This window comes from Mytilus californianus, unplaced genomic scaffold (assembly GCF_021869535.1).
Source record: "Mytilus californianus isolate M0D057914Y unplaced genomic scaffold, xbMytCali1.0.p SCAF_1, whole genome shotgun sequence".
Lineage (NCBI taxonomy): Eukaryota > Metazoa > Mollusca > Bivalvia > Mytilida > Mytilidae > Mytilus > Mytilus californianus.
Genome location: NW_026262581.1, coordinates 85,057,924 through 85,202,102, shown reverse-complemented (window position 1 = coordinate 85,202,102; position 144,179 = coordinate 85,057,924). Strand labels below are relative to the sequence as shown.

The following is a 144,179-nucleotide window of genomic DNA, read 5'->3' as shown; positions in this document are numbered from 1 at the left end:
AAAAGAAAATTTTATGCAAAATTTCAAGGATCGTTGATAAAAACCGAGCAAAATTATACAAAAACCCAGAACCGACAGAATAAAAAATCAGAACATAATCAAAAGGTCTTTCCACGGAAGGATCTAATGCAGATGTTATCATTGTACATCAATGCATTTACGATTGTAAAATATCTAAATGACACTTTCATGAATGTTGAAATTATTCAGAACAAGTTTATAAATTGCAGAAATGGGTACAGTGTATTTCTGTTATCTTTTGAGTATCTCAAACTACTAGTGAAGATGATATAAATGATGCGATGTTATCTTTAACACATATTAAATCATTCCATTGCATCTTTGTTGATAGCTATTCACTCGAATTAAAGTTTCAGTTTGTGTATACAGAAATAAGAAGATGTGGTATGAGTGCCAATGAGACAACTCTCCATCCAAGTCACAATGTGTAAAAAGTTAACAGTAATAGGTCAAAGTACGGCCTTCAACACGGAGCCTTGGCTCAAACCGAACAGCAAGCTATAAAGGGCCCCAAAATGACTAGTGTAAAATAATTCAAACAGAAAAACGAACGGTCTAATCTATATAAAAAACGAGAAAAGAGAAACACTTATGAACCACATCAACAAACGACAACCACTGAACAACAGGCTCCTAAGACACGCTTTAATTCAACCAGAACACATATACGACAATGCAAGGAGAATATATGATGAATGCATGGTAAACAATTAGCGCATGAAAAGTAATAGGCATTACACGGACGACGAAAGCATAGTGAGCGATGATTGTGACACGCACGATGAACTGACGACGATTGATTAGCGTTACTCAGAAGAGAAGCAAACGATACACGCACAGTAAACAATGATAAAACAAGTACTACAAAGGTACAGATTGAATCAAACATGTTTTAATTAATATGTCCGGATTAGAAAAAAACAATTAATCTGTTTTCATAACGGCATTTCAATTTATATCACTAGTTAGCATCACGCGAGGATGATACTAGTATATGTATATACTTTTGATATCAAACTCAATACAAATTTATCATATGATAAACAATATTCTTTAAACATGAAGAAATATTATTTTATAAAGTGATAACGTCACACTCATTGATTTTAGACGACTTTGGTTGAGTCGTGTACCTTCAAAATGAAAGAAGAAATCTGTGAAAAAGTTTTCTACAAATGTTCGCAGTATCAACTTCCCGGAAGAAAAATAAAACATCTGACCTCTTTTGGATGAAGTGTTGAAAACTGATTAATGCTTACTATCGTATCTCACTTTGATAATAGAAATGTACGATTTCATTCAATTATTGTGTCTGAAAAAAATAAATGAACCATAAAAAAACAAAAACAATGTCATAATATTTGAAATCTACTAAATGTATATAACATTTTATTTCAAACGCCGCGCGTTTCAATATTAATGATATCAATATGAAGAGAAGGCAACACAAATTCTTGCCGATGTTGTGGAGACATAAATCGTATGAAGTGATCAAGGTTTTACTCACACACGTATACTATACCCTATACACATAATCATTGTTTGTACAAGCGGACTTTCAGGGGCTGATCCAGACACTTTTTTTCGGGGACAGTTGGGCAGCAAAGGTTGAACGAATAGAAGTTACATGTTCAGTCGGAATTCGAACATTTATCTAATGCCTCGCGCAAGGATCATGTCAATCTCTTTAAATGTTTTTCTTGAAACAAATACTTGAAGGGTTCGTAGGTGGTCTGTTGCAAATTACAATTTTCACCCCTATGCGACATTCCTACATTTTCCATTGACAGACTCGCTCATCCTCGTCAACCCATTTTGTATTTGATTACGTATTTTCATTTATTTGTTATTGTCCAGAATTTGCACGAAATATTTGCAAATGGACATTAAAAACAACATTCAGGAAAACAATCGAAACATATACACAATTTATGTTCATGTATAAAAAATTAAAAAAAAGTAAAATAAATATATTATTGTCAAATAGAAAATGAGACTTTCTAATTGTTGTTTAGTAAACTGTTCTAATTGTAACTTTATCAAAATGTCAAGCTTAAGAATCCACTTTACCAGGTATGCTTCTTTTTCTTTTAGGCAATTTCTGGGATGTATGCTCGATATATTTCCTTGCACGTTCACGTTGTTTAATGTCCTTACGTTCAGTGACAACCTCTGTATGTACGTAAAGGCTAGAATTATGAGCCTATTTTATTTAACAGAAGGATTAGTAACACAATTTAATAAGCGAAAGAAAAATGAAAGAAACTTACTTATTTTACCTAAAATCATTTTTGACAGAGAATTAAGGACATTTAGTTTAGTATCTTTTAAAGGTGAATTGATTAATATAAATTTTCTAGACCATACAAATACCACAGAGACCTACACAACTTATTCGCTATGCCTGTGTCTGTAGTCGAGTTTTAGATTTCAATGAACGTTATTTATGTATAATTGGTAAATTATCAAGACAGGGATTTCGTTATTAAAAACCGATTAAAACTTTTTATTAATTCTTTCAAGTACAAATCTGAAGTACAAATATTTGGTTAGTAAGTTTGGCTGTATTTGTTGAATTCTTATAAAAACGGGATATCACCTCCTAATTTTTACGGTGATGTTTGTATAGCCCGTAAATTATGAATATAAAAATAAAAATACTGTTAACTTACATGTTGGCATAGCACAAAGTCATGCTTTTATTAGAACGATTATGACGTCTTTGCACTAAATCCATGAGATGTGTACTGATTTATACTTAAGTCTGGGATGAACATAATTTTTCTATTTGTTGTAAATGGCTTTGCATTAACTTTCAATTACTGCGAGTACTCTTACATCGTTGCTTTGTGTTAATGTTTTATGCAAGTTGTTTTTGCTTCTTACCGATCTATTGAATTATTCCCAGTGCAAATGATTTTAACATTTTTTTTCTTCTGTTGTGCTGTTTCACCGCTGTCCAAGGTTAGGGAAGGGTTGAGTGCTCACAAACATGTAAACCCTCTTTCACTCTGTATGTGCCTGTCCCAAGTCAGGAGGCTGTAAGTTAGTGGTTGTTGTTGGTTCATGTAGGTTATATTTGTTTTCGAAAATGTGTTTTTATCAAAAATTAGTTTGTTAATTTTCCGTTTGAATTATTTCATATTTTTCCTTGTCGGGCTTTTTATAGTTGACTATACGGTACGGGATTTTCTCACTGTTGACGTCCGTACAGTGACCTATTATTGCTTTTATCCACGTCATTCAACCTTTTAAAAAGTTTCCTCATTGGCAACTATAACACATCTTCTTATTGTTCTACTTACAAAATCGGAAAAGTCCCTTCAACATAAGAAATATGTCTAAAAGGACGCATGTATGGCTATTTATTTTAAACATCAATGGAATAATTTATTCATTCTTAATATTTTTGACATCGATATAAGGACAATCTGTGTTCAATCTTAAATAGGCTGTCACCTGTAAAATGTATTATGTATTATAAGATAGGATTTCACACATTAAAAGCGTTAATTTCGTATTCAAAAAAATATATTGTTCAAGATATAGTCTTATTACGAAAGCCTATTTGGGTCACCTAAAAAAATATTTATCTCGTAATTACTAGATAAATATCTCGTAATTACGAGAAAACTATCGCGTAATTACGAGAAAATTATCGCGTCATTACGAGATAATTATCGCGTTATTACGAGATATCTATCGCGTAATTACGAGATAATTATCGCGTAATTACGAGAAAACTATCGCATAATTACGAGATAAGATTTTTATTTCGTAATTACGGGATAATCATCGCGTAATTACGAGAAAACTATCGCGTAATTACGAGAAAACTATCGCGTAACTAAGAGATAATCATTTTTTTATCTCGTAATTACGAGATAATTATCGCGTAATTACGAGAAAACTATCGCGTAATTACGTTATAAGATATTTTTATCTCGTAATTACGAGATAATTATAGCCTAATTACGAGATAAAAAATGATTATCTCGTAATTACGCGATAGTTTTTTCGTAATTAAGCGGTAGTTTTCTCGTAATTACGCGATAATTATCTCGTAATTACGCGATAGTTTTCTCGTAATTACGAGATGATTATCTCGTAATTACGAGATAAATTAATTTTGTTGTGTGACCCTAATAGGCTTTCTTATGGGTGTGACCTGTTATACATTTCCCCCAACATAGAAAAGAGTTTTCCTGTACTACACCGATGGAGTGTGATCAAGTAATTCGAAAAATACGTTAATTTGGTTGGCCTTTCCTGTAACGTGTTACAAAATTGCGGCATTTTACATTGGCTACTCTTTGGTCAATTAAGACTTTCAGAGGTAAAAAAAGACTACTTTCTCATCTTGACAATTCTATTTCTTCAACAATACTAGAAATTAACCCATGCACGCGCGGGTATAAAAGATAAGTGCACATAATGTTAAACGACGATGAATAACAAGAATACGCACGCAGAATGAAAGATGCAACGACGAACGCACGAAGAGAAGTTCAGTTTGAATATCAGAAAGCCTGTACCTGTAACTAAGTTATACAGCGTCTAGAAAAACATGCAATGAGGAAGATAACGTAAGATTCACAAACGTTCCTACATTTATACTAAATTTTTCACATAGCCAAACATTTCATTTGAGTGTAATACTTGTATGCACTGATTTATTTATCATAACCTGGATGGGTATTTGTATATAATTCACGAATTGAAATATGCATATATTTATTTCCTCTACTGAACCGTAAATGATTTGATAATCTTTTGGTTAATCCTCATGATAAAGTACAAATGTTTCTAGTGTTAGTTGATGCGGGCCACCATGTTTGTTATACAAACCAAACTGAGATATTAGGACTACTGTTTTAATAGGAAGTTTAAGCATATTGAATACAGTAAAGGAATTTTGGTATTCTTCATTAAAGCCGACAAAATTAATACTGGTTCTCTGTAACAATTTAAACTCTTATATAGGGAGTGTGGCACGCATGGTCATGGATTTTCTTCAAACTTCACACACTTACTAGTCTTGATGAAACAAACAAAAAATGGCAAAATTTTGGTTGCTAAGCATATCGGTTGCCATAGCAACCGATGACCAGTTTTACCTCTTCTGAATATCTATGATTTTAAGCTGAAAAAGGCTATTTTCAACATAATTTTTCATAATAAATAATTAAGAGAATGAATATTGTTTTATGATTTTATTAAATATATGCATTTTATGAATGTAATTTAATAGCTGATATTTTCATATTCCATTTCAATCATAATCACATATACCCCCCTTTTTATGTGGTTTGCATTAGGTAAAAAATACCCTTTTGAGGTCATTTTTGAATGCTCACCATAATTGTTTGCGGAAACCTGAGTTTAAGTCAACCATGAATTCATAAATATCATAGTCTTATCTTATCAATGATGCGAAAAAGTAATGGGGAAGTATGTCTCAGTATTTTGTTACCATGGATACAAAATGCTTAGTTTTCATTTTTTCCGAAAAATCTTTTTTTGAAAATTTTGAAAAAAAATGTTTTAAAACCTAATTCTGCAGTCAGAAAAAATAAATAAATATACAATATGTAGAAATTGTTGTAATCATCAAAATTTTAAACATATTCATATATAACGGTATTATAGTTTTAACTGTGTTGCTATGGAAACAATTTCATTTTGATACACAAGTTTAAAACAATTTTGAAAAAAGTTTCAGTTAGTTTCTTAAATGTGCACAAAAGTAGGAAAACTAAAACAAGTTAAGGTTCACTGTATACACACATGTGTATATATAAATGATTTTGCTAGTATAGTATTTCGATAATGGTGTTACCACTTGAAGGAAACAAACACAATTTCTCTATTCTGGATAAAAGTACTGATTATAAAGAAATTTCAGTCTGTTTTCATGATCATGAAAAATATACAAGAAAAACAATTACTCAATCTAGAAAAAAACAAATAAAATCATTTAAAAAATTACATATTCAATTGTACAATATTTGCCATTGAATGTGTTGCCATGGAAACAAGTAGTTCATTTGCAAAAATACGGATAAGTACTAATTTTTACAAATGCGTTTTAATGAACTTCGATACATATAACAACGAATGTATACAGTTTTGCTTACATAAGCAGGTTTTCTTGTATTTGAGAAATATTAATAATATTCCAGGCATTATTAGTGATAGTGTTGCCGTAGGGTAAGATTTTGTAAAAATGAAATGATCGATTAGTTATGGTTTGCTTTGTGTCCAGTGTCAAATATCTCATGCATATTCAGAAGAGAACAAAATCAATAAGTTTGATAGGAACATTATTGATCCAGTGCTAGTCTACTGACCCAAAATTAATTAAAGGCAATAATTTGATACACTTCAACACAATAAAAAATAGAACACAAAGAGTCAGACGTTGGTCCTCTAAGTAAATGATAATTGACCATCTAACCTTTCTTTCTATAAAGGAAAAAAATACCTATATTATGAGCTGTTTATTTTTCTTATTCATTATTAAACTCAATGTTGAAATGGCAAAGCATGTATAGCTATACGTTTTGAATATTATTGTATTATTTGATGATGAGTATCTACATGAAGATCATTTTTGAGGTGAAGTTGAAAAAAATAGACAATTTCAAAAAGGTCCGGCAATATGGGTAGGCTGGGATGAAGGCGGACAATTTGAAATATAACTGGAAATCGGGATCAATTGGACAAGGACAGAAATTTCAATAGGTCAACTTGGGTGCCCCTAAAAGAATTAACACAAGGGTTCTTTAGCAAACAAAGGGCGTAACAAACAAGGGCGGGTACTGTTGGCCGTTGGCCCGATGGTCCCTGCTATCCATCCGACACATTCCTTGTTTGCCGTTCTGGCCGGGGAGGAATTTTCGAGATTTTCCAAAAAGATTCGTTTCCCTACGAGGACCCGCGGAAAATCTGTCAGATGGTGGCTGCGGGTCTTAAAACGAGCAGTGGGGGGAAATATACCATCTGGACATTTTTCATATAAGGGGTCGCACTGACTGCCTAAAGTGATGGCCCGCTACATTTATGCTTCAGTGATTCCATATGTAATCAACCAAATATTTCCAATAAATAAGGAGGGGACGGCCCCTCAGGGCCCCTGGATCCGCCTATGGTAGCACTATCTTAACATTAGTATTAGGCATTGGATTATTGAAATTTGAGAAAATAACAATCATCTTTATGGATTTTTAGCAGCAAATTAAAAAAATATTGACCATAAATTATGATAACTCTTTACCGTGAAAGGGTAACTTTAAAAGAATTATATACATGTACATATAATTTGATTTTCACTGAACATGCTGAAAGCCCATTACAGAAAGATGTTTCTCAAAATTAGTATATTGTCTTTCTTTTAACAAAAAAAAAAGTTGATTTTACTTTGAAACAGGACTCAATGTTTATAACATATAACACATGTAACTTTTTGTCCTTGACTTTTTTTCTGTGACTTTCTGTCTGTGACTTTCTGTCCTATATTCTGACCGTTATCATGACCAGGAAAAATGACTTTATACCTATTTATATGTAATAGGCTTTGCATCAAATTTATAGAAACACTTAGATTGAACCATTAATTTTATCAAATAAGAAAATATAAAATGCTTTTCAAACATATTAGCAAACGATAAATGTATAGACTTTCGAAAACATTTGGCATACCTCAAGTTAAGTCGTTGAATATGTTTACTTATATTTTATTAAAATATTTTAAACTACCAAGATATCGTGCATGCAGGGGCTCGGGCATACCTCAAGTAGTCTGCGAAATGTTTATTTTTTTTATGAAAATATTTAAAACTACCAAGATATCCTACACAAGGCTCGGGCATGCCTGAAGTTGTACGTGGAAATAATTATTTACTGTTATGAAAATATTAAAAAAACAATTATATTGGATTTATCAACTTACATGTATTTTTGGCCTTTTGTGTGTTACTTTATATTTGTGATCAAACATGTCAAATTATAACCGGTAATATACAACATAATTTACAACACAGTAAAATACAATATACTACTCAATACCATAAACAGTTTAAATAACCTGGTGCCCGTCACAGTACCCTAAACTGTTTTTCCCAGTTTTTTTTATTATTTGATAAAGACTTTACCATCCAATCTTTATGTTTTTTTTTATATAAATTTTAAGCAAATCCTATAAGATATAAATAAGTATTAGGTAGTACAACGATCAGGACACCGTCAACGTTGGTCAGGTCAAGTTTTTTTTTTACCCCAAAACATATATTTTTCCCATTTTTTTAATGATATAAAATAACACAGAAATTTTCATCGGTTAGGGCATTTCTGTTATTGGTCAGGTAGGTCATTGTCAACGTTAGAAAGGTCACGTTTTCGGAATTTTTCGGAATTTTTTAATATTTTTTTCCATATTTTCATATAGTTATATATCATGTATATTAAATAATCAAATTTTATTATATTTCAAATTTAACATAAGTCCAAGAAATAAAAAAATAATGAGCATTTTCATTTGGTCCTGTCATTGTCAGCGTTGGTCAGGTCACGTTTTATGAAGATTTAAAAGTTTTCTATATTTTTTCTTATTTTTATGTATTAAATGGACTAAATTTATAGCAATTCAAATTTGACAAAATATTTAAGAAATAAAAAAAAGTTATTAGCATTTTCGTTTTGGTCCAGTCATTAATGTAACCCGTCAAAGGGAGATAATTCGTATTGTGAGGAATATTGCACAATGACAATTTTTTAGAAATTAATTTCAGATATTTTTAGCTAGATTCCCCATAACTTTTTTTGATTTCTGATAAAAACAAGGCTGAAATTAATTGTTTTTGTGTTTCTTTTTAATAGATGTAGCCGCATAAATTCAAAACACTACACCAAATATTGTATTTTTCTCAAAATTCCCAACTTTCTCCGCTGTTACCATGGTAACCAACCAATATATATATCGGTTGGCATTATTTTTCTGACTAGGCTAATAGGATATACATATCAGCCAATTTTCAGAAAGATCGGTGACTATGTGTGCCGAAAAAGTTTAAGTGGTTACAGAGAATGAGTATTAATCAGTAATTGTATACCAATATTGCTGTCATTTATGTTACTTATTGTTTTATGATCAGATTTTTGATGCCTGTTCAGTATTTTTAATAAAAAGAAAACATATTTTTATTTCACTTCTAATTAAAGTTGACAAAAAGTTTAGTTATTATTACGAATACTGGTATCATAATTATTGTACAATCCATCCTGAGTTAACACAATCAGTAATTTATGATAAATGATTTTTGCAGTAATATCAAAACTTGATTTTTCTGTACTACCATGCTTAATTGACAGATCGACACCGTCGTCTCATTAAACAGGGCCTTTTCTACGTAAGTTGCAGATACAAGTTCCTTGTTTTAGGTAATGAAAAATCTTACTTTGTAAAGAACCACACTGAATCAAACATCAAAATGCTGGACTATTTGATCAACAACATATTTGTTGCGTTTGGTGGATTATTATTTCAGCAGTAGACATCGGGTACTTATTGTGCACTTCTACTTGTCGGCTTATTTAGTACTCACGTGACGTAGACTTCATTCAGAACCTTTTGACAAAAAAAAGTATCTTGCAGAGTTCTTTTAATTTCACTTTCAGACGTATTGATGATGTCATGCCACTCAATATCCAATGTTTACCTGTTTACATGTATCTATTACTGAACAATAATTTCATTTCATTGGTTTATTGTCAATAAGATATTGTATCCTTCCTTAATCTTTATATCATAACATTATGATGAATCAAAGGCTTATTTACTCTATGCTAAAACTCCAACTCTTATAATTGTTTTTTTTATTATATATATAGGAATTATAAAATAAACTTTTTACTTCAAAGTAGTACAGAACTTAAGACCATTTTATATTTTTTTCAAATGTTTATTATAAAAGCTTTTAAAGTATTTACAGGTATTGAAAGCTGGAAATACAGTAAACTTTGTTAGGAAATCTGGTTGAACATTATACAGCCTGAGACATCAGATCTGAATGAGTCATTTGACAAAACTATCAAGTCATATATTTATACATTCTATTTTATCTGTACTATAAACCGATGAATACATGCAGTTGTATAGTTTTATTTAAACTAGGTTCTATTCCATCAAACTATTTTTATTAAATTATCGAAATGTAATCGAAAAGTAATCGATGATTACATCATAATTTTTGCTGCAATCGATTAAATTACGATTACATGTAATCGAAAATGTTGTCGATTACAGATTACAGTCGATAACTTGAAAAAATTTAATCAATTACAATCGATTACGATTACAGATTACGATTACCACATCCCTGATCATCATAACATAAAATACTTATTCATAAAAGTTTTACCGATATATGTGCAGTAATAAAGAAGAAAATAAATGATTATTAATTTTTTTATAGACTACTTCCTGCACTACGTGACGTTAACTACTGATATTGCATGCCGGGATTTAAAGAACAATCATTTAAAACCTTGTTCTTTAATCATATTTCAACGTAATCATAAGCACGCCGATGACTGATTTTCATAGCCAATCACCATCCAATAATAAGAAAATAAAACGAACAGACATGCAACTTTTTACATTCATGAGTTAAAATTTTCTATGTTTACGGTATTTATTTCGATTTATGATATGCTGACAGCGCAAAAAGTGAATCTTTTAATTTTTTTTATATTTTCTTTTCCAACTTTTATGCAGAAAAAAATTAGAGAATAAAACTTTAACTGTAAGGAAAATAAGTCACAATACGTTTTGACCCTTAATTCAAGCAAACGTTTCTACGTTAGGACTATGTTAATACATGTGTATTATACCCTGGCAATACCCGTGGAAGGCTTGTTATAAAATCAAGGTAATTTGCAGATCGGTATTTAGCCGTGTCTGTAGGGTACACCGTGCCAGGTGTGAATGTAATTTCGGATAGATTGACAGACAGAAAGTCGAGTTTAATGCACAAAGTTTAAATACATATTAAATGTGGTGGCAAATACAAAAAGATCGCCGTGGAATATTAAATTATATTTAGGGTAAGGTCCGTTGTTAACAAATCATGATAGTGAACATATATTTCATAAATAATGTTCAAATTAATTCTAAAGGAGAAGTTATTAAAATCAAAATCATTTTTTTATTTGATCAGTTTAAAAACGAAGAAATAATCTTGGGGAAACTAATAATAAAGTGTTATAATACGAGTATATCATTTGACTGATCAAAACGAAAGAAACAAAATTTTATAAAATTGGTGTATCTAAAGCGCTTTTGATTTACCTCATACGGTTACAAAATGTACGGAAACATTCTAATATAAATATTTAAAATCTTGGTATGTGTTACCTGGCCCAAAAGGTGTTTAGTCAATATTGGAAACCATCTAAAGTCAATTTTGCCTATGTAGTATGGAACCAAAAAAATACATAGTTCGCCATGGAAAATTTTTAATACTTTTGCTTCAATGTAAATATTCACATATATAAAACATTCATATATATAAACATGTATAAAACCTCGTTCACACGGCAAAAAAAAAACCCCAACGAAATCACACAAAATCATTCAACACCGAAGTAAGTTTTAGATGATTAACGGGTGCTCTTTTGGTGGAACGTGGCTGTATCTATCCGTTCTTCAAGTTACTTAAAAAAGCTAACGATCTACCCATTTTTTTATCCAATAGAACAAAATGTTTTTGGTTTCCGAAATTCTTTATTATTCAAAACTGTTAGATATTTATTGTTTAAGAGAAACAACCCCACTATAACTGTATTACAATCAACTTCAAAATGAGGAGTTTACTTTGGTAATAAAAAGGGAAGTTTTCAAGATTCGAAAGGGTTATATTTGATATTTATTAAGTTCTCAGTCTCAAATATAAATAGGAAATAAAACTGCAAAGGTGGGTGTAATTATAAATGTTTTAAGTTCGGCTGAAACGTGTTTATCATATATTTTTCAGTGGACGAAAACGTTTGTGATTTGTATTTGAGACAGACTGGAGGAATCGGATTTTCAATGTGCTTTATATCTTGTACCTTTGCAAGACTTGTCATTCGTATTCTTCAGTAGGACACATTATTCCCACTCTTAACAGACACGAATACTCGAACAAGCGGACAAGCAGTAGTATTTCTAAATTTCTGTGATTTAATACCAAGTAAAAAAATCCACCGAAATTAATTTGATACTCAATATGTTTCCTTGAAAATAAACATTCTCATTCGGTCTGAAAATAAAATATGAATTTGTTATACAGAACATTCAGAAGTCTGAATGTCATAAAATCTTGTTTTATCAGAAAATGGTATTGAACGCCATTATAAACGTGAACCTGTATACGTAAGACCTCATGGGACGGCACCTTACCAAATACAGGTAATATACATGTAGCTCTGTAATACCCGGAAATGTCAAGGTAAATCACTACCTATACAGAATGTACCATGTCAAAGAAATTTTCACGGTTGTAAAGCATGACCATTCATGATATAAGAGGGGTCCGAGGTGGGGGAATGCTTTTTCTCAACTTATATCACTAAACTAAAAATTTTGTTTTAATTACATCCAGGAACAAAATTCTTTTTTTAAATTTATGGAATGCTCTTAAATATCGGCTACAGTTCCTTGTGGACAAGCAGTATTTTTAAATTTCGATGATTTAATACTTAGTGAAAAACACCGAAATTAATATGATAGTCAATATGTTTCTTTCAAAAATTACATATCCTCATTCGGTCTAAAAATAGAATATGGATTTGGTATACAGAACACGCAAAATTGTGAATGTCATAAAAGGTATTGAACGCCAACATAAATATAAACCTGTTTATACGTGAGACGTCATGGGACAGTACCTTACCATATACAGGTAATATACATGAAGCTCCGCTGTTATACCCGAAAATGTCAAGATTAATCACTACCTAAACAGAATGTACCATGTCACAGAAATTATCACGAATATAAAGCATCACCAGTCATCTTTTGAGAGGTGTCCTAGGTGAGGTAAATGGTTTCAATTCTGACTAAACATTTTTTTTTTCAACTTAAATCACTAAACTATAATTTAGATTTTAAATTACATCCAGGAACTAATATTTTATTGTAAATTTACGTTTTTCATCTGTAACTTTCGATAGAAGTGAGTTATTTTTTAAATTCCCTTTTGGAACAATGCTTTTTTCTTTGTAAAATTAGAATCATAAATTGACTCTACAATTAAACAATGAATGCCCCCCCCTCCCCTTTTTCAAGAAAAAAAAGATGAACGGTAAGTCACATCAAATTCAAAATTGAAATATTTTTTTGGTGTGTACTATGCAACTGCAGTTATACACATTTTCTAGGAAGTTGAATAGCCACTACTATTCACAGCGTACATGCACATTTTTTTAAATGACCCCTTCCATCATTTCAACCAAGAATGACAATTATATGTGAAATGCTTTAGTTGGTGAGACTTTATTTTCTACTAGATGTGTGCATTTTTTATATTTATATACCAAATATGTGTATTTTTCCTATACAACATTTGAGAAATTTTTCGTATACCTGTTTCTATTATGTACAGTAGTATGCTAAATTTATGCAATTTATATGAGTCTTTTCTCTTTTATTTTCAATATATTTTTAAAATTGTGACTACCTATAGTTCCGTAACTTTCTATCTGTATAAACCATTTATCGACAAGTGAATACAATTTTGTGAAATACATATATATAGGAAATGTTTCAAATTTTCCATAATTATTAACAACGAGTATATACTTACATTTTTCCAAATTTAACCCTAGGAAATATCTAAATAGATTTTATTTCCTCACATCTTTAGCTGGAATTGTTTAGATTTTCATAAATATCATTCTTTACACCAAAAATGTCATTTATAAACAAGTGGTAGTAAAATTTATACACGTATGAGGTTATCAATGATTAGTATATCACTGTGATCCACTGTCGGACTCAAAAAATGTACACATGATGTATATTACATCTGATAGATTTTAAATGGAAAGTTCCCAGTTATCGGCCGTGTACGCTGATACGCTCAGCAGTGAAGCGATGTATGAACCTGCATTATTCAATTGTGTAATTAAGACTTCTTTTCAGCCCGACAGGAAATCGCTTGAATACCTGGACGTGTCACCTCACAATACCTCTAGCCATAATTCCTTTAGCCATGCTGATGATCAAATTAGAGAAGGACAGACTCAAATGAATGTATTGCATAAAAGACTTATGATCAAATTAGATTTTTGAAAACAATTTTACACGGAACACCGCTAGTTAATTATGACTTTACACTTGGAGAGAATCCATAAAAGTAATTGCTCTAAAGTTATTTACCTATATATTTATTTTCTTTCATAAACTTAGAAAAAAAATAACAGTTGTAAAACGACAGACCATAGTTATTCAAGAAAAATTTGATGTCCAATCGGACGACTTTTCCGACTCTTAAACCTTTTTTTAAACATTGTTCCGTATCAAGTTAGTTTAAAAAGTTTGCCGATAGGTAGTACAACCATGTTCGGTATAATGTATTTTTATGATCCGGGAAACTGTGATTGATTTTGTCATTACCTTGTCGGGTTAAAACAACCGCACGCCAGACAAGTGATTTCGACATTGAATAACGACTACGTAAGTCCCTGTTCGTGTTGGTACTTTGTGGTTTATAGATATCACGTGTTTTTAATCGGGAAGAGTCAAGATGGCTACATGTAAAGAATTGATAATCTCAATTTAAAATCGATGCTGATCTCTTATCTAGGGGAATAAAACGTTAATATTTATGAATATGTGCTTTTGTATACATAATGAACATAATGAACAAATATCAATTTTTCATTTTTTTGCGAAGTTTCCCTTCAATCGATTTTTAAGATTGGAACATCGGTAAACTACTGTTGCCTTGATCTATACAGGTAAATATTACCGTTGAAAAAAATCATCAGCTTAAATGAATTTTAATCAAATGCCATTTATGAGGTTTGAAAATTAGAAAACTACTTATGCCTTTATTTATGATACCAGCATATAATTTAATTATATAAAGCATTTTAAATATTGCTTTACAATGTCTAAAAGTATTGTCGGCTTTGATTTAGAGTTCCAACATTCTCCTGTTTGCTCAAAATACTGAACCTGTTTAAAGATTAGGATGGCTTGCATACCAATTAGCACTAGCCATATTTGTACTTTATATTGAAACATACTGAACTTTAACTTCGTTATTTTTGGTATCTCAGTTTTTTATTGCACTTTTAAAACACGTATGCACTGCATCAATTAAGTATTTCATAATGAAAATTATATGGCATTGTTATAAATCATTTAATTTGGAAACTCATGATGGATTGAATATTATAAATAACTCCAATATTGGTATGCATGAGTAAAATATCTTGTTAGCCTTTATTGATATCACTAAAGTACTTCTTTTTATTCGAAATACTGAACCGGAAACACAAATCAGTAGTCTTGGTACCTCAGGATGATCTGTATACAAAAAAAAATGTTTGTTAGTATCAATTAACAATGGCCATATTTGTACTTAATATTGGAAAGTATATGCTACTATCATACATTAGTTAGTTTACAATAAGGAACACAAGAGAGATTCTACAAATGAGACCAATATTAGTAAAAACATATAACGTTTTCCGTCGGATTATGATTAGAGTGAACATATTTTTTATTCAAAATATTGAACCAAAATTAAAAATAGATAGTCCTGATATCTCAAAATGGATTGAACTACACAATGCTTTGATTATATATGTTACATGAAACACAGTCTTTCTTTTTAATAAATATTGAACAGTATATACCGATACCATAAATCAATGAAGCTAATAATTTAGGATGGATTGTTTATTATATTAATGACATCAATATTGATACATATGACTAATTTAAAATTCAAGTGTCAACATTTATTTCATTCATTTGAAGTACTGAACTGATCAGCAGTCTTGGTATGTCAAACTGGATTCTTTTCATTTATTTTTTACGTATTGTTTCTTATAAAGACGTTGAAGAGCTGATCAATATAACCAAAAAGCTTCTAAATGCTTCCGGTAATAAAACAATACCTTGCACTACAGAGTTATCAGATTCTGATATTTGTTTGAATGTTGTCTTAACATTCAGAAAAAGTATAACTTTTTCCAAATTTTTCTGTCTTAATTTTATTAAATTATTCTCATTTTTCTTTACTTTCTTTCTTAACAGTCTGAACACTGCCTAAATATAGATCAACACATTCTTAACAGTCTTCAAACTGTCTGAATTTGTATAAGGTGACAGTCGTTTACCAATGTTCAAATCTCGTAAATCGTCTAAGTACACGGGTGTCATTCGGTTTATCGAGAGAAATGATCGTGAAAGAATAACTAACGGTGGTCAAACATTGCGATCAGATCGTGAAAGATCTGGTATAGGATCGTGAATGAAATATTATCGAGAAGACACATGCTTCGTCAGTAAATAATCTTATTTAATCAATTATTATGAAAAATATAGGAAAAACCAAACTGTCTTTCAAAATGGTTCCGAGAAAAATCAAGACTTAAATATACACCGTTTTTACAAAACTACAAAAGGCAGATTGCTCTTCAAAATTTCAGAGAAATAAAAATGTAAACAAACATGATTTTTTTCAAATTTTTAATGCATAAACTACTTTTCTCCTAGAAATTTCGTTCAATATTACTGTTTGAAATAGTTCTTAAAGTTTTTTTTAATCAGTTTATTCAGAAACTTTGCAAAAAACGGTAATATTTGTAAAAAATTGATATTACGGATCGTGAAAGATCGGATACCGCATTTGGATGATCGTGAAAAGGATCGTGAAAGATCTGTTGCCGCTTATACGTTATTGCAAAAAATCCACGAAAACGCTCGAATCTTTCTTTAAACAAGTGATTTTTATGCTTGTAATCGGTATATCAACAGATTGGATTTACAAGACTTATTCCGTTTCATTTTTTGTTTGTAAATAGGACTATAATGGTTCAATACCATTAGATTTGATTTTTTGATAGTACCACACCAACTAGTTTTCTTATATTAATATAAGGGTGTCTGTCCGTCCTGCATAAGTTTTATTTTGTTTAAAAAGTTAAGATTGTCTCATCTGATGCCCATTAATTTTGATGCAAAGTCATATCTGTAAAACGACATTCCTTGCTGATTTTTGAAAAAATTGGAGAAAAAAACATTGTTTAAAACAAAAGAGCAGAAAAACAACTGTCATATTCCTGACTTAGCACAGACATTTTCCTAAGCAAATGGTGGGTTAAATCTGGTTTCTTGCTTGCTTATACGCCCACTTGTATGACAGTTGTTTAATGTTCCGTAATATTGCCAAATTAGAGGAGCAACACTAACAGAATTAATTGGTTTACGTGGTCATATCTGGCATCCAGTAGCATAAATCACAGACATACAACACAGCTTAATTTAATGTTCAATAGATATAAGAAGATGTGGTATGAGTGCCAATGAGACAACTCTCCATCTTAGTCACATTTTGTAAAAGTAAACCCCTATAGGTCAAAGTACGGCCTTCAACACGGAGCCTTGGCTCACACCAAACAAACACACTTACAATCGAATCAAACAAATACGCCCGCCAATAAAAGATTATGTAGTTGATAATACAGCCAGTATAGTAAAGCATAATTAAGGAGCCCCTTAAGTGTCATGTAAATATAAATATGTTCGTTTGCCGGATATTAAATCTTGCACGACTTTCAAAGATGGTGTGCATGACTTTCAAACAGGCGCGCATGACTTTCAAACACGTGCTCACGACTGTCAAAAATGGTGTTAACGACCTTCAAGATCTGGTGCTCATGACTTTGAAACTGGAGGGCATGACTTTTAAACTGTTGCGCATGACTTGGTGCGCATGACTTTTAAACTGGAGGACATGACTTTTAAACTGTTGCGCATGACTATCAAAATGGTGCGCACGACTTTCAAACTGGCGCGCACGACTTTCAAAGATGGTGTGCATGACTTTCAAACACTTGCTCACGACTCAAAAATGGTGTTAACGACCTTCAAGATCTGGTGCGCACGACTTTGAAACTGGAGGGCATGACGTTTAATCTGTTGCGCATGACTATCAAAATGGTGCGCACGACTTTCAAACTGGCGCGCACGACTTTCAAAGATGGTATGCAAGACATTCAAGAACTGGCGCACATGACTTTTAAACTTGTGTGCATTACTTTCAAACTGGTTCGCATGACTTTCAAACTAGCGCGCACGACTTTCAAATTGGTGCACACGACTTTCAAACTCGTTTGCACCAGTTTAAAAGTCTAGCGCACCAGATTTTGAAAGTTATGCGCACCAGTTTTTAGATGTCGTGTGCACGACTTTTCAAACTAGTGCACACCAGCTTAAATGTCCGGCAAACGAAAATATTTCAATTTACTTGGCACTTAAGGGACTCCGTAAGGGTCTCCTCTCATAATGACATATACACTAACCCGATAAAATTCATAAAAAATAAAATATAAGTACAAGGGTATACAAAATGAAACTACGCTTTAAAAATCCTCATGTGTCCTTATCGCATCTCTGGATCAACCCACATAAAGAACGCTAAAAGTCAAAAATCTGAAAGCTGGATGCACATATACCGAACCACGTCAAGAGGCATACGATCAAATGGAACATATTACTATAGTAGTACAAAGACAAATAAAGATAAAACAGTAAAGTAAATAAAATGCTACACAGAGTCAACACATTAAACCCTGGTTCATTAATTGTTTGCGCAGGCACTGATAACGTTTTACAAACTAGATCTGAGTATTAGCTGCAATCTCTGAAAATTGTATGAGTTCAGAAATGTAAACTTCATAGGCGGATGAAGTTGGTAAATCGCTGCTAAGGTGAGGAAATTGTATAATTTCAAAATTGAAATCATCTCGTTTGTCATAGACTCTGGTATTAAAAGATGGCCGCTGTAGTCAATTTCGGGGTATATGTTTTAAAATGATGCAGAGGAAGCTGTATATGTGGTGTCTATAAAATCTAGTTCATGGCTATAAATGAGACCAAATAAGAAAAGTTCGTATTGTTAATGGAAAGAACATCTTCAATACACCTGTGTGTAAAATTAGATGATAAAGCTTATTTGATCTAATATAAAATTAAGAAGATGTGGTATGATTTCCAATAAGACAACTCTGCACAAGAGACCAAATGACACAGAATTTAATAACTATAGATCATCGTACGGCCTTCAACAATGAGTAAAACCCATACAGCTATAAAAGGCCACGAAATGACATATGTAAAACAATTCAAACGAGAAAACTAACGGCCTGATTTATGTACAATGAACGAAAAACAAATATGATATACATGTACACCAACAAACGACAACCACTGAATTACAGACTCCTGAATTGGGACAGGCACCTACATAATGTGGCGGGGTTAAACTTGTTAGCTACCCTCTTTCTAACTTGGGACAGTGGTGAAACAGAAAAACAAATGAACAAACTATAAAATTCAGTTGAAAAGGGCTTAACTCATCAGATCGATACAAAACAAAAACAAGTAACAAGTTACCCTTTCGGAAACAAAAACGTTCACATTAAGATATTTCCGGGGGAAAACCACCAGACCCCCTATCGCTTCCCTCGTTTGTGGATGCATTACGCATTATGTATACACAATATTGACCTTTCGACCATTTACGCTGCTGTAGGTCTTATTATCTTGGATGCCTAGTTACGCGTCGCATTGCCTCATAAATGAAAACAGGTCTAAATATGGGTAAAAATATAAATATCACCAACAAAAATTAAAGCAATGATTTACGTCCTTAGAAAGTAATTACACACTTCAACCAATTACAAGTATTGCAATTGGTAAACAAATTCTGTTTTCTGATCATTAAGTCTGGTCACGCCTTGTCTTTCACGATCCAAATAATGCGTTTAATGATCTTTCACGATCAATTTTGATAAAAAACAACAAAAATAGACTTTTTCAAAAATATTATGAAGTTTTTCAAGTAATGATATAAATATATTTTACTGGACTATCTGACATATAAAGATTAAGTTTTAAATATATCGTGATATATTGGAATGTGACTATTATAGTTACAAAACGTGATTTTTTCTTAATGATTTTCATAGGATAGTGTGTCGCCTTTTGTGTTTCCTTAAAAAATACTGCATTATTTCATTTATTAAGTGCACAGTTTTATTAAGGAAATTGAATCATTTTGACAGACATAATTTTTTTTTCTAATTTGTTTCACCTTTTGAAACTACAGCAGATTGTTTCATAGATTTTGAAGTAGAAATACACTTAACTGCATTCACGATCCGATACCAGATCTTTCACGATCTGATCGCAATGCTTGACCACCGTTAGTTATTCTTTCACGATCAATTCTCTCGATAAACCGAATGGCTCCCGTGAAGTAGAGATTAATAAATGTAACAAATAAAAACTGAAGGAATCGCATGAACTCAAACAGAAGCGAGACAGGGTGCGTCCACAGAGAAAGCGTCTCCTACTATGCATGCATCATTCGCAATGCGAATCCGCACTCAGTCCTAATGTCACAATCGGGAATAGAAAGATAAAATTACTGATCAGACATTACTGGTGTCAACAGATCTAAGACATCGAAAACACGTCTCAACACGTTCTTCAAATTCTTAATGCATTCTCAACAATATTAAATCAGTCAAATATTGTTTGGACACATTCCAAACAGTCTTAAACCGGTCTCAAAAAGTCTGGATAGGTATATTCTTAACTTCCTAAAAAAAAGTAAGATTTTATCTGCAAGAGACTTTGAAAAGTTCATTTTGATATATCATGACCAATAAGCTAAACCCAATTAGCATTGCACAAATTATTTAAAACCGAAGGCAAATATAATACAAGCCCAAACGAAAAATATAAATAAGTCTAAATTGAAAACAACGTTCAAACCTATGATTGCGTTGGATAAAAACCGCATTTTTTATACGTGTGCATGCAAACCAAATTTCTTGGTAGAGGGGTCTAAATACAGCACAAACAACATTTTCCAAAAGACCAAAAAAGTGAAAAAGTATATTTTAACAAAACGCATTTGACTAGCAGGTCGAACAACGGATGTTCTTAAACCCTCCTGACTGCCATGGCGATTGCCAAATAAAAGGATCAACAGATGTAACAAAATGGATCTTAATTATTAATTTAATACCAAACAGAAAACAATAAACTTGCTGGAAAGATGGTTTACCGCAAACATGAGGTGCAAAAATTGGTACACCATAATCCGGATTTCGACAATAAATGTCTCTTCAGTGATGTTAGGAATCGAAACGGTATTTGGAAGGCCATATAATTTACCTCAATTTAGGATAGACTCTTGAATTTTGAAGAGTAGGATGAACGGATTGTATAAACCCGATGGTATATATAATACAAGCTCAAACGAAAAAATATAAACAAGTCTAAATTTAAAAAAAACAACGTTCAAACCTATGATTGCGTTGGATAAAAACGGCAATTTTTATACGTGTGCATGCAAAACAAATTTCTTGGTAGAGGGGTCTAAATACAGCACAAACAACATTTTCCAAAAGTCAAAAAAAGAGAAAAAGTATATTTTAACAAAACGCATTTGACTAGCAGGTCGAACAACGGATGTTCTTAAACCCTGCAGACTGCCCTGGCGATTGCCAAATAAACGGATCACCAGATGTAACAAAATGGATCTTAATTATAAATTATATATATATATATATATATAGTTCATAGAAGATCAACTTAACAATGTTAGAGTAAATCTGTTTATTTTATTCCTCCCCATCCTGGGCTGTAATCTATACTTTTCGGTCTAATTTCTACGGCAACACAGCATAGATGTAGCACTGCGCAGTCGCCTTTTCACCTCTCTAACTACCGCTTATATTCATATTATTATGTAAATAAAGTAAATGATACAACCACACCCCATTTATGTTTTTACCAAGAAAAGCTTTTTATAATGTGCTGGTTTGATGCATTTTATCTTCGATTGTTCGTGTTTTATTTTTTTTTAAGGAGTGTTTTTTTTTAATTGATTTGATCTGCTGTGCATTGGTCATTCCTGTTATCCTTTATCTATCATATATATTTATTGGCAGTTTAATTGATATTCATAATCTTAAATTTTAGTGATAGATATAATGATATGGTTTGCCGGGAAATACATCCGTTCATATGAAATGAAATGAATAGTGATTTGCAGGTTATCTTTTGTTGCTGTCCTCTCCTCACATTATACATCGTGATATATAATGTTGTAAAATATCCTTAGGAATGAGTGCATTTATTTGTACACAAAAAAAAAAAAAAAACAGTTCAAAATTATGGCCTTCGGACTGTATGTTACATGTGAAAGGGATTCAGTAGATACCAAAGGGATATTCTAACTCATACGTTTAAGAAAAAGTTACAACACCATGGCAAAAAAGAACGATCAAAAGACAAACAAAAGTATACAAAATACAACAATGGAAACTAAAGACCGTTTAAAGCAATAGTTTAAAAGGTCGGGTCAGTCTAATATTGTTTTGGTCAGGAACTCTGAAATGTAGACATCGTAACAGACATGAATTGGAACAAATAACGAATGTGTTCTCTATATTGAGATATCAAAGAACGGTAATACAGTTGAATTCCGTAATGTTCATTTTGTTTGTATTTTCTATAAATGGGTCGATACCACTGTGGATGGACTCCTAGTCCCCGAGGGTAACATCATCCTTGTAGTCAATAATTTGGTACTAGCATGATTTAAAAAACATTTTATGAAAACTTCCCCGTTGATAATTCAAAAAATTGTTCAGACAACTAAGGTTCAAACTCATTCAGTCAAGTCGACTTTCATTTTTTGAGAAAAAAAAGATGTTCATAATTAAGGTCTATCGTTTGACTTGATACCGTCTTATGACGCAATGTGTACGTTTCAGAAATTATCTTCATCGCGTTTTCCGGTGTAAACCGTTAAAATTATCAACAAATATAAAAAAGAGCAAAATTGGAAACGCTTAACCTCTTTCCCGTCAACTTTGACACAAATTGTTACATTTTTAGTACACTTGCCCTATTTCTACATTGACAATTTTGGTGTTCCTTTTCAAAAACATATCAGCATCTTAAAATTGATTACAGCTGTTAAGGGTATTTACGAATATCAGCTTGTATGGTTACTTTGCCGACATATGGTTTAATTGTACAAAAATAAGGTTCATGCCGACGTCATATGTGCACGTCGGCTATGTTTTGAATGTGTTGATTAGATATTATTACCCAGTTGTTTCATAGTAATGTTGTTATAATGTTGTAATATTCTCTGACAATGTGATCACTCATGGAGCATATGGAAACGAAAAAAGGCGTGTTCAATCAATGTGAAAAAAATGAAGAAAAACCCTGTATTTTTCTTTCAGCAAAACAGATATTGTCCTTCTGATACTCTTTTTGAAACTGTGCATATATTTAACTCAATAGCTGAAGCTAGGTCACACTGGAAATCGGTGGAATATATTGTGATCAATGTCCTTGATGGTTCTACATTCCAATCAATTTTTGAATGCTGTATATTTGGAGAAAACATGTTTAGAGTGCATCAATCAGAGGCTGTTGTCGAAGACAAATTTCAGTACAGATCGATGAAGCCTGAACTAATAGCTAAGAAATATAAGTGCTCAATAAAGAACATTAAATTCAAGCCAGTACATATTGGACTGGTGGAAAATGGAAACTCTTGTGATCCATGTCTTACAGTGACGTCTGTCATATATCCTGTAGTCATGGTACATGGTATAGGTGTATGTGCAAAAATTGCTTTTAATTATCTCAACCCTTTGTATCTTATTGAATGGTTTGAATACCAGATAATGATGGAAGTAGATACAGTTGTTGTTATGTTACAATACATAAATGACGAAGCATTTGAAGTGTTTAAGTACTACAAACAAAAAGGTTTATTAAAAATATTGCCGTATCCAATAGAACTACCAGGAAAAACAGGTAATATAATGTATACTTTTGTCTATATTAAAGGGACAAGATTTACCCTTGAATGTATGTATTGACATTATGAAAACAATATTTTATCATAGCATATGATTGTTTTGATAGTGATTAAATTGTCCATATGAAAAATGATATCAAATATTCTTTATATTTAAATCCCATAGGATTTGTTGGTACTCTATGCTTATGCTTTCACATGCATCAAAGATGCATGACAAGTTTCATGTGCTTTCTAATAATTATATGTCTTTAAAGAGAAAACAAGTATTTTTTTATTTGGACCATCTGAACTTAATAAAGGTGAGCGTTCAGTACAAAAATAAATATAGTAAAATGAATTATATTTAGAGATTAACACACTGCCGATGCACACGGTCTCGTTTAGTTTTGGAATTCATGCCATTCCTTTAGTATTTCTTTTTTACCTTGAATTTTATCTTCTAAAATATTTCGGAGAATTGAACGTCTGTTTCTCTAATTTAAGGAAAACGTTTATCAATGGAATTATAACTGATGGCAACAAATTCAGAACAATATGCATTCAAACAATGTCAATATGCATAAACACGAGGTAATGGTCTTTGCAATATGTTTAACTAAATGACTGCAATCGCAATAGCATCGAATATGAATAGAACAACTCGTGATAGAAAGTAAACAATATAATTCTCTCAGATCTATAACAGTAACATTTAGCGGATAATTGAAAGAAGGAACTAAACATATTGTGCAGTATATATTTATGTGAAAAATTCAGATACATTAATAACATGCAATATTCAAATCAAACGAACCACGATAGAACTTCAAATTTCGGATTCAAACAATTTACAGTCAGTATACCATATATATGTTATCCAAACACTATTTCTATCATCATTTATAATTGATTCAAATGTACTTAACGTTTGTTTCTTTCAATTTCCTCAGAAAATAAGTATTGTGTTCTTTTGTTTTTTGTAACCCACGTTCAGAAAAAAGTAGAAGCATGGTCTCAACAGAACCATTGTTCTAAACAAAATAACATATTAACATTACGCTTGGTCCCAGTTAATATCTGAATACATTAGAAACAGTCGATGTTGTCGAGTATAATATTCGTCTGGTAATTGATATCACATGTCCATAGAGACGCTTAAAAATGTATGATGGCTCATTTTCAAATAAGTCAGTGACTGTTTTAAATAAGATAAACGTTTCGTAAATAGAAAGTGTTGTTTTCCTTAAGGAACTTGATGTTTTCATATATCTTACTGATTCTTACTTTTTTAACACATGAAGATCAAAATGGATAATTCAACAAGATTGAATACCATATTTGAGCAAGTGTTAGCAATATTAAATTTTAAGCCTGACTATAGTACATATAGGTATGCCTATCGTGAAAGGAGAAGGTATTATAAAGCTCCGTTTTAGACCCATGTATTAGAAAATCAAAATCTATTATTATTCTACAAAATAAAATCAGGAAGATGGTCATAAAACGTAATTTTATCTTTCATATTTTCGTTAGGTTTCAACCTATTTGAATTTAATGAAAAACTGCAAAAAAAACTGCCATTTTCGAGATTTTGTAAATACTTTTTGGAAATGAACTAAGGCATTACGCGTTTAGATACTTTCTTGCTAGATGTATCTTACACAGTAAAATATCTGAGTAATATCTTTTCGTGATAGGGACTTATATTGTTAAAAACTTTGTGTTAAAATGTTATAACATCACAAGTGACATTTCTTCACTTTAGTGTCCAGATTATATCAACTTGTTAATTTATTAATAAATTTCACATTATTTTGAAAAAGGTTCAATACAATATAGGTTTATAAATTTGGCAACTTAAGGGGTATGATAATTGTTCTTATCATTTCTCCTCCTTCACTTATATGTTTAAGATGCGTCAGATTTAGAGATATCGTTTTTTTTTGTTGAAACCTGTTTACTGTTTTGTGCTGCCTTCTATTATAATGTTTTATATGTTTTGTCGTAGTGATATATCAAACATCTCCTTACATTCATACACATTTTGTTATACAGATGTTACATTAATTTCAGATCGTGGATTTGAATCAACAAATTGGCACTTTGATCAAAGTGTTCATGATGAACAGGTTGCGGTTTACACATGTCAGGGATATTTTCAAGGATATGAATTAGTTGCAATCATCGATTTCGACGAATTCATTGTGCAGGATGAATTATTATCATACAAAACCATGCTAAAGGTATGTGAATTATCTTTAAAAGAGGTAAAATTAGTGTTTAATTCACACAATGTCGTCAAATAATGTCACAGTTAAGAATAACAAAATAATCAAATGCTGCTCAGTAGGTACTTTTTAAACGGCAAACTTTTATAAAGCAAAATCTTGATAGAAAAATGTGTTCCATGATATCGAATGAACAAGGACATATGTTGCTTTATAAAATTGGAGAGAGGAAAGAGTAAGCAGATCCTGCACTACATGTGGGAATTTTGCAACTGATCATCATTTCAATTACATGAAACTGTAATTTAAAACTTCATAATTACATTTTATTATACCATTGACATACCAAACTGTTCCATTATAGTAGAAAGTCTTTGCTGAAATTCTCACAAATCATCCATCGTACGGAGGTACCTCACAGTATATGTGAATATGGTTTGGTGTTTTTTTGAAATAAAACGGTTAATAAATGTATTTTACCGAAGTTTATGATGTGCATATATATTGCTTTTTTAGTTTTAAAACACAAGAAACACAAAATCTCAAAAATCGATTAAGAAAATACAAATCAAGGTAACAACCAATATTTAGGGTATTGAAGACGCTCCAAAAGGAGCCAAACCGGATCTCTCGACAGGGTATACGTCTCCTAATAGAGGTTTCCCGATTTGCTACGTATCAGGTATGGTTGGTACGTAACTGAACGGTTAGTGCTGTTTTGGAGGTATCATTTAATGCATGAGATTATTTTATTCATCATGATAAAATTAAAAGAATTAAAATGCATATCAGCAAAACACTAGCTTAACGTTTTATTTGATAACGATTTCAACGTTTCTATAACACTCTGTTTATGATTCTTTATAAGATTATTTAGTTGTGCACAAGTGCATGAATCAAACAGACCATAAACGAACTGAGTTGACACGGCCTTTAGATTCTAAATATAGACTTGCGTTTCTGTTTGTTATAGGTATTGTTTTTGTTTCGTTTATTTATAGTAAAAAAAGATATTTTTCTATGTACAAACAGAATTTGGAATAATTAAAATAATAACTATGAACTACTTTCTAAAACACGTGTTACTGGTTGTTTATATTCGTTAACTTAACGTGTTAAAATTGTGTTGATTTCATATTATAATTAGTTCTTGCATGATTTTAAAACTAGTTATTGTTATTTAAGTAATCTATTTCGATCATTACAACAGAAGATTTTTTCTTAAGAGGACGAGAAAGCTGAGATTTCATATTGAGTGATCATTCTAAAAAAGTAAACTGAAAAAACTATTGAAAAATAAGTATTCTCTATTCTATTGCCGATGAAAAAAAAAACACCAATGTCTTGAATCATTGAATTTAAAAGACTAGTATAATTGTCATATAATTATAGTAAATTGTACTGACACTTGTGTTCTTTGAATAGTTTATCAGCGTATCTTTATATGACCCTTTCTTCGTACTTTTAACTCTGATCGAAATTCTCATACGTGTGTATGACGATTTATGCGAAAATGCAGAAAAATAAAAAAAATGTATAGATAATGAATTTGAACTACTAAAATTACTTACAATATTAAATTTTATTAAAGTATGCTAAGAATTGATACTGATTATTTAATAACAAAAAGTTTGTTGATCACCGATATGACATAAGTTTAAATGTATAACTAAAGACTTGCTCAGTCGGGTTTATTATTTCATACTTTAAGTTGACTTGCACACGAGCTTTTTAATGTAGGTTACATGAATTGCGGAATAGGTTTTGTATTTATCTTCATCATTAATACATTTTCAATGAGGTCAATTTTGTATGTTAAAATGTCTTAACCAATTCATTCTATACTGTCATATCAATATAACAGGCGAACATTAGATGACATATGAATGTGCTTTATATTTAACTTCATTTTGCCTGTGCAATTTCAGGGGAAATAAATCTTAATTATAAACCGTTCGTGCAACGGTTACTTGCAACGGTTGGTTGAAAGCATAATCGAGTACACACAATATCGTTTGTTATGAATAGGAACATATCCACTTGAAATTTATACCAAGTTGTAGCTAAAAACCCTCCAAATACTTTTGGTAATGATTCATAAACCATTCGTTGACATTAAGGGCATATATGAATTATTTTCAAAAGTTCAATGACGGCTCCCAGTTCGTACTACGGTTGGTACGGTAGCAAATCGGGAAACCTCTAGTATGCACAAGACGGATGGGTAAACTCAATGTATGGAGAGACAGTAAACAACGTCTATTTCGTTTGACTGTGTAATCTTAACTCCAATAAATAACGTATTACATAGCAATAAAACAACGTTAACAAAAGATATATTGACTTTAACAATGGTAAATGTAGCGTTAACGTTTGCAGTAAATAAGATTTTCTCTAAATCATCGACATACTCCGAGCAACCAGATGCAATGTTCATCAGCCTTGATGTATCGTGGCATACGGAATAGACTAAAATAGAATTAACTCACAAATAAGAAAAAAATGTGAAATGTGAAATTAATGTTAACACTTGTTGAATTTAACACTCTTTTCACACATAAGAACAATTAATTAGTCTGTTAAGTTTCTCCTTTCACTTCGTCTCAGTCCATGCTGTTTACATCTATTAGGTAGAGTTTCGTCACAGATCTATTTGTTACTCCTGATTTGGTTCGCACCATAGCAACGAGCACTTCAACCGTCCTTGTCCAGGACAACTCCAAGTGTCCAATGTACACGTTTCGATGCGACTTTTATCTGAACGACATCGGCTTCTTTAATCTTCCGAATGTCGACTCCCCACTCTAGCGATATTCTCAAAATGAAGTTAGGTATACTCCTTTCCATCGTGTGACAGCGCTTGTAAATAGGCAAATGCAAGCTTTCAATTTCTCGTTGTGTCGGTTCCTTATCGTTATCGCTCATGAGAAGTCTACACCGGTGATGCTCAAGGGTGTCGCATCTTGAACTCTCATTTTCGGTAATCGTGGAATTTCTGTGCGGGAAAAGATTTTCCGATTATTTATTCGGCATGTTACACATCTTGTTTATATAGATTTCACACACTGTCTTAATTTCGGAATCCAAAACGTGTGTAATATGTACACTAGAGTAACATTGATTAGTGTAAACATATTTTATTGTTCAAAATGACAAATGGATCAGACACAAGTTTTACAACTTAGTAACGTCTTCTCCAAAACAACAAAAAATATACACATTAATTAATGAACACATGAAATATTTCATACTAACAAATAATTTAAGAATAAAGACATGAAAACAAAAGGAAACTTGTTAAAGCGAATCAACGGATTTTAGTCGAGTGCATCTTTTTACAGTATAAATAAAACACGAACACACCGAATTGTTTGTGTGGAATTACCTATGCGCAAATCCTTTTTTGTGTAAACATAACTTTATAAGTGTGTGTGTGTTTCTCATAATAATGCGTGGGATCTTAATATATTATGCAAATTTAAGGAAAGGATGTCAACTACACAATGGTAAGTATAGATTTGAAACTTAATCTATATTCTTTCGTTAAAATCCATTTAATCGTTATTGATAACATAACATAGCAGTAGTTATTCATCAAGATCATTCGATAATTGCCATTACATGTATATAAAAATATCTTTAATCACATGTGTTGTAAACAGAATCAAGGTTGTCAAAGCTGAGAAAAACGCTTGGTATTTTTTATATACTTTTGAACAGATAAACCAATATTATCATTTTCTTCAGTACTTAAAGCATCATCACCAAATAATAATAAATCGATAGTAATATTGACATTAAAGACATTAATTTCGTTTTACATCTGATTTCTCTGAGTTGAAAAATCAATACAATATAGTAGATAGTGTTCAACAATTTCATTGATAAAACCACATGAACAATTGCCATTTTGTATCAAATTTGCTTTGAACAAGTCAGCATGCAGTGCGCTACATCTGTAACGCAGCCTTGTGTGTAAAACTGAATACAAACGATCTCCTAAAGAACCATATCTCAGAGATTTATTATTTCTATAGACTAAGTATAGTTTATGCAAATTTAATTTAAAAAAGGAAAATGTAGGAATCTGTCTAATACTTAAGTCTAAAGTATTCCACAATGCATTAGATGACGGAAAATAAGACTGTTGATAAACTGATAAACGATTTACGGGAATAGTAATATTTTGACTGTTACGCATATTATAATTACTAATATCTGATACAAAATCTGGAACCAACTCGTGTAAATAATCTTGCGCTTGATTATTAATAATCTTATAAAACATAGATAATTTTTTAACCTCCCGTCTGACGCTTAATTTTTCCCATCCTGTCTCTAAATAGATACTGTTCAGAATTTACTTGTCCACAGTTACCCCATACTTCTGATGAATACTCCAAAATTGGCCGAATAAAAGTCATATAAATTTTTTCCAAATATTCCCTCTTAAGTCTAAATTTTAGTTTTCGTAAAACATTAAGCTGCTTCGAAGTTTTTTCTATCAGCTTATCAACATGCTTACTCCATTTACAATCACTACTAAATATTACACCAAGATGTTTATGCGTATGAACTGGCTCTAATATTACGCCATCAAAATCAAAAGAAAAATTACTTTGTATAGTTTTCATACTGAATATCATAATATCTGTTTTATTTGGGTTAAACTTCACCAGCCATCTTTTTGACCACGCACTTAAATAAACTAGATCTGTGCTGATTAAATTTCTTAAAATGGATTCATTAGGAGCAGTATGACCTAATGAAGTGTCATCTGCAAAAAGCCTCCCAAATCCAGAAAAACCATCAGCTATATCATTAATATATATCAAAAACAATAACGGTCCTAGTACCGAACCCGAGGCACACCGGCGTTAAATTTTCCAAATTTGGAAAGTGAATCTTTTAAGACAACTTTCTGAGATCGGCTACACAGGTAGCTTTTTAATTAACACAGCAAATCTCCTTTTATACCATATTTTTCAAGTTTGTATAGTAAAGCCTTAATCCAAACAGTATCAAATGCTTTACTTATATCAGCAAATGTAATGCTAGTTACTAGCTCATTATTTAGCGCCAATAAAATTTTGTTGTAAAGTTCAATCAATTGATGCGTAGTGGAATATCCTGGAATGAATCCAGATTGATACTTATACAACAGTTTATTTACATGTAAATGGTTAAAAATATTTTTGAAAACAATTTTTTCTAATAATTTACTCACACATGACAATAAGGAGACAGGCCTGTAGTTGGAAGGTAATAATTTGTCACCACTTTTGAATAAGGGAATAACATATGCAATTTTCCATTGATCGGGAAATACTCTAGTATGAAGTTATTTATTAAAAAGTAAACATAATGGTTTTGAAATTTCATTTCTAACAGAAAGTAACATTCTGTTGCTAACAATATCTGGTCCCACAGCTTTATTTGCATCGAGCGTGGAAATAATATCAAGTACATCTTGTTCACTAACAACATTGATTCCTCAATGCTGTGTGTTCTCGTGTGCTTCTAACACTTACGACATTCCCCGAACCATGAAAAATGGGGCATTCACCACCAACCATGCGAATCAACCCTCATTAAAAAGTTCACAATCGGTACATGTATAAATCAAACAACTATTTTGATTGGAAATATATAAAAAACCGCGTAATCAAATGCGATTTGAGTCACATACACATTGCATTTATCAATCAATTGCAATGAATTCGTAACGTTTTAATTGAGGTATGTAAACGCCACAGACTAGAGGAGAGAATTTGTTTTTTCCTGAGAAAATGGAAGCTGACAATCGGGAAATAGAAATCGTCACATTTGTTTTATTTGAAGTTGTCCATCTGCGTCAACATCGAGAAAAAGCTGAAGATATGTACATGACCTTCTAGTTTCGCCATTATCCCAAATCTCAATATATGAGATGCAATGTGAGTAAGCGAGTGACAGAACATCAACAATATATCTTAAAGAGAAATTAAAAAAAAGAAACTGACGAATCCAAAGGAATATTAAAATTAATAAGTCGATGAGAATCTGACAACGCAATGGCAAAAAACGAAAAAAAGACCAAAAGACAAACAACAGCACTCAAAACACAACCAAAGACTAAGCAACAGGAACAACACCAAAAAAAAAACCCCAAGAAAACCAAACAAGGATAATCTTAGGTGCTTTAGCAAGATACTCTTTCTTTTTGTCTTTGATAAGGTTCTGTATAAATTCTGCTTCAAATAAATACAAAAACAAGTATGCAAATTAAAACAAGATGATAATTTATCGTTATTAAAAAAAGCTAAATTCGTTTGCAGTCAATTTAGATCTGTTCAGTTGTTGTTATTATAACATGTTAACATCACCAACATACTGAAATGTCTGAAAAGCTACCATACAGTACTGAATTGACTGCAAGCGAATTGTTTCAACATAACTGAATTTACCCCAGTCAATAAGTGTGAAAATTGACTGAATGACTGAAAGACCAGGAATACAGTTTTATTTGTTTAGGATGAGCATGCAATAAGTACCGTAACAAAATTTTTGCCAAAGTTTTACCCAACTTTCAATATCATTAACATTCAAAAAACAAAGCACAGACGTTATAAGATAATACGTTATTTAGTTTCGAGATACTACAATCTAATATTCATTCACAAATAATCAGTTTTACTCTTTGAACTCACCGAATATAAAATGCTTACACCGTTGATTGAAGAAAATTGACCCATATATATACAAAGAAAAAGTTAAGTACCCCAAGGTTTTTTGAAATGACAAATGATACGATAAGTGTCATGACTTTACGGAAATAATAGCAAAAATGCAAATGTGGCCTGTAATGACATTACAATAGCTCTAAGAAAACACGTAAAATATCAACAGAAATGATATTTCAATAAATATATTATCACAAAGTCACAAAGCCCAGCTATTACAATTAAACATGTAAATTTTAAATATCATTCATCTTTTGAGTTCATAATGCCCGATAAGATTTCATTTCACTTGGGAAACGTCAATCGTAAGTCACTTAACAACATCCATGGTTCATAATTTTAAATCGAGTAAAACCACAACGTGCTTAGATGACGGCCTCAACCCTGCATCTCTTCCCTACAGTCAGTTGTCGGATTTCCTGCAGTGGAATCTGTCGTCAGTCTCGGTGCAATTTTTGCTTCAAACTGACTTAATTTTGTAAAGGAGATTGGAATGCCTGTAAACGACGGCCTAACATGTGCTAAACATGCTCAGAACCTCAACTGTAAGGGACAGTTGGTTGGATGTTCCTTGGGGTATATTCGGATTTAAATTGAAATTCGTGGTACCATGCTATAATTCAATATATCAAGGGGTGCCTTATTTTTTTCTTTGTGTAAATATCCATGTTGTTATAATTTATAAAATCAAATCAATCACCTGATTGTAAAGCGTGTACTCGTTTATGATAAGCTTATTACCTATATTTTGGTATTTTCACATTTAATTTTTTTTAACAATGAATATTAATTCATTGATCAAAAAAATATTTCACCTTTACGTAGATTTTTTTTTTAATGAAACAGATGATGCCTTTTCGCGACATGCAAAAGATTTCTTAACCCAATATCAATAGTTTTCTTTAATTTTTTGTCGGTAGGAAAAATAATCACATCCATTTTCTCAGTCTATAATTGGGTGGCATATCAAGAAGTTTGTGCATGCTTTATTTAACTTCGCGAATAAGGAGTCAAACTTGATTAAATTGATTGTGCAAATAGTTCATTTTTGTTCCCATTTCATTGATATAAATTAGATATTTTAAAATATTTTCACCATATATTACATTATATAAGTCCAAAATTTATGGCAGTCTATATGGTTTTAATAACACATAAAAAACCAAAAAGAATTGAAGTGGAGGAAAAAAAACTTGTTAAATATGCAACAAATATAAAGTTTTTTTTCAATTAAGTGGAAATGATTTGTTGTAAAAAATGTTGTAAATGACAATTTCCCAGAATTGAAAAAAGAATAAAATCCAAATGTCTTTTTTCGTTTCTGAATAATGGCACCCAAAAAAAAAATCCCCAGAAACAAACCAATTTTTGTTATTCGTTTTTGTAACAAAGAAAATCAGAATATCGAAAATACTTTCGTTTTTCGTTTGTTGTTTGTTTGTCAAGATGATGAACGGACGAGTATATATACTGAACCATGTTGTATATTTTTTTTTAATATTCTACATTCAGCATGACCATGCGAATTCATTCTCAGTAAAAATATGACAATCATGGAAATACACAATCGATAAATTAACAGATCAAACGACTGTTGTATTCTGGTTTCAAAAGATGTAAGCCGCTTGGAAGGTGAGACGAAGTCATATCGTTTCAGCAAGCAATACGTCATGATATCCTAAAAAGTTATGTAGGGTCGATTTCAGTTTTTTTTATTGGAAGATTATAAACAAATAATAGGTAAGACGATTTGCACAGTCCCTTCACTGAAAGTATGTGACGTACTTGTGTGTAAAATAGTTTATAAAAAAGTTTTACAATTCAACAGTAGGCAAACACCTAAATCATATCAAGGCAGATACAAGGACGATGAATTCATTATATTCAATAAATAATCAATTGAAATTGAATACTTTTTTCGCCTTACAGATGATTAAAATGACTTACGGATGCTCATCTATGAAATCTCAAAAAATCAACTATTGTTCTCATACATTGATTTTTGAAGGTCAATGATTTACAGCCTACGATATTCTTAATCTTCAAAAGCATTTTTTGGAACAATTTTTTTCTCTATCTGCATAAAAATGTCTGTCACTCCCAAAATATATTCCGAAGCTATATTTAAGGTGAGAAATACGGTAGATAAGAAATATAAGTAACCATAACAAATAGAACTACACTATCTTACTAATTTCAAAAGAATTTTTTTAAAATACATTTTGATAACAGCGAATTAAATATTAGTATTACATTGTTTAATCAATTAACTGTGCTTGATTACTGCAGCATAGAATCTTAAAGACAATTTTTGACCAGTTTTGATCACAAAGTTATACGTAAAATAAAAACTTATATTATGTAACACTGACATTTATCGCAGTATGTTAAATAATGTGCACATGTTTTTAATGTTGTAACAATCGTTACAAATCTAAAAGACATACATACTGTAACAAAATTATTAGAATAGACTATTAGATTAATGTGACAGTTTTCATTTAAGAGATCTGATTATGGCAGATCTGTCATAATTTCTATGGATGACAAATTTAAACATAAACATACTGAAAAGTAAAATAATAAAACGCTCCAAGAAAAATTTAAAATGGAAAGTCCCCTATCGAATGGCAAAATCAAAAGCTCAAACACATCAAACGAATGGAAAACAAGTGTCATAATCCTGACTTGGTACAGGCATTTCCTTATGTAGAAAATGGTGGATTAAACTTGATTTTGTAGCTAGCTTAACCTCACAAATGCATGGCAGTCGCATAAAATTCCATTATATTGACAACAATGTGTGAACAAAACAAACAGACATAATGGGTAAACATGTAAAAAATAGGGGTACAGCAGTCAGCATTTTGTTATAATCTTAATCACTATAAAAAAAAAAAAATATGTCAACAAAGAAAAACAAAATAGCATATAAACAAAGCACATAAACAAAAAAGAAAGACATGAATACAAAAAATAACCATAGCACAATAACACAATAGCGGGATGTATAAGTACCGAGCCACGCCAAAAGTATATTACCGAAAATAGATGAAACATAATAAATAATTTACAAAAAAAAAATAAAGATCAATAACACGTAATTGAGATGATAAACAACGTCAGTACCTAGAATCTATACTTCAAGACCATCATGTATTATTTTTGAAGTTGATACGGAATATTTTTCAAGAAGGTCTTGGTATCCTCCGATGAACTTTTTTAGAAAAAGGACGAGACGTTCTTTGACATAAGCCTGGTTCATCATCGTTCTGCTCAGACACTGGTGACGTTTTATAAAGTCTGAGTAGCAGCTGCAAGCTCTATAATACCGAATGAGTTGGGAAATGTATATCCCATATGCTACTAAGGTGAGGGAAATTGATAATTTCATAATTAAAATCGTCTCGTTTGTCATAGATTCTGGTACTGAGGTGACCGTTTATGTCAAAATCGAGGTATACGTCTAAAAATGAGGAGGAGGAAGCCGTGTCTGCTATTTCTTTAATTTCTAGTTCTTGTAGATATATGAATAATTTGTATACTAGTACTTATTTATATCAAAGTAACGAATATTAAAATGCCCATAACAGAAGCTTTGACTGCCGAAACATACAAGTGCTTCATCCTTTCAGGTACTATGAGATATATGGTTGTTTGGGTATTTTATTATACTGCCAACCGATCCCGCTTCATTTGGAAGTCCTATAATTACCGCAGCGCTGTTTTTTTTTACTAGGTGGATGTATTCAAAATTGAACATTAGTAAAAAGAGGCGAAAGATACCAAAGGGACATTCAAACTCATAAGTCGAAAATAAACTGACAACGCCATGGCTAAAAAAAAAAAAGACAAACAACAGTACACAAAAAACAACATAGAAAACTAAAGACTGATCAACACGATCCCAACCAAAAAACTGGGGATGATCTCAGGTGCTCCGGAAGGGTAAGCAGATCCTGCTCGACATGTGGCACCCGTAGTGTTGATCATGTTAGTACAAACCCGGTAGTAAGTTTAATTCTGTAGGTCACATTCGGGGAAAAGGGGAGGGTATTGTAGTTACGACATTTGGAACACATCCACTATCATCTGTGAAACGGATATTTCATAACGGTCAACCAACTCGTGATGGCATCGGAAAATACTTTTGCTCCTTTTATAAACGGTGTCCAGAACGGAGAAGAGAGCTGTAATGAATGTAATGCATAGCATTTTTGTTGTTCCTTTGTGTCAAAAATATATCGTCATTGCATTAAACATGTGAGCTTCAGTACCCCAAGCTTTTCTGTTACCAACACACGGGTATCGGTATAAAATATACCAATTAGTTTAATATTTAACTACAAGTATTTTTTCTCTCTTTCAGTCCGAATTATTGCCATTGTATCCACTGGCTGCAGCATTCACATTCAATGTATCTTTTTTCATAACGGACTGGGGAGTTTCAGGAGTAGAACCACTACTAACAAGTCAATACATTAAAAGAACAAGTCCTCGATATGAACGGTTTAAAACTATGTACATCCCAAAAAGAACTCAAGATGTGAACACACATTATGTCCATTCAAAACCTGGATACAAAAGGTATGTTTCATATATTAAATCCTCGAAAACATTTAAGGTAATATTTAAAAAGGGGCAAAAGATATGAATTGGATATTCAAGCTCATAAGTCGAAAAAAAACTGACAATACCATGACAAAACAACGAAAAACGACAAAAAGACTAATAATGATACACAAAACACAACATAGAAAACTAGACTGAGCAACACTAACCCTACCAAAAATCGGGGGTGATCTCAGGTGCTCAGAAAGGGCAATTATATCCTGATCCACATGTGGTATCCGTCATGTTGCTCATGTAAGTAAAAATCCGATAATAATTCTAATTCGGTAGGTCACATTCGAGAAAAAGAGGCCGGGATTAATGTAATAAGTTGTACATATCCGTGAAACAAATATTCCATAACGGTTAACCAACTTGTGATGACGTCCGTACAAGTTTTGAAGGGATGATTTCAACTTCACTAATTGGAACTTTTGATTCAATAGCTTCCTTGTAAGCAGCAGTCCTCTATCAACGAAAGCATGATAGGAAACGCATGCTCTGGAATATCATATCAACTGAAAGATATATACTCTATATGCAGGTGCTGCTAGATTTTAGCTACATGGAAATGGAAAGTTCTCAATTGGGAAGCTGAAATCATCTCTTTTGTCGAAAAGTTTTGTTCCCAACCGACCCTCATTGTCAAATTCTAAATTTAAGTTAAGATATGAGGCAGACTTAACTATATCTGTGGTATCATTTATTTCAAGTTCGATGGGATAGGTGCGTTCTACATAGTCACCAAAATTTGAATTGTTTAGTGAGAGGACATCATCTACATATTGGAACGTGAAGTAAAAGGATATATACTGCTAGCTTCTTTACATTCTCCATAAGAGCTCCTGTATGAAGCCATGTTTTAAGCCATGTAATTAGGAAAAAACATTGAAAATTTGAAAATCCAATAAAATAACAAAATCAGGCTGTATTTGTAAATGCTCTTTTGTTCCGACGTTGGAAAGTTCCGGGCGGAAAGAACTAACAAGCCGAAAAGTTCCGGAGGAACTTATTAACTAGTTACTTTGTTCTTCCTCTGGTTTAAAAGTTCCAGCGGAACAAAGTGACTAGTTGAAAAGTTCCAACGGAACATATCAACTAGTTAGAAAGTTCCTTTTTTCCAAATTAGTCAAAACCAGAACTAACAAACTAGCCCAAAAGTTCCAACGGAACTTATCAACCAGGCAGAAAGTTCCATTTGGAGAATTGATGCAACGTAAAAGCGCAACATATTATATTTGAACCTTTCTAAGGGAAACCAAGATACTGATTACAAAAGTCAAAAGGAACTTATCAAATAGCCACAAAGTTCCTCTTTGGCAAATAAGTCAAAACCGGAACTAACAAACTAGCCCAAAAGTTCCAACGGAACTTATCAACCAGTCACAAAAATCCATTTGGAGAATTGATGCAAAGAACCACATGAGGAGGGGGTTATTCTTCCCTCTCTTTAGGGTACTATGAATACTAAATTTGCATGCTAATGCAACTTATTCCGTTTTATGTGAGCTATGAAATACAACTTAAATTTTGCATATTTGTCCCCAAAGAAACCCCTTTCAGTGCGTTGGGTATTCTTGTAAATAAATGATTTGCTCTTATATATACTGATACGAAATAACTAGTTGAAAAGTTCCGCCGGAACAAAGTAACTGACGGAACATAGTGGCTGTTTCATATTTACTTGATATTAACCAATAATACAAAGCAACTTTGTCAGCACGTTTTATGATTTCTTTTTATATTCAATTATATGTAATGATAAAAAAATATACAGAAACTGAATTTATTACTGGGATGAAACTATAGTTACAAGAGTTGACATATTGTTCATAGGCCTTCAAAGCCTTTACATAATACGTAACATTTCAAATGATTTATACCAAGAACATAAGAACAAGTTAATATGTGCGACGCTTTAGTACAAAAACACGAAGCTTGTTTCTTTACTATTATGGGGCTGACTTCATACGGGAACTTCTTAGGAAGAAAGATAAGAAGTTAGCAATATCCTTTAACTTTACGTTCCGCTATATAGATGATGTTCTCTCACTAAATAATACAAAATTTGGTGACTATGTTGAACGAATCTATCCCATCGAACTGGAGATAAAGGATACTACAGATTCAGTTAAGTCTGCCTCATATCTTGACTTACATCTAGAAATTGACAATGAGGGTCGGTTGAAAACAAAACTTTACGACAAAAGAGATGATTTCGGCTTCCCAATTGTGAACTTTCCATTTCTATGTAGCAACATTCCAGCAGCGCCTGCATACGGAGTATATATCTCCCAATTGATACGATATTTACGGGCTTGTATTTCATATCATGATTTCCTTGATAGAGGATTGCTGCTTACAAGGAAGCTATTAAACCAAGAGTTCCAAATGGTGAAGTTGAAATCATCCGTTCGTAAATTTGACGCCATCACGAGTTGGATGACCGTTATGGAATAACCGTTTCACAGATGATATCGGATATGTTCCTTATGTCGTAACTACAATACCCTTCCCTTTTCACGAATGTGACCCACCGAATTAGACTATTTACCGGATTTGTAATAACATAAGCAACACGACGGGTGCCGCATGTGGAGCAGGATCTGCTTACCCTTCCGGAGCACCTGAGATCACCCCCAGTTTTTGGTGGGGTTCGTGTTGCTTAGTCTTTAGTTTTCTATGTTGTGTCATCTGTACTATTATTTGTCTGTTTGTCTTTTTATTTTTGGCCATGGCGTTGTCAGTTTGTTTTCGATCTATGAGTTTGACTGTTCCTCTGGTATCTTTCGTCCCTCTTTCGTATAAATAATAGTATTTCTAGTAAATGAATTCTAGCCTGATACAGTCATTTTAATCTTAACATCATCTGAAAATTCTGAAGAATAAATTATTCAGTCAAGTTCAGTCTTATAGTCAAAAGTAAAATGACAAAAATAACGAACTTCAAGAAAAACTCAAAACGGAGAGTCCTATATCAAATGGCAAAATCAAATGCTCAAGCACATTACACGAATGCGAAAAGAACTATCATGTTCCTGACTTGGTACAAGCATCACCTTATGTAGAAAATGGAGGATTAAACTTGGTTTTATAGCTTGCTAAACCTCTCACTTGTATGGAAGTCGCATATAATTCCATTATATTGACAACAATGTGTGAGCAAAACAAACAGACATAACAGATAGAAATATCAAAAATTGATCTTACAACGTATTATCTAAATATGAGTTACAATAATGAATGTACCGATGACAGGACAATGACAGAACCAAATGAAAAATGCTAATTACCTTTTTATTTCTAAAAGGAATTATCTCATATTTGAAATATAATAAGATTTCATCATTTAATACATAAATGAAAGAAAAAAAAAACGAAAAAAAATATTAAAAGCTTGCGAAAACATGACCTGTACAACGTTAACAATGACCTGACCAACATCGACAATGACAGGACCAAATGAAAATGCTAATAACTTTTTTGTTTCTCAAAGGATTGTCAAGGCAAGACAATTAGAAGATGTATGATTGCCAATGAGACGACTCTCCATGCAAGACCAATTGTAAACAATAAGTCACAGTACAGCCTTCAACATGGAACCTAGGCCAGCACTGCAAATTAAGCTAAAGAAGGCACTAAAATGACCAAAATGAAACAATTATAAATAAAAGAAGGATGATTTTGCAGAATTTGTGAGTGATTTTGATGTGTATACACAGTGATTTAACTCTTCATATAACATGACCTCTTTAAAAACTTTGGAAATCTCTCTTATAAAAATAAGGAGATGTGGTATGATTGCCAATGAGACAACTATCCACCAAAGTTCAAATGAAGTGGATGTAAGCTTGTTTTCTATGTATCATTCTTTAGGAAATATTAAAAAAAATAACTTTAAATAATCTTGATTGGTAGATATAAGTGCAAAACTTACAGTATGGAATGAAAAACTTAGTGTATAGAATTGAAAACCAACGCGTTAGTTTTTCATACCGTATGAATTACGAATCAACGCGTTAGTTTTTACAACCAACGCGTTGAAAGTAAAAATCAACGCGTTGAATGTGAAAACCAACGCGTTCAAAGTAAAAACCCAACGCGTTGAAAGTGAAAACCAACGCGTTGAAAGTGAAAACCAGCGCGTTCATAGTAAAAACTAACGCGTTCAAAATTTCATACGGTATGTTCATACCGCCAATGACACGAACGGCCACTCATATAGCTCAGTCATAATCTAATTCGGTGGTTTTTTTTGGAGCTTAAAGTAAATATATATTAAGATGTACGTTTATAAGATATAAGATATATGTTCTGAATACGTTTTCAAACCTGATCGATGCAAAGGTATCAATAAATAAATATTATTATTTCGCTTAAACAAAATGCCTGAAACATCCAAATCTCTGTTGTCGTGTTATCATGTTATCAAGCCAGTAAATTTCTATCTGTAAGACAAAGACCAAGATTTGTGAAATTATTTGATGTAAGTTTTAGAGCCAATTTAATTGGATGTATGCTAACAGCATGTAGCAAATCAATCCGATATAGGAAATTTAGATGTTCAAAGACCTGACACAATGTCAAGGTGTTATATATCTGCCGGAATTTTAGATATGAAACAACGATTATAATAAAGGGGCAATCAAAATCGTAAGTCAAATTAAAACATAAAAGAAACAACAAATAACGACAATTCAAACACTTATAACAATAAGCTTCACAGAAAAGTAAAGATCTTGGAGAGTAAACAGTTATGGCTCTAGTGGCATCCATTATCAAAGCAAATAATGTATTGTATCAATTGAAACATATGGCTTATAAAAATAAGGAGATGAGGTATGATTGCCAATGAGACAACTATACACCAAAGTTCAAATAAAGTGGATGTAAGCAATTATAGGCACCCGTAAGGCGTCAATGAGAAAAACCAATACCGTATAGTCGGTTATAAAAGGCCCCGACGTGAAAAGTATGAAACAATTCAATTGAGAAAACTAACGGCTAATTTATAACAAAACAATTAACGAAAAACAAATATGACAGACTTGAACCAACGACAACTACAGGCTCCTGACTTGGGACAGGCACATAAAGAATGTGGCGGGGTTAAACATGTTTGTGAGCGCGCAACCCTCCCCCTAACCTGGGACAGTGATATAACAGCACAACATAAGAAAAAACTATTAAAATCAGTTGAAAAAGGCTTAACTCATCAGATCGATACAAAGAAAAAAAACATCAAAAATAAACACAGATCGGACATGGCAGGGTATTTATCCATCCCTCATCCCTAACAACAAAAATGAAACTAAGTACAGATCTGAGAGTACTTGCAGTTACTGACAACTAGTTCAAAGCCAATAACAACTAATAAAAAAATCATGTATCTAAGACTAAATTATCAATCAGTACACAACCAACATCCAATGGATTTAGTGTAAAGACGTCATAACAGTCAGAGAAAAACATGACCTTGTGCAATACCAAAATTAAGGATCGACAGATTGTAGTACCGTTAAAGTGCATATGTGTATAACAAAACTACTAGTATGATTTTAATTTACTGATAACAAAATCAATATTTATTCTAATAAAAACAATATTCAAATATCTAATTACAGTGTTGAACAGCGTTAACTACTGTTGCCTTTATTAAATTTGTAACCTTTTAGAATAAGTTTATTTAAAGGATTGATAAGTTTATCCGGATCGTATATAAATTTCTGGGCTCGGTTAACAACATCACCGTAAAATTTAGAATGTGCTATTTCGTCTGAAATAAGTTTTTTACAGATACAGCCAAACTTGTCCCATTTTGAGATTTATTCGCTATTTAGTGTATTAAATTGCTGCTCTCTAATAGGGCTATTCATCTGCATCAATACTTGATCTTTTCTAATGCATATTTCAAAATTACTTAGAGTGTTAATCGAGATATGGCTTACTTCATGTTCTTTCAAATAATTTCAGTAACATATCTTTACTTGATAATTTGTACGAATATTTTGTAAATAACAGTTAATGTCTGAACAGTAATCATTCAATGTAAAGTTAACAACAGCATACCCATAGTGTTTGTAAGTGCGTATGATTTTGTTTTAATGGTTTTTTTAAAATTTATTTTCAGTAATCTGCCATGTGTTAACTACTAATTTATGTTTTTGGTGCACTAATTAAGGATGTACACCTCTGAGGAGCCAAACAATTCTAGAATTAAACTTTTTTTCTAAACCTGGTTTTTGGGTTTATATGATTGTAAGAAAGTAATTGATGAAGATAAATTCATATGGTGGTGCGCTTCTTATTTTGCTACAGCCATTTGAAAGTAACCCATTTATTATTATTTTTCATCAAATTTTACCCATTTTTGAGCTATTATCATGAAAAAAATCACAGTTTCACAAGTTAACTTTTTTTCATACTTTCACTTAAGATGAAGTGGACCAATCTGAATAAATCTAACTTAAAAAAACTATAGGTTGGTGTTAATATTAGAAAGTTTTATAACATTTTGTTGTCAATTTTGTCAATTTGGGATTTTTCTCATTATTTTGGAACAAAAAGCATATTATTTCAGCTTCTATGTTTATAAATGATTGAAAAAATACATATCTAAGAATTCTGAAAAGAAAAAAATTGATATGGGATGTACATATTTTTGGTAAATCATTTCTTTGTACCCTCACCCATTTTCACAACATTTTGACTGATGAAACTGACCGGATTGGTCATAAAATTTGAAAACTTTATTGCCCGAATACTACTTACTGTAAGAACACAATTTTTTCACAGAGTTTAGTTTGATTATAATATTTTTTAAATTCATTGATATTTTCCACTTGTATCATATGTTTGGGAAATAGTTCCTGAACGAGAATTCAACGAGACTGAAACGTCAGAAGAATACATCATTAAGACAAGTAGGTGGTTATCTGTGTTCATCGATAATACGAACAAGATAAGAAAAGAATGATTATCATGGAAAAACATTACATGCATAATTAAGATAAATGACACAATGGAAAAGCCTCCGTACTCATGTTATCTTTTAAACAGACCAGTGCTTATCCATTGTATTACCCTTATTTCATTAACTTGGCATTTGCAACAGACACAAAACTGCTACATCATAGTTGTGAGAATAAATGATTAAATCATTAGTACACAAGTAATACAGACTGATTCTATCAACATCTATTCGTGGTCTTAGATTTCAAGGTACCAGAATACACGTCTGACCCGTAAATTTACCGATTATGACATTTTCCTGATTTTGACTTCTATATTTAATATGGATTCGCATGACAATTGATACATACATTGCTTACCCTGTCGAAGCACCTTATCTGAATCCTTTTTGAGTTTATGTAATTTCCTCGGTTAATGTTTTTATCTTGATTTGTATATTTTGTTTTTGGATTTACGAGATATGAACATCGGTCAATTACGATTGACTACAATTTATCAAGTCACACACTTTTAACGATTGAACAAGTAATAGCTAAATATGACTGTCTATGTTAAAATAAAAATTAGAAGATGTGGTGTGATTGCCATTGAGACAACCCTCCACAACAGACAATATGATGTAAAAGTTAACAACTATAGGTCATCGCCTTTTTCAATAAGCAAAACCGATACCACATAGTAGGCTATAAAAGGCCCCAAAATGAAAAATGTGAAACAACTAACTCAAACGAGAAACATAACTGCCTGACTTATATACAAAACAATAAATGAAAAACAAATATACACATACAGCAACAAACGACAACCACTAAAGTACAGGTTTCTGACTTGGAACAGGCATATGTAGAATGTGGCGGTGTTAGAAATGTTTGCTGGCGCTATATCCCATAACCTGGGACAGTGTTGTACATGTAATAGTACAACATTAGAAAATACTATAAAAATCAGTTAAAAGGGCTGAACCCATCAGTTCGATAAAAAGCACAAAAAACTAAAAAAAAAAAAAACCCCAGAAAAGTCTTCTTATTTCTATATAGTACAGATCTGTGTGTATTCGCAGTTACGACAGACAAGCTAGTTCAAAACCAATAACAACTAATTAAATTTTATGCATCTAAGACTAATCAGAATACACCAAAAATCCAATGGATTAAATGTGAGGACGCCATTTCAAGTCAGAGATAAACATGACCTTGGGCAAGCCAAACTATAGGTATCGACAGATTTTAGGACCGTGACTGTACATATGTGTATATCAATATTTATGTAGTTGGGCTTTCATCTATTGATAACAAATCAATATTTATACATATGAAAACAGTATTCAGAGATATTATTACAGTGTTAAATTGGTAACCTTTTAAGGTAGGTTTATCTAAAGGATCGATAAGTTTACCCAGATCATATCTAAACTTTTATGCTCGGTAAACGACATCATCGGAAAATTGAGGATGTGCTATCAATTTGGTTATAAGTTTCTTACAGGTACAACCAAACTTCCAAACTAAATCTGTAAAGAATTTAGTAAAGGTTTTAAGTAATTTGTGGAGACGAAATCCTTGACAAAATAATTGACCAGTAGTACATAGATTACGTTCATTGAAATCCAAAACTTCACTACAGACACGGACATAGTCACCGTGTTGGGATATATAAACACCGTAAGATGGCACTGTCCAAAAAATAAAAAAAATAAAACAGAAGGGAACGAAATATTCATCCCTTTTGTCGTAATTTTTTGGCAGAGATTCCCGTTGAAACGGAAATATCTAAATCTGGAAAGGGCAGCTATTGCTGTTAATATTTGATTTTTTAGAGTAAGTTCCGTTGGGTAAATTTCGACAGTATATTCAGAGATGTCTTATTTATTCAGTGAAAAATATAATCAAGATAACGGTTGTTGAATTTATCAATTATATGGACTTTAGGCGGGCCTTTACTGAGTTTGGCCAACTAATAGGAATACCTGCAACCTGCCGTTAACCTTTATTACTGAAACGTGCATATATGTTGTCAAGGGGAAATTGTACAGCTCTAATCATATCATCTGACCTTAAGTTAGTATATCTAGCATATGTACCTTTCTCATTAGAAAAGAAGGCTTTATATGAGTTGCAGCAACTGTATTTGCAATAAGATTTTTCAAACAACCATTTAACTAAATATATAAAGTTTTGTTTGATAAGATTGTGTGGAAGTGTTTTGTAAAGAGTTGAAAAGGCAAAACTGTCAACCGAAATTAAAAGGACTATCAAAAGCGAGAAATTTATCTATAACATCCAAATAAGTTTTACACTAAAAAATAGTCATTTCCACTTTTTTCGTATGCTTTGTTACAAAAGTTTATGATAAGATCTTTGATAGTAGTTAAGGAACTAGTTAACTAGTAAATCAAGAAGAATTTATAATTTCATTCTGAAGAATATCCGTGTAGTATTTACGTTATACCACCACCACATCATTTGCTGCTGTATCGGCCGGTACGAACACAAACCGCTGTGCGAGTACTTGACTTTTATTTCTTATTTTAGAAATAGTCGTATTATGTACCCTTTAGTTCATTTCTAAATTATTTTCAAAATGTGATATCCACAATATTAATCCCTTTATTTCAATGAGAATCAAGAGATTCTTTTATCAAATTTATCACGTTTTTTACAATTTTTACAACATAGGATGAAAGAGCGTCTTTAATGACACTGTTTCCAATCTAGTTTAGATGGAGGACGATATTCTGGTTCTTTGTTCAAAGTGTTTAACCTCTCAAGTCTTGAACGATGGAAAGGTCCCTAGTAATAAAACATGGTCATAAGTATCATATCTTAATTTCGACCATTCACAGTCTCAAGTTGAAGGATCATTATTTTCTCTGATTATGCACTCTTCGGCCATTCACAGATCCAACATATGTAAAGGTTGATAAAATGCATTAACACTCATCTTCAAAAAGGTTTTATAAAGAAATGAAATACAACTATTCGAAATGACAGTGTTCGTCTTCCAAACATCTGTGTTTATCCTATTTCAGATTAAATTTTCTAAATTAAATGATTCGAAGATTAAAGTACGGGATACTTAATAGATATAATATATTCTTGGCATTGTCATTATAAAAATAAGGAGAAGTGGTATGAATTCCAATGAGACAACTATCTACCAAAGTTCAAATTATAAGCAACCATACGGCCTTCAACACTGAAAAAAACCCATACCGTATACTGTAAGCCAACTAATTTTCGCGACCTTCGCGAGAAGAAAAATAACGCGAATATAAATCGTCGCGAAAATTTAAAATCTGGATCTTTCCTTGTCTAACTACATCAAGTAAATTTGAAAATCGATAAATTAAATCGCCGCGATTTGGGATAGAAAAGGCTAAACGCGAAATAAAGTATCCTCGAAAATAAGTTGGTTTACAGTAGTCTGCGATAAAAAGGCCCCGACATGAAAAATATGAAACAATTCAATTGAGAAAACTAACGGCATCATTTATAAAAAAACAATTTACGAAAAACAAATATGGCAGACATGAACCAACGACAACCACTGAACAACAGGCTCCTGACTTGGGACCAGCACATATAGAAAGTGGCGAAGTTAAACATATTTTAAGGTGACAACCCTCCCCTAATCTGTCTTCTTAGCATTCAACCCGAAGTTTTTATTATTTATACATGTAGTTATGACTTTAACTTGTAGACAAAAACAAAATCAAGGGCAAAATTACCCTCTGTGAGATATGACGTCTGTCAACCCGTGCGATACATCACTAGGAAGCTGGCATAAGGTCTAATATTATGATATGAATTATCCATTAACTATAACGATATATATGATAATCAAATTGCAGGCCTATTGATTGGTTGAGATATTAACTAAGCCAGTTGTATATGTTGTTATAAAACATTCAGCTCTTAGCTATAAACAATTAACAAATAAACTCTTTTTTTATAGAATTAAAACAATTCAGAAGTAGTATTTATACTATCGATTTTCTTTTTCCATTATATATCATTTTCCTTTCATGATTATTTTTTGAAGTTTTTCTGTTGGTTTTGATACAGATTACTGTGATTGTAAGTTTAAAATATGTCTTTCTTCTCAAATTTTCATTTTAAATCTCAATCTACGCTGGACCTATTATGGTATAACTTTAGACTATTTTAGAGTTTAGGCACATATACTGCATTTATCCAAATGAATAACAAAAAGATATAGTAAATTATGCCTTATATATTGACCTACATAGAGCTAGAAACTGACAATGAAATTCGACTGAGAATTAAACTTTACAGCAAAAGAAATGATTTCAATTTTCCAATTTTGAACTTTTAATTTCTATATAGCAGCATTGCAGCAATGCTTGCATATGTATCTTCCAGTTGATGCGTTATTCCATGGCTTGTGTTTCCTACCATTTACTTGATAGAGGTTTATTGCTTACAAAGAATCAATTGCATCAAGGGTTCTAAGTGGTAAAAAAAGACCTCACCACTTCGGAAGTTTTATGGACGTCATTATGGTTTCGTTGACTGTTATGAAATATCTTTGTCAAATGTGGCTTAGGATATGTTCCACTCATCAAAACCACAATCCCGTCCTCATCTTATCGATTTAGATATTACAGAAAGCGAGTTATTACCAGATGTTTACTTGTTTGAGCAACACGCCGGGTGCCACATGTGAATAAAATTGAGAATGGAAAGGGGGGAATGCGTACCCATCCGGAGCATCTGAGTTCACCTCTAGTTTTTGGTGTGCTTCTAATTGCTCAGTCTTTAGTATTTTCAATTGTAGTTTTGTTATTGTTATTAGTCATTTAGTCGTTTTTTGTCCATGATATTGTCTTTTTTGTTGACCTATAATTTTGTATGCACACTTGAAATATTCTCTCTAATTTTTATTTGAATTCGTTATAAAATATATATATCAAAATTCATAATTTGCAAAGACTGCGTTTAATAATGTCACTAGCGTTTTCATGCCATATGGCAATCTTCATGCCATTCAGTACAAACATGACTACAAGTAACTGTGTAAAATTCCAATACATGCGATGTGAACCGGTTCATAACTTTAAACAGGGAAACATGGCGTATTTATTGGTTCAAATAAATTTTTAACATGATTTGAATAGTTGTAAGTACTCTTTTATCGGTACTCTGTGATTTTGTCTATTTGCCGTTTTGTTTCGTGTCGATCAACTGATTTTTTCAATTCGTAATTATGTTTTGATGCTAAACCACTGTCCTAGATTGAGGGAAGGTGATAGCGCTCATTAACATGTTTAACCCCGCCATATTCTCAATATGACCCTACGTTTGAGCTCCGTCGATATCGACATCTTATATAGATAAATGTAGAAGATAGACATTTGGAACATAATTTGTGGATATCGACTAGATCCTTGTTTTTACATTGTTAAATTGCAAAATTTAATGAAGAACAAAAACGTAACAATTTGAAATTAATAGAGAACATCATGAAGAATTTTTTTAAATGTCAATATGGAATAAATATTGAAACGATATCGACAATTTAAATAGGCAAACCAGGATAAACTAGATTGAATTTATGGACAACTGTATCAGATAAACAAAAGGCACAAATATAAGGCGGCGAAAAGACGGGCGATATCGTAAATGTATCCATAGTAAACTAACCAAGAGTAAATCATTACAAGGGAAATTTCAATATCGATTATCGATATCGACAACATTAACAGAAGATTGATGCGGAGAGAAGTTTTTTAATACGGACAACTTAACAAGCTTAACTAAAAGAAACGTACCAGGTATAAAATTTGGATGACAGCATCGAATCGATATCGACGGTTGATGTTATGTTTGCTGCGACACAAGCAGTAAAAGGTGCATATTGATATCGTTGTTATGATATCATAAATTCAACGATGTCTTTTTGAGGAAGAAGCTATAATGGGAAGCGCGTTTACTTATGTCAATAGCATTTATAGTAATTATCATGATTTCATTTTTTCATTATGATTTTTCTTTCAGAATTCTACTTAGATCCCATAATGTTGTTTTACATCATTATAGAAAATGTCCACATGATCGGAAATGGAAATATTGCATGTATTTAACTCCAACTATTGATAAGAAGATGCTTAAACTGATGTCAAAGCTGCTAAGAAATGTGATGGCCGTAAAGAAGCTAATTGGTATCATCTGATTCATATTATGAAGAAGAGCTATTGAAATATGCATTTGTTAACTCTTTCAAATAACGAAAACAGATGTGAAGTGGCCTTGGAATGCTGCAAATTATAAAAGAGGGTTTCGATCTACCATTTGTTATATTTATTGAATTTTATCTATTATCATAGAGTGGCCTTTAAAAAAGATTGTAAGCCAATTTTACAACGGAAATATTAATTGATTGGTAAGTAAAAATCAACGGAAATGGCAAAACCTTCCGAAATGAGGGATACTTTGATCCTGTGTCGGTTACAACAGTTTCTAAATAAGGTCAGCCATACCTTTTGTAAAAGAGAGGCGAAAGATACCAAAGGACAATAAAACTAATGGTTATGTTAATGTTTATTAAATATGACCAGGTTTGGGGTACCGTTAAAACAGTAGTAAAAGCTAGTAAGCTTATATCAGTGTGTGTTTTTGTACATGCTCTCAATAGCAGTAAGTTCTCTGTTAGCATAAGCTTGTACTATAATCGTTGTTCAGATCATTTCTTCTAGAGTATTGCCGTGTGTATTTGAAAACAAAATACATACAGATAAATAGTCTATCGCTTAGTACTGTAACAATATAATAGCATCATTCAATCCATTTTTGTCCAGTTTATTTCCCCCCAATTTTCCAACAAACAATCGACATACCCATGGGAACCTACAGTAATTCTCTTCTTGCCGATTTGTTTCTGTATTCATACGAGACTTCATACAGGGTATTATGAGGAAGAACAAAAAGAAGCAAGCATTATCCATTTACTTAACGTTCCTCTACATAATTTATGCCCGCTCACTAAATAATTCAAAGTTTGGTGACTATGATGCACGCACCTATCCCATCGAACCTGAAATAAATGATGCCACATGTACTGTTACATCCAGCAATTGACAATGAGGGTCGCTTGAGAACAAAACTTTACGACAAAAGAAATGATTTCAATTTCCAAAATGTAAGCTTTACAATTCTAGGTACTAGTAGCAACATTCCAGACAGCAGCGCATGAATAAGGATAGTATATATCTCTGAATTGATACGATACTACAAATCTTGCATTTCCGTTCACAATTTTTTTGAAAGAGAGTAGCTGGTTTCAAGGAAGCTATTAATACAGTATTTGCAAGCCGTGAAGTTGAAATCATACCGTTGAAAATTTTATGGACGCCGTCTCAAAATGTTTGACCGTTATAGAATATATGTTTCACAAATAACGACGGATATATGTCAACTTTCGTAACCACATCCCGTCCTCTTTTCTTCAATTGTGACAACCGAAATCGACTTATTACCGGGTATGTACTTACACGAGCAACAGGAGGGGTGTCACATATAGATCAGCATCTGCTTACCCTTCCGGAGTATCTAAGATCCTCCGGTTCCTGGTCGGGTTCGTGTTGTTTGTCTTCTTGTCGGTTTTCGTTTTTTCCTATGGCATTGTCAGTTGGTTTTAGACTTATGCATTTGAATATCCGTTTGTAATCTCCCGCCTCTCTTTTTCAACATTTATATTTTTTTGGTTAGAAGAGTCATTCCCAAAACTTTTTTTATAAGCATTTCATGTACATGATGTATGAATGATATGTTTTTACCTTTTCAGCTATCAACCAAAGATGAAATACTAGATCTTCCTTCACTTTATTGGATACCTAAATTACATAAGTACATAAGTGTCCTTACAAACAACGTTATATTGCTAGTTCTTCCTTGTGCTCCACGAAACCTCTTACTAAATTATAAACATCAACGATCAAAGCCGGGCTTCAAAGTTATTGTGTAACTACCTTATCTTAAGGCGATGTGAATCAGAGGTGGATACTAAAAAAATCCAAAGATCAGATACAGTTCATTCAATCTAAGATTTTGCAGTAGTATTAAAAAATCTTTACAAAAATATTCCCGAATCCAAACTAAAAGACAAATTAAAAGAATGGATCCTGCTTTGTTTCATAACAAAGAATGGTAAACGTAGATACAAGTATCTTGTCTTTGGTAGGGATAAATCGCAACACGATGGGTGTCACACGTGGAGTAGGATCTGCTTTCCCTTCCAGAGCACATGAGATAACACCTAGTTTTTAGTTGGGTTTGGTTACTCATTCTTTAGTTTTCTATGTAATGTTTTGAATACTGTAGTTTGTCTGTTGGTCTTTTTCTTTTTTAGCTATGGCGTTGTCAGTTTATTTTTGACTTATGAGTTTAAATGTCCCTTTGGTATTTTTCGCCTCTCTTGTAAACCATAACTCTGATTCAAACAAAAAAAAAATCTGACAATATCAAGATGCTTGACTTCTTGATTGACAACATATTTGTTACGTTTTGAGGACGTGATTTTTTAATCGGGATTCTAATGGGAACATACTGTGCTCCTCTTCTTGTCAATTTGTTCCTTTATTCTTATTAGGCTGAATTTATACCAAAGCTTCTGAGGAATAACAAAAAGAAGCAAGCATTATCCTTGAACTTCACTTTCCTCTATATAGATGATGTCAGCTCGCTATAATTCAAAGTTTGGTGAATATGTTGAACGCATCTATCCCATCGAACTTGAAATAAAGGATACAACAGATACAATAACGGTTGCCTTATATCTAAACTTACATCGAAAAATTGACAATTAGGGTCGGCTGAGAACTAAACGTTACGACAACAGAGATGAATTCAGCTTCCCAATTGTGAACTTTCTATTTCTATGTAGGTTGATCGTTATGCAAATGTAGACGGATATGATCCAATTGCCGTAACCACAAACCCTTTCCCTTTCCTCCGAACGTGACCTACCGAATAAGACTTATAACTGGATTTGATCTGAAATGAGCAACACGACGGGTGACACATTTGAAGTAGATTCTGCTTACCCTTCGGGAGCACATGAGATAACCTCTGGTTTTTGGTGGTATTTGTGTTGCTTAAACTTTAGTTTTCTATGTTGTGTATTGTATACCGTTGGGTTTTTTTTAATTCTTTTTCTTTTTTTGCAATGCCGTTCTAGATTTAATTTCGACTTATGAGGTTGAATGTCTATTTTGGTATCTTTTGCCTATCTTTATGCATTTTGATTCTTTAATAAAAATGTAATTTTTGATATTATAGTCCTCATGGATTCAAATTTGTCCGATTTATTTAGATGCTGCTGTTTCATTCTCATAATCAAACGTAAACATCATAAATGCTTGGTGACTTTTTCAATAACTGATAGATTCAACGCTCAAATAACTCTTAATACATTTTTTAAGAGTTATAGCCAGTATTCCAGGGATTCCCCTTTAAATCAGATAAAACAATAAAATCTTAAGTAAAAGATTAACTTAAACCATCCATTATGATTGAAAGCAAAAGACAAAACATATGTATAGATTCATTAATAATAATAGAAAGGAAGATAAACTTCCATGTTTCTAAAACTGAAAAATTGTTACTTAATTAAGATTGTGTCAGCTCAAAACACTCAATTTTAAAATTGGTATTTATTCATATAGACGATTACAGGCTGAAAACATTTAGATGGAACTTGCATCAAATTCTTTCTAGTAAATAACTACTTTTTTCAAAAGAAGACATTAACTGTGACGGGTGTAAACAAACTACCTTTTTATGAAGTAGTCATGTTTTAAAATTTCATTTTGATGAATATAAATAAGAAGATGCAGTTTTCACAAATTAGTTTGCGTTTCCTCCTCGAGGTTATCACCAGCCCAGTAGTTAGCACTTTAGTATTGACGGAAAATATCATTGATAGGTTCACTTTCTGTAAATCTACTGTAAATAAAACATGAATTATTCACAATAAGCGCTTAAACTTCTTTTGCGATTTGGCCATTAGACTTTTTTTTAATTTGAGCGCCACTGATGAGTTTGCTGAAGACAGAACGGGCGTCAGGCGTACACAATTATCTGGTATCTTCGATGAATTTTAACAACCACTTGGTTAATGCCTCTGCCGTTGGACGTTCCGTTCCCAAGGTTATCACCAGCCAAGAAGTCAGCACTTTTGTGATGACATGAAATATCCTTATTTGTTCATTTCTGTAAATATACTTTATATGAAACGTTGAATTATTCGAAACACTAAGGTTTTTCTTCCCCCCAGGTATAAATTGCCATAGCCGTATTTTCACATCTTTCCGGAATGTTTGGTTTCTAAAGCTCTTTAACTTTGTATTAGATGTGGAATTTACAACTGTTTGTATTGGAGCCCCACTGATAAGTCTGGTGTAGAAGAAACGCGCACATGGCGTAAAACATTATAAGCCTGGTATACTTGATGAGTTTTTGTTTGAACTGTTTCTCGGAAGATTTAAAAAAATTGGACAGTCAGAATCAAAGATTGTCTCAGATTAGCTTTAATTGCAACCAATTGAGTCTTTTATGTGGAGAGGTAACATGCATTATTCCTAGCAAGTTAGACTGTATTGACCTTAATTTTCACAGGAATGAAAATGTGATTTTTCATTTGCATATGGTTTACATACAGCTATTGGAACTATTTATCAACAATGTTATATGTTTATCACCGGAACATTATCAAATGAGAATTAAGGTATCCAAATAAACATTTCTGCAAAGTTAAAAAACATTTTATCTTGTAGTTTCAGAGACATATCTTTAAATTGATCTTGGGATTTAGCAGCCAAAACTGTGTAAATAGATATAAGAAGATGTGGTATGAGTGCCAATGAGACAACTCTCCATCCAAGTCAAAATTTATAAAAGTAAACCATTATAGGTCACAGTACGGTCTTCAACACGGAGCCTTGGCGCACACCGAACAGTAAGCTATAAAGGGATATAAACATACATCACAATTGACTTCAAAATTCAAGCAAACATACAAATAAGTCTAGCAAAGACGTCAACAAAACAGTATTGAAGTTAATAATAGATTTGATACAGAAGCCAACAAAATATTGTAGATTAAAATTGATTGACTAAGACGCAGATAAAAAAGATTGTGTAGTTGATAGTACATGCCGTTTATATTATAAACAATCTAGATAAAGTACAAAATAAGTAAAATATAAACTCAAAGGTAAACAAAACGGAAACAACACTGTTGCGTCCGAATCGTACCTCAGGACATATCTTCATCAGGAACGCAGGAAGTCAAAAACCCGACAGCGGGATGCATAGATACAGAGTCACGTCAAAAGTCATACGACAAAAAGAAACTAAATAGAACGAAGACAAATAAAAGGAAAACTGTAAAGTAAATAAAAAGATACATAACTTAAGCTCTTAGAATCTATAACTCAGGATCAACTTGTATTATTTGTAAAGTAGACGCTGAATATCTATTAGGGTCTTGGTACTTTCAGATGATTTTTTTTAGAAAAAGGACAAGACGTATTTTGATAAAACCCTGGCATATTAATTTTTTGCGCATACACCGATGACGTTTTAAAAAGTCTGAGTAGTAGCTACAAGCTCTTGAATGTCGTATGAATTGAGAATTTTATACTCATACCACGGATGAAGTTGGTATATTGCTTTTAAGGTGAGGAAAATTTATGATTTCAAAATTGAAATCGTCTTGTTTGACATTGTTCTGGTACTAAGATGACCGCCGTTGTCAAATTCAAGTTAAATATAAATAGAAGATGTGGTATGATTGCCAATGAGACAACTCTCCACAATAGACTAAACGACACAGAAATTAACAACTATATGTCACCGTACGGCCTTTAACAATGAGAAAAGCCCATACCGAATAGTCAGCTATAAAAGGCCCCGAAATGACAAATGTAAAACAATTCAAACGAGAAAACTAACGGCCTAATTTATGTACAAAATAATGCACGAAAACAAATATGTAACACAGCAACAAACGACAAACACTGAATTACAGGTTCCTGACTTGGGACAGGCACATACAGAATGTAGCGGGGTTAAACAAGTTTATTTGCGCCAAACCCTCCCCCTAACCTTGGACAGTGGCGTAACGGCTCATCATAAAAATAAACTATGCAAAACAATAAACAAAAAATGTCAAATGTCTAGAAATGAGGTGGGGGAAGCTGTATCTTTTATTTCTCAAATCTCTGGTTCAGGAGGATATACTAATGGAACCCAATAAGAAATATTTGGATTGTTAATCGAGAGAACATTATCAATATAGGTCAGACAGGAGATGTGCAAAGTTGATTTCCATAGTAATACCGACAAATTGTTGATCTTGTTGTCCCCTTACCCTTTTGTTCTAAAAAAAAGCAGCAGTCTTTATGACCGTCTGTCCTGACAGGCTTTCCATCTAATATAATTGTTGTCCCAAAAACTCTTTTGTGCTTAGATTAAGATGTCAGGACCGTCGCAGATCGCACAAGGTTATTGTTTCCAAAGGTAAGCTCTTCTATTACACCAGGTTTCTATGTTGTACGTGGAGAATTATCGTCGTATATTTGAACTACATCACCTAGTTTAACATTTTGATTGTTATTTCCAGACACTCGGTGAAATTCTCGTAAAGATGTCAACTATCTGTGTTTCCTTCTTGCCAAGAATTGTTCAATAAGACGGAATCTCCTTTTTAATTGGTCATTTATAGTTCCATGATTGTTTGTTAAATCGGCACTACAACAGTCTCTATAATCTGTATATAACGGATAAAAAAGATGCGATGGGGTAAGCGGCTCTGGATCCGCAATGTCCGACGATATATAGGTAAGCAGTCTATTGTTAAGGTTAGCTTCAATATCCACAACTAATGTCTGAAACAGCGGTAAATCTATACATGCTCGTCCAAGAATTTTTTAATGAAATTTCTTAGTGAATCCAACCAGTCTTTCCCAAAATCCGCCATACCATGGGGCACGTTGTGGTATGAATTTCCATGTAGTTCCAAATTTGCTTAATTTGTCATGGAAAGTTTTAAGTCCGTTAACTTCCGTATTACCGCCGAGGCGCCAACAAATGTTGTAGCATTATCTGATATCATAACCCTGGGTATCGATTTCCTGCTTATGAATCTACGAAAAGCTAGCATGAGCGATTTTTCAGTCATATCTGGAACTATTTCAAGATGAATAGCTCGAGTATTAGCACATGTAAACAAGCATATATACACTTTTAGAAGTAGTCCATTGTTTCCTTTGATGATCTGGTGCTCTCCTAGGCAACTCCTGTTTCTTTTTGACAACTTACTCATTTTCGAATTATGCATCCAACTTCTTGTCGTGCTGACGGTATTCAATATTTCCGCCTAAAATAAGTTACGGTAGCTCCTATGCCGGAATGTAAATTTTCAACGTGAATGTCATTAATCAGTCACTTTGTAAGTCTATGCTATGGTGGTATTAAATACGGGAATTTCGCATTCTCTGGAAGTGGTGCATTATTAATGCTTCCACCACATGGTATTAATCCGTCTTTGTCCAAATACAATCATAATAGACTATTTTCATATTACCGAATTTTGACTCCGGATTTTATAATTTTTCGACAGGTTACATTCTCTGTAGTAGGACATCCTGGTACTCGGTCAAGTAAGAGCAACGTAAAGAAGTAAAATAAACTTTCAATTGGTACAATTTTGGGAAAAAATAATTGTTTTACGTTTTCTATACACGACAAAATCATCAGAAAACAGTAAACTTTCCCCCCAAATTGCACCGATTATATATTTGATTTTACTTCTTTGGGTTGCTCTTAGTTGACCGAGTACCAGGATGTTCTACCACAAATTAGATAACATGTCGAAAAATTACATAATCCGGAGTCAAAAGTCGGTAATATGAAAATGGTCTATTGATATATCAAGCTATGCGTTAACTTTGAGCATAAGCTTTCAAAAACATCAATGTGTCTTTAGTGTTGCACAGCTTCAATCAACTTCATTGTTGCATTATTTATCTCATTTGGTGTCAGATATGTTGTGGTCCGTCTACTATTATCAGAAACTCGATTACGAAATTTCTGTACGTAAGCTAAGATACGCGCATATTTGTTGAATGAGTTGTATTTATCGACATTGATTACGTTCAATACGTTGTATTTCGTCCGTATAAGGCCATCTGGCGTTTCTTGATTTTTATCGTACTTACTAATTGTGGTCATAACGTTACTGTCAATTTCAAATTCATTCGGTCATTGTTTCTCGTCTGTCAACCAGTCAGGACCATGCATCCATAGTTTACTATTTTTCAATTGTTCATACGATATGCCACGTTATAATAAATCAGCAGGGTTGTGTTGTGTAGGGCAATATTCCCAGCTATGTTCACCTGTTAGCTCTTTGATTTCGGAAACTCTGTTTGCTTTAAAGTTTTAAGTTGCTCCCTTGAACATGTTGAAGATATCCAGTGTAGAATTTTTTGACTGTCGCTCCATAGTACACACTTTTTAACGTTTCGTAAACTTGACATTATATGTGACGCTAATAGGCCTCCTACTAATGCTGCCAAAAGTTCAAGTTGCGGTATGGTCAAATTTCTAGCCATTTTTAGCCATGACAAACTTAGATTCTTTCCCTTTCACCAAGAACGCAAAAGCGCCGTACGCTACTGTGCTTGAATCGGTGAATACATGTAAGGTAGGTTCATCGGTAGTGTCCATATTTTCAAAATAACGAGTAAATCTTTGACTTGTCGTAAAATCTGCGGCATGAACGTACTGTATTATCGGGTGCGGGTAGAGCTAACAAAGTCTGCATGTACGTGTGCGTGACTTTGTGAGTTTGTCCGAATCGTTGGTGTAATAAATCTATAGCTTTACTGTAGTTTAAATTTGTAAGTGCAAAACCCGAAACTGTAGTCAAAGCCTCGTTTTGAAGTGATTTTAAGTAGTTGAATTTCTATGCGTCTGTTAATGAGGGATTGCCATTGATTGCTTTGTCGTAAGATTCCCAGAATGCTTGCCAATTGAGAATGTTGCCGTCGAATTTTGAAAGTTCTAACTTGGGTAATTTGTGAAATTGGTTACTGCTGTTTGACATATGAGGAGCGTACATATGTTGCAAATTGAACGATGCTGTTCAGTTTCTATTGACATCAAAACTCCTATCTAAAGGGTTAAGAGAACTAAGTGAATATCTAGAACGGGCGGTTGTTACTAGAAATTTACGCATCTTGCATATTTTCGTCTCTAAAGTTATAGCATACTCGTCTTAATCAGATATCTCCGGTTCAATTCCTCCTCCGATAAATCACTGATAATCTGAGTGTTCAAGTCTGACAAATATCTTTGCTTATCAATAATCAAATAAAAAATGGTCGAAAGTTCATCTCTGTCGCATTCTTTGTTAGATTTTATATCTTCAAATCTCCGCAAAACCTTAATGAAAGAGCTCCTGTGTCCCGAACGTGTTCCTTTTAACTTTGTAGACATTTTCCAGCAGTCAAGGCACCATAATATGAAGAAAACAATAGTTGTAAGCTGTATATTTGTATTTTGGTTGCTACATTGAGGTAAAGAGTAACAACTACATAATAGAATGACTTTACAATAGAAGTTCCTAAACGATGTCCGCACAACGTCACGTTAAAGTTCGCGTGTTTCTCAACAAGCATCACTTTTCATCCATTGTCTGTCTTGACTGGCTGTGCATATAGACACTAAACTTATTGTTCCTTAACACTATTGCACTTTCTATTGCGTCACTTTGCGTCCATCTTTTATTCTGACATCTTTTGTCCATCTAATGTATTCCTGTTGTCCTCTAACCTTCTTGCTCTTAACAGTAGCATAGCTTTGCATCTGTTGTCAACTACTTGGCCTAAACCCTAGTGTGTTTAACAAAAAGCGTCACAAAAATACCGAACTCCCATGTAAATTCAAAAAGGGTATGTACATAAAATCTGACAAAGTCAAACGTTACCAATCAACGGAATGACTAAAAATCAACTGTAATATTCCTGACTTGGTACAGGCTTCTGACTTTGCATTTGTCTATCCTAGTTGGTTGTCCGTCTGCCAATCTTGTTCCTCCCAAAACCATAGTTTGCTAAATTATAGCATCACTTTTCACATGTCGTCTAGCTGCATATCAAATTCATATGATTGTTATCCCTGAAACCCTATCATGCATCATTTTGCATCCGTCATATATCCTGATTTGATGGCTGTTTCTTATACTGTTTTTTGAAACGTGATTGTGCTAACAAATAACATCGCTTTGCGTCATTAATCAAGACTGGTTGTCCATTCATATATTATTGATTTCCTCCCAACAAATTGTGCTTAAACCATATCATTACTTTGCATCTGTCGTCTGTTCTCTACTTTTTTTTTCACTATCATCTGACTTTGAGGCTGTCTTATAGTTGTTGTCTCAATAGACTTTTGTGATATTCAATAGCATCACTCTGCATCGATCGTCTGTGCCGACTGAATATACATTTGTTGTTGTCCCACAAACTCTAGTGTTGTAAATAGTTACATCACGTTTGCATCCGTCGTTTTTCCTAAATAGTTGTCTATCTTATATAACTGTTGTCCAAAAAACCCTATTGTGGAAAATAGTAGCATTACACTTTGCATCCGTTGCTCAAACTGGATGTCAGTTTCATATTACTTTTGCCCCATAAACAATACTGCGCTCAACAGAATCAGTGCTCAACAGAATCATCACTTTGCAGTCGACATATGTCCTGATTGATAGTCAGTTTCATATGACTGCTATCTTTAAAACCTAATTGTGCTGGGCAATAACATCACTTTTGTCTGTCGTAACTTCTTGTCACCTAACCCTATTGTGCTAAACAATAGCATCTGGCATTGAGGAATCTGTCCTGACTGGGGGTTCAATACTATTGTTGTCCATGAAATCTTATTATGTTACTCAAAATCACCACTTTCCATCTATAGTTTTTCCTGACTGATTATCTATTTCATATATTCTTGTTTAACTAGGCTTAATAATAGCATCTGACTTTGCAACTGTGTGTCCTGACAGATTGTCCCCTTAATCTATTCTGCTAAACTATGGCATAACTTTGTATTCATATATTCTTGTTGTTTCCTAACCCAATTCGGCTTAATAGCAGCATCTGAGATTTCAACTGTCTATCTTGACTGGTTGTTCCTTTGTCCTATTGTGCTGAACTATGGAGTCACTTTGTATTCGTAGTCTGTCATGACTGATTGTCTACCTTATATTGTAGTACCCGAACCGATGATGATGATGATGATGATGATGATGATGATGATGATGATGATGATGATGATGATGATGATGATGATGATGATGATGATGACGGATTGCTGCATATTCAGGACCAGAACATGTTAATGTAATAAGAATATAAACCCTGTACTAGACTGGCGGATTTTTAACGTGCTAGTTTACAAGGTGTGAAAACATGTCACCTTACTCGGACACATTATTTTGACTTCGAGCTGACTAGTCTTTGCTCTCACTTCTTAATGACGTGTGCAAGCGGAGAAGCAGAAAATACCAATTTTAAAGTCTTTGGTTTGTCTCGGCCGGGGTTCGAACCCAAGGCCCCCTACACTCGAGGCGAACACGCTACCACGAGGCCACCGAGGCGGTGTATCAACACTTTTTATCTATCGTCTGTCCTAATATTTTGTCATTAAACCCTATTGTGCTAAACAATAGCATCATTTTGCATCTATTGTCTGCCGTGAATGGTTGTACATAGTATAATGTGTTTGTACCTGAAACCCTATTGTGATAAACAGTAGCATAACTTGACATTTGTCATATATCCTGACTGCTTGTATGTCTTATGTTACTGGTTTGTTCGAATACTTAGTGTGCTAGCCAGTTCCACCCATTTGCAACCGTCGTATGTCTTGACAGGTTAACTGTCTTATATAACTGCTATTTTTGAAACCTTATGTTGCTAGCAAATAGCATCCATTTGCATCTTTTGTTTTTCCTAATTGCATTGGTTGCCATCTAATTCTTTTGTTTTAGTAATAGGATCTATCTTTGCAGCTGTCTGTCCTGACTGGTTGCTTCCTAACCATGTTATGCTAAACGCTAGCATCTAACTTTACTGGTGTCATATATTATGTCTGTTTGGGTTGCTCACCCATTTTTGTCTATATTACGGAGCTATAAACAAATGTCAAACAAATGGGAGGTTTAGCTAGCTATAAAACCAGGTTTTACCCCCGATTTTCTTCAGAAAATGCCTGTACCAAGTCAGGAATGTGACAGTTGTTTTTCACTTGTTCTGTTGGATGATAACATTTGATTTTGTCAGTTTATATTGACTTCCTCTTTTCAAATTTTGTAAGTAATTTGGATATACTTTTTTCCTGACTGATTTCTGTCTCATCAATCCTTGTCCCTTAAATCATATTGTGCTTTACGTTATATGTATCCTTTGCCTGTCTTGACCGGTTGTCTTCTAACCCTATTGTGCCTAACAATAGCATCTCTTTGCAACCATTGCTTGTCCTGATTGGTATGCTAACCCTATTGCGCCTAAAGAGTAGCATCACTTTGCATCCATTGTCTTTCCTGAATGCAGATTCCATACACCATCTAATGAAGATAGACTTAAATTGGACACCCAAGTCAAGACCTGCCACCATTTACTTACTATCTAACTTGGAATGGCTACAAATGCTTCTTTTTAAATGATTTCTCTACAATCTTTGAAATTATTATTTTTGGCATCAGCAGGAACTACTACAACAGGGAAGACACCTTTTTGCCTAAATCCACAGAAGACCAGAACACGTTTTTTATGACCTTGTGTGAAATCTTCAATACAGAAACCAATGAATAACTAATCAAAAGATACTTGATTATTGAAGTTTTATTTTTTTGATCAGATGAGTTGTTGATATGCCCATCTTTCATTGTTTCTCTATCAGCATTTTCGAAACGGAAGAGTCATTTAAATGATTTGGTATTATAATAATGTGTGTAATTTAAAGTAATCCGAAGTAATTATTTTAAGTAATTGATTATGAAATTGAATATGAAATTAAGCATTTGATAAGGGACTTTCCGTTTTGAATTTCCTTGGAGTTCTTTATTTTTGTTATTTTACTTTTTTTCATAATAAAATCCCAAGCAAAATTGAAAATAATTAAAACGTAAAAATGATTAAAGGGGCATTAGCTACGAGATATAAAAATTAAAATATGATTTTTTTTTCGTTCAATCATTAATGAATGTGAAATAATTATTCGCTTTTAGCAGCCAATTTGGTTTAATTTTGTCAAAAAAGCTAAGAAACATCGCTTTAGAATTATTCACATGCAAGTGAATATTTCAACCCCATTTTTGAGTCCGTGTTCATGTGACCTTCAATTTAACCCCTTAGCTGGACATGGGTTATGCATGTGCTCAGCTATTAAAAGGAAAAGAATGTCAACATTGATAGTGAGACAAGGATAAACCATTTGGTTGACTGATTCGATCCACAAAAAATCTTTCTTATACAGGTAAAAATGATGATAAACATAATTTTTTAATCTACAATATGAAATCAAGCAGACCTAGAAAATTCCGATTGCACGTGGTCGCTATCTATTTATATTTATATCTATGTTTATAGCGGGTTATTTGACCGTCGGAAGTCTTCGGAGGTCATCTCGATGATTATTTGCCCCTTTAAGGCAAAACCTCATTGTTTTATGTTAGTTAAAAATAGCTACTAAACACGAAATGATTTGCACTATATCAATCTATGTTTAAATGAAATCGTCATGGTTTATTATTATCTTAGAATAGAACCTTTAAAATTGTCCGTAAAAATTAACCAGTAATTGGCAATAAATTTACCTAAACTAAACCAAGTTAAAATACATTTAGTAATTCTCTAAAAATAACACACATAAAGCATGCATTGTCATAAGTAAAAGTTTTTCTAGTTATCAAAACTAGTTTCAGTAAATTTTTTCCTTAATTTAAGTAAATTGAAACATTGTTTGTAAATTAAGTAATATTTAATTTACTAGAATTTTTAGTTATTACTTTTGTTAGGTAAGCATATCATTTTAGTAATTTTAAGTAACTGCCTAAGCGCAGTAAGTAAAACTTATCAATTTTAAGTAATGTTAAGGAAAGTCACATATACCATACTTACTTAGAATAAGTAAAGAAAAATAATAAAGAACTGTTTTAGAGTTTGAGAGATATATACTTCATTTGCAGGCGCTGCTGGAATGTTGCTACATAGAAATGTAAAGCTGCCAAAGCTGAAACATTCAATTGTCGTAAAGTTTTGTTCTCAACCCACCATTATTATTAATTTCTCAAAGATATAAGACAAATTGAAAACTTGTGTAACCATTATTTCAAGTTCAGTGTTATCTTTAAGAAAATTTACACCATCACTCAGATTACATAGATATTAATTTTTTAATTTTGAAAACGTACTACTTTAAACTTTAGAATTTAAAAGAAAATTAATAAACAGACTACGATTCAGAGCTCTTTCTGCAATAGTTTTTTTTAACAAAAGTAATGAATTTTTGCTTTGTAAGCCTTTTACGGAATTTGTGAATGCATTACGATTCACACTAATACATTAATTATATATGTCAAATTTACAATATTCTTTAAACGTCTGAAACCCTATTGGCTGCCTTTAAAATTGATATCATGTTTTTCTATCAAAAATGTCCTATCAGATGTGCTGGTGTCATTTCCAAAACTATAAAATATCATTTTATTTGCTTATTAGTTTTATATAGCTAACCGATTGTCTAGGAATTTACTTTACTTTTTGTCAAGCCTGCGACATTTAAACTATTTTGATCAGGACTGTAGATTTAATGGAAAAAATTTTGAACGAAATAGCGTATGAAGAATAAAAAGCAATATCAGATTGAAAAAAGTACAAACACAAAATCTTAATTAAAAGCCAGAGCATCATTTCTGTAAACAGTGAATGCATAAAAAAAAGAACAATGACAATGTGAATACAAATAATTCAAATCAAAGTAACTTAAAACAATCAAATCTAAAGTTACGCAATCAATTAAAGCCAATCTGAATTATATACGAAAATGTAATCTGAAAGAAAAACATTACATATAATTTGCATAAAGCAATCCAATTTGGTCCAAATAATAATGAAGTTAAAAACATTTCAAGTGATGGTGAAATGACACTAATAAACATTGATGTAAAAAAAAAAAAAAATTTTTTTTACCTCGTAAGATTTTGTATGTGCCTGTCCCAAGACAGAAGCTAGTAATTGAGTGGTTGTCGTTTGTTGCTATATATCATATTTGTTATTCGTTCATTATTTCTTTTACATAAATCAGGCCGTTATTTTTCTCCTGTTGTTGAAGGTCGTACGGTGACCTATAGCTGTTATGTCATTGACTTCTATGTCATTTGGTTTCTGATGGAAAATTATTTCATTGGCAATCATACATTGTCATACCACATGTCTGATAATTTTTATATTCAGCGAATTCATATATAAAACTGAAAGCACGGTTGTGGAAACTGAGAATATACAGCTTGATTGCACTGATGTTTCAGAAACTAGTCACAAAGTTAAAGATTGGTTGAATATTTGTAGTCACAAGAATAACAGGAGTACAACAATAGCTAGAGATAGTATAAAGGTTAGTACATCTACTGTTTGGAATTTGAACTTTCAAGTAAAGTCATCATAGAGCGCGTTGCGTCTAAAAAAGACTCTCACAAGTGACGCTCGAATCAAAACAGTTAAACAGGCCAAGGAAATTTAAAGTACGATGTTGTAAAGCATTAAGAATTCAAAATTCAAGGTAGTTTTCATCCAGGAGATTTGAGAATTAATATTGGGAAACAAACGTGGGTAATATAATACAAAAATTTACATCCCGTATGGCAAGGACTCTGTTGATTATATATTCACAAAAAAGTGTTCTGGTAAATAGTGATATTAAAAATAAATCAAAATAATCACAAAATCACAATATGAATGTTATCATTTCTCTCTTCATATACCAAATAATGAGAAAAGAAGGCTATGGGTGTTTGTTGTAAATTTTATTGAAGATGTTGCTATGGGAATCAATTCCTCACTTGAAACGTACATGTATTCTTTTTATACCCCACTGGAGCATGTCGATTACCCGTATATGTATAAAGCTAAACCAGAGAAGTACAGGTAAAAAAATAAAAAGTAAGAATAAGAAATAATCGATTGATTAACACTTTTGAAATTAAGTTACCAATACACCCATCTAGAATTGTCCGATTATGAATTTTAAAATTTTCTAAGAAACTAAGGTTTCAACTCCAGGCAACGTGGACTTTAGATGGATTTGGCTATTAATTTTAGGTCCTTTTTGGTCATAAAGCTTTTCAACTGATTCGTTTTTTTTTCATCCTTGGCGCTCAAATATATGTTCCTGATGTATGTAATAAACGCTTCGTTCGCATGAAATTTATGAAGTACTGTTTTAATTTTTTTACAAAGTAAATTCATTCAAACAGACCTTATCCCGATGTAAACACTGAATGCAAATACGTCGAGAAGACCCCACATACATGCACAAAAATCGAGAGGACTATTTAAAATTTAAACGGATAACTTACTTTGTTAAAATATTTATTTAAATTTTTTCAATTTACAGAGCAGAGACAGAGACAATATTGAAAGAAAACCGCCGTACTCGAAAACTTAGTTGTGGAAAATAAATATATATTTTTGGAAATTGTACCATGAACTATTTAGAACACTCCGAAAATTGATGACTTGAACAGCTTTAGATTTTGTATGTTCATGATTTTTTTCAATTTATGTTATCAATAAGCAGTAAACATTTTTTAAATTTAGTTTAACAAGCTTCTTATGCAACTATCTCAATAAGTGATAGAAATAAAACATAATGTATTTCGATATATATTTGAAATAACCAGGTTTAACACATATTTTCTTTAAAACCTACGATTTTTGTTTAAAATAATTTTTCATCAGTATCGTTACAAGCCTATTGCTTTTGTCGTCTTTTCCATAAGAAGAGTTACTTTTTATGATTCTCCCGTCCTCTCTTTCTCACTTCAATGTGCAGTAAATCGTATATCAGCTCGGGCCTCCTAGTAAATTGGAAGATTTTAATGACAGGGATCAAATGTATTTGTAAAATGTTTTGATTAATTGAAACAAAATTTATAGGAATATTCATGGTAATAACCGATATTTAGTACTATTAGACACTGGAAATGGTAGAAATATCGGAAAAACGAATGAAAAAAAAAACACAGAAATGAATCAATTTAAGCTGTTGTAAGCACTTCTGGTCCCAATGATTTTAGTGCTTTTTAAAATTCTTTACCTTTAGACCAAGCTTCACAGGAATATCTTATAGACTATGACGCTTGCTTTATATGTGCATATGATACAACTTTTTTAGTAATGAAGATTTACTGTTGTTTTATTCTCGTGCAGGAAATGAGTTGGTTTCAGAGCAAAGACATGGTAAAAGTTTACTTTTGAATTAATCAACCTGGACCATCATTTACAATACTGGTGAAATATGAAAGCTGGAGCAAGTCAAAATTAAGGATCTGAGGTAATGGGAATCAATTTTTGTATTTTTGGAGAGGAATCTATACACATCACTGACCATGAACTTTCCGAAAATCATAAACCAGTTAACACCAGTACATTTGAATTGATTGAAATTCTAGAAACAAGAAATATCAATAGTGAGGTTTCTCCTAGAATGCAAGCAATTATTTACCAGAGTGGCCATATATTAACTGAAATTTACCGTTTGGACATTTGTACTAATGAAAGTATTGCCATGGATAAAATGGATGAAGTAAAATTAAGCAAAGTTTTGTGGATCACGCATTTGATGTGCAAATATTGTCCTCAATTGATAAATTTTACAAATTTAAATCTTTGAATTTTATTTCAAAGAGGAAACTTTGTATACAAGCAAATTACTCCAAATGTTTATAACATGGGACTTCCATCTGCTACTACGACTATTTTTCTTTTTCAAGCAATGTTTGTTAAGCACTATAAATAATAGTTTTATGGTACTATAAGTAGGGCAATAGCTGATCATTTGAAGAGAAATGGAAATTTGATTAGGCCATTTATTCACTCTGTACAAGAGCAAATAAATCACACAGAATAGAAACAAAATGAATTGTGGAAATAAACTGGAGGTAATAGCTTAAGATGACCTTCCAAAAAAGATATTTATACATTTTTTAATAATTCGTGGCTTAAATATTCTTCCTCTCAAATATGTTGCAACATTAAAGTTAATGATCAGGCAATATATCTTCAACATAAATGAGATATCAATCATTATGAAGTTGTTACAGCTTTTCAAAAATGATTACAATACAGACTAGTTCATAGAAAAAAGGATAGAGTTGATCAAAAATTATGAGGTAACAGTAAAGAAAATGAAAGCTAATGTACACCAGATGTCTGATTCTGATAAAAATTCGGAAGATCGCTATTCTGAATCAAAGGTATTTTCAAATGCTGAAAAAGAAAGGATCCGATACAAAACAGATGAGAAATTCAGAGCTAAATAACTGGTGCATTAAACAGAAACTATTAGTGAAATAACGGAGTATATACCACACAGAGATAATTTGATACAAGTAAGGTATCAGCAATATCAAGAAGACAAGGATTACAGAGATGCTTTAACAAATCAGGAATTCAGAAATATCTAGAACATGTTGAGAACACAGAAAAATTGAATCGAGCTGGTATATATAATTATAAAGAAGATAAAATCCACAAGGGAGATATGAAACAAGCAGATATACAGATGTTTAAAGAGAATGAAAAGCACCAGAAAAATGTGACACAAGCAGGTAAACATAAGTATGCAGATGATGATGCACATAGATTAAAATAAAACAACAATACGTCGTGCAACTATTAAACAAGAGAACAAACAAATAACTGAAGTAGTAAGTAAGAAAATTTAAAGATAATGTTAAAAAGGAAATATCATGTGTCTGGGCTTGTTTCTTGATGCTGCTCTTTTAAAAAAGGTGCTAATCTGTAAAAGGATTACTATGATAACTGAATATATGATATATGCACAAAAGATATATATGAAAACAAACGTACAGATGATTGTAAGCACATTGTGCTTTTTAAGGAACATGTAGACCACATCTATATGATAGAAAATTTATATTTGAAGGTTTTTTGTCGTATTACACCTCTAGATGTGTTATACGACAAGAAAAACATTAGAATATGCATTACTATTTTCTGCATCCTCATCAATTGGAAACGAATTTCACTATCTATTTGAGTTACAGTATGTTTATGTTTAATAAAGGCAACAGTAGTATACCGCTATTCGAAATTCATATATCGATTGTGAAAAAACAAATCCGGGTTACAAATTAAAACTGAGGGAAACACATCAAGTATGAGAGGAGAACAACGACACAACAGAAACACAACACTAAAATGCAACACACACAGAAACGAACTATAATATAACAATGGCCATTTTCATGGTCATAAAATATGACAAATGTTACCGAATATTACCACAGGTATCCATGTGTTGAGAAAATGAAAGGGCTTCTTTCATTTTGCAATAATTAACGTTATGAAGAACTTATTACTTTTCATTAACAAAATATTTAAAATATTATAATTAAGCTCACAATTATACGATTATTGTAACAACTATAAATATGATGATGTATTTGACATCTTGTTACCCATGTACATGTATATGTGTTTTTCAAAATACAGTATTGTTATTGTTGTTATTACAGGATTTGCAAGAAATTTTATTCAATTTTACCGATGATAATTGAATGGGACATTCTTTTCTAATGACATTGGTCATGTTAGTTATAACCACGCTCAACGGCTCAATTATAATGTAAAAAAAATGACTGATCTAAATATAAACGTTAGTTATCACTGTCCAGTTATATTAAAAAACAAATGAATTTTCTAGAAAATCTATGAAAAATACAAGTAACTTAGTTCATTATATTAATTGTATAAAATTTGTGATTTGTATTTCTTTTGTTTCAGGAAATTTTTTCGCGGAAAAGCAGATAATTGTTTTTATCAATTATAAACGAATTATTAAGAATAATAATTTTTCCTGCCATACAAATGTTTTACACGATATGATAGCTGATAATTGGAAGGGACTTTAATCTTCGATTGATGAGTGTTGAAAAACATTTTCAAGAGATACTTCGTATACATTTTCAGTTAATATTTAACGTAGCTGAATAGTGTGATTTCAAAAGTACAGATATCTCTAAAAAACAATCAAATCTGACACCAAATATAAATTACCTATTTCTAACAGTATCTGAAAAATGGTTCTTAAATTAACGATTTTTAAAAATATTTGACAAAAAAACCATGAAAACGAAGTCAAATAATCAGAATAACTGGACAAATCACGTGATTAACTATACAGTTTTGAATGCAGTTACTAAACTATGAAAACGAGGTCAAGAATACCGAATATATGCAATACGGCAACTGCAGACCATCTGTATACAAGATATGAATTATCCAGCTATTATTTCTTCACAAACATATACTTCAATACATATACCTTCGATGCAGCCGCTGGATTAACATTACTATATCTCATATTCTGTGAATTATATCCAAGTCGGATGAAAAAATAATGGTTGAATGTTTTTTGGCAGTGCGGTTTGGCAATTGAAAACATTTTTTCTGCTTGTTTTGCATTTCGTCTACTAGGATTAAACGTAATAGTTTTTTTTCCTGTTGCGGCATTTGTTATATTATCATTGCTACTGATATGAAACGTATAGTGTAATTGTCCAGACTAAAATGGTCATAGTCCGCTGCTAAAAACCCTAACAACTATGCAAAAAAGTAGGAACATTGTTAATTTGGATCCTGGATAAGACTTGACACCCTGTTTTACACAATAGAAGGAACCACACTAACAATGATTTTTTTTCTCCAAATTTTTGAAGAAGAAAAACAACAATGTTTCTTTCTTAACAATAAAAAAAATGCGTTAATAAAACAAAATCGACATTCAACTTTAAAATTGTACCCAATATTCCTTATCAAAATCAGCACTCTTCAGTGTTCCCCTTAGCGGGCCTCTAAAATGTGTATGAAAACCATGAAACTCTCCAGTTAGGCCCGAAAACACTCTTTTTAAAGTAAATTCATTTTACCTTTATACATTGTACATGTTTATAATTAATTTCTAGCATTCAAATACTATGTATTGAATGGGGGATATAGATATGATCATCCCTTGACTTTTAAATCTTTAAAGACCCAAAAGTTGCAAAACATCTGTCCTACCTCCATGAAAAATATGTTATTGTCCCTACAGATAAAGCCCCAAACAACATCGTTTTTGTGTGTAAATCACATTACATAAACTGCTTGATAAATTAATTAGGTATTGACAATTCACTTAGAAACTCAACATATACCCCTACGACACTTACCAAGGAGGACATCCTGCATCATCATAAGTCTATGTTCCTTTGGAATTTCAACCAAAGATGAAGAACTGGATCTTCCTTCACTGTATTGGACACCTAAACTACATAAGTGTCCTTACAAACAACGTTATTTTGCTTGGTCTTCCAAGTGCTCCACGAACCTCTTTCTATATTATAAACATCAATTTTATCAGCAATCAAAGCCGAGCTTCAAATTTATTGTAAACTTATCTATTCTAGAGGTGGCGTAAATCAGATGTGGATACTAAAAAATTCCAAAGATCTTTTAGAGTACACACAATCTAAGACTCTTTCATCTTACAAACAATAGTATAAAAACATTCGACCTTTATACACTTTACACAAGTATTCCCCATTCCAAACTAAAAGCAAATTGAAAGAGTTTGTCCTGCTTTGTTTCATAAAAAGAGAACGGCCTACGTAGATACAAGTTTCTTGTCTTAGAAAGGGATAAAGAGTACTTTGTAAAAGAATCACTCTGATTCGATCAAAAAAATATCTGAAACTGACATTACCAAGATGCTTGATTTCTTGATTGACAACATATTTATTACGTTTGGAGGACGTGTTTTTCAACAAACAATCGGCATTCCCATGGGAACCAACTGTGCCCCTCTTGCCGGCTTGTTCCTTTATTCATTTTAGGCTGATTATACAGGAACTTCCGAGGAATAATAAAAAAGTTAGCAGTATCCTTTATCTTCACTTTCTGCTATATAGATGATGTTCTCTCACTAAATAATTCAAAATTTTGTGACTCTTGAACGCATCTATTTCATCAAACTTGAGATAAAGAATACACTTTAGTTATTAGAAATATCTTCATCTTTGCATCAAAAGAGAAAGATCACCTTACTTTAACTGTTAAATGGCATTCTTACTGATATAAATCGGTATTATCACAACAAATTCAAATAAAATGAAAACACATTAATTTTATTGAAGGAATTACAATGAATCATTAAGGTATTTTCAATATTGTAATAACTATGTTATTGTGTTTATTTCTTTATACCACACTATATAGTATAATTGTCTTAATTGATCTTTAAGCTTTAGTTTTAAAGTTTATGCCATAATTTCATACTAAACAGATGTATTCTATAAAAGATAGTGTAATGTAATAAAGTATTCTCAGAATAACTCCGAAATAAACCATTCATCAATAAATTTAATGTTCATTAGATAACCCCTTTATGTTACTGTAATTAACATCAGTGTCCTGTTTGAACTGTACAATTATCTTTGCAAAGAAAGATATATTATATTATGTCATTGACTGATGTTAAAAAAGATATTAGTTTATGCAAATATAAGGTAAAAGGTAGGCGATAGATAACAAAATGACATTCAAATTCATAAGTCGAACACAAACTGACAAAACGTATGTGTTTTAAATTAACGTATAGATTTATATTGTTTTTTGGAAGAAATCATAATTAACATAATTTCAAGTCTTTCAAAGTTAAGTCGAAATAAAGTAATTCTAATCCAAACAAAAGGCTTTATGGAGACTGCGTCGCTCACCTGCATCGTCACAAATGGTCACCTTTTTAAAAGTAAATATCATCATTTAACTTTATCATGAGTTAACTGACAATTTCAGCCATGTTGACGTATTTGCAGGCTTTATCATGCTGATGATTTTGCTTCTTTAAAGTTTTTATTTGTCAATTACAGTTTTTAAAGATAAAATGGTAAAACTTATCATTAAAGGTTAATAACTCCTCTAACGAATCGACTGAAGATTTCAGCTATTATGGCAAATACAGATCTTGTCTTGGTGGCCATTTTTGCTATTTAAAGTTTCTATTTATCGATTATAATTTTCATGATAATAAGCAAACATTCCAAAATTGGAAAAAAATACTCATTAAATGGCATATTGGATATACATTTTCCAACTCATTCGGTATTCAAGAGCTTGCAGCTGCTACTCAGACTTTAACAACGTCACAAGAGTCTGAGCAGAAAGTTGATAAACCAGGGTTATGTCAAAGATCGTCTCAACCTTTTTCTAAAAAAGTTCATCGGAAGATACCAAGACCTTGTTGAAAAATAGTCCGTATCAACTTTACAATAAATACATGATGGTCTTGAAGTATAGATTCTAGGTACTGACGTTGTTCATCATCTCAATTACGTGTTACAGTGTTCTTTTATTTGTCTTTGTAAATTATTAAACTTTACAGTTTAGTCCATTTTTGGTAATATCCTTTTGTCGTGGCTCTGTATTTATACACCCAGCCATTGTGTTATGGTGCTATGGTTATTTTTTGTATTCTTGAGTTTCAATGTTGCGTATGTGCTTTGTCTATATGCCATTTTCTTTTATTGAAATATTTGTTTGTTTTTATAGTGATTGAGATTATAACATAATGTTGACTGCTGTACCACTATTTTTGACATTTTTACCTATTATATAGAAATAAGAAGATGTGATATGGTGCCAATGAGACAATTCTCCATCCTAGTAACAATGTGTAAAAAGTAAACAATTATAGGTCAAAGTACGGCCTTCAACACGAAGCCTTGGCTCACACCGAACAGCAAGCTATAAAGGGCCCAAAAAATGACTAGTATAAAACAATTCAAACAGGAAAACCAACGGTCTAATCTATATAAAAACGAGAAACGAGAAACACTCATGAACCACATCAACAAACGACAACCACTGAACAACAGGTTCCATGTTTGTTTGTTTTGATCACACATTGTTGTCAATAAAATTTGATGCGACCTCCATACAAGTGAGAAGTTTAGCTAGCTGTAAAACCAGGGTTAATCCACCATTTGCTACATAAGAAAATTCCCGTACCAAGTCAAGAATATGACAGTTGTTTTCCATTCGTTTGATGTATTTGAGCTTTTGATTTTGCCAATTGTTAAGGGACTTTCCGTTTTGAATTTTTCTTGGAGTTCGGTATTTTTATTGTTTTACTTTTTTCGACCTATATAAATACCGTATTGGTCTTATTATAATCGAAATAATTCATTCATGCCATGCCCTATGCTCATTTTCACATGGGTAGGCATTATATTTGACCATATTTTACAACTCGCTTACGCTCAGTGTAAAATATCGACAAATATATTGCCTACCAAGTTGAAATGAGCATAGAGCATGGCATGAAGGAATTATTTCTTAAATTTATCATAAAATAACTAATAAAAAAAAAAAAAAAATTCATTGAGTGACGGAACAACACATTAATTCACGAATGCGCGTAGCGCATGCCCTAACTATAAGTGTTGTTTGGTAGAGAGTTGAATATTTTTCGATATTTTAATTCTTAGTTTAGTTCTTTTAATTCTATTGTTACATTGAATATTGACTTTTTAATGATAATAAAGTAGAAAATGAAAGGCATTATATCTTTTTCTACACCTTCTCAATTGTGTTTATGCAACATCATCGACATTGTATTGACCACGCCCATATTTGAGTGACGTCAGAGTAGTTAAATTATCGGATTTATTTTACATGTGAAATTATTGGTTTTTATTTCACTAGGAAATCACGGTAATTCATTGCAACCAATGTAATAATAACTATTAATGTTGAAGAAAAATCTGCAAAATGAAATCTGATCTTCATTTTTGAAAAGCATTTTAATCATCGGACCGTTTCACTTAATGTTGAGATACATTTTAAAGAACAATATTTATATAGTAAATTTGGAGGAAAATCTTTTCAAAATGTAAGTGGCAATAAAAATACTGTAAAACATAAAAATTTGCTGGAAATATTTAATATATTAATACGTTGTCTAAACAAAATTACTTTCAAGATTTAGAAGTTAGTGAAATTATTTGCATGCTGTAAACACCAACCATAGACTTTATTTACAAACAAACAAACAAACAAACACAAACAAATAATATAGAACAAGGAACAACACAAGGTCCTGATAGTCGCACTTTTTGAAGAAACGAAATGTGGTTGAATTTAACCAGTTGTACGTGCACACAATACTCCCTCTTTTCTAGCTTAACAATATATCGTTCAAGTCAAACACACAGTCTAGATAAAACAGCATGAACGTTAACTTGCGTGTATCTGAAAGTAACTTATAGACTTTAACATATTATTCAATATCCATTGATTAATGTTTAGATTAGATTAATAATGCTTAACACTTTTTATACGTCCGACGAGCTTTTCTGAATTGAGCTTCATCAAGAACAACCAAAGCCAAACATTTGAAAGCCAATAAAGTATAAGTATCGACATACGTGATGAGCTATATGACCAAAAGGTGCCTCACATAATAGCAAAATCCATCTAAGATCAATTTTGCTTGAACGATTTGGAACTTTAGTTTCTCAATAATTTCAAATATATCTAAACGGATAATTTAAGAAAGTTATGTTATAAATCCTGTCATTACATAATCACTGAATACTGAGCTGGTTATACTCTCGGGGACCCATTGTCCACCAGCAGCGGTACCTACCGAGTGCTACACAACATTTATATTTTTTTCGTTCGAAGAGGTTTTTTTTAATTAACTTTTATCAGGAACACTAAAAGCAAAAAATTTGAAAGCCAATGATGTAAAATACCGAAATACTCAAGTAACTATGTGACTAAAAAGGATCTAAAATGATAGCAAAATACATTAAAGGTTAACTTTTGCCTGAGAGAGTTAAAAGATTATCTGCTTACTAATTTCTAAATCTATAAACGGACAATTAATAAAAGAAACGTTACAAATCTTGTCATTACCGAAGCACTGACTACTGAGCTGATGATACTAGTCGATGGGCAGCAATATCTATACAGTTCAATAACGATTGAAAATAACTTTTTGTACATGTTGAATATATGAGCTAATATAACATTTTGTAAGGAGGATAATAGACGCAATTATATGATAATTCGTTATGAAAGGACTTTAACGATGCTTATATAATTTTGTGCTAAAATCCAATTGCTCAGTTGTACTGTGTATAAACAATTATAGAATGTTTAATGCATGTAAGTACGTTCAACCTTTCTAGATATATTGATACATTGCCTTATTTTTTGCTCCAAAATTCATAAAGTGATATTTTTATTCACAAAGATTTTCTAAAAAGACTGTACATCCACATTAGCAAGCACTGATAAAACTCATTGCTTATGAAAAAAAATTATGTACTTATTAGGACAATGAAAGGAGAAATCAAAATGCTATATTGGCAAGATTTGATATATATGTATCTTTGTTTTTGATATACTGTTTGTACTTCGTGTATTGATTATGTATTCTTGTCATATTTTCCTATGCATGCTTTGGGGTTGTTTTTAGACTTTATGAATAGCTTGTTTTATCAATACACATTAAATATAATGCATGTCAATTAAACTGAGAGGGCTAATATCGGCCGGTAGTAGGATGTTCTTTGTTTGTAGTATCAAAACAATCTCCATACCAATGTTATGAAATTGCAAAAGTGAATTTTACAAAGTATGATGTATATTTTATACATCTAATAATATAATGCTAGTGCTGGATATCTTGATATTTATGTACCAAATAATAGAAAAAAAGGTTTTATCACTTATTCAATAGGTTAAACATTTATTTATGAAAACAAGATTTTAATTTATGTATTTATTGCGTGTACTATTTTCTCGAATAGTTTTTGATTATTTATGAAGTATTAGATTTTATGATTTGTAGTAAATATATTTTTTCATTAATACAATGATAAACATTTAATCTAGAAAATATTCATTCATTTGAAAGTAGAAGGTTATTTGTCAGGTTTTATTATCAGTCCCAGTCTAGTAGCAGATATGTGTTATTGCGTGGATTTTTTGACAAATTAACTTTTGTCATTAGATATCGTTATATCTTGGCACATTTAATAAAGGTTCTTTCTATTCGAGTTGTTTGGGAAGATTCATGTCAATGTGAAAAGAATGAATGAACATTAAGTAAGGAACACAGATAATGTTCCAATCATACCTACACGACATGATCAAAATTCTTAAAATGTTTCAGTAAATTCTTTTTTGGGTTATAAGGTGAGAAGCGAATACAAATATGAACTACAGTATATGGATATGATGTTTTGCCATCGTAAATAATTATTATCTCTGAAATATGAGGCGCAAACGGTTATTGTATTAATCAACTTCTGTGTTATTACTCATGGAGTTCCCAGATTGGACAATAAATTTTGTTGATGTTATTTAAAGTGTTTTATCAATTCGTTACGTGTTTGTCTATAAGAAGGCTTACTAAAGTATATAAACCTTTTTTGCTGATAACTCAATCATGGTAATAATTAAAAACAATCATGTTGTGTTCAGGTCTACAAAATATGTCATGATATGATGAGCTTTTTCAGAGAAGCTTGTTGCTAATGTTCAGTACAGACAAATAGTTATCTATTGCACTTTACGTTATACATTATCAACGATCTTATCTGATAAAGCTCATCATATATTTAAAGGTTGCAATAGGTATATCATAATGGTAGAAGTGTCGAGTTGAGTCTTTACCACTGTGGCACTTAAAACTGCCGTCCAGTTTTCATTCTTTTCGGTATTTTTCATAAAACATCACAAGCATATGAATTACGCATCGATGTAGAATACGACTTCCCGCACGTTTGTCTATCAGATAACCAAAAAGCATGGCGATAAAAAAAAAACATGCACCAATAACCTTCAGGAGTTCATCGTTGTTTTCAGCTTTTCAACGTTTGTAAAGGTTTTGGATTTCTAACATTTTGCCAAGGGCATCACTCCTTACATAGTAGATCATAATGAATATCGTTTATATCTAAAACAAAACACTGTTCCTACTAAACCTTTTTATAACTCTCAACACTGACTCATGCTAATGACACCTACAGTTAAAAGGTGAGATGAAGGGGTAGTATCAAAGAAAAAAAAAACTTCAGTTCAACCTAGCTCTTTATAGAATATGTATCTATTATCGCAGATGTTTGCCTTATATATTTGTGATGGTAACATATATTTATTTAGTAAATTAATGAAACTTCACTTGACATCCAACTATTCTGACTGGCCATTTAGACTTAAATTACAAACCAAAACTTCAAACATCTAAAAGTATACATTGTAAGTACAAAAGGTTGTATGATTAACTCATAAAAATTAAACTATATATAAGACAGGTATAAGAAAATCTTATTTCGAATATAACGTTGCAGAATCAATAGAACTGGGCAAATATTTTTATTCAATCGGATTTGTGACATTTTTTTTTTTAAATTTGGACATCAATTTAACTGTATATTTAGCGTTTCAAAAAATCTCATAAAAACATTATTTAAAAAAGGAAGCATTTTCAGTTTAATATCGGATGAAAACATATTTGATTAAAATAGTTTATTTAAGCTATTAAATGCCCTTAAAATGGTTACGTTCATCAAAATAACATGCTTATCAAAAAATAAAAAATATTTTAAAACATTTCCAAGTGAATAATTTTAACATTTTACACAACATTGGACTTTTGCTCTTTTTAATATGATCTGAATCTCACTAGAGACTTCTCCTTGGTATAAGTTCTTTCGATGCAGGAATCACAAGATCGATTATTCGTTTGGTGCTCCGCATGGAGCGCAAAGATTCGTTTGATTGGGCTTTTCATCTGGATTTACGAAATAAATCATTTAACTACTCTTTAATTTTTCCCTTGAAATCTAGTTTGTTTCTAATAAATTTGACAAGATAAAATTACTGATCTAGACTTCCTTTTCATACATGACTTACACGTATAGGAAAAAGATATGAGTAATAACATGTTCCCGCATGGCCTTCAAACCTGAACAAACACAAATCTGGAAGACTGCAACCAACGACCCCACTTGGTTGTTACAGGCACATTTGGCGGGGTTTAACATGTTTGCAAGCGCTCAACCCTCCCTTTATCAAGGACAATGGTGTAACAACTTATCAGAAACACAAGCTTTAAAATCATTTACAGAGGGCTTAACACATCAGATGGGTACTTATAACACATAAAAATAACAAAAAAGCACAGAAGCAACAAGCTAATTTAAAGCCAGATTATAGCTAATAAATAAACCCTGTTCTCCATGACTAAAAATCTCCATCGGTACACATCAAATTGGTTGCACACAACTTTGAAACTTGAGTTCACAAATTTAAACCTTGTGCACAGATCGTTGCAATGTGCGCATAACACAACGTTGAATATTTCCCCCTCAACTGTCATTGCCAAAGATATACCACAGATATCCAAAAAGGCACGTTAAAGGTAGTATTTGACAGTTCTTATTGATAAAAAAGTGATGGAGATTGCATGGAAATATACATAGCCTAGGAAGAAATGTATATTAATTTTAGCTATGACTTAAACTTTCTGTTTAATAACAATCCGAAATTTTCTATGTGTTGTAAGTGGAACGTACCTCAACAACATCTCACTGGAATGAAAAGAATTAAGACGTGTAAATACTTTTATGGACTTCCGTCGAAGATGTTATCTCTCCTTTCGGCCTATTTCGCATTGTGAGATATTTTCATCCTTTGGCATCCATCGTCTGAAAATTGCACATTTCATCTTCTTATCATACACATTTTCCCTAATTGGTACTCGGACTGATTCCTTAGTTATATCCTGTTACCAATATATTGAAATATATAGGCTAACAATTTTTTTTTGTTATGATTTATCATTTTGTTTTTGTCAATGTATAAATATTTAAATACAAGCAGTTATTTTTTACTTCAAATTTCATCCTTTGAGATTGCTAGTATCTATATATTTCTATGTTAATTTTTTATTTAGTCGAAATCATATGTAATTCACATCCTTCATGTCTTCGTTGACCAGAGGTAATCAGAATCAATATATGTTTTAGATGATCTGAGTTAACCAAATTAATTATATGTGTACCGTGAACAGAAAATCAGTGTAAGGTGAACAGAGGTAACCACGGTCAATATCTGTTTTAGGTGACCAGAGGTAACCAAATTGAATATATGAGTAAGGAATCAGAGGTCACCTAATTTAATATTTGTGTTATGTTAACACAGTAACCTTTCATTATCCGAGTAGGTTGACCATGATAGACCAAAGTTGATATGTGTGTACAGAGACACGAGGTAGCCACAGTAAAAATTTTTGTAAGGTTACCAGAGGTAACCATAGTCAATACCTGTATTAGGTAACCAGAGGTAACCAAAGTCAATATCTGTGTAAGGTGACCAGATGTAACCATAGTCAATATCTGTGTAAGTTGACCAGAGATAACCAAAGTCAATATCTGTTTTTGGTTATAAGAGTAACAAGTCATTAACTGAGTAGGGTGACCATGATGAAACAAAGTTGATACGTGTGTAAAAAGACACGAGGTAGCCATAGCAAAACTATTTGTAAGATGACCAGAAGCAACCATAGTCATTATATGTGTAAAGTGACCAGAAGTAACCAAAGTCAATATGTGTGTAAGGTGACCAGATGTAACCTTAGTCAATATATGTGTTAGATGACCATAAGTAACAAAGTCAATATCTGGGTAAGTTGACCTGTGGTAACCAGTCATTATGTGAGTTAGGTGACCACGATGAAAGTCAATATATGTCTAAAGAGACACGAGGTAGCCAAAGTAAAGATCTTTGTAAGGTGACAAGAGCAAATCAAAATTACAGTACAATATCTATGTAAGGTGACCAGAGGTAACCAAAGTCAGTTTATATGTCGGAGTAACAGATGTGTAAAGGGATACGAGGTAGTAAAAATTAAGATCTGTGTAAGGTAACCAGAGGAAACCAAAATTACAGTGCAATATCTGTGTTAGGTGACCAGAGGTAATCAAAGTCAATATCTATGTAATGTGAAAAGAATAACCTAAGTAGATATCTGTTAATGGTGACCATAAGAAACCAAAGTCAATATATGCATGTGTATGGTGATCACAGGTAACACAAGTTAATATCTGTGTTAGATGACCAGAGGTAACCAAAGTTTATATCTGTGTAAGGTGACCATAGGTTACTAAAGTTATTATCCGTGTAAGGTGACCATAGGAAACCAAAGTTAATATCTGTGTAAGGTGACCATTGGTTACTTAAGTTATTATCTGTGTAAGGTGACAATATGTATCAAAAGTGAATATTTGAATAAGATGACAAGAGGTAACCAAAGTGAACATCTTTGTTAGGTGACCAGAGGTAACCAAAATCAACATTTGAGGAAGTGAGTTGACCATAGGTAACCAAAGTCAATATCTGTGTAAAGAGAAGAAAGGGAACAACAGTCAATACTTGTATAAAGAGAATCAAATCCGTACATTGTCAGTACCTGTGTAACCAAAGTCAACATCTGTTTAAGGTGAACATATCCAATATATGTAAGGTGATAACAAAAGGAAAACTTGGTCAATATATGTGTTAGGTGACCGTTGGTAACCAAAGTCAATATATGTATAGGTGACCAGGGGTAACCTATATCAATTTTGTTTTCTTTATAATTTTGTTTTACTTTTTGACACTGTGATGACATCGTCATATGACATACTTTATCAATAAACCTAAAAAAAACCCTAATATTCATATATTATGTGCCAGCAATAATAAGCTGTTTATCTTGTAAGAACTAATCGTAGCTTACTTTCTCTTTCAACCGGAAATACACTCATCATCATGACCGTGGTTACAAAGCAAATTGTCGAAATCAATTGTTATTGAACCAGTGGTCCACAGCTTCCACAATAAAGTACATTACATTTTGATGTTGATTTAACTGTGTTCTAAAACTATTACAACGTCATTATATGAATAATATTGTTTGAACTACAATGACACATCAATCATTGTCATAAAGGAAAGTTGATTGGATAATAGTGATAGATTGTCACTCCTACATAAAACTAATGTCCTATGAACTGACTTCATATAGATGTCAATATGAGGAAAGCATATTCCAAATGAATATATTAAGAATCTTGGTTGGAAACTTGTATTTGATATTTGAAAAAAAAGTTTACATAGTATAGTACATATATTTATAACTCTAATTGGTTCAGTAATAGACAATTTGGTAACGTTGAACATGAAATTGTAGAAAAAGTGTGAAATGTCGGTCTACTCTCCCTTTTTTTTTTCAGACAATCCACTTTAAGGAATACAAAGATCTGCAAGTTTTGGGATTTTATAAGTACTGAAAATATTTAACAAATTAAAAATCTCAGACAGAATTATTTGTTTTCTCTCAACATTGTCTGTTAAGATAAGAAGGCTTATCATCCCGAATTCCCTGGAAAAAAATGCTGATTACCAAAATTACCCCAAAACATAAAGCACTCTTTCCCGAATCCGTAAAAATTAATCATTCATTCCCGAGTCCAAATAAGTGTAAATACCGAATTCTCGCAAAAAAAAAGGCCCAACCCGACGCCGAAAAAGGTCCTATCAACCCTGTCTGTTTTATAGTTCAGTTTATTTGAATTTAAAGTAATTAAAATCAAACAAAAATATTCTAAAACAAATTCGTCTACAGACACGTGAATTGAAATAGGTTACTAGATCGTCTGGATTTTTCTAGAAAATAGCCAATGAAATGCATAAATATCCAATGTCATGGGTCAAGCACGGACTGTCTTAATTAATAGGGATGGGTGCTTATCCGGTACTTCAAAGAATAGATTAATTTTAAACCCAAATATAGAATGTACCACAGAACTTAAATTCACTTGAATACATTGACATATTATCTTGTCGCTATCGAAGCCCGTCAGACACCTGGCTTAAATCAACGGAAGAGACTTTGATATTGTTTGAAATTTTAATGACTATTAATTTTCACGGGAACGAAGATTTTGCAACTGCGTAGTAGTAATTAGATCATCAATGGAGTCATTTTGAAAATTAGACTCCAAGGTCGAAACTAGCTCTATCTCATATTGAGGAATATGTGCACCGTCTTGAAGCATGTAATCGAGCTTTTGTTTGTGGACAGATGATGCTGGTGGATAAAGTCGCACCGACTTTAAGCAATGTAGAGTCCACAGAGAAATGACGGTTTGAGGGATTGAGGTATGTACTATTTGCATAAAGATATTATATATGCAGAATATTTGCTTTCATTTCAACTTGATTCAAACTCAATTATGTATATGTTATTGTTTATTTTTTGGCTTTGTGGTAAGAAATAAACAAATATTCAATTCATTTCTTCTGTCTACATAAATGATTAAAAAATACAATCTCACGAGAAATAATATCTTAATTGTGTCATTTGGAAATTTATTTGTTTACTTTTACACAACAACCCCTATCTAAATAGGTAAAGGAGGTTTATTTACGAATGAACCATTTGTTTTAACTTTAGATAAAAATCATAAAATCATATTTGAAAAAAAAGGTTTTTATAAATCGATATTGTTTCTATTTGTTAGACTTTTTTTTTTCAACTTCCCCTTCTGTAATTAATTCGTCTTCTTCAAGAAATTTAAAATTGATTAACTTATTTTAAACACGTGGGCCACTGGAGTGTTCTGTTTTTTTGGGGTAATTACAACCCCGTAAATTCCTACGGGTTACCTTAAAGTTTATTGGTCTATAATCGACACTGTGGCTGATTTAAAAAGCAAGACCGTATACAATATATACAAATTTATGCACACAAGTTTACAGCTTGAAAGCTAGGGGAAGACTCCCAAGCAGCAGTTTCCAAAACAATTATAATACATTCAAAGTTAACAATCTTAAAAACGTTACTAAGTGTTCTGATAAAATATGAATTATTATTGTCCAATCTTATGTAATTCATTGTGGGATAATCGGATTATTTTCCTCCGGCAAACTTCGTAAAATAGCGATAATTGCTTCTATTGGAGTTGAGTGTAAAATACATGTATTATCTTTCGCACTTGTAACTGCTATCGGGTTAAGTTGAAAAATAGTAAATCTATAATCTATTTCGGCATTTGAGATATAAAGAAACATTTAAAACAAGAAATATTCAATCTAAACCGAGAGTTCATATAAAGCACATTGCGAATTATAGTAAAAGTTCCTAACGTCACTTTTCTTCCGGTTATATAATTTTCATGCTGGCAAGACAATTGTAACTCGCAAACACATTCTATATATCGATGATTTATTCCCAGGGTCGTCATATTTTAATGTTTTGGAATAGCGCTGAAAGAAAATTGAGATAATGAAATATCCATCTACCGAGTGGTGCAGAAAAACCTCCATTAAATTTGATAAGATATGCAAATTGCTAGATACAATATAACATTGGGAATGGAAACGGGGAAAATTTGGTTCTTTTCAATATTCAAAACATTTATCATTATTTTAGCATTTTCATTGTGTGAGAGATGAATTCAATGATACATTTTGTAAGAAATTAAAATTTCTTTTCTAGGGTGAGGAAAATATCGTATTTCCTTTATTGCACAAATCACTACTGGACTGGGGAGATTGAACTGTTAGATACTGCTGGAAAAGAGTCGTCAACGTTTATGAATCGACATGTCTAATACCTGCACATTTAATTTAGGCTGTGTTTGTGAAACTACGATTAATTTCATCTTTTGTGAAAAAAAAATCACAAGTCGCTGTTGTCCGGTAAGTCAACCTTGTAGTGATTTACAGTAAAATTAATGCACAGAGAGCAGAGGCCGCAAAATACATGTGTGCATCAAATTAATATGATCATAAAACAGAAAACTGTGCACTCAGAATTGTGCATAGCAAATAGTGATGTTATCAGAATCTTTCATTGTTTTAATGCACATTTTCCAATGATCTGACATCGGAAAGCGGCATTGGAGACCACTTGAAATAAATATGTAGATTTTGTATTTTCTTTAAGAGCAATTTTAATGTATATTTATTATGACATCAACAATAAATTTATGCAGAAGGAACACAGATGAAATAATTTGGCTTATGTAATATTTTTGTTCTTTAGTCTTCTGCATGATACTAAGAATACTGAAATTGGAAATATATCATCACTATGTAGGTATACACCTCTTTATCATTTTGACGGATGCGATTTAAACATATTTTTGTGCGTTATACATTACACCACAGACTTTCTTTATTCAAAGAATAAGTTAAAAAGTTCATAATTATTACTAAATCACAATGATGAAGAAGGTTTATAATATGATGTTTTTCGGATTCAAATAAAATAAAATTTGGTTAGCAACGCAAAATTTTGCAAACACATGTAATATTTGCAGTTTTGTGATGTGAAATCCAAGCCTCCGGATTGCTCATGTACATCGTCGCAATACAATTATAGTCCAGCTGGTCATGTTATTACTGGCGACCTTGGCATCGTTACCAAGGAACAACTAAGACAGTTGTTAGCCAAGGGACCAAAATATAGAATTCCCCAGCCCATCAACTGGAAAAAGAACTTCAGGTTACTGATGGATGCAGTTGAGGACTATGCAAGAACATGGGTAAAGCGCGAACCAGACGAACCAGAACTGGACATTTTGTCTGAATGGATCTAAGCTATTCGATCATGCATTCAGAAGCGCATTCAAAAAACTACGATGTACTATGAACACAAGAGTTACTAACCCTTTCAAGAATCCGGATGTTGTGGATGCTTTATTCTCTTTGCATGACAAATATGTCGTTGTTCCAGCAGATAAAGCCTCCAATAATATTGTCTTCATATGTAAAAACCATTATTTGCAATGTCTCACAACAGAGCTTGGAATAAATAGAACTACTGGTAATCCTACATATTCTTTAACATCATTTACCAAGGACGAAATTTTACAAAATCACAAATCTGTCCTTCTTTCTTTTCGTATCAACATCAAAGAAAACGAAGAAAATTTACCATCATTATACTGGATACCAAAACTTCACAAAACTCCATATAAAGAACGTTACATAGCTGGGTCATCAAAATGTTCGACTAAACATCTTTCTAAAGTACTGACTACTATTCTTTCTACAGTTAAAGATGGGCTTCAAAAATATTGTGATGAGATATATTCTACCAGTGGTGTTAAGCAGATGTGGATTCTCAAAAATTCGAAAGATCTACTGCTTAATCTTCGATCACAATCTTTGCAATTTTGCAGCAACATAAAGACTTTTGATTTTTCTAAGCTTTACACTACTATTCCCCATGCTCAGTTGAAAGATCGACTTCACCATCTCATTAAACAGAGCTTTTTCTATAAAAATGGGAATCGTAGATACAAATTTCTTGTTTTGGGTCACAATAATTCATATTTTGTGAAGAACCACACTGAATCTACCAGAAAATATACTGAAGATGATATTATCAAAATGCTGGACTTTTTGATCGACAATATATTTGTTGAGTTTGGAGGATTTATATATTCAACAGACAGTCGGTATTTCAATGAGTACTTATTGTGCACCCCTACTGGCCGATTTGTTTTTGTACTCGTATGAAGCAGAATTCATTCAGAACCTTCTAAAAGACAAAAAGAAAAAGCACCTTGCAAAATTCTTTAATTTTACTTTCCGATATATTGATGATGTCCTATCATTGAATAACCCATATTTCAGCCAATACTTACATCTCATATATCCCAGTGAACTTGAAATTAAGGATACTACTGATACTAGAAGGACTGCTTCATACCTTGATCTTTTCCTCAATATTGACACAGATGGACAACTTCACACGAAAATCTATGATAACGGGACGATGTCAATTTCCCAATTATCAATTTCCCATTTCTCAGCAGTAACATACCCTCTGCCCCTTCGTATGGTGTTTACATATCTCAGTTGATACGTTATGCTCGTGCATGTTCACACTATACGGACTTCATATACAGGAGTGTGCTCCTAACGCAGAAACTGCTCCAACAAAGTTATGAGGAGGACAGATTAAAAATGACACTCCGTAAATTTTACGGACACCATCAAGAATTGGTCGATCCATATGATGTGTCTTTGTCCAAACTAACTAAAGACATTTTTACCACGTGTTAGATTGTGGTTTGACATTACGTCGTCTGATCTTTTAATTACCGAACGTGACTTATTCCCTATTGTGACTGTTTTGCTCAGTGTGAAATCGCATTGCTATAAGACGTGTCACGGTACTTTTCTATCCAAAATTCATGTATTTAGTTTTGATGTTATATTTGTTATTCTCATCGGATTTTGTCAAATGTCTTATCGTTTGTAGTTGTAAATCTTATTTTTTTCAGTTGTATTCGTGTGTTATGATAAAGATAATTAATCACCCAGTTCATTTATTAGATTTTAGTTTGGGTCTACTAAATTTATACGATATATTTGGTTTACAGTTTGATTTAGAAGAAACACCGACAAAGCTAGATAATACTATTAATTATCTAATTACTACCACATTTTATATTAATTAGTATTGTAATTTTCATTGTTATGAATAAATGTAATATGAGTCTTTTAAACCAAATCTTGAATTCTATCCTAATTCTATTTTGGGGAAATTTCAGAAATTGAAATGTGACGTCACCTTTTTTTTGCGTTGATTTCTTTGGCTAACTCGGCTGTGAATTTTTATGTGCTGGTTTATGTTGTTTTATGTATCCGTTTTTATTCTGTAGTTAGTCAACACTTCGGTGTTATCATGTATATCTATTATATAGTCATTTTTTTTTTATAAATTTACTGTTTGCAAAAGTATGAATTATTCTAAATACTAAGGATTTTCTTATCCCAGACATATAACCTTAGCCGTATTTGGCACAACTTTTTGGAACTTTTGGTCCTCAATGCTCTTCAACTTTGTACTTGTTTTGGCTTTCGAACTTTTTTGATCTGAGCGTCACTGGTTAGTCTTGTGTGGACGAAACGCGCGTCTTGCGTATTAAATTTTAAACCTGGTACCTTTTGTAAGCTATTATTCGTATGTTTCTCTGTCCTATATGTTCTCCCATTTATTTGTATTGTAGTCCTGTCATGCAATGTTGTCATTTTGATGTTATATTTAACATTGCCTTAAAAGCGGGAGGTTTGGCTAGCCACAAAACCAGGTTCAACCCACCATTTTTTTCTTAAAATGTCCTGTACCAAGTCAGGAAAATGGCCATTGTTATATTATAGTTCGTTTCTGTGTGTGTTACATTTTAATGTTGTGTTTCTGTTGTGTCGTAGTTCTCCTCTTATATTTAATGTGTTTCCCTCAGTTTTAGTTTGTAACCCGGATTTGTTTTTTTTTTTCTCAATCGATTTATGAATTTCGAACAGCGGTATACTACTGTTGTGAGACATTGCCTTTATTTGTATCAAAATATGCCTTCAACAGCAACAGTTTGATTTTATGGAACTTTAATAATTAGATTGTGAATCAATAGTTACGAATACAATAAAAACTTTTTAACAATCAGTTTCAAGTAGGATTCTGCAAGTTTTAGATATCGACCTTGCAAGTTAAACAAATACAGGTGAAATTTGAGGTATCTTTTTGCGACGAAGAACATCCAAAACAATATATGTTTTTATCTATCTCATCGTTATTTATAAAAGACATCGTGAGATTTAGTAAAGATTGACTTTATGACTCTAGTTGGAAATATATGGCCTCTTTTACAAAAAGTAAAATCACAAAAATACTGAACTCCGTGGAAAATTCAAAAAGGAAAGTCCCTTATCAAACGGCAAAATCAAAAGCTCAAACACATCAAACGATCATTCACGCACATGGCGAAAATATATTAATTTCAATCGACAAAAAATGGCAACTTGTATGACAGTCGCATAAAATGCAATTATATTGATAACAAAGTGTGAGCAAAACAAGCAGACATAGTAAGTAAAATATCAAAAACATTGGGGTACAGCAGTCAATATCGTGTTATAATCCTAATTGTAAATCATCTATCACATCGACAAAAAAGAAAACTTTCATACACAATATTTTCATGCATTCCCATTTTATCTTACTTGTATACATCTTCTTTAAATGACAAATGAATCTCGTAAAATTTACGACTACAGAATATCTTTCACAGTTGAATACTAAATATATTATGCTGGATTTTTCTTTGTTTTGCACCGATCTTTTTCATTTGGGAGAGGGAGGACTTTTGGAAGTAAAATGTTTGATTAAATGTCTTGAAAAATGCATTGTTTGGTTTTGAATCGGATTTTTTATTCGATAGATCTTTTTGTTAATTAATTTTTGCAATGTTTTCAAGTTGTCCCGAGATAAAAAAAAAAAACCAAGCCCATAAATACGTTCAAAAAACGACTGTTTGGTGCCTTATCATGTGGCAAATAAATTAGGTAAAGTTTCATTTAATGATAATATCAGTTAGCTGTAACATACATGAAATAGTAAATGCAAGCAGAAAGCAGCTCGAAAATACCGTTTCCCATTATCTTTATCTTCACACGACATAAATTTTATAAAATGTGTTCTATTTATTACAGCACACAGCTCATAGGGTGTCAATCAATTTAACGGTCATTGGTATCTAAATGAATGTTTCACTGTAAAAGTGTTGAACAGCGCTGATGCTAATACACATCGAATGACATTGTCATAAAACAATGACAATGTAGTATACACAACAAAACGGGCTACTACATAATCACGTCTGTGTAATCCTAATTCAAAATGAAGTTGAAATTGACAAGTAGATTGGCTACCACGGTCATGATGATGTACTTTTTTTTATCGCTTAGAGACATATTTTTAACCGCATCTGTTAGGGTAACATCTGGGCATCTTTCAGCGGAACTATTATCCTTGTGATGTATTCCATGGACGCTTGCCAGTAGCGATCAAAAATACCTTTTTATGTTCCAAAATTTCATTTTCTCTTTGGTATTGATTGATTGACCGTTATTGGTTTTGTGTGTTCAAAATGACAACAGACCTTGTTCCTTTGTAGTAAATATGTTTTTTGCAAGAAGCAAACATTTTGATCACTTCTGGATAACAGGAGTTCGTCCTATTATTTTGGTTTCCGTGTTTCTGCTATATCTTTGGTTTCCTATGTGATCTTCTTTTTCCGCCTTCTTTCTGACTGAGGCTTCGATTTTCTTATATTTTTACTTTACCTATGCATGCCTATGTTTTTGGCATTTGACTTCTGATAATAAATAAAAGGAGGGGGCAATAAGACATAAGACTAGTAAACCTCCGCCCCATGTATTGTGCGCCTGTCCAAAGTCCGGCAAAATTGTAAGTTTACAATTTGATATTTTGTCATTGCGCTGCACAATTGGATTTGATCAGCGGTCAGTATATAAAGAAAATTGGAGGCGCGCTTGACAAATGCTACGTTTGTAACATGAAAGTTAGGACATAGACGATAGTTTTGTACATTATCAAACCAAAGAACCTTCTTATATATTTCTTCCTCAATTCGTGTTGACTTGTGTATTTTGAATGTTGATGCATTTATGTATGTCTGATTGTAGATTTGTTAAATGGGTTATATTAAAGGCGATCTTGTAGCGAGCGCACAAGCCTTTGATGTATTTGGTTTTATCTACAATATATAGTTAAGAAAAGTTTTATTTTCGGAGGAGTGAAATGAGGGAGAAAACAATTAAAAATAATTTAACTGCCCAAACAGGAATGCGAATACCTTATCTTATGAATAAGTAACGACTCAACTTCGTCTCGGCACTTTGGTATTTTTATTTCCTCTGTAGTCCGGTTTGGCACAGGACCTTGAATGTTTCTATAACAGCCCCAAATTACACCTTCAGTCTGGTTGAAAGCTACAATATGTTATATATAATTGTTAGATCAAATTTGCCAAAAGCAATTGAAAAACAACAATTATACTATATGTTACCAATAAAGTATCGCTCAATCTCATTATTCATGTAATGCATGAAGTTGAAAACATTTTAGTCTTGTTGGTAACTAAGCAAGCACCTGCCTTTATTCCAATTTGCATGAGACTCAAATATAAAATGGTCTATTAAGAAAAGGATTACCGATATCTGAGAAGGGAATATCCCTAGATGCATGTTTTGTTTAACAGTGAAAAAAAAACTCCTTTTGCGTGTTCTGTTCAAAATACTTATATTCATATAGTCATGCTGCAATTTCTTATATATCCGAACTAATTATAATGTTCAAAATCATACCAATCTGAAGCCTAATTGTGATATGGGGGAAAAAATAATAGTTTTCATAAATCTGTCTTATATTGTAATAATTTTTTACCAAGAACGGCAAAAAATTTGAAAACGTCAAAAATGAGTATCTAGTAGAATTGGAAACATTTCATGGAAGAGAAACATATCAGGTCTAGTTGATTTATGGAAATATTTAGTAAAACTTTGGCATTAGAGGTATGATAGGAGAAGGTTTACATGGTTTACTAAACTTTGTAACAATGTTTCTTGTCAGATATAATTTTTGAAAGTTATTGTTAATAATTAAATAAGGCCATTTGATAATAAGATAAATCTACCGGTCTGTGCCAGGGGAAATTTTAGATTTTTCATTAATACATGTTCATTAGTATATGCACTATGGTCTATTTTGAATTAGAATATTGAAGCCAAAAAATAGTTCTGTTTCCTACTAACTACCTACATTATATCCTGCATTTTCATGTGTACCCTTATATATTTTGCGGACAATTTTGGTTAAGCACTTTTTTATTCACGATATTCTGGTTAAGCATGCATTTACATAGTTAGTCTTTGGTGAAAACTTTTTACTAGATATTGGTGATACATCTGTCAATATACTTTTTTCAGCTGCAAGAGCAAAATAAGCTTAATACGACATACTTTTTTTTATTATTGTGAAAGTATAATCATTGAAGTACAATGTATTTAGCAAGAATGTCTTATGATGAAAATAATCCTTTAATATCCGACACCCTCAGATTATCAAAATGACGCACCAAAAAAATGTTCGTGGAAAATAAATACAGTTGGGTGCAGACCAAGCATAACATGTACACGCCCTGTAAAAGTTAAAGTGGCGTTTACTCACTTACACTTCGTGTAATAATCGTTTATTATCCGTGAATTTTTTTCTTTATTTTCAGAGACCAAGCTGCAGATAAAATTAGATTAGAAGCAAACAATGACCAAATATTCGAAATATCGAATATTTCTATTGCTCTTGGTGTTTATATTGATTTTATTCACCGTAAAAAAGGAAACAACGAAGAACGGTAATGAAGAACAAGTGAATCATATCAACAAAAATGAAAAGGTACTAACTATATCTGGCTTTGTAATACATCACGTATTGGTCAACCAGGTCAATTCTTTTATAAAATATCAGCAAAGGTAAATTGCAAAGCATTATTCACAAATGAATACGTTGATTCGAGCCATAGGCTCCCACAGTCTCCAAGGAATATACCAAACGTTTATATAAATTTTTTTACTATGAGCGAACTTTAGGGTTTTATGAAGTATATTTCAATCAGCCATATCTAGGAAACAAAGCAAAAAAAAAAAAAAAAAAACACTTGTCTGGACTAATTCATTAATCAATCAATATATATCACAAGCAAAACTAGGAAAATTGTTTGGTACTGATGGTATATCTGAAACAAATGCATTAAGAGATGGTCATGCACCAGGTGTAAACAAAAAACGGACGTATTTTAGTGAATGGGTCAAAGGTTCTTTTGGTTGATGCAAGTTTGCTTGAGGTGGATGCCAAAAATATTGTTACACTTAAAAATTGCCAAATAAATGGTCAACAAAATAAAATTTCAACAATAGTCCCGTCGGAAAACAGACGTCAGTTTTAAGATAGCACCTTATGATTTTTTATGCAATTGAATCATATTCCTCGGTCGAACACTCTGGTTTAGGTAGATACAGAGATGCTTTACACCCATGGGGCGAGTAAATTGTAGTTGTAAGAGCATGGTGTGTAACGAGGAACAACGGCTCACTGGTTATCGGTGTACCTTACGATATCACTAATGATTATATAGCATTTACCGCACTCATATATTATGGAAGTAAACGATATCCTTATCTGACAACAAACTAGCATCAACATTATAAGGAAAAGAAGGCCAACGCGTTCATGTTTTTACAAAATAGCTGAAGTAATTCATTTAAAACATACTGTCTATCTTATGTAGGAAACATATTTATATTCTTGGCATGCTTTTGGGAGGATTGGAGCCTTTAATAGAAGCCCTTTTTTAGTTTGAACGTCTCAAATGAAAGTACATGTATGTTTGGAGAAACATAGAGCCTTTTAGAGAAGCTTATTTCATCAATACACAATCAAACACCAATAAATGTCAATCAAACAGAGAATCAATAGGTAATGTCAATCAAACAGGGAATCAATACACAGCTTTTATATTCCAGTAGAAGGATGGTCTTTTTCTTTATAGAATCAACCGAACAGTTCAAAGCTACGGTCAATCAAACAGAGAATCAACGCATAATTTAAAGCTAATGTTAATCAAATAAACTCATCATAGATACCTGGATTACAATTGTGCACGCCAGACGCGCATAAGACTCATCAGTGACGCTCACATAATAAAAAAGACCAAACAAAATATGAAGTTGATGGGCATTGAGGACCTCAAATTCTGAAAGGTTTTGCCAAATACAGCTAAGGTAATCTATTCATGCGGTAAACAATCCAACAGAGAATCAAAACTCAGATTATAGATGCCGGAAGGAGGATGCTCTTTTTATAGTGTTAAAATAAATTACATATCAATATTAAAAAAGAGGGGCGAAAGATACCAAAGGGACATTCAAACTCATAAGTCGAAAATAAACTGACAACGCCATGGCCAAAAAAGAAAAAGACAAACAGACAAACAATAGTACACAAAACACAACATAGGAAACTAAAGACTGAGCAACACGAACCCCATCAAATAAATGGGGTTGATCTCAGGTGCTCCGGAAGGGTAAGTAGATCGTGCTCCACATGTGGCACCCGTCGTGTTGCTCATGTTAGTACAAACCCGGTAATAAGTCTTATTTGGTAGGTCACATTCGGGAAATATTAAGACAGCTGGGGTGTGTAAACGTTCGACGATACATTTTACTTAAACGTTTGTAAAAGACTTTAGGTTTGGTTCACTAACTCATAATTTTGGCCCTAAAAATCTGAAATTTTTTCACTGCGAAAATGAGGTGAAAATTTGATTAAAACATATGCTAAATTATCGAATAGTTTTGCAGCTAAAAAAGATTTTCACCAATTGAATCATTAGGGACGTATTTGTCATTTTGTGACGTCATAATATAGGTGAATTTCGTAAAATCCTGATTTTTTTGCAAATTTCGGACAGTTACCGATAAATAAACAGTGGCGCCACCTTTCGCCCACAAATATTTCTGCTGAAATATTTCATTGTACACCATTTTATTTCCTTTTCTACAAAAATTTCAATGGGAGGGGGTGGCGCCACATATAAAATCATGAAAATGGGTGGTAAAAGTTGATAATTTCTAGGAAAATAGACAAAAATGAAATCTTTCTCTATTTTAAGCGAATATCTTCATAAATATGAAGCAGATATACAATTTTTCTTCTCATACTTTCAAATATCAAACATTTAGCAATACATTCACATTTGATTTACTTAAATAATTGAGGTTAAAAAACAATACAAGGCCGTTTTTTGGGGTTCCTTACTCTACTCTGGGGGTCACAGACCTCGACTTTTCGTTAAAATGCATTGAAATTAACGAAAGGTATCTTGTATAGGTTATATAGGGAAAACTTAATTTTTCATATCAATGAAACATTAATCGATAGATTGGTTAAAATTCAATGAGAAAAATTCTTTTAGTAATACTTCCGAAATGTCAAAAAAAAAAAAAAAATAACAGGGTCACGGACCGTATTTTCTTGAAAAATAGTAATAAACAAAACAACACAAATTGTCCGATCAAATTCAATATATGAATCTGTCATTGTTTTTAAAAGATTTTTTTCTGAAAATTTTAAATTCACTTAACGGCACTTTTTTTTGAAAGTTCAATTTTAAATGATTCTGTTGTATATTGAATGATACTTGGTAAAATATTTGTAGACAAAAAAGTATTTTTGCAAGAGCCAATAAGGGATGTTCAGAAAAAGACACCCGATGTACCTTAAAGAAATTGCAAATGTTCATTTTACAAAGTATGATGTATATTTTGTACATTTAGAATGCTAGTACTGGATATGCTTTTATTCATTTACCAAATAATATAAAAAAAGATTTTATCACTGATTCAAACAATTCATTTTAAATAATTTTTTTGAACAAGAATTTTATTTCTGTAAATATTTCCTGCAAGATTTGTTTGGATTATTTTGGATAATTATGAAGAATGTAATTCTATTATTTGTAGTTGGCATACACTAGTAAAATGTTGTTTTATCTGAAACTGTCATTGTGATCTAAACATGTTTTAAAATTCTGATTAATAAATTATTATAAAAATAAGATGATGTGGTATAATTGCCAATGAGACAACTCTCCACAAGAGACCAAATGACACAGAAATTAACAACTAAAGGTCACCGTATGGCCTTCAACAATGAGCAAAATCCATATAGCATAGTCAGCTATAAAAGGCCCCGAAATAACAAATGTAAAACAATTCAAACGCAAAACTAACGGCTTAATTTATGTACAAAATAATGAACAAACAAAATATGATACACAGAAATAAACAACAACCACTGCATTACTGCTGAGACATTTTTTATAGATGTGGTTAGATTCTTGGGGTACAAAGTGAGATTATTTTTTTTCTCAAATGGGGAAACTTCGAAAGGCCGCATATAATGCGTCTGCAGCAAAAGTCCCTATCTTCAGAGAGTTTAATTCTTTTAAAATTCAGTTCTTTACAAATGTTTAATAACTTCAAAGTTTTTACATCTAATTTGTACAGTCTTCTGCTCTTCAAAAAAGCTCAAATGGTTACGATCAGTCAATGACTAAAAATAGTGTCATGTCCAATATCAATCCATACATGTTTTGTTATTTCTATTTCTATTTGAGTTCCTGAGTTTGAGGGTTATTTGGGATAATGAATCATCTACATGCTTTCCCTCTAAAGCTCATCATATCATGACATAATTTGTAGTATTGATAACAACATGACAGTTAATGACTGTTGAGTGATCAGCAATAGATGAAGTATTTCAAGTAATAGAATTATAACATTATTACTGAATACTTTGTTCTTTTGTCCCTCATATTTCAATGGATAAGCAAAGGGACATTTTATGATTACTACAGCATGACACGGACGTTATCTTATACACAGTTCACATTTGTATTCATTTCAATCTGATAAACACATTTTTTGAATTTTCTGTAACATTTCATAATATTATGTCATTGTGCTTCTGAAGCAAATGACGCACTGAGGAATCTAACTTTAACATAACTTTGCACATTTTCCATAAAATGTGTGAATATCAACTAAGTATAGTTAAAAGAAAAGTTACTTAATCACTCCTGACGCGCATCTACATTTGATATATCTGTGCTACACAAGTCAAAAAAGTGGGTATGCAACAGCAATTATGATATTGAAGAACATTGAAAGCCTAAAATGTAATAAAAAAAGGCCCTTTTATCAAAGGCTACCTGAAAAAGTTTTTTCCACTTTTTCGAAGGTAAAATTTTAACAAACAAACAACAAAACGAAAAAGCGGCATCAACAGTTAAATGATGCTCAAAACTCGTAAAGCTTTTTTTGTACACCATGATTATTAAAATGAAGGAATTGTAAATGAAGTGAGTCTAGGTGCGTCGACTTTGTAATCTTCACCCGCTATTCGAGCATCTTCTGGTCAATTATTTTTGTTTTGGAATAACAGCTTAAAATTGCTTGCATTGGTGCGTATGTTTCCATCCTCATACTAAAGTAGATGCATATAACTATCTGGTATACCATTACTGGTCCAAGGATCACCATTCGATTCGTATTCTACAAATAATGCATAGCATGCATAACACATTTAATTTGAACAATGTAATGAAAGATTTCACTGAATGCAAACTTCTTAGAAAATCAATACCTGAGTTCTGAGGCAGCCCTGAATAAAACGGGTAACTAGCTAGGCAGTATTTTTGTTGAAAGTAGGAATCATTTGTTTATCCAAACATGTTTGTTGTGCAAACGTTTTTTACTCGAAGGTATCTGAATCTAGTATCAAAGTGAGTCATGGTAAGCATGGACGGATCAACGCTCAACATGCTGATAAATCATTTAAATATTATGAATAAGAGATAGATGAATTGAATTAGAGAGTATGTATACTTGAATTCTACGCATTTTTAAAGATGACCTTGGTCACGATTAGAGTAGTATTCCGAAGTAATAAATTGTTACTCGTTATGCTTCTTGCTCTAGTCAATAACTTTCCTTTTAACGCCTCTCGTTTTTTCTGTAAATTCATATAATGTGAGGTTACTTTCTATACTCTTGTAGCAATGTTCCTGTTTGAAGTATACTTAAACGATTCGTAACTTCCTATTTATCTGGTATTCATTAGAACTTCCTATTTGAATTAAATTTTCAGATCATAAAATCAAAGACCGCGAAAACATGTCGCTAATGAATTGTGACACGGACAAATTGTATCGGTCAACCAATTCGTGATTGTGGTCGTAACCCTAATGTAGCGTCGATTTCAGTCGTTTTTCGACGTATCTCTTTTGTGTGAAAAGCACTATCTTGCTTTTGAAGTCCGGCTAGGATGAACAAACTGTAGCTTAACGTATTTATTGAGATATGTATACAGCCTACGATCGAGCAGAGTGAATGTTACTGCTGATAAATAGGAAATAAAACAAACATATCATACATTCCCTGCGTCCGAAGCGGCTTTCTGGATTTACCTCGATCAGAACCATTCAAACCGAAACATTTGAAAGCCTGGGAAGGGTAATTTCGCTGCACCCATATGAGTTATGTGACAAAAAGACCTATACAAGTCGCTCTATTTTATTTTGAAAAATATTCGAACAATTGATTGATATGTAAAGAATTGACAGAAACAGACGAGAAAAAAGAGAGAAAAAAGATACCAAGGAGGTAAAAGACAACGATACAGACACTATCACCACCGAAAAAAAAACCAACCGACAAAAAGACTTACAGCAGTCAACACATACAACACAGATCTTTAATAATAGAGGGACTCGTTCAGTAACAATCCCTCATACAATAGCATAACTGAAAGTTTTAAATATCAAAAGGGTGTTAAAAAAATGCACAGGCAAGACTGATACCCGAATATAGGCACACTGGAAATACAACAGATCAAAATACAAACTAGAAAAGTAAAACAAATGCAACTCCTTACTTATAATGCAAACAATAAAAATCTTTAGATCATCGGAAATGTAGGCATTTCCTGCTCCACTAGTGACACTTGTATTTTGTTTTTCATTGGCATCGTAGATAAGTTAAGAAATTGTAACGTTTAAGTATTGCAGCAAACATGTCCGATATCACTGCAGAGGAACTTTTTGTTTACAAATTACTTTTTCACTGTGAGGCCCATTAAAAATATTGATCCAAATAGTTAAACCATACCAAAAAAGTAAACCTTCATCTGATTAGAAAAAAAAACTACTTGTGAAATAGGCAAGCTATTTGTTTATAAATAAGTTTTAATAATAATCAAAATTTAAAATGTAGCTGCAATGCTCTTTGCATATTTCATTAAAAAAAAATTGTTCACACATTGCCCTTATACTGAGGCACTTTGCGAACATCAATTTACTAGAATAAGAATATTTTTTTAAAGATTTTATTTCTAAAAAGGCCAATGTTTTACCAAAAATTAATAATACACTGCAGATGCTATTCAGTGAAGTAAAATTATGACTGTTTTCCTTTCTTCTTATACTATGAAAAACAATTTACTATATGTACATAAAAAATTCCAGGGTTGCTGGGGTGTTTTAAGATGAAAATATATCTGGACCTGATTTTGACTGAAATGAAATTAATTTCGGTACACGGTCTTCCGGATATTTTTAAAGAGTATTCGGTATCACCGTGTACAGGCAAATCTTATGGGGTAAACTTACAAATGTGAACAAAAACCCTTAATGGCAATCAAATAATCACCCCCAAAACGATCTGATAATCAAATAATCAGGGTATTTTAATATGCCTAAATATTAGAAAAACATTACAATCTGCGGGTATATATTTACCTAAATTACTGAACTTGTGTCATTAAACTTTTATCAACTTTATCCTTTTTAGAAAAAATACGTTCAGAAAACTCATATTCCCGTATACTATTTGAACGCAGCACGCCTTATTGACAAATCAGTTGAAAGGAAACTCTTTTTCTACAAAGGAAAAATTGTTAACCGTATATATCATTTGTAATATACAAGTGTCCCCTGCGAAAAAAGTTTGCCTTTTCGTATGCCCAAATATAAGTGAAAACTCTTTCTATCGTGGACTATGCTATTTTAAAATAGATTTGAACTAAATGGGGAAAGGGAGACACAATTTAACAATGACCAAGTTTAGGCGTAATACGTACGTCAAAATATACGATTTTTGTTTAATTTACAAATTTAATGGCCATAGGGAAATAATAAATATTTATTTGAAATGTTAAGGTAAATAACGTTAAAGTACGTCAAAAACCCAAAATTCTCTATTGTGCATATCATGGACATTTTATTGTTTGTAATTCTATTGTTTAGTAATGATATAAACCGTTCGGAAGAAGTTAATTTACAAGTTTAATTGCCAATGGGAGATAACAATAAAAATGTTTGAAATGCTAAGGTAATTTACGTTAAAGTACGTCAAAAGCCTAAAATTCTCTAATGACGTTCTTTGAGTACACACCCGTGGTAAAATTCTAATATTTTCATGTGTCAGCTGATAGGCAACGTCATGATTTGTTTGGGGTGTTCCAATCCTACTCCCACGTCGTATGCTTTTGATGAATGATTAACCTCACGTCAGATGGTGTAAATGACGTCATTGAACAATGACGTGCGTAAATAAGGATTTTACGGGAAAATGCACGAATGGGAAATTGAGAGTCGTCAAAACATGAAACTATAAACAAACGATGGTTAGAATTTGTATAATTTCGATATCTTCTTAAATGAAAGTAAGATGGTCAATTAAATTCATAATCATCTGTCTTAGTTTGTTATTGTATATCGTTTCATGGGGGCTTGAATCTATATTAAAGATAATGAGTTTAATATCATAAAATTTACGTTATTTTTGTAATGAGTGTTGAATAAAATATTGACATGATATGAATATGTGATATGAACCTAAAATAAATTATTACAACATCTTAAGCTATAATACTCATCGGTTGTATTAAAGACAATAGCCAGATCCACCAATAACAACTTTGTCTGAAGGAGTTAAAAGCTTAGTTTCTTGATAATCGTATTGTTGTCCGATACGATATGTCTGCGTCTCAACTCGTTAGCGACATGTTTTATATCTTAAGATACCAGAATAGTCGTCTAATCTGTATATTTTACATTTGTGTCCTATTCCTGTTAGTGACATTTTGAGTGGGATTAGCGTGCAGTGTGATGCATGCATACCAAGTAACACCTACCTTATCATCGCCCCGTATCTCGTTTTAACGATTTAATGCGATTCCCTCAGTTTTTATTTGTTGTTTTCATTTTTCTCCTTGGTTGATCTGTAAGATTTGAACATTAATAAACTACTGTTACCTATATTTTCCTGGAGGAGTTGTATATATACTAATTTTGAGCTTGAAGAGTGAGGAGGCATTGCAGTGCAATATTTCTTCTGTTTATCCTATGTAGCATGATTATGATAATGTACTATGATATCAACTCATACTTTTTTTTTATTTCAACATTTTTTATTTGAGTGTCACTCATTAGTCTTTTGTAGACGAAACTCCCGTCTGGTGTACAAAATTTGAATCCTGGTATCTATGATAAGTTTTTTTTATAACTACAAATTAAACCTGATATAAGAAAAGACCATGAATGTTTCTTCAGTGATAATCGAGGCCAACGATTGTTTAAATCAATAACCAAATTCTAAATACAAATGTTGACGAGAGTATATTACGATAAAAACAAACAGTATATATGGTAAGTTTGAATTTTGCAACACCTACAATTTTATCAAAAGCAAATGTGTTAAAATTTAAAATAATTTAATTGTCAGAAAATAATGTTTTATTAGATTCTCATAACATGTTTTACTGCAAATTTGTACATTACAAAGAACTTGAATATCGTAATAAGAACAGCAAAACCAACTCAATTCAACTATAACTATGTACTTCAGATATCCAGTTTGCAAATACATTACTGTAAATATCAATTTGACCCAAGTGATCAGCATCTTTTTCACAAGTTAAAAATACCGACCAAAAATACTAGTATACATCTTTGCAAGTCAGACTCGTGATTAAGCTATACAAGAATCAGTAAATTGCTCTAATATCAAAACAGTTAGAGGACCAAATCAGTGGGAAAGGTAAGAAAAAAAAAAAAACATCTATGGCTTAGGTAGGAATATTTTGTATTTCAAATAATTTCAAAGTGTTATAAATATGCAGCCTACAATTGTGATAACCTCAGATACAAAACGTCTACGAGCAATGTCATAGTGGTTGTCAAATGTCATAATCTTACAATTCTGTACAACGGAAGTGCGTTTTGTCTACACAACACTCTATAATGTCACTACTGAGAATAATTGTTGGAAGGGCAAATCAAGTTGACAAGCATTGAAACCAAAAACTCCCAAAACATTGGGACAAATCTGGCTCTAACCAACTTTATTTTTTTTCATATAAGTCCGGACTAAATTCGTGATTGAATTGGATTTCAGTCGTATTGTGGGATGGTAGAATCAAGATAATTAATATACGTTTAGTGAAAACTTTACGAATCACAAACTTACCTTTGTCTCTAATTTTTGTGGACAGGAATGAGAAGTTTTAAATTATTACTACCAATCAACCATTGATTCACGTGGATATAAAAAGCGTATGAATACATAATAGTTCAGACACAGATCGCTTTTCTTCTATAAATCCGCCATTCAGAAGCGATGAAAACTTTCAAAGTTGGAAACGACATTGTTATCACGAAGCTGTTAAAGGACAATTTGCAGTTTCGATAAGTATTTTGAAGAGTGGATAAGAACTATCACCTTCTTTTTGTACAGCCGGTCAATTCTGTTTACTATATGACAATTTTCTTATGTTTTGGCAACATAAACAACTTACAAAACCTTTAATCACAATCCTTTAACAAAGATGATCTTCAGGATCAGCGCGTATAACCAATTTGAATCTAGTATTAAAACACCACGTATTGATTGATATACGCACGTGTTTAACCCATACTTAACTAAAAATATGTAAATAACTTTGTATTCATTGTGTGGTTTGTGTACATGAATATATTCAGATAGTGATTTTTATTCAATGTATCCTGGTTAAATATCATTTAAGGTAATAGTGAAAGTATGCAATATGAAGTTTTAAATTTGTAAACGACATCTGTTTTATTATATATCATATAATTATATATACTAGAATTGTACTCTTTTGTAATTATGTCTTTGTAATTGCCTATCATCTTTTTTTTAGAATATCGAATCTTGTTCTGAAACTGTGCATATCTTTTCTGCTGTAGCACATGCAAAAAAAGACTTGAGTCAGATAGAATTTGTAGTTTTAAATGTTCTAGACGGCTCTAACCATTCCAATTGCGACTGCTGTATTTACGGAGACGAGAAAGTATCTACTCATCGCCAAAATGCAATTGTGAAAGAAACGTACACTCATAATAGTAAATTTGCCGATCTTATAGCAAGACAATATCTATGTTATGTACGCAACATACGTTTCAAGATGAAGCATATACAATTGGTAGGAAAAATGGAATTTTGTAATTCTTCTCATATTCTTCATCCTGTAATATATGCATCAGTAAAGGAAAAGAAATTTGCAATATGTGCTAAAATAGCTTATAACTATCTAAATCCATTGCATCTTATTGAATGGTTCGAATATCAAAAAATGATGGGTGTAGATACAGTACTGATATCGCTACAACAAGTAAATGAAGATGCATATGCAGTATTAAAATATTATGAGAGAGAAGGGATTGCAAAACTGATTTCCTTTCCAAGTAAATTGCCTGGTAATATCGGTATGTATTTAAAAGTAAATTTATTTTTGAATATAACTTGATAGCTGATCAGGTTCACATTTGCATAAAAACACAAATTACTTCTTAGCTTACAGGAGATCCAAAAGGTGGACAGATCATACCACCCTTAATGTAAGCTTGGGCACACATTACTATTATTTCATTTAAAACAAAGTTTAACATTAAACTGAAAAAAAGGAAATATTTTTTTTTATTTCAGTTCCTCACACGGGAAGCTCAATATGAAAATTTACGACAAATGCGCCGATTTTTCAATTTTAGTTAATTTTCCTTTTTTGGACTGGTACGTTCCTGTGACCCTATCTTACGGTATATATATATACTAACTTTATCGCTATTTTGTGTTTTTTTCCTTTGTATTTTTTTGGTGATAATTTTTCATATCATGCTACTCGCTTGTTATTGAAACTTATTGACAGAAACTAAGGGTGCACGTGGGCGTTGTCATTGTAAACATCAACGACGTCATAGGCAAAATAGCGATAAACAGATTATCAATGGTCTTTCAAACTCGAGGATGTTTCTCAGCCATATCTCCTCTCAGGGCTGTCGCCCTTTGATGAGATTGTAGCTGAGAAACATCCTCTGGTTTGAAAAACCATCGATAATCTATAAATATCGCATTTCATTTAAACATATTGTAGGTTTCAATGAACGTAAGTGATGTACCACTGGAAAATAAACTCATCATCGACACTAAGATTAAAATTGTGAACGCCAGACGCGCGTTTCGTCTACAAAAGCCTCACCAGTGACGCTCGCATCAAAAAAGTTAAAAAGGCCAAATGAAGAGGACGAGCGTTGAGGACCCCAAATTATTCAAAAACACAACAATATCATAATACTAATATTTGGTTTGGACGTTTGGCTTTACTAATAGAAACTTTATTGCAAATAGTATATCACATCTTCATTTTTCCGTTGATGTTGCAAAATTAGATACGTCCCATTTATTTTCCGAACTTTTTGATATTCTAGTCTGGGAAAACTGATTTATTGATCAGTTGTAATTGGCTTTGAACAAGCTTTCAGTAACTGTGAGCACTCTTAGATTGGTGATAATTGTCGTTAGTCTTTTGTCAGTTGTTTTTCCAAACTTTGTGTCGATCTGATAAGTCAAGACTTTTTTTTGACTGATTTTTAAAGTTTGTTTTATGTTCTTTTGGTACACTACAGTCCTGGTTAATAAAAAGGGGGTGTTAAGCGCGGGCAAGCATGTTTAATCTATCCACATTCTGTATATGTCAGGAGTCTGTAAACTAGTGGTTGTCGTTATTCTCTGTCTATTATTGTTTTGTAATTAAATCAGGCCGTTGGTGTCCTCGTTTCAATTGTTTCACATTTTGTCATGTTATAGTTCACTATTCAGCATGAGTTTTGCTAATTTTTGGAGGCGGGACGGTAACAAATAATTGATTATATGTACGTCATTTTGTCTCTACTGGAAAAATGTCATTTCCGATCATTCCATGTTTTCTCGTATTTATAGTGTAGTCAAGTTAATCACAATTGACCCTATACGGTTTTCCATGTGTACCCCTACGCGAACTCAATTCAGAATTGAACGCTTCTTTTCATAATTTTATTGGGTTGTAAAAGCGTTGACCGAAGCAGATTTTGTATGAAAAGCATTTGCAACCAATTATAACTATAAAGAGAAACATTCAATTCTGACAATTACATGTTTATGCTAGACCATTAAACTAAGAGTAAGATCAAGATTTTCATTGCTTAAAAATGCATTATTTTAACATTGTCACGAACAGCACATACAGTCATAGCTGTTGTATTTTATACGGAAATAAAACATGATATTGGAGTGTCTCACGATTGTTGCCAGAAAATCCAAATTACGGATTCTAATGAGACATACATGTTTTTTAGTTATTAGGTCTTAAAAGGTATATTAGCGCTTAAACTGTACCATTGACACTCTATACAAGCTGAAAATGCAATGAACGTAATCACATGAATTTAATCTTCAAAGATAAAAAAAAAACATTCGAAAACTATGCACACTTTTCACCTTTACTTGGAGTTGATCTGCATTTTCCCAATGTGAGGAAACACGTTTTTCGTGGTTCATACTAGTTTTTGCTAACTAACATAAACGCTTATGGAAATAGGTTGAAAATTCAATTCAGAAATCGACATAATTTTAAAAAGACAACAAAAGCATCTATACAGCTTCTTAGCCTAAGCATTTAAAAAAAATAATTTGCTAGCATTAAGGAAAACACAAACACAAAATCAATTATATAACCTACTCGATTCTATCTAGAAACAATAAGGACATTCACATAAACAATTTGAAGTGTCCGTTAAATTTACGAACTGTGTCCTATTACAGAGAAATATATTAAAGCATCTCGATTGATATCTTGAATTTTTCTGATAAAAATAAACCGTATTAATGCATCTCGTGGCATTTGTACTATATTAATCACAATAAAAGAATAAAACATAGCATTAATTATACACTTTCTGATATCTTATCTATATTTAGAAAAAACTGGCAGATTTAAATTATTCTGCAAACTTGATCAAAAATTAATTAATAAATTACATACTATTTCAACAAAAGCGATACAATATCGTTTTTCCGTCCACTCTATGGGTGTACGCGTATCATAGCAGTTTTTGTCTTTTTAACCTGATGATCATAATTTCCATTTTTCTTGTAATTAACCCTACAATATACTTGTCCAAAGTCAGGAATATGGCAGTTGTTTTTCACTTGTTCCGTAGATTGATAGCATTTTATTTTGTCGGTTTTTATAGACTTCATTTTTTTGAATTTACCTCAAAGTTCGGTATTTTTTTATACCTTTTTATCATATTTTGTGATATGATATTAGAAAACATACCTTTACGATCAAAAGACAACGATGTAAACAGCTGCACGTCATCGTATTACCTTAAACTACGATTAACCCTATTTCGTATAGTATGTTAAAATTTGGATCGGGGTTTCATGTGCACGCTTTCAGTTTTGCATATATAACATTATTCACTGTCAAACAACTTTTTTTCAAGTCGAAATCTCAGTTTTCAAGTAATTTATTCATTGCAAAATTCTTGGAAATAAAGTTAAATATTTTTCTTTAACAAAAACAATTTTAAATCTAAAAAAGTACGTAATTTTCAAGCTTGATAATTAGCATAACCTTTTATAAACCATTTCTACAATGACGATTGGTTTTTAGTTCTGTCTATTCCATTTGACATTTGTTTAAGCAAAAACCAATACTAAGTCAATACAGTCATATCCAACATTGTCTTATATAATTTTTTTTGTATTTGCATTCTCTAAGGGCACATACAATAACTTTAAAACCACCACCGTCTTCAAACCTTGAAGGATTTTTTCATTGTATTTGTTGGAATGTCAGCGTAAAGAGGATATCTAACAAGTTATCTAATGGAACATCAGCTTAAAGAGGGAACCTAACTAATTCTCTCTTGATAACACTATTCGGTTATTTGCTTAACGTTCGACATTTCAATAACGGTTAACAATAATGGTAACCTGTACCTAGTATTTTGAATAGGATCTTATCATCTTTAGCTGTTATTTTACAATTTCTCGCATGTTTTGCGGAGAAGCATTACATCTTTGGTTTGACCCAGTTGGAGATTAAGCCTATGACCCTCAAAATCTACCAAGGTGGTACCAAAGACTGAACTACCTTAATACTTCATACATAATGATATAATAAACAATATTTATAACACTCGGTTGAGAGAAACTTTTGATTTACTTTCAACCCCCCCCCCCCCCCCAAAAAAAAAAAAATACACAAGCAAAATTACAAAATTCTTTTTTACCCATGGTGTTGTCAGTTTATTTCGACTAATGGATTTGGATGTCCCTTTGGTCTCCGTTGCCTCTCTTTTACAGTCAGTAGTGAAGGTTACGCTTCAACTTTGAATTCGGTATTCGTTTTTGGTACCTTTTCGACAATAGAGTTTGTCCTCTAATGATTATCGAGTTCTAAATTCCAATATGATCTAAAGGAGCAGTTGGTTAAGCTTTAATTGACCCTTGGATCAGACTCAGGTGAGCTTAGGATAACATGTAAATAAAGTTAAGCCGATAACGTTTTATTAACTCTCCTCCTTTGTTAGGATCTTTACAGAGTAATTTATACATTGCATAAATGCTCCCAACATCAAAGTCGAGTTAGTTATTGCAGAACAACATTAGAATGGCAATTTTTTATTTGATGTTTGGAGACTTTTTTGACCCTCCTGATGCACAGTTACGTTATTACTAGTATCGTTCTCTAACTAATATATTACATATGTGTTTCAAAGAATCCATACCTTTGATTGGTTGGCATTCCAAAATTGAATTTTATTTCCTAATGAAATACAACATTCATGACAGCACGTTTTTCCCGTGCTTACGTCACAAAATGCAGAGGAAAACACACTAGAGTTTAAAATTACAAAAATTTCATGGTTGTATCATAAAGATGTGATTATAAGATATGAATTCTTCTTTTTGTAATTGTATAAGGTTGTTAAAGCGTTGATGTGCGCACACTTTTGGCTTACGTGTTTTATACAAATTATGCTTTTGTCAAAGTTTAACATCCCAATAAGTAGCAAAAAGAAGTATTCAATTCTTAAATAAAGTTCAGGCATACCAAGCTGGTAATAGGTAGATCACAGTTTTTAAGTGCACCCGTAAAGTTAACATGGGTATAGAAATATAATCTTCCCACAACTTCTCTAGTCCGGCAGATAAACCCTTGCTTAGAAGAAGTGTCCATACAGCTGGATATATACATATGTAGCATCGTCAGGTAAAAATGAGGAACTCTGCCAAAATTTCTAACATACATTGTACTTTCATTTAAAGTGGCAGTCCATATTCCCTGCTCTTCCTACTTTGGAAAATCTACCTATTGTATTAATCATTAATATTTTTCGTGCTAAATATGCTTGAAATATTAACCATTGGACATTCAGGAAGCAACAATCAATCAATCTGTCATAATGTACAATATATAAACAATCAGCTCTCAAGAGACTGAATCGCTTACCATGTAAAACGTTGCCATTTTGATATTTATTTTACTTTTATTGCAATCAATTATGTTTGCTTATTTGGAAATCTTATTGAGGAACTTGTTTTGTAGATCTAACCTGTAGACTTAATTTTTTCGAAATAATTGGCAAAATTATATGATCTGTAAAATAAAATCGCCATTTATTGATGAAACATACTTGAAGGTCTTATTTACTGATATTGTTTTCTAATTTTGAAATGTTCTTTCTATTCACAAAATATTTTGACAAAAATGCCTAACATGGATAACATTTCACTGAGGGGAAATAAGGAGTCGGTTGACAATTTCGACAATGTTGACTTATCTGAAGATATCATTGTGCGTAAAAACTTTGCAATTACAATATCTCTCTATCTATCATTATTTCTGCAAAAATGCAAAATATGGTAAAAAAGCATCTTTCAAGGGGTCATTTGATGATTTAGGCCGTGTGACTTATATGGCGATCTTATTATGCTAAACAATTTTGCTTAACACATTTCTCTTTTTAAATTCTCCCTCATGAATTCGTCCGAATTTAAAACATTTCTATTCTAAATACATGGCTAAATAAGAGACAAGTCATAATTTAGGTTTGTTTGCTCGCAGTAACTTCCTTATTTTCTCAGCGAAACAACATTTAATATCTTGTAAACATTTTACAAATTACAAAAATATACCACAATTCCATCTATATACATTCACAATGTCCTCTAAATACATATCAATACAAACATAACTGTAATATATTATGCAGAGCTTAACGTTAACTTCGTCTATCAAAGTTACTGGAGCACATCGATAATAATCAAACGTAATCAGGACTTATATATGCCTATAAAACCCCACCCGTACTACCGCCCTCGAAATGTTCGTGCAGAAAACAACAGTAACATCAGACCACTTCTGATTTACATACTAGCCAAACTTGTACCACAAGTCTAAAGATAGAAATAGAATAGGGAAATTCCAAATATAACGGAATAGAAATAAATATCTATCATGTCGTTTATAGTTTCTTTAAAATACAAACAAGCGGATAAAAAACCTTTTTAAGCACAATAACTCATAACAAGGACATATTTGACTTATTTGTAGATCTAATGTTTGCTGAAAAGTTTAAAAACTGAAAGGTTATCTCCATCTACTATAGTTTCCTTCAAAACTGCCAAAAAGTGTAAAAGTCATCCCTCTCAGGCAATGACTCTAAAAGGATCAATAGACAATTTCTGCCAACATTACTTATTTGTAGATCTTATTGTTCTGGTCATTTTTAAAGTTAAAAATTTCTCTCTTTCGGTCATAATTTCCCAAGATAGTAACCAAAAACTTCGAAATTTGCAAGTAATGTACATTTTCATGTAACTCCGAAATTGGTTGTCGGATTTTTCTGCACACGAAGATAGATAATGCTTACTTTTGTAAGACAAATGCAGATATTGAAGTATGCATGTCATGCATCATGTATGCAACAAAATTCACAACAGACAGCAACATATACATTAAAGCAACTCTCAAACGAATGTTCATTCATTTTTTGAAATATTTATATGTCTTTCTTTTTCAAAATATCTCGAAATTTAAAGTGTTTCTGAGATCAAAGATATTAAATATCTATCTACATTGCATATAATCACAATATTGGCATGATACCCGTACACTTATTAACTGATCAGCTCTATCTTTTCCTTATTGTTTGCTAAATGCTTTGTATTAATAAATACATATTTTTTTTACTCCTTAAGTATTCTTTGAATGATTGAATGTTCTGTATTCACCAGTGAAAGATAAATTAAGTCATGTTGGTCTTGGCTTCTCATTTGGATTTTTGACAGCACTTTGCAAACAGATACCAAGTCAAGTTGAACATGCCAGAACTGTATAAAATAAATCATTTCTTCCTTTCATATGAACAAGTGTTTAGTATTTGAAGACTGAAATTAAATTTCCAAGTAATTCTGTTAGTAAAATTAACCATGATTCATATATATCTGAATAATGTAGTTATTTAAAAAAAAATGAAAAAGTCATGTTGATCATACATGAAATAACAAAATAAAATTACATGTACAAAAAAGTAAAAACAAATAAAATAACAAATAAACCGAACTCCAATGAAAATTCGAAACAATAAGTATTTTTTTTATCACAAACACCTTTTAACCTGTTTGTACCTCTAAAATTCTGAATATTTTTACATGATTGAAGTAGAGATTATCAATGAAACATCACATTTCTATTATAAAGGGTAATATTTAAGTGATAATATAAATTAGTGAAAAAAAAAAAGAAAAGTTTAACCAGTTTCATAAGTAAATTTAACTGAATTATTAAAAAGAATAGTTACATTTGATCAATATTTTGTTCAATTATATGAGAATTCCTGGCCAACATTAGTTTGAACCTTGACCCTAGCAGGTTTTTACTGTCATAAAATTAAAAAGGTAAACACATGTCCAACTTTACCGTTATTTCGTTGTTTACTGGAAAAGAAAGATGTAATAGTGTACAAGGGAACAAACTTGGGCGGTAAATCCCGCCAACCAGTATCTACCATCCTGGCCAATGCTCCTCAAGTGGTCGTCATTACTGGCAAATACTGGTCGATTGTAATTTTCAATGTTCTTAGAACAGACTTTACTATATTAATTCTAGTATAACATTGGAAGATGAGGGAAATTATTCAAACTTTATTCCGTTCGCATAATTCATTTTTGTTTTAAAAATGAATGATATTGGTATGTTTCGTTAACTTTTATCATGAATAATAACTATGATATTGCATACTTGTAGTATATGTAAAATTGCTATATTAATTATTTCAACATGTATAAAGCAAGATATATATATATTTTCTTGAACATGTTTTAGCTTCTACAGGTAACAAGAATTTCAAATGACAACATGTAGATTACCTGAGCATTACATATGGCTAACCTGTGTCAAAGTTAAATTACTTTAACAGCAAAATAGAAATAAAAGGAGTATTTGAAGACTGCTTAAAACGATAATTTATTTCCTGACTTTTCAATGACATGATAAAAATCTTCGAAATGAAGTAGACGAAAAGTATGAAGGATCTATAAACTTTGATCGTGCGCGTATTATACAAGATGAGCTTCGGTCAACGCTTTCACATCCTAATATATTTACTAAAAGAACCATGCTTTCCCAAAAAAATTCCAATATTGACACGTTCAATGTTATCTTCTTTTTCGCTTTTTTCGATAAAAAATAGATGACGTTATCGGGATAAGAATAGTAGTTCGTTTCTTTTTAGTGATAGACCATCAATTTGTTTATGTGTAGAATTGAATGAGACAGATAGAAAGTATAGAATTTCCCCTAAAAGTCTAGATTCTTCAATAAATCTGAAATAAATTCTCTTTTTGATACTAAACGTTATCATTTTGATTTTATTTCTCTCTTAAACGGTTGAAGGCATAACGTTTTTTATTTATTTGTGCACGAAAAATAGCGAAATGATTTTAAGTGCGATGTGTTTGTAAGAATACGGCCGCAAATTTTGAAACATACGTTACAAAGAATCATCAAAATTGGACTTCATCCACTGTTTTGTCGTTAAATTACATAAGATGATAAAACCGTGGAAAATTAGTTTTCGCTTAATATCATTTTGAAAAGGTTTGCTTGGAGGTTTAGCTGTTAGTGTTTAGGATCAGGAGGAACGGATTTACCAAAATTGCACTATGGCAGATATAAAAAATTGAAAACAATACGTTTAATAATTTCATGCGTCCGAAGCGTTTTTCTGGATTTACCTTCATTAGGAACGCTCAAAGCCAAACATTTGAAATCCAAGGGATGTATATAAAATCGGTAACATCAGAATCCTACAAAGTCCCTTACAAGTTATCACATTTTGATTTTTACAATAATGTTGTTTTCGAAGCTTGAAGATTTAGAAACGATACATATAAACTTATTGATTCCTTAAACATACTCTAAATAGATATATTTTTGACACTGTAGTAATATCTTTGAACATTGTTTTTATCGGTATACCAATGAATCAGTTATTGATACGCATGCAAACATGTTTAACCTCGCCGCATTATGCATGTGTTTGTCCTAAATAAAGCTTGTTTTTTTCAGTGGTTGTCGTTGTTTGATGTCTGTCTGTCATATTTGTTTTTCGTTTGTTTTGTTTTCATAAACCATGATGTTGGTTTTCTCGTTTCAATTGTTTTATGTTTTGTCATGTCGGAGCTTTTTATAGCTTAGTATACGGCATGAGGTTGGACCATTATTGAAAACCGAACTGGAATCTAAGTGGCCTACATCCATGCCATCTATGCTCTTACGGATAGATATCTCATTGGCAATAATACCATTATTTCTTATTGTTATATAAGAAATGTTTGATGTTAGCAATTTATAATAAGTAATATTTGATATATATGCATTTGATAATAAAAAGTAGTTCTTGTACAAATGTCGGTAAAGATCTATTATATGTATAAATGTGTAATACGAGTGTGATAATGAATATCTAGTATTCAATGGGTTTTCTAATTTTATAAAAGTCTCCTTTATTTTTTCGACATCAAATTAATCATAAAAACGATGTTCGATAAGGTTAATCTAGATAAAAATTTTATCGTACAAATTTCAAATCCTTGACAAGTTTTTAATTCCAATGAGTTTAAAGTTATGTTTTTGACACAGTTCAGGCTGCGAGATGTAAAACCATCTTTCTAACGTTTTATTATCTTTAATTTTCATCATCGTTTTTTTAAGCAAGGAGCATTTACTTTGCTCAAAGCTGAAGTACTAACTTTCAATTCTGAATAGCATTTGTTTTATTTCAAATCAAACATACACAACTATATCAGTCATATTCAGGACCGATAACTATGTCGATAAATATTGGCGGGTTTACAATGTTGAAATGTATGCAATAACATTTTGTTGTTTTCAACTTAAAATGTCGATAGTGATTTTTTTAATACCTGGATTTTGCTTAAAACATTGATTTAAAAAAAAAAATGACAAAAATCATATGCAATGAAGTCTCCTTTAATTTTCTATAAAATAAAAAAATCTATTAAATATAAAATTTGAATTAGAGCATCTTTTTTAAACAGTTATCGTGAAACATTAATATTCGGTTATTTTATTTAAGCAAAAATCAACTTATCGAAATTTTTTTCATAATATTCATATTTTCTTAAAGTTCTGGATGATATATATTTCTTCGGTAGTGTACACGGTAAAGATAATATATATTTGTACATTTTAGAAAATTTGTGTATATCACTAAAACTAAACTCTGGAAATACATGTAATCACAGGATGTTAATGTCATCTAATGGCTTTTGGTTTGACATGATACCTTTACTTTACCTGACAGTTTGTTGTTATGTAACATTATAACTTAAATCTGAGTTAACCTGTTCGTATATATATATTGATCAGATTGGTCATAGAAACTTTAAAGGGACATTTACTTGAATAGGTAATGAGCATTTACCTATTGTTGTGCATGTTAATTTTTCTCTCGAGACGAAAATATTTGTTTTCTAAAAAGAATATATTTTTTTTCTATATAAAGATTAATTATATAGAAAAAAGGGAAAACATCTTTTAAATAATGAAAAATATTTTTCTTACAAATTTCAGTAGTAACTCTTCACTTCACACTTGAAATAAATTATTTTTTATCAAGTATTTCAGAAATCAAACATATTTCAGAATATCAACGAACAGAAACAGGACAAATTCTGCATGAAAATTACAAGATGTATAAAAGTACATGCGACACTTCTAAACACATCCGTCATTTTGAAAAATCCCGAAAAAATCACTTTTTTAAATCGATGTGGAACGTATTTCCCCTCGATTTAAACTGTTTTAAGTAGAATATTTCACCAGATATGTGTTTTAATATTCTCAATCAAGTAGCAAAGAATTACTTTTATTTACGGAATTTGTGAATTTGATGTACAAGTAGACATAGGGTCGCTAAATTTACCACTGAGTCAACGGGGAAATGACGAGAAAAAGTACGATTTTTGCGAATCTCCAGGGACGCAATTTAATAAAAAATTAAACTGTCAAAACCAACATTTTTAGGTAGAATTATGTTCGAATACCAAGGATATAGTTTCAAAAATTAGAAAACGGGTCAAATTCATGAAAAAATTAAACTTTATTGAAGCACCTATGCATTTTATATGGGACAAAATGACACAAAATGGCGGTTCGCTATGTCACCAAAGTCACGTGATGTCTTACTTAGTTGGATATGGTTATTTATTCAATTACATTTTTTCTAAGGGCAGTTTTCCTAAAACTTAAAATTGGCTTTGATTGTTGTTTTCTAAAAATTGTCAAAACGTAGCATAGATTACATTATATTTTTCCCGCCAACTAAAAGGTAAGTTACAATTTTTACTCGCATTTTAAATTGTAAAAAAAATACCTATCATGAAATAGACTTTACTTTTGTTATTCTTCCCTTAGTTTATGTATTTTGTATTTACATTGTATCATAGATCAAATTTATTTCTTCAGTGTATGTTCGAATTCACTGGTGTTAGTATGTCTTTTGATTGAGTTAAGCCATTTCAACTGATATTTTATAGTGTGTAATTCTATGTTGTGATGTTACACTATTGTTTCAGATAAGGCTAAAGGTTTGGTACCATTAAAATGTTTAAACCCGCTGCATTTGTTTGCACCTGTCCTAAGTCAGGAATCTGATGTTCAGTAGTTGTCGTTTGTTGATGTGGTTCATAATTGTTTTCGTTTCTCGTTTTTTATATAGATTAGACCGTTGGTTTTCCCGTTTGAATGGTTTTACACTAGTAATTTTTGGGGCCCTTTATACTTTTTGACTTGAATGGAGAGTTGTCTCATTGGCACTCATACCACATCTTCTTATATCTATTTGATTCAGTCATTTTCGTTATTTCAGTGTTTGTACAAATGTTAAAATCAATCAACTACTTATATTTTCTGCCATGAGGCAAGTCGTCCTTATCAAGATTTGACAAAATTTTTCGGAAATTGGATATATTTCTAGACAATCTAATTGATTTGGTTTTTAAAATTAATGCCTCGAGCGAAACTTATGCATCTAATTTTGACAAATTTCCGTTTTGCATACTTAAACAGAAGCCTAATAATTTAATGAGATTTTGTAAAGGAGTGAATATTAAATTATGACTTTTGGTTATGTTTCCAAAGAATTGTGATCTGGTGTCGATTCAGTAATTTCAGTCGGAAAATACAAATCTTTTTTTAAATTTTGAAAAAAGGAATCACATTAAAATCAGTAGTGGTAAGTATCTGTTAATTGAAAATATATCGACATATCGACATATAGTTTTTATTTAAACATACAGCTTCGCTTTGATATTTGTTATTCAACCTGGTAATCTGTAGACCCCTTTTATACATCTCACTATCTTTATCAAATGTTGTAGTTTAATTACTTGACAGATAGTTGAAGAACTAAACTTAGTATAGTTTATATACAATAAAATTGAGAATGGAAATGGGGAATGTGTCAAAGAGACAACAACCCGACCAAAGAGCAGAATACAGCCGAAGGCCATCAATTGGTCTTCAACACAGCGAGAAAATACCACACTCAGAGGCGTGCTTCAGCTGGCCCCTAAACAAAAATGTGTACTAGTTCAGTGATAATGGACGTCATACTAAACTCTAAAACATATAAATGAACTAAAATTAAAAATCATACAAGACTAACAAAGGCCAGAGGCTTCTGACTAGGAACAAGCGCAAAAATGCGGCGGGGTTAAGCATGTTTTGTGAGATCTCAACCCTCCCCTATACCTCTAGCCAATGTAGAAAAAACAAACACACAGCAATACGCACAGTAAAGCTCAATTTAAAAGAAGTCCGAGTCCGATGTCAGAACAGGTAACAAAAGAAACTAAGCAAAATGACAATGATACATGAATTAACAAACAACTACTAGCAGTTACTGACAATATGTTTTTTTATATTACAACGACATTCAATTACATTTTTTTTACAATACACATACATTCATTTCTGTATGTAAAAATTGTTCTTTTCATGTACAATAAACAATTAAGTTAAATATCTTATAATACATCAACACCTTTTAAATACATTTTTACACTTATATTTGAATTAAATTGACCACCCTGCTATTGTATTGAATATTCAAAATCGATATGTGATAACCAGTGGTTTAAAGGAAAATTTTAAGACATCAAAAATAACTTTTTCAGTTCTCAATCTGTATCCATTATATGATTATTATGTTTCCCTGTTATTGTTTCGTTATATTTTTTTTTTTTTATTTCAAACGCTTTTACGTGTGTTCCCTTTTTCTTCGTCTATTGAGTGTTTTGTTTCATCTCTTTAGCTTAAGGTATACTTTTTATAAATGTAGTATATAGGTCTTATTATTGAACTTAATCTTTACAAAATAGATTTTATAATTGAACCCCATTTTCAAATTGACAAGGATACATTTATGCAGCGGTGCGTATATATTGTCCGTAACTAGCATTTAGCTAGGGGCATTTTTTATGCAGGAAATATAGACAATGCACACGACTAGTCGGACATGGGGTGTTGATTAGGATGTCTCCTGTAGTGAAAAAACAATCATTCCTCTTAAATATCCTTTTGCTTCGACAGAATAAGAGATGTAAAAGATACCAAAGGGACATTCAAACTCATAAGTCGAAAAATAAACTGACAACACCATAGCTAAAAAAGAAAAAGACCTACAGACAAACAAAAGTACACAAAACACAACAACAAAAAAACTAAAGACTGAGCAACACGAACCCCACCAAAAACTAGGGATGATCTCAGGTGCTCCGGAAGGGTAAGCTGACCCTGCTCCACATGTGGCATCCGTCGTGTTGCTAATGTTAGGACAACCCGGTAATAAGTCTAAATCGGTAGGTCACATTCGGGGAAAAGGGGACGGGATTGTAGTTACGACATTTGGAACATATCCGTTTTCATCTGTGAAACGGATATTCAATAACGGTCAACAAACTTGTGATGGCGTCCGTAAAATTTACGAAGGAATGATTTCAACTTCATCACATAAACGTTTCCATCTATATCACATAGTTTTCATCTCGGTCTCTAGTAGGCGTTCTACAACTAATATTTCAGTGTTTTAAATTAGTTCCTCAACTACTATCACAGAACGTATCATTAAATTTTGTAATAAAACATTTGAAAATAGTGGAATTACCTTTTTTGGGGTGTAAAAATTCTTTGGTTTGGCTAGCCACAAAACCAGGTTCAACCCACCATTTTTTTCTTAAAATGTCTTGTACCAAGTCAGGAAAATGGCCATTGTTATGTTATAGTTCGTTTCTGTGAGTGTTACATTTTAATATTGTGTTCTGTTGGGTCGTAGTTCCCTTATATTTGATGTGTTTCCCTCAGTTTTAGTTTGTAACCCGGATTTGTTTTTTTCTTAATCGATTTATGAATTTCGAACAGCGGTATACTACTGTTGCCTTTATTTAGATAAGTACATGCTTTTGATGATCCTTTTGATTCTGTTGAAAAATTTGACCTTTCAACTCTTTAGGAATAACACCACTCATTTATAGCCCCATTGTTTTCTATGTTAAATTCTGCAATTTCAAGCATTAATGGCTACTTTGTCTTAAGTGCAAATAAATCATTTTATGTCAAAACTATAACTTATCCTGACTTGTGCTGAAAAATTCAACATACATTTAATTGCATATTAGAGCGCACTGGTTTCTGGAAGTTTGGTAGGTACTTCTGATGTGAACAACATGGCAAATGTGTCCTCTTATTATAATGTCATAAATTTTATTAATTACTCGAAAGAAACTTTCAACATGTGTTCCACAGTGATTCCAAGTCTTTAAGCTTTCATTGGGTACCAAAATTATCCAAATATTTTCGTTATTGACAAAGTTACAGCTATGCGTAGGAATTATTTTGTTTATATAACACACTATCCAACCAAAACCATCAAACATAAAAAATAAATACATGAATGTTGGATGTACAAAATACTGAGACACGTCGTATAGCAATGCAAATTACAAATTACTCCTTGATAGCATTTATGTACATTTCAGCAATAAATTGTAGGTATTCCTTTGGGCACCAATTGCGCCCCTTTCATCACAGACTTGTTTTGGTACTGTTACGAATCACAGTGTATGGTCAAATCAGTAAACACCCGTACAACACTTACCGTTATCTTGATGATATTTTTTTGTTAACTAAACAATAATTTTCTAAATATTTTGCCGAAATTTACGCACAGGAACTTACTATAAATAAATCAAATATGAACGGTAATAAGTGGTCTTTCCTAGATGTAGATTCTACACAAAAATTTACGACATAGGGACAATTTTTAGATCCTTATTGTTGATTTTCCTTTTTTGGATGGTGATGTTCCTTTGACACCATCTTACGGTGTTCATATATCACAACTCGTTCGCTATGCCCGATCTGTAATGACGTTTTATGATTTCAATGAACATAATCTAAGTACTACGGGTTAACTATTAAGTCAGGGATTTCGTTACCACAAATTACTTAAGATCTTTACTAAATTCTTCCAAAGATACAAAAATTTTGTTTGGAAGTTCGGCTGTTCCTGTAGAAAACTTATTTCAAACGGAATAGCACATCTTAATTTTTACGGAGATGTTGTTAACAGAGCCCGGAAATTTAGAAACGATCCGGAAAAAATTATCGATCCTTTGAATAAAGTAATTTTAAAAGGTAACCAATTCAACATTGTAATTAGATCTTTGAATAATGTTTTTATTGGTATAAACATTGATTTTGTTATCAGTAAATTGAAATTAAACTAAATACTATTGTTATATACATATGCACATTCATGGCTCTACAATCTTACGGAACCGGTATTTTGGCATTTCAATAGGTCATGTTTTTTTTTACTGTTAATGACGTCTTTACACTAAATCCATTGGAAGTTGGATGTTTATTGATTGTTATTTTACTTTTAGATGCATGCTTTATTTACTTGTTGTTTTAAGCTTTGAACTAGCTGTCAGTAACTGCGGGCACTTTCAGATCTGTACTTAGTGTCTTTTTTGTGAGGATGTTTAAATATCCTGCCACGTCCGGTCTGTGTTTTTGTTAAATGTCTTTCTGCTTTGTGTCGATCTGAGTTACGCCCTTTTCAAATGATTTTTATAGTTTGTTCTTATGTTGTACTGTTACAGCACTGTCCTAGGTTAGTGATAGGGTTTTGTACCATCATACTAGTTTAACCTCCCAAGTCCCAAAATCAGAAGCCTGCAATTCAGTAGTCGTAGTTTGTTGATGTATATCATATTTGTTTTTCGTTCATTGTTTTGTACATATATTTGGCCGTTGTTCTTTATTCGTTGGAATCGTGTGATATTTGTCATTTAGGCCTTTCATAGTTGACTTTGCGGTATGGGTTTTGCTCATTGTTGAAGGCGTACGGTGACCCATAGTTGTTATCTTCTATGTCATCTGGTCTCTAGTGGAGAGTTGTCTCATTGGCAATCATACCACATCTTTTTATTTTTAAGTTCACGGTTTTGATTTATCTTGCCATCTTTTATATATATAAATAAAGTTCATATTTTATGCAAATATTATAAATATGTTGTCTACTTATTGATTATTCTTCAAAAGAAATATGAGACAGAAACAGTAAATATGTTATTTTAAGATTCACACTTTTCATTCCATTTTTTACAGCACTGGGTCGAGACCTCTGCTGGTGGACTATCAGTCCCAGAAGGTATCATCAGCTTAGTAGTCAGTACTTCAGCACTGACATGATATATAAAAATCTTTCTAAATTGTCCATTTATAGATTTTGTAATTATAAACAAACTAGGGTTTCAACTCCCCCAAGCAAAGCTGATCTTGGATGGATTTGGCTATTTGAGGTCCCTTTTTGATCATATAGCTCTTCAACTGTTTCGGTTCTTAAACATCCTTGGCTTCGATTGTTCCTGATTAAGATAAATCAAGAAAAGCGCTTCGGACGCATGAAAATTACAACGCGTTGATTTCATTTTTAGTATACATTGGAGGAAGTGTCAGTTTTCTCCTACATTTGTTTTACTCATGGTATGAAAATCTGTTTTAAGTTTCAAACATTCTGGGATTTACAATTATAAGACGCTAAAAATGAGTCTAATGATGTTGTCATCTTCATTGTATCAAAAAGGAGACAACAGTTGTTAACTGATATAAAAAAAAAAATCGCAGATTTATTTAGTATACAAAACAATGAAAAATAAAAGAGATGATGGAAATCAAAGTCATCGATTCCGAATGGAGCGAGACCCTATGAGTCGACAGAATAGGCATTTGCATTTATGTATGTATCTCCAGCTATTTGAATCCTGACTTAGTCAAATTAACTTTTTTAATACTTGAAAACTTTAGTACAATAATGTGTTATGCTAAATTGAAAGTAACTTTTTTTTGTGGGTGATGCATGCATAGCAGGAGACAGTCATAATGTCGGCATACCCGGTCTCGCTGCTTATTTTTAGTTCATGCATATTCATCAGTTTCAAATGTTTTTTAAATATTCAATATACATAACGAGATTTAGGTATTAGGACTCTCAACTGAAAAAAAATAAAAGACATAAAGTAGGCTGCTTTTCAGTTATATTTGTGTCATAATTTTGGCCGTTGTTTCTCCGTTTGGACTGTAGTACATTTTGCCTTTTTTTGCCTTTTATAGCTTGTTATACCATATGGGTTTTGCTCATTGTTGAAGGCCGGACAGGTACCTATAGTTGTTTTAATACGCTTTATTTGGACTCGGTTGAGAGTTGTCGCATTGTTACTCATATCTCATCATTTTATCTTATATTATGCTTTTTTAAATATTAAATGAATGGAAATAAACATGTGTTCAACAGAGATGAAATTCATCAAATCTTGATTATGTATTAATTTATTTTAATTTCGTTCACAACGTGTTGTATTCTTTATGTTAATTATGCATATTTGCAAGGTTTGTATGCACCTGTTGGTAAAAAAAGACGTTTGAAGAATATCATATAGAGTAAATGCAAATACAATTGGAAAAATTAACAAAGTTGTGCTGACTGATAGAACAAGGCATCCACAGTTCTTTCAGAGTGTAAGCATGTAGCTCTAAATTCATACCAGTGTAAAATTCTTAATTAAAGGCAAAATATCAAGGTAACATTTTAAAAATCATTTTTCAGTTTTGCATATCATTTCTCGAACGGTTATGTCAAACTTGGTATTGTTAAGTGTTAAGAAGATTGCATCATCGTTTACTTGTATATTATCAAACCAAAGGACTTACAAAAGAAGACTATTTAGGCCTGAGAACATAGTTATTTCGTAGTGCATTTCTTTTAGACAAAAAACGCAAATTAAAAAAATCGCACTTGCTCTATCCTAAAAAGATTTTTACAGTGTAGTGTACTACTTTTGGGACAAATTATATCAAAGTTATAGAAAAGTCTATTGGCTCTTATTCAAAATATGGACCATTTTTAATTAAGGGGTCTATAATTCAGTTTGACGGCTTCAGACATACTAATTTTTGACCTTTTCAAATTGGACCAAATCACTACGTCACCTAAACATTCATGCCCCAATTTTTTTTTACATGTAATTTCATCCCCCTACTTACTATTTTTTACATAAAATATAGAGAAATAAATTTGGAAGGTATATGAAAAAAATTTGCAAGTTATACACTGTCCACACTAGGGACAACGAAAATCAAAGGACGATAACTATGTCCTCGGACCTAATATGATTCGAAAACTGGAAACTATAGGTACAGTGACTAAATTTAAAGTACATGCATTCTAATAAGTCCTTCCTGTACATTCGTGATTGTGTAGTTTTTAGCTCTATTCATCGAAGCAGACAATAGGCATCCCCAACTATTAATGATAATTCTATTAAATATACAAAACCAGCTGGAAGTACATGACATCCACACAAAACTGCTTTGACTACGTTCGAATCTTTTTTTGTACAACTTGTAATTGACAAATACTCATCCTTGCCAGTATTTACAGCTATCATATCGAATATTGCCCGTCACATACTTTCAAATTGGCATACATCGGTAAGATGAAGACGAGAAAACAAATTTGTCTAAAATGTTTTTGCAGAAAAAGGTATTGATGTCATCGAATCAGGTAATCCTTCGCCATGAATAGTAGATTGTAGCAAAACATAGTTTACGGATTTTCATATCCCATTAATTGATCAAGAGGACAAATCAAGGTAGCATACAAAAACTAGCACTAGCTACAGACAAAGCTCTTACCCATTTCATTTGCTTTTTTAAATCACAGTGCATAAAAAACAACCTTCTTTACAAAGGAGAAAGGTATTCACCATTAATTTGAAAAACCGACATTCTTTCTGACAACATTAATTAAAGAGGAAATCGTCAACAACCATAAGTATGTTATATATTCCTTTTGATTTTCAACCAAACATGAAGAACTTGGTCTTACTATACTGAAAAAGATACCCGAATTTCATAAATGTCATTAAAACAACGTGCTGTTGCTGTGTCATTCAAATAATCGACGAAACCTCTTTACAAATTTCTAGTTTCACTTAAAAGATTACAAAAATTTGCTGGAGTATATTTAATCAAATTCTCTCTTCTTATTCATATAAGGCATACTTAATACAGGAGCTTCTCTGTAATAATGAAAACAAACTAGCATTATTCTTTTACCTCATGGTCCGCTATATAGATGATATCATCTCACTAAATGATTATGGTGACTATGTTAAACACATCCACCGAAACTGAAATAAAGGATACAACAGATACAGTTATGCCTCCCTCAAATCTCTACTTACACCCAGAAATTGTCAATGCGGGTCGTTTGAGAACATAACTTAACGACAAAGAAATGATTTCAGCTTCCAAAATGGGAACTTTATATTTCTATGAAGCAACATTCCAGCAGCGCCTACATATGGAATATCTATAAAGTACCTAGAAAATCAACCTAACGATGTAAGAGTATATCTGATTCTTTACTCCCCCAACCTCTATAGCTCTAAACTGTAATGAAGGAATAGAATACATAGTAAGTCAGCTTACAAACTTTAAACTAAAAATGCAATCCAAACTGAATAACTTTGAGAATAGTTTCGATACAATATATACATAATAGTTTATTTTCTTATGTTTGTACTTGCGTTTTTATTATCAATTAATAATCATGCGACTGTCATACAAGTGAGAGTTTTAGCTAGGTATATAACCAGGTTTAATCCACCATTTTCTACATAAAGAAATGCCTGTACCAAGTCAGGAATATGTCTGTTGTTTTCCTTTCGTTTGATGTGTTTGAGCTTTTGATTTTGCCATTTGATAAGGGACTTTCCGTTTTGAATTTTCCTTGGAGTTCGGTATTTTTGCTATTTTACTTTTTAATAATAATCATTAATTTCGAGTTCACTTCTATATATAACTGTTGATTAAGCATTGGCCATTAAGTGATGATTACCTTATTATGTGCAGTGATTCATTTTAGTTTAGTTCCTCATCCATGCATATTCTGCTTCTGATCCAATAATTTGGACTGGTTTGTATATAAATGCATTGCATAATTTAATGCAGAGCTTATATATGTTCGTTGCTTTAATTAATAAGTAGCTTAGAAAATATGCGTTTAAACCGTGCACCCCAACAATTTTTTTTTTTTAAATTTTACACGAACACACTATTATGCAAAAGTTGAACATTGCAAAAAATCAAGAAGAAAAAAAAAACTACTTGAAAAATTATTCATGAATCAAAAAAAATATCGAAGTATGAAAAAAAAAAAGAAATTTGCCTGCCTGCCTGCTTACAAGCTATAAGTTCATTTTATGTGCCCTTCGTTGCTTCTTTTAACAAATGTACAGCGATATGTGCATTATCTTAATCTAGATATTAACAATACAAATGGATAAGTTTTCAATAATACAGCATCAGATGTAAAACCTATATCTGATCAATTTGTCATTTTGAACAATAAAATATGCTTTAACTAATATTGCAACGTTATTCCCATCACGTATTTACACCCATTATATTTATTAGGTCTTTCCACTGATTTTGTTCTGATTATTATGATTAGGTCTTTCCACTTTTCTGTTGAAAGACCTTTTGATTTTGTTCTGATTATTATCATTATCAATTTTTTTTTCTTCCGCCAAAGTTTGATCTTCCGTCAAATCTTTGTTTCGCAATACGTCGCTTAGATATTTTTCATATTGTATCATATAGTTTATGCGCTTTTAAAGTTGACCCTGCTTAACCGAACAATTTTCTGTGTAAGAGTTATTTCCCCATACACTGTTTATCTTGTGTGTGCATTTCCTCCGTAACCAAAAAAAGATATCGACGAAATTCTTTTTCTAAATAGTTCGTTATATCCTCTTTAAGCTTTGTTCAGTTGGAGCGAAGTGATCCAGTGACATTTTACAGTAGTTATCTACCCGTCACTATTTATTGTATCGGTATGTCAGTGTAGTTCATAAACCGTAAGCCGTAAAGAACTAAGGTCTTTTGATTTGAGATCCTTGAGTAATAACTTGGAAAATCAGGTCAAGGTCAAAGGTCAAAGGTTTTTTAATTGTTATACTTTTTTATACAATCTGTCATTCTATTCAGATTCAAGTGTACAGAAAAATTTTGAAAACAATTCAATATAATAAGAAAGGGAAATATTCAAATTTAACCGAACGGAAGCTGAATATTCCTTTGGTATATTCCGCCTCTCATCAGTCAAAAATATAAAACAATCATATATTGTTAAACAATATACCACAATGAGTGAATGATTAGACCAGAATATATGTAAAAGTGGCAGTTCTTGTTTTGTGTCGTTTTCACTGTTTAGGTTTTATAATTGTTGATTTCCTTTAAAATATAACTACAATGAAAGGGAAGTAAACACTACACAGTTAAGCCTGATATTTACATCAATATTATTCAATTGTCGAAAAATATTTTTTTTATCTATAAATGGTATTATTACACATTTCTGACAATGGACGTCTTTTGTTGATGTACGTGTTATCATTCAAACACAATAGGTCTACCATTTAATTTAAACGATTAACTGAATAAGGTTTTAAATGTGTTTCAGACCGCAGTTTCGCACTGCATCAGTGGCATTACCATCAAAGTACCCACGATGAACAGGTTGCAGTGTATTCTTGCAAAGAAATTTTACAGGGATTCGCTTTTGTGGCGGTGGTAGATTTCGACGAGTACATTGTTCATGGAAATTTTTTAGTATACACAGAAATGCTAAAGGTAAATAATGGTTTATCGAAAATATGTTATTTAAAATGTCAGACTCTTTTGTTTTAAAGGTATATATGCAAAATATCAAACATATGGTGTTTTAAATAAACCATAGTCTTTATATTGGGTTCAATATCTTTTTCAATGCTCAATACACTATTTCAAGAGGCCCAAACACTTTCATTATAGATACAAATTCTGCTAGATACAGAAGGGTTGCAATAAACATGTACATTGCTAACCGTAGGATATTCAAACCAATAAAAAGACTTCCAAAGATGATGCGACAAATAGTTTGTTTCTCATGTAGAATTTGCTAATAATGGTTTTGATGCCATTAATAATGACATATTTCCACAAAAAAATATGTACAGAAAACAATACTTGATAACTTCAAAAATAAAGGTACACCTTTGATTTTATACACTTACACCAAATCTATTGATTCAAAGATTTTCAACCACAAGATGGTATAAGAGACCTTTACCCTCAGGGATGTAAAATCCAAGCATATCAATTGCTCTTATGCACTGTCCCCATACAAATATAGTCCCGCTAGTCATGTTATCAATGGAGATCTTGGCATCGTAGACAATGAACAACTGAGAAAGTTGTTAGCCAAAGGCTGGAAATATTGAATTTCACAGCCAACCAACAGAAGAAAGGACATTAAATTACTGATGTATGTAGTTCAGGACAATGTAAGAAAATGGGCAAAGCGAGCCATATGAACTAAAACTCGACACTTTATCTAAATGGTTAAAAGCTGTTCGGCCAGGCATTCAGAAGCGCATTCCAAATCTACGATATGCAATGGACTCACGTGTTTCCGGCCCTTTCAAGAAACTCGAGTTTGTGGATGCTTAATCCTTTCCTCGAAACAAATGTTTTGTTGTTTCGGCAGACAAAGCCTCAAACAATAATGTTTTTGTTAGGAAAAATTCAAAGCGAAACTGGAAATATCAAATACACCTGTACATCTACACGAAAGAGATTTTAGAAAATCACAAATCCACCATTCTCTCCTTAACATAAAAAAGACGATAAAAATCTCCTATATTGATACTTGATACCTAAACTTCACCAACATCCTTATTAAGAACGATATATAGCAGTGTCGACAAGAAGTTCGACTTAACAGCTTCTAAAGTTCTTACTATCATTCTTTTTACAGTAAAATATGACCTTAAGAAATGTTGTTATAATTTATAATCAACAAGCGATGTCAATCAGATGTGAAGTCTCAAACATTCTAAAGATCAACTCCAAAATTTTCAATCGTAATCTTTACAATATTGCAGTAATATCAAATCCGTAAATTTTCACGCCCTTCTCTACTATTCTTTATGCTTGATTACAATATAGACTACATAGTCTCATTAAACAGAGATCTTTCTACAAAAATGAAAAACGTAGACACAAATATCTTGTATAAGTTCATGACAAATCTTACTTTGTGAAGAACCACACTGATTCCAACAGCAAATACACCGAAGATAATAGCAGCAAATACTTTATGATTGACAACATACTAGTTGAGTTTGGTGGATTAATATTTCTGCAGATCTGTTCTGGAAGAGTTGTACGTTCCACTACTAATGCCTATCATGCTACATTCGAAAATCCTGTAAAAAGTCATGTTGTTTTCGGTTGGAAGTTATTAAATATTAAGGTCGAGTCAAATTCAAAAAGGGGGAAAATACAACAAGGACATAAAAAACCACAAGTCAAAGAAATAATGGAAACTTAAAAGAAAAAATAGGACATTATCAAAAAACAAAGTTCCAACTTCCTGAGTTGGAGTTGACTCTTATCCGTATTTTGCTATTCTTTGAGAAGTTAGGCGAAAGATAACAAAGGAATAATGAAACCCATAAGTCGAAAACGAACTGACAATGACATAGCAAAAACAACCAAAAGATAAGCAACAGTATACAAAACATAACATAGAAAACTAAAGACTGAGAAACACGAACCCGACCAAAAACCAGGCTCATCTCAGATGCTGTGGAAGGGTAAGCAGATCCTCTTCATATGTAGCACCCGTCGTGTTGCACATGAAAGTATAAACCCGGCGATAAGTCTAATTCGATACGTTACATTCGAGGAAAAGAGGAAGGATTGTGATACGACAGTTGGCACATATCCGTAGTCATCTGTGACCGGCTATATAGTAAAAGGAATATACTAGCTTTATTCTTCTTAATAAGAATCTGGATGAAGTGTGTAAATAAAATGTAATGTCGACAAAAACAAGAGTACAGTTTGTTCCCTTAGGAATATCGGAGTTTTTGTGGAGAAATCAGGCCAACAACATAGCGGATTTTTGTAGGAAAAATTTAATATTCCTACGGCCATCTGAATCCATTGAATTGAATTAATAAAACATTTTCTAATTTTAACACCTCATGGATGTTCTGGTAGAATACTTGTGTCCAGTGCTTGGTGTTGTGGATTTGATCACTGGTTGATGGTTCAAACCAACAATTGAATAAAAAATACTGGTATTATCGGTTTCTTTGTCAAGTTTGCGACATTGAGACGTAGTATTGATTCGCAGTCTAAATGATGTGCAATAATATGATATGTCGTACAATAAACAGTTAATAATTCAATTAATCAACTCATGTACTGACAGGTTCATATAAAAACCTCCTTAAGACTGACAGTTTCTTCGAAAATTTGACATGCAGACATAATATATACTATGTGCTTAACATGATTAATTCACATTTTCATGAATATTTGATCTATTATTAATAAACACAAATATAACTAATATTAATACCAACGTAAATCATTACTACTACTATCAGTATTTTATTGTCATTCTTGGTCTGTTAATGATGTTTTTTTCTTTAGTCAGAGTTGTTACCAGCTTATCCGGATGCTGCTGCTTTCACCCTGAATGTATCATTCTTCTTAACTGATTGGGGCGTTTCAGGAGTCGAACCTTTAATAACCAGTAGATATATAAAAAGATCAAAGCCCCTTTTTCATCGATATAAAAATATTTATTTGCCTAACAAAATAGTTACCGTGGATACACATCTGGTGTGGCCCAGGAAGGGATACCGAAGGTATTTATCATTACATAAAACAGTAAGGTGATTTGTTTCATTAAAAACTCATTGGTGAAGGCTCTGAGAGGACATTTAATTGTCCACATCTATGACTTGTTGGTCTTAATTGATTGTTGTGTCCTTGACAATCATATCAGATATCCTGATTTTTGTGTCCATGAGGGTATAGCCCAGTAGGCAGCACTTTTGTATTATCATTGAAGTACATTGATATAGAAATAAAAAGATGTGGTATGAGTGCCAATAAGACAACTCTCCATCCTAGTCACAATGTGTAAAAAGTAAACTATTATAGGTCAAATAAAGGCAATAGTAGTATACCGCTGTTCAAAGTACGGCCTTCAACACGGAGCCATGGCTCACATCGAACAGCAAGCTATAAAGGGCCCCAAAATGACTAGTGTAAAACAATTCAAACAGGAAAAACAACGGTCTAATCTATATAAAAAACGAGAAACGAGAAACACTTATGAACCACATCAACAAACGACAACCACTGAACAACAGGCTTCTGACTTAGGACAGGTGCAAACAAATACAGTGGATCTAAACGTTTTAACAGGCGCCAACCTTCACCCTAACCTGAAACAGTAATGTAACATTACAACATAGAAAGACACACTATAAAATATCAATTGAAATGGCTTAACTCGATAAAAAGGCATATTAACATAAACAAGTAAACATACACTGAACGAATAAATTAGATCTATTATACAATATAAATACAATATTAATTTTAAAAAAGGGGGATGTAAAACAATGTCAGAAAGACAACTCTAACTTGGGACAAAATGGCGTTAAATAAAATAACGTACACAGGTAAATTTGAATATAATAATTTTGTTGTTAGGAGTACGGAAATATTTTTTACAAAATAAATATTTTTTTTGTTATTAGTACGAGTACAGAAGTGAAAATGTATCGTCATATATATTTATCAAAGGTGGTACATATTAAAAATAGTGAGACAAGATATAACACAAAATAAGTAAACATTGAATAACAAAAATGCATTACAAATTGTGTCAACATGTCAAATAAACACGAAAGTACGATTTGAGAGTACTCAAAGTTACTGAAAGCTAGTTAAAAGCCAAAAACAATTATTAATAAAAAAAAATCATGCATCAGAGACTAAAATCAATTAAAACACATCCCAGGGATTTATTGTTTTAACGCCATGGACAGTCAAAGAAAACATGACTTGTGCAATGCCAAAATAAAAGTATCGACAGGCAGTAGGATAGTTGGGATTTAACCTAATATATATATAAATATTTATCATGTTATATATAGATAAAGCAATCTCTATATAGAAAATAAACGTGGATGTGTATTTATACATCCCAAAAAAACATTCGAAAAGAATATAAATTTAGTTGTGCTTTAATTTGTTGATGACAAATCGATATTTGTGCCAATGTAAACAATATTCAAAGATCTTATTACAACATTAATCAGATATCCTTTTCTAATAAGTTTGTTTAAAGGTTCGATGAGTTTACACGGATCACATACTATTAGTGATTTCCGCGCTTTTAGTACAATATTACCGTAAAATTTAGGATGTGAAATACCGTTTTTAATAACTTTTCTACAGGTACAGCCAAATTTACTAATCAAATCTTTGTATCTATGAAAGAATTTAGTAAATGTTTTAAGTAAATTTTGGTAACGAAATCTCTGACTTAATAATTTACCAGTGATGCATTCGTTAAAATCTATGACATCACTACACACAAGGGCATAACGAACGAGTTGGGATATATAAACACCGTATGATAGAGCCAAAGGAACATCGCCGTCTAAAACAGGAAAATTAACAATAGGGAATGAAAAATCGTCTTTTTTGTCATAAATTTAGTATGGAGTTTCCCTTTATAAATTGAAATGTCTAAATCTAGAAAAGGACAACTACTGCTGTTTATGTTATATTTATTTAGAGTAAGTTCCTTTGGGTAAATTTCGGTAGTATATTTAGAGAACTCTGGATAACTAAACGAAAAAATATCATCAAGATAACGGTAGGTATTGTTGAAAGTGTCAACCAAATGTAACAATAACGTGTCTTTACTGAGTTTGGTCATAAACTGAGATTCATAGCGATACAGGAATAAATCTGCTATTTAAGGGGCGCAATTCTTGCCCATAGGAATACCTACTACCTGTCGATACACGTTATCGCCGAAACGAACATATATGTTGTCCATGAGAAAATTTAAAGGTTCAATCATATCTTCACATTTCAAGTAAGTGTATCTAGCATACTTTCCTTTTTCGTTACAGAAAAAGGCTTTAAACGTTACAGCAAATAAATTTGCAATGAGATATTTCAAAAGACCATTCAATTAAATATAAAAACTTTTTCTTGGAAGTGTAGTGTAGAGAGTAAAAAATCATAACTGTCAACAGATTTAAAAGGACCATCAAAAGCACGTATTTTATCTAAAACCTCTAAAGAAGTTTTAAAACTCCAAAAATGATTAATACCACTATTTTCATAAACTTTATTAAAAAAGTTAATAACGAGTTCTTTGATAGTAGTAAGGGAGGTAGTTAGAAGCACTGACAGTTTAGTAGTAGAACACTTACTAGATGCGGAGATGAAACGAAAGTTAAATGGTTGTTTGTGTAATTTACGTAACCAGTACATAGTCGGGACTTTCAAATGTTCGGAAGAGGCTTTAAGCTGTGTAGTGGCAGTGATATGCTTGTTTACAATTTAACTCTCTGTTGAGCGTACGGACCTGAATGTAGAAGAATTGATAAATTCGTTTTGGAGAACGTCCGTGTAGTATATGCTTCACACCACCACTACATTATTGGCTGCTTTGTCTGCCGGTATGAACACAAACCGCTTTGCGAGTACTTGGAGTTTATTTCTATTCTAGAAATGGGTATATCATGAACCCTATTATTAATTTCAGAATTGTTTTCAAAAATAGATTTTCGAATAAGTTCATTTTCTGTGAATTGGACTGTTTATAAATTGCTGAATGATTCAAAATGCTAGGGTTTTTCTTTCCGCAGACATAGATTGCCTTGGTTGTATTTGGCATAACTCAGTCTTTAATGTTTTTCAATTTTGCATTTGCATTTGCATTAATTTTTGCCTTTCAAATTTCCAAATGATTCGAGCAACTTTGATGAGTTTTATGTAGATGAACCACGCGTCATGAGTAGCAAATTTTAAGCCTGGTATATGTGATGAGTGTTTATACTAGAATGCAGGGATTTAACAAAAAGTATAATTTAGATATGGAAGTTTGTGGGTACCATATTTCAAAATATATATGTTTTTATTCAATGTTTTGTCTTTTTTTGTCATTAAAGTGTTGTCATTTTATTATTTTTTTACTATATATTAACCTGCATAAAATAAGAGTATCAAGAATTGGATTGGGTAAGAAATAGCTTTAAATATGCTTACTTACTTAAACATGAATATAATGCTGATTTTATGAGCTTCATAACAATATATTATCACTAAAAAAAGTAGTCCATTGTTATGTCTCTCACGTTTTCTTTTGTTGATGAACTTCAATGGTAACTACTAAGATTAATACCATTAATTTCCTTTTAAACGGGACATAAATGTCTATCTTAAAGCAATGTTTTAATGTAACTCATATTTATTGCAAAGGTTATGTATAAGTACAGTGACTGTAAAAATGTAAATGAGGAGATGCTGTATGAGCCAACTATCAACTAAAGACAAAATGAAATGTCTTTTAACAACAACGTATTGTATACTATAAAAGCAGTGGATCAAAAAATGTGAAACAATACTACGAAAAATAATAGACAGACAAGCTAATGCAATTAAACAAAATATGACAAAAAGCATCCAACGACAACCACTAGATTATAGGATCGTCGTGTTGCTTTCGATAAGCATTAGAAGATTATGGCTTAGTTAAACACGTTTTGGCATTCAACGCTAGTAATATAAAATTATATGATAGCCGATAAGACAACTATCCACCAGAATTCAAATGAAGTGGATGTAAGCAATTAAAAAACCCAACTACCATAAAAACAATAGACACAAAACCCCGAAAAAAGTTACTGAAAGCTAGTTCAAAACCAAATTACAACTAATAAATTAATTATGTTCTCCCAGACTGAAGTATCAATCAGTACACATCCAACAGATTTAGTGTAAAGACGTCATAAACAGTCTGAGAAACGCATGACTTTGTGCAGTGCCAGCTATTAGTAAAACGTATCGACAGGATGTAGGAATATGAGTTATCATGACTGTACATATATGGCTATTAACAAGTCTAAATTGAAAACAACGTTCATCCTTATGATTGCGTTGGATAAAAACCGCAATTTTAAAACGTGTGCATGCAAAACAAATTTCTTGGTAGAGGGGTCTCAATACAGCACAAACAACATTTTCCAAAAGACTAAAAAAGTGAAAAAGTATATTTTAACAAAACGCATTTGACTAGCAGGTCGAACAATGGATGTTCGTAAACCCTGCTGACTGCCATGGCGATTGCCAAATAAAGGGATCACCAGATGTAATTATTAATTTAATACCAAACAAAGAACAATAAACTTGCGGAAAAGATGGTATACCGCAAACATAAGGTGCAAAAATTGGTACACCATATCCGGATTTCGACAAATAATGTCTCTTCAGTGATGTAAGGGATCGAAACGGTATCTGGAAGGCCATAAAATTTACCTCAATTTAGGATTGACTATTGAATTTTGAAGATTCGAAATAGGATGAACGGATTATATAAACCCGAAGGCAATATAATACAAGCCCAGACGAAAAAAATATAAACAAGTCTAAATTGAAAACAACGTTTAAACCTATGATTGCGTTGGATAAAAACCGCAATTTTTATACGTGTGCATGCAAAACAAATTTCTTGGTAGAGGGGTCTAAATACAGCAGAAATAACATTTTCCAAAAGACCACAAAAGTGAAAAAGTATATTTTAACAAAACGCATTTGACTAGCAGGTCAAATAACAGGCGTTCTTAAACCCTGTTGACTGCCATGGCGATTGCCAAATAAATGCATCACCAAAATGGATCTTAATTATTAATTTAATACCAAACAGAAAACAATAAACTTGCGGGAAAGATGGTATACCGCAAACATAAGGTGCAAAAATTGTACACCATATCCGGATTTCGACAATTAATGTCTCTTCAGTGATGGTAGGAATCGAAACGGTATTTGGAAGGCCATAAAATTTAACCTCAATTTAGGATTGACTCTTGAATTTTGAAGAGTTGAAATAGGATGAACGGATTATATAAACCCGAAGGCAAATATAATACAAGTCCAAACGAAAAAATATAAACAAGTCTAAATTGAAAACAACGTACAAACCTATCAATGCATTGGATAAAAACCGCAATTTTTATACGTGTGCATGCAAAACAAATTTCTTGGTAGGGTCTCAATATAGCACAAACAACATTTTCCAAAAGACTAAAAAAGTGAAAAAGTATATTTTAATAAAACGCATTTGACTAGCAGGTCGCACAACAGACGTTCTTAAACCCTGCTGACTGCCATGGCGATTGCCAAACAAAGGGATCACCAGATGTAACAAAATGGATTTTAATTATTAATTTAATACCAAACAGAAAACAATAAACTTGCGGAAAAGATGGTATACCGCAAACATAAGGTGCAAAAATTGGTACACCATATCCGGATTTCGACAATTAATGTCTCTTCAGTGATGTTAGGAATCGAAACGGTATTTGAAAGGCCATAAGATTTACCTCAATTCAGGATTGACTCTTGAATTTTGAAGAGTCGAAATAGGATGAACGGATTATATAAATCAGAGGGCAAATATGATACAAGCCCAAACGAAAACAATATAAACTATATATTATGCACGTCTAAACATGTGATAACTTTATGACAGACATTATCTATCGGATAACACGTGGTTATATCTTTCAGATCAGTTATTTTGTCTGTCGTAAAGGATGATAATGTTAAATTAAAATGAAAAACCATTGATCCAAAATTTTGATTGAAATCATCCACTATCATGGGATATTTGTGCTTTTTGTTCATAAGGATAGGAAGGAGAAAAAACAATCCATGGGAAAATAAAGATACATATTGTTTCTTTTATCTTTTAAGAATGCAAATTTTTTTTTTCAATTAAATATTATATAAAAAAGTATAACAAAAATTCCAAACTCGAAGGCAAATTCAAAAAGGATAAGTTCATAAAAACTGACAAAATCATACGGAACAAGTGAAAAGCAAGTGCCACATTCCTGATTTAGTACAGATATTTTCCGAAGAAAATGATCTGTTAAACTTTGATTTGTAACTGGCTAAACCTCCTACTTGACAGTTGTTTATTGTTCCGTAATATTGACATACTTGGGTAAGCAACCCAAACAGACATAAAAGGTTAATGTGACCACAGTCAAAACAGTGCAAACACACATCACAGACATACAACAAAACTGACTAAAAAATTCAAACAAACATACAAATTTATCTCAAATCTCAATCTAAAATTAATCTAACAAAGACGCAAGCAAATTTGACTACGTCGTTGATTGTACATACCGTATAGAGTATACACTTTATCGATAAGGTAAACATTTAGTAAATATAAGTACAAGGGTAAACCAAATAGAAATAACACTGTAAAAATCAGTTTTTTCTCATGAAAAATATTTTTACATAATCAAAGTGTCGTATTTATTTTTGTCCAGAATTTGTAATTGAAATATTTTTTTTTACCTGTTTTAAATGATTGATGAATCACCCCGAAACATAAATTCATTTAATAAGGTCATGTACACTACCATTTAACGATAGACATACATTTGCATACCGATGTTCCGCCAATATAATTGTTGGTTTGCATAATAAGCCAGGTGTTTTGCCTTGGAGAATTGACTGATCTATTAAAAAGGAGGCGAAAGATACCAAAGGAACATTCAAACTCATTAGTCGAAAATAAACTGACAACGCCATGGCTAAAAAAGGAAAAAGACCAATATACTATTGTGAAAATCCTTGGATGGTACCAGCGGGATTCGAACCCTTAAACTCGGGATCTAAAGGCAGACCAAGTGAGTCAAAGAAGATCTTCCCTAGCTCAACCAGTTAGATTACCTTTATATCTCCAGGTCTACAACACAAACAACAATACACAAAAAACAACATAAAAACTAAAGACTGTGCAACATGAACCCCACCAAAAACTGAGGGTGATCTCAGGTGCTCCGGAAGGGTAAGATTATCCTGCTCCACATGTGGCACCCGGTCGTGTTAAATGAGTTGCAACGCATGATGGACTTCTGCTTTCTTTAGAGGGAGCACGTGTGTTCGCTTTGTTAAAGAATGACCATATTTCTTCTTTTCGTTTTAAATTTATGCACCATTTTAAGCAATCAGTCATTTAAGAGCATCTGAATGAGTTATTTTTCATAAAAGATATAAAAATGATTAAGATACTTAAACTTTTGTTCTTATTGAATACTAGTGCAATTATTTCGTCCATTTAATGGAAATCACGAACCGTCATTGTATGTTAATACTTTTTGTATAGAAGGAAGAATGATTTCATTAAATATAATAAAATATCAAGAATATAACATGTATAAGAAAAAGATGCTGAAAATTGAGTTTAATAATTGTTAAGATTGCCCATTACATGTATATTTATTCTTTCTATTTAAAATCATGCATTGTCTTTGGTAATCATGTTTTTTTGTGCATCTAGTCTAAGATAATTTTTTTTTAAATGTGATCAAGATAAGAGTAAAGATGCTTAAACTTTTGTTTTTGAATATGACTGTTATAGTAATTTCATTTCTAATGGAACTCATGAACTCTCATTTGATAAAAGAACTTTTGAACTTCATTATGAGCTAAGTTTTAGAGATAAGGTACCAGAATTGTGTTCGCATTGTTTAAGAATGCCCATATATATTTTTTTTAATTCGTGCATAGTTTTGAGGAATAGTAATTTACTGCGAACCTTATATTTCCAAAGGGCTGTGAGAGGACAAAATAATTACGATTGAAATAATTGGGAGGCCTGCTATGAATAATTCCGACCACAAAGGTAGGCGTGTCATACACCATTGTGTAAATAAATCAATGTAGATTTACGGCATAATAAGTTTTAGGGGGGTAGACAACCGAGGAATCAAAATATAACGAAAGTTCGCGACCGATTGTCATTTTTCAAAAATGCTAGTTACGTACCTTGTGTTATATGAAGGTATATAGGACATTTTTTTTTAAGAGACAAGTGCCTGTGATAAAGCTTATAGAAAAAGAAAATTACGTTTTGTTAATACTATTGTTGTTAAAGGCTGCGTGTTAAATATATCTTTTACAATAACCCTGCTTAAAAATTGTAGTGATAAAATAAAACGTTATTACAGTATTGGATGTCACTGTAGCATATACATTTGCCTCTGGCCGTGTATTAACCTCTCGTGTTATTGGTTTTCGTGTCCTTTTGTTGCTGTCACTTTGGTCCATTTGATGCATATCCAATCCAAGTTTTTTTTATTCATTTACTAAAATATTTTTTGCATGGCAATTATCCATTTAGATGCATCCAACCATGATTTAGTAATGCACTAATGCCTTCTACCTTGTAATTCTCAACAGTGTATTTTTGTCTGTTACAGGATTGTGCTTCGATCTCACAATATAATATTGCATCACTACAGGCAATGTAAGAACTCAGACAATACTACGGATGGATGCAAGACATTTTCAAAAAATACTGACACTAAAATGATAAAAATTATGTCTGCATTATATAATAAAGTAATCGCCGTTAAGAGAAGATGTGATATATCTGCTGGATAAGTAACATATTTATGAGTTGAATTGATATACCCGTATATGAAATTAAACAATTGTTATGAACACGATGTTAATGTGAACACGCATATATATTTGTCTTATTTTCTTAATTTATACTGAACATTTAGTGTTGAGGATATTTATTTTCAAACGATCATAGGAAACATCCCTCCTAAGGTAGACTGGAATATTTACTTAGAGAACCATCTGTTGTCCAGACAATCCCTATATCCTTAAATATTCAATGCTGTACACTATGCAATTTAAAAAAGAAGATGTGGTATGCTTGTCAATGAGACAACTATCCACCAGAATTTACAAAAATGGATATAGCATTTATAGGAAACCATACGACCTTCAACAATGAGGAAAAATCAATACCGTATAGTCGGCTATAAAAGGCCCCGACATGAAAAATGTGAAACAATGCAAACTATAAAAAATAACGGCCTAATTTATAACAAAACAAATAACAAAAAACAAGTATAACAGACATGAATAAACGACAACCACTGAACTACAGGCTCCTGACTTGGGACAGACACACAAAGAATTTCGCGGGGTTTAACATGTTTGAGAGCACTCAACTCTCCCCTAACCTGGGTCAGTGGTGTAACAGTTCAACATAAGAACAAACTACCAAAATGTATAAAATTCAGTAGCAATTGGCTTAAATCAAAAGACCGGTACGAGGCATAAAAAACAACTAACATCAATCAATAGACATCAAGCACCGAAATAAGATTACTTGCAGTTACTTAAAGCTAGTTCAAAGCCAAGTACAACTTATCATAGATATAAGAAGATGTGGTATGAGTGCCAATGAGACAACTCTCCATCCAAGTCACAATTTGTAAAAGTAAACCATTGTAAGTCAAAGTACGGCCTTTAACACGGAGCTCACACCGAACAGCAAGCTATAAAGGGACACAAAAATGACTACTGTAAAACCATTCAAACAGGAAAACCAACGGTCTAATCTATATAAAAAACGAGAAACGAGAAACACTTATGAACCACATCAACAAACGACAACCACTGAACATCAGGTTATCATGTTCTCCCAGACTAAAGTCTCAATCAGTACACATCCAACGGATTTCGTATAAAGACCATTTTGATTTGAACACTTAATTTTACATTACTTATAGAAAGCTTTAAAAAACATCAATATGCGTTAACATTTTCATTCGCTTGTATTCGCCGTTAAAGAATTTATTACATACAAATCAAGCGTAAAATTAATTTTTGTTTCAATAATCAGAAAGTTCAACGGATAAAAGAAAAAAAAATTGTCCATTGAAAAACAAGGGTTTACAACGAGCCATTAAACACGTGTTGAACACCAAGTTGACTTTGATTTACATTATGCGATTATACTTTATTTTCTAAGATTCGGTCCTGTTGTGTACAATGTTTGGACGAAACCGGGTCGTACACATTGGCAAAACTGGGTCCTTCAATTAAGACATTTTTCGTTTCATGCATAGAAATACAAATATTGAGGCGCTTAAAGAGGCTTATCTTTCAATCTCCATGCATATATCATTCTTTCAGTACGTTTTGTTCCTGTGCACAATTCAATGAGATATTATATAATGATGGAAAATTGTATGCTGGTAAATAAAAGTAAAACAAAGTAAACTAAGAAAGATTAATAAATGAATAAATAAATAAAATTGGATTATATTGCATTGCTAAAGTTTTGAGACAAAATAGGTGACTTAAGATTAAGTAATAAGTAATTTCGTCTGTTGATAATAATCAGGTTAAACATAAGTAAATCTAATTTCTAGAGTTCTTTTGATCTTATCTTTTAATGTGACGTTGAGAAATCAATTAATTAACTGTACAAAAATTGTTGTAATTTGCCCATAGGAAAATAATGCTAAAGAGTTTCTATTGTCCACTAAAATAATCCTGTAAATTAAGTAAAGATTTGGATAATCCATTAATTGCTTTTACATAACTAAATAAAATAGATGTCAATTATATAAATCTATAACACAAAAAAAAAGAATAGTTGACCAATAAAAAGCAACTTAAGAAAATTCGAAATTGATGCTGAAATTTCATAGGTGAATACAATAGTTCCAATCAGCACGTGATGTTGGGTTTAAAAAGGGAAGACCACATTCCAAACATCACATATCACACTTCAATGTAGATTGCTGTTTGGAGTAATTCATTAAAACAATATTGTATTTTATTCCCCAGGTAGACCGGAAATGAATCAGCTAGAATTCCCAAGGTAACAGCTAGAACCCCCGAAAAATGCTAGTATTCCCCAGTCATTTTATTCACCATCGCCAGGCCTCGAAAGTACAAGTGTCCGAGAAGATGGACACACTCACAGAAGGAATTACTTAGACAAGATAGGAGTGAGCTAGAATCCCCATAAAATGCTAATATTCCCCAGATTCCACTCTGTTACGAAGGAAAAGGGGAAAGTAACGCTGCTCTATCGAGTTGTCTCCCCTTTCCCTCCTAATCATTAATAAACTAATTAAAAGGGGGACGGACATCTTTCGCTTTGGGGACTATTCACGTCTTCGTTCATTCGGGGATTCTAGCTTCTTTCGTGGAATCTGGGGAGTATATATCTCCCAGTTGATACGATATTCCAGGGCTTGTGTTTCCTATCATGATTTCCTTGATAGAGGGTTGCTGCTCACAAGGAAGCTATTAAACCAAGAGTTCCAAGTGTTGAAGTTCAAACCATCCTTTCGTAAATTTTAAGGACGCCATCACGAGTTGGTTGACCGTTATAGAATATCTGTTTCACAGATGACGACGGATATGTTCCAATTGTTGTAACTATAATCTCGTTCCCTCCCCCCGAATGTGACCTACCAAATTAGACATATCATCGGGTTTGTACTTACATGAACTACACGACGAGTGCCACATGTGGAACAGATCCGGCTTATCCTTCCGGAGCAATTGAGATCACCCCCAGTTTTAATGGGGTTCGTGTTGCTCAGTCTTTGGTTTTATATGTTATTTTGTGTACTGTTGTTTGTCTGTCTATTTCATTTTCTTTTCTTATTACATTTTGTATTTCAAAATAATTATTTTGTCTAGTTCAAATTCAGCATATTTTTTAGTAAAAAAAAGCATTACCCCCTTTCAGATTTAAATGGTTGTTTACTAAGTTTATTTAAAGCATAACTCTTCTGATTGCTCGGATTGCACATGCAAAATTGTTACCTTATGTTTATATTTAATTGGATAAAAAAGTTTTAAAAAGATACCGAACTCCAAGATACATTCAAAAAGGAAAAGTCCATAACAAATGACAAAATCAAACGTAATCAACCAACGGAACGGGTGGAAAATAACTATTATATTCCTGACTTGCTACATGCATTTTCCAAAGAAACTGGCGGGTTGAAACTAGATTTGTAGCTAGCTTAACCTCCCACTAGTTTGACAGTTGCTTATAGATAACATATTACAAAAAGAAAAAAAGAAAAAAGTGAAAAACATATATGCATTCATGGCACTGTGTATTCAATCATACCAGTGGCTTGCCTACATATAAATAACTAACATATCTTTGATACAACCAAAATAAAAAAAAATTGTTTCATATGTGTTTTTAAATCTAATAAATCTAATTTATTATATAACAAGTCTTAGGATTTTATTCCACAATGTATTTAATAAATGATTGTGAATACAGTACTTGCAACCTTAGGCGTTACTGTTTGACGCGATATTGACTGATTGGTGAATGATCGGTGATGGATGTTTGACTGATCGATGACTGATCGGTGATCGATGACCCATATAATCCGTCAGATACGTCAAATTAGCTATGTGAGAGTTATCGTGACAACGGTCAGCGATCGATCAGTAAAGTAATTATATGCACGGATCGGACGGATACGTATATAATTAAAATTCTTATGTAAAACGAACTCTACAGTATTTACATTCGATAAACGCGGACCTCTACGAAGACATTTTTACTCGTTAATTTGTAATCAACTTGGTCGCAATAGCACATAAAAAAAATATTGAATTACTGTTCTCGCAATAACCTGTATTACTCCATATTCTCTTATTTTGATAGAAAATGCAATCATTTCTTTATTGTTATGGAAGTTATTGACCGCCATTGGATTTTTGTACTTTTGTAGTTCAGGATTGGTTGTTTTTCATAAAATCAAAAGAATATCAGAGAAAATATACTAAAATGTTGTTCGCATTGTTTAAAATTACCAATTTTTCTTTTTTTGATAAATAAAATGCAATGTTTTTTTGTAACTATTACTGCAAAGGCATCAAGATAAGATTATTTATGAGAATTTTAAATATATAAGGCTTAAACTTTTGTTTTTGTTGAATAAGAATGCAATCAATTCTTTATTTTAATGAAAATTAATGACCGCCATAGGATTTTTGTACTTTTTGTAGTTCAGAATTGGTTGCTTTCATAAAATTATAAGAATCTCAAAGAAAATATACTAAAATGTTGTTCGCATTGTTTAAAATTACCAATTTTTCTTTTTTTGATAAAAAAATGCAATGTTTTTTGTAACTAGTTACTGCAAAGGCATCAAGATCAGATTTTTTATGAGAATTTTAAATATATAAGGCTTAAACTTTTGCTTGTGTTGAATATGAATGCAATAATTTCTTTATTTTGATAGAAGTTATGAACCGCCATTTGATTTCAGTACAAAAATATTAAAAATGCAAATATTTCTTCTTTTATATCAGAAATAATGCAACGTCAACTGCAATCAGTCATTATAAATGCCTTTAGATTAGTAATATTGTATAACATTTGAATAATTGAAGGATAAATATGCATTAACTTTTGTTTTTGTTGAAAAAGAATGCTATCATTTCTTTATTTTAATGGAAATTATTGACCGCCATATGATTTTTGTACTTTTTTTAGTTCAGAATTGGTTGTTTTTCATAAAATAAAAAGAATATCAGAGAAAATATACTAGTTTGTTGTTTGCATTATTTAAAATTTCTTATTTGTCTTCTTTTGATAAAAAATAATGCAAAGTTATTCGTAACTAGTTATTTCAAAGGCATCAAGATAAGATTTTTTTATAAGAATTTTAATTATGTAACGAGAAAAATACTTAAACTTTTGTTTGTGTTGTATAAGAATGTTATAATTATTTTTTTTGATAGAAATTAAGAACTGCCATTAGATTTCAGTATTTTTTGTACATCAGGATTGGTTGTTTTTCAGAGAATATGATGAGTTTAAAGGAAAAGATACTAAATTTTTGTTCGTGTTGCTTAAAATGCAAATATTTTTTCTTTTATATCAAGAATAATGCAACGTCAATTGCAATCAGACATTATAAATGCATTAAGATCAGTACTTTTGTATAAGATGTGATTATTTAAGGATATATATTTATAAAAAAAATTTTTTGTTGAATAAGAATGCCATAACTTTTTATTTTAATGAAAATTATTGACAGCCATAGATTTTTGTACTTTTTGTAGTTCAGGATTGGTTGTTTTTCATAGAATATGCTGAAT

The 144,179-nt window shown here is 32.0% G+C and overlaps 2 protein-coding genes across 7 annotated transcripts in view; both read left to right on the top strand.

Annotated features, from left to right (window-relative positions):
- Positions 1-54,989, top strand: part of LOC127725327 (uncharacterized) — a 59,630-nt gene extending 4,641 nt beyond the window's left edge. Inside the window, exons 2-6 of one of the 3 annotated variants that reach the window (XM_052232264.1) lie at positions 23,572-24,154; positions 26,214-26,383; positions 37,460-37,677; positions 41,198-41,396; positions 50,691-54,989. In XM_052232264.1, the coding sequence (XP_052088224.1) occupies positions 23,572-24,154; positions 26,214-26,383; positions 37,460-37,677; positions 41,198-41,231 (1,005 nt within the window). In that variant the 3' untranslated portion in view covers positions 41,232-41,396; positions 50,691-54,989. Of the gene's footprint in view, positions 1-23,571; positions 24,155-26,213; positions 26,384-29,851; positions 29,875-37,459; positions 37,678-41,197; positions 41,397-50,690 lie in introns of all 3 variants that reach the window. The other 2 variants (XM_052232271.1, XM_052232259.1) reach the window with 2 other exon arrangements.
- A 20,875-nt stretch (positions 54,990-75,864) lies between these two features.
- Positions 75,865-138,791, top strand: LOC127725301 (uncharacterized). Of its 4 annotated transcripts, none has more exons than XM_052232238.1 (6): positions 75,865-75,932; positions 93,202-93,371; positions 103,758-104,322; positions 126,568-126,737; positions 129,591-129,808; positions 138,479-138,791. In XM_052232238.1, exons 2-6 carry the CDS (start codon positions 93,240-93,242, stop codon positions 138,660-138,662), a joined length of 1,269 nt encoding a protein of 422 aa, XP_052088198.1. In that variant the 5' UTR covers positions 75,865-75,932; positions 93,202-93,239; the 3' UTR covers positions 138,663-138,791. The 4 variants fall into 4 exon arrangements, with proteins under 4 accessions (XP_052088198.1, XP_052088209.1, XP_052088203.1 ...); XM_052232243.1 differs by lacking the exon at positions 75,865-75,932 and adding an exon at positions 85,073-85,801 and having other exon boundaries at positions 133,938-138,791; XM_052232230.1 differs by lacking the exon at positions 75,865-75,932 and adding an exon at positions 85,079-85,801.
- Positions 138,792-144,179: the final 5,388 nt, after the last annotated feature.

Coding starts and splice junctions, on each gene's coding strand:
- LOC127725301 (XM_052232238.1), top strand. CDS start 93,240: ATGACCAAATATTCGAAATATCGAATATTTCTATTGCTCTTGGTGTTT. Junction 93,372..103,757: donor ATATCAACAAAAATGAAAAG/GTACTAACTATA, acceptor TCTTTTTTTTAG/AATATCGAATCTTGTTCTGA. Junction 129,809..138,478: donor CCCAGGAAGGGATACCGAAG/GTATTTATCATT, acceptor TGTCTGTTACAG/GATTGTGCTTCGATCTCACA.